Genomic DNA, 144179 nt, shown 5'->3' with positions numbered 1-144179 from the left:
TCATGCCATTAACCGTTTTATATTAACTCTGGCAACTGCTTAGTATAAGATGAGCTGCTAATTCATCTACCTATTAAAATTCGTTGACACATTAAATGCGCAGTATTTTTAATCGTTTTTTTTTAAATATTAATAACACAAACACAGTATTAATTATAACCAAATCACCATCACTGTTTAGTCAGTTGTTTTAATCAAATAAAATTTTGAACACGATCAATTGTAAAACCTATTGGACTAGCATTAGCACTACTACAGACACCTTCAAAACCGGGCCTGAATCTTGGCGTCTTGGCGTCTCATCGTGACGTACAAGATAATGGAAACTTACGGACGGATCCACCGATATCAAATCTTATTATCTTTAACTGCCGTCAAGATAAGCCGAAGGATATTCAGAATATGCTTGTTTTTATTAAATATATATTTTCTGTAAGATGTAGTCAAAAAATCTATTATTCTGAAAAGCTTTTTAACGAGAAGAGGACTTCCTAGTTTGATGATAGTTCACGGTTGAAAGAACCCACGGCTTGGTATCGCTGTTTTGATAGTTTCTACGAACCAATAAGAACTTTCAGCTCGAAGGTTATGCTTACAGATCCCGGAAGCGATATTCATTGAAAATTTTATAAAAGATATTTGAGATCAGGATTGAACTGACCATACCGCTGTAGTGAGAATCACTAAATACTGATGACTCTGGTAACCCTACTGGTCGAACTCGGCAAAGAGTTCGACGTGCAACCTAATCCGCACATCAGCCCGCTGAGTTTCTCGTCGGATCTTCTCAACGGGTCGCGATTCCGGTCCGGTAGTAGATGTATTCACGAAGCAGCTATCCTTGAGGTGTTAGATATCCTTCGGAGGCACTCGGGCAGCTGTTAGCAAATATCACCTCTCCTGGCTGAACCCGTGCTCGCCCATCTGTCCTGGTGAAACTGGAAACGCCTTTCTGCCATCAGTAATCCCTACTTCCCAAAAAAATAAAAATAAAAATACTGGACCAAAGAGATTATCAAACAGTAAATTCGACAAAATACCTTCATATCGTGCAAGATAAAAGAGGACCTTTTGTGTACATGACATTTCAACAATGCTCGTCAAATTGAATCGCTCGTTTTGAGACGCGGTTATATTGCAGCGGACAGTGTCGATAAGCGGGTTCATTAACCAAGGTCCTTAAGATGAGAGGTCTGGTTTTGTGTGGCGCCGTGTTAAAATAAAACCACACCATATCTTTCTCTAGATGTAATATACGGTGAATAAGGGATATGATAAGGGATATGGTGGTATATGGAAATATAATAGGTATATGGTAATAATTAATTGAAGAATAGTCCGTTCTGTAAGTCTTATAACCAAGCACTGCGATTGCCTACCGGTATTTACTGATAGTAAGGCAAATTATCAGCCCAGGTTTAAGGGATAATGTCAGACGAGCGGCTGGTCGTAAAGCTTATGCCAGGAATTTGGCCTAAATAAGACGTTTGCTCAACCATTCGAGTCTTTCCAAATTCGACCCATTGTACAGTTCAGGGTGCTTAGTGCGAATTTTTTAACGTTCTCGATAGCGTAAAAGTTAGCTCGTATTTGTATGGACTGGGATCGTTTGCCTATGTCATTCCCGATCCTGCGGACAGAATGGAAAGCAGTCGACGTCGCCCAAAACACGTCATCTCGGATCCTCCCGATCCACTAACGGTGCTTTTAGATACTTCAAGCACCGGTCACCGTTCTCGTCGAACCCGCCGCTTGCGACGAAGGGCTCGACGAGCAAATTAAGCCCACTGAGTTTCTCGCCGGATCTTCTCAGTGGGTCGCGTTTCCGATCCGGTGGTAGATTCTGCGAAGCACGGCTCTTGCTAGGGTTCGTGTTAGCATCGTAGTCAGGTTTGAGCCCCGTGAACTCACCTACAAACGTTAGGGCGAAGCTGAAATAGCCTCTCAAGGCTATCAGCATAGGTAGAAAAAAAAATGCCAATGTTTGCCGCTAGGGGCGCTGTTCCAACTGCATACAAAATTGGGCTAGCCTTTACGCTATCTAGAACGTTAAAAAACTCGCACTAAGCACACAGAGCTCGACGTCGGGCCACTATTTATATTTTAGAAACAACATAAGCCCACGTCCATTTCACGAAGAGATAGATACTCTTTGATGTTCAGACTCGTCTAGAACCTTAAAAACGTGCTTTATTATAACGTAACTTTATTACTGGTGGTAGGACTTCTTGTGACTCCGCGCGGGTGGGTACCACCACCCTGCCTATTTCTGCCGTGAAGCAGTAATGCGTTAGGTTTGAAGGGTGGGGCAGCCGTTGTAACTATACTTGAGACCTTAGAACTTATATCTCAAGGTGGGTGGCGCATTTACGTCGTAAATGTGCTATGAGCTCCAGTAACCACTTAAAACCACGTGGGCTGTGAGCTCGTCCACCCATCTAGCAATAAAAATAAAAAAAATTACATTTTCAGACAAAACAAATGCATTTCTCGCCCCGCCATCAGTTCCGCGTCGATCTAAATTCTTCCTTAGTGTCGTTCATTTTCGGGACGTAAGTAACATTATGCTATTTTTCCTGGTCTGCGGGAGTGGCTGGTACAGTCTTCGTTTATATACTGCAGCAGCTTAGTTTATGGATTGTGACAATGTCAGGCCGTCGGTTTGAAGCGTTGCGTAATGTTTAAAAGTCCCGTGTATTTTCACTACATAGTATAAAACAGAGTCGCTTTCTCTGTCCCTATATCTGTCTGTCCTTATGTATGGTTAAATCTTACTACGCAACGGATTTTGATGCGGTTTTTTTTAATAGATAGAGTGATTGAAGACAAAGGTATAATAACATTCATTAAATAGTGAAGAAATCAATAATAAATTAAAGTTTCCGAAGCGAAGCGAGGGCGGGTCGCTAGTATCGAATAAAGCTATACCGAGCCTAAAATTGTGTGAGTATGACCAATTGTTTCTAAAGAAATATGATACATTGTTATTTAATTACTATCACTAAAGCAATTGTAGTATATTTGGTCTTAAATAATATGTATAAGCATGACCGATTTTCCGCTGTTTTGCGAGGAGTAGTCCATAAAAAGCTAAATTAGAAGAAGTGGAAATTTCCCACCAAGGCATAAAATATAGTTCATTGTAAAAAAAGACAAAGCAAGGAAAATCAACTTGTCTTCATGTTTCAAATCTATACGAAACTATTACACATACATAGTAGATCTTCCAGCATGCCCTTTTCACTCAATACACCGAAAATCGTATATCTAGAATTTTGTCTTGTCGTTTATTTCTGATTCCAATTTCACCTGTGCGTACGTCAACCGCAAACAAAGACTGGCGGAGCCTCTCGTGCAGAAGTTTAGTAATTAAAATGGAGAACCGAAACGTGACCCGCTTACCGTTACACAGAACGGTCTAACGAATCACGTACAGCGTACCTTTGTTTTAACAATCCCATCATCACTACTAATATATAAATGTGAATGTAAGTTTGTTTCATTCCCGATCCTGCGGACAGAATGGAAAGCAGTCGACGTCGCCCAAAACGGATCCTCCCGATCCACTAACGGTGCTTCTAGGCACTTTAAGCACCGGTCACCGTTCTCGTCGAACCCGTAGCTTGCGACGAAGGGCTCGACGAGTAAATTAACTCTCAGACACAGCCCACTGAGTTTCTCGCCGGATCTTCTCAGTGGGTCGCGTTTCCGATCCGGTGGTAGATTCTGCGAAGCACGACTCTTGCTAGAGTTCGTGTTAGCATCGTCATCAGGTTTGAGCCCCGTGAGCTCACCTAAACGTTAGGGCGAAGCTGAAATAGCCTCTCAAGGCTATCAGCATAGGTAGGAAAAAAAAAAGTTTGTTTGTTACGCTTTCACGCGAAAATTACTCAACCGATCATCATGAAACTTTGTACACATATTCTTGGAGGTATTAGAAGTAACATAGGATGCTTTTTATTAATAAAAAAATAATATTTTTTACGAAAAATTAAAAAATTGGTTGTCAAAATATCTCAAAATCTAGCTTCTTCAACGCCATCTACCGGTTCAATAACGAAGTTCCAATCCTGAGTACTGTAAATGAAGTCGCGGGTAAAATTTAACGTTATGCCAAAGTAACTATACCACGTGGACGAAGTCGCGGGCAAAAGCTAGTTGTTTATAAGGTTAACTTTTTTCCAGTTAGGTTTGGGATGTGGATTGTTACTGTGTATTTGTTGATGTAGTATTTGCTTCGGTTGTTTTAGCGCATCGCAGACATAATTGAGGATGGTTTTACGGTGAAATGTCGCGTTATTGTTCCTTTTGAAGTCGTCGTGGCCTAAAGGATAAGACGTCCGGTGCATTCGTATCTCTGGCGATGCACCGGTGTTCGAATCCCAGGCAGGCGGAAACCATTATTCTAATGAAATATAGGTAATACGTTCTTAACAAATACTTCCCGATTAACTTCCAGGGTGAAGGAATAACATCGTGTAATAAAAATCAAAAAACCACAAAATTATAATTTGCGTAATTACTGGTGGTAGGACCTCTTGTGAGTCCGAACGGATAGGTACTACTAGGATAGGATACCCTGCCCATTTCTGCCGTGAAGCAGTAATACGTTTTGGTTTAAAAGATGGGGCAGCCGTCGTAACCATATTGAGACCTTAGAACTTATATCTCAAGGCGGGTGGCGCATTTACGTTGTATATGTCTATGGCCTCCAGTAACCACTTAACACCAGGTGAGCTGTGAGATCGTCCACCCACCTAAGCAATAAAAAAAAATACGTTCTCGTGAGTTGGAATAATACACGACCCAAGGAGGATTGACATTTTCAGGCAGCCGGTCGTAAAAGTTATACTAAATCCTCATGCATCATAAGAGAACATGCTGCGCTGACTCCACATAAAATGCATCGATATATCGATGATAAAATGGGACACGGGTAAACAGAAGAAGTAGCCTTAGATTAATAACTCTCTGATTTTATATCAATCTTCGTTCATTCATTCAGCTTGGCCTAATTATATACCTACATAATATATAATAATATACCACGTAAACCAATCATAAATATCCCAACTTTCAGTAAAATATAGGACGCACACCTGATCGAGTTAAACTGGTTTTGTCTGACTCTTATCTAGTTTTAACCGGATTAAACTTGTTGTGTTCGTCGTACCCACAAAGTTGGGCGATGTTATACTGCGGCTTTAAAAGTGAATATAGGTACCTAACTAACTATATTACAGTATTAATTATTATTGCCATTATTAATTACTTTTGTATAGTTGTTGGCAATATTCAGAGCCTGTAGATAGGAGCTCAAATTGGTAGTTTTAAGGCGGTACGGGTAAGTACCATCTTGCCTGCTTATGCTATGTAAGTAATATATCTTCCAGTTGAGAGTTTAGTCTTGTATCCCAAGATAGGCAGACTCAACGATGTGGTCTTGCCATATGCCCTGACACTATTGCCACGTGCCACAATGTAAAAAGAGTCTGGTACATTAAGAACCACCGCAATTGTCTATCGAACATGAATTTTAAGGTCTTTATTTTGTGTTGAGTTCCTGTTCTTCTTTTTTACTGGTGGTAGGACCTCTTGTGAGTCTGCACGGGTAGGTATCACCACCCTGCCTATTTCTGCCGTGAAGCAGTAATGCGTTTCGGTTTGAAGGGTGGGGCAGCCGTTGTAACTATACTTGAGACCTTAGAACTTATATCTCAATGTGGGTGGCCCATTTACGTCGTAGATGTCTACGGGCTCCAGTAACCACTTAACACCAGGTGGGCTGTGAGCTCGTCCATCCATCTAAGCAATAAAAAGAACCTGTGTCCGCCCAATACTGATTGGATAATTTGGGGTGTGTTTTTAAATTTCAAAATATGAGTAAATATTGCTGTGAAGAAGCAGCGAAACAAATTGGTTTCGCATTTTACGTCCCGTTGGTAGACAAGCGTGGAAATATATAGTTGCCATCACTCAATTTGATTAATCTATTAAATAAGACAGCAGAAACAGGTGTCTCAGTAATAAAATTATTAACAACTGAGCAACCGAACCAGTAATTTTTCTCTGTATCTTTTTTTTAAGAGTGTAGATTTCTGGAACTTGTGATTGGAATGCATAATATGTGCATAGTTTTCACAGGTAGGTAGACGCTGATTTAGAACATTACATAATATGATTTGTTTGATTAATAGGTTTTAGAAATTTATTTTTAGACTGCTCGTCTTTTTTTTAATTAGATTGTTAGTGCGACGGTACCTTGTTTCTGTGGAAATTTTAATGAAATCCAGTATGGAGATAATTTGGTCAATGCTAACGAAGACATATGAAGACTGTTCATACTACGGTTGTGCACGGTTTCCGCCCACGTGATGTGAAGTGTTCGTGTAGGCGAAGCTACGGACGTAAAGCTAGTATTAAATAAATATCTTCGCTTTAAAAAGAATAGCTTCATAGTATGCGGACGAATTAAATCGGTAACATTGACGGCCCGAATTTGGCACGTAACAAAAACATTGGCTAAGTAAACTTTCGCTTTTAGCGTCACCTAATCCCGGGTTGGTGTGAGTGTTGTACAAAAGTTACATTTTTCATTGCTCGAGAACACCTCGTTGCTATCTTAGAGTTGGAAGGTTTATCTTTTGGGATGTTTTTACGAAAACACAAGTAATAGAAAAGAAGACTATAAGTCTATTCCACGACACTACAAGTTCTAATCATTCGTATTTCATATAATTCATTTAATTTCTCTGAGTTTATAATAAACTAGCGGCCCACTCCGGCTCCACTCGGGTCTTTAACAAAAATTTCAACGTTATCTATTGTTTTATTTTTAAAAATAAAATAACACTCATTGCGGCATAACTATAGTAGTTAGAAATATGCTGTTGCGATACTTTTGTAAATAATAATGTGTTCTACAAAGTCGTAGTACATTATTTTATTCTATCATCAATAGTTTTCGCAGGGCACGCGATGTAAAGAATATTTTAGGTAATTTTTTTACACCTTGGGTTACATTATTGGAGTTTAATAAGGAACCCTAATTTTTTTCAAAAAAGATTATTGCCTATGTCACTTGGGAATAGTGTAGCTTCCAAACAGTGAAATAATTTATCGGTTTAGTAGTTTCGGAGTCTATTCAATATCAACAAACAAACAAATCTTTCGTCTTTATAATATTAGTATAGATAAACTTCATTTCGTTCCTCTGTATAATAATTGCTGAAACAATAATTTAATTTCTAGCATAATTAAATGGCGGTTATCTTATCTACCCTCTGAGTTATAAGAGTTTCTGGAATATTTGTTCAACCGCTATCAGGTCGATGGCAGATAATTTTTGAATGTACACCTTTCTCGTTGGCTGTTTCTTTAATACATATAATGTTTTATTTTATACACATAAAAATAAAGCTTAGCCTAGTAAAACTATAGCACAAGCTGAGTTGCTCTATAAAGAGAAATAACATTTAAACCTATCGCTTCACCAGTTTTTGTGGTTTTTATATTTCACTATTCAAAAAATGTTTTAATATTTCTAATGTTCCTTCTTCTAATGTTTCAACATTCAAATTACCATTTGTCATCTTTATAAAATATTACATAAGATTTAAAAAAGTATATACGAACTAACAAAATTTGTGTTTTCTGTGTGCATTTTAAACATTGATTTCATTGTAATGATGTTTAGTACAGTTACTATTCTCGGAAGGTTTCTTCATCAAAGTATGACAAATGGCGCGCAATTATGTTCAAGATTTGTTCTTCAAACAATTAACAATATTATGTAATGGAATAATATTAAGGTATTTTTAATAAAAAAATGTATTGGGAGGAAATATCTTCTGTATTCCTTGACTAATTAAATATAGTCAGAATTATACATTTTTTTAAAACATATCTGTTAATAAAATTAGGGCATTGATTTGTATAATTTGCATGATTTGTTCAATGGCCTCACGTACCGTAAGTAGATTTGAGCTTTTCAGCAAGTACTTGGATGGTATTGTTACAAAAATTAGAAAGGTAAGTCCTAAATTTTCCAAGTCAATTTTTTCTCATCTCTTTACGAATATAATGGATTTGAAAATTTTTTTTTTTATTCGCTCAGACGGATATCCTGCTCCGTTTTAAGGCTGAACTTGTGATAAATTACATTCCCGAGCTTTCGCTTAAACAAAAAAAAGTTTACGGATGAAGTCGCAATTTTTTTCGGCCCGAAGTGAAATTTGGTCAGCTTTTTGTTGAGCTCTGTAATTAACTCATAAACACTGATTATGTGCCCTGCTAACTAAATTTGGGACGGTAAAGAGAAAGAGGTGAGTTGCATTTTAAACTGTATATAATCGGACGACACTGGGCGGACTAGCTGTGTGGCTCATATTATGATATAAAGTGCTTATTGTAATCAACAGAGGGCACAAAATAATTATTTTTCAAAATAATAATTAAATATTTTTCACGCGATAGGTATAAAATTATTTCAAAGCTAAATATATACCCTCAGTTTTTAGGTTTAAAAAAATTTTGGAGGAGAAAAATTTATTTATAGTTTAAATTACACTTTAAATAAACTTTAAGTATTAAAAAGGCATATGAATCTTTCGTGTTCGAAATTCATATCTAATGATATCTGGATAAGTGATTTTATTTTATTTTTACTAATAGAAGGTGTTCGCCTTTTTATTCAACATGTTTGTTTTAAAATTTGATTATTTTTTAAACTGGTAACACAATAATTCCATTTCTCCTTCTTTCCCCTGAATGGTCATGAAAAATACACGGGTATAAAAGTGCTCTGAGGTTTTATTATAATAGAAAAATCACTTTTGAAATTCAGTTCCACCATTCTTAATTTTTTTTTTATAATAAGTCGTTCTTAAATTGTTTGTGTGTGTATATACCGTGTAGGTATGTGTTTGTATATGTATGAAATATTATTATCAGTTTGGTTATTTTCGCATTAAGTAATGCACCTACCACAGGACTCTCTACACCACCCTTGGTTGACTGGTAGAGAATGCCTCAGGCATTAAGTCCGCCATTGTACTTTTGTGCATGAAGTTAAATAAATCCGGCTATGGAATGAGCTCCCCTCCACGGTGTTTCCCGAGCGCTATGACATGTCCTTCTTCAAACGAGGCTTGTGGAGAGTATTAAGTGGTAGGCAGCGGCTTGCTCTGCCCCTGGCATTGCTGAAGTCCATGGGCGACGGTAACCACTCACCATCAGGTGGACCGTATGCTCGTCTGCCTACAAAGGCAATAAAAAAAATATATTAAAAAAATAAATTCCTACGCGTACTCCTATCCTAGGCGTACTCTTGCCGCACTGTTAGCTACCACTTTCACCCCTATTTTTGCGGAAAGCAAACATGTTTACAAGTTCGAGGAATGGGACATCCTTACTGCATTATTGTAGGAAAACTACGTGGTTGTGGAAGAAAATAAATGATACGTTTTAGGATCACAATTTAACTCGCACTTTATTGTCAGAAAAAAGATATGGTACACAGAATATCAGCTTGACAAGTAGTACAGAGTACAGCGCCCCAGGCGTAAGAAAAAGGAAACTAAAATGGCTGCATTCCATTTCTCTAACAATTATAATTGAGACTTCATCCTCTAAAGGATGATGGTAGCATTTATGCCGGCATCATCTTTATGGACTCCAATAAACTACTTACCATCGGACCGTGAGCTCGTTAAAAGCGAGTGTAATTTTAATTACAACATTCCAATTGTACCAGCAATTTTAGGGGCGCCATATTTATAAACAGATGCTACATGAACATGTTCGAAGTCCTTACAGATCCAATTACTTTTGCATTAGACTTCTTTTTTTTATTGCTTAGATGGATGGACAAGCCCACAGCCCACCTGATGTTAAGTGGTTACTGAAGCCCATAGACATCTACAACGTAAATACGCCACCCACCTTGAGATATTAGTTCTCAGGTCATAGTATAGTTACAACGGCTGCCCCACCCTTCAAACCGAAACGTATTACTGCTTCACGGCAGAAATAGGCAGGGTGGTGGTGCCTAGCCGTGCGGACTCACAAGAGGTCCTACCACCAGTAATTCCAGTAATTCCTAAAGTCCTTCAGCTCTAACACTAGGAGCAAGCTTAGGTACTCTGATAACCGTACTCGTCGAACTCGGCAAAGAGTTTGACGTGCAACGTAACATGTACGTCAGACCACTGAGTTTCTCACCGGACCTTCTCAGCAGGTCGCGATTCCGATCCGATAAGACATTAATTCGCGAAGCAGCTGCTCTTGAATTGTTAGGTTTTCTCCAGAGACGCTCGGGCAGCTATTAGCAAATTCCTTCCCTACTGGCTGAACCAATGTTCACCCACCTGTCTTGGTGAAACTGGAAAAGCCTCCGGGCCACCAGTGATCCTTCCTGCATAAAAAGTACCGAATGGTAAACAGTCGACCTCGCCCAAAGCACGTCATTTCGGATCCTCCCGGTCCACTAACAGTGCTTTCAGGTACCCCAAGCACCGGCCATCGTTCTCGTCGAACCCGTCGTCTGTGACGAAGGGCTCGGCGAGTAAATTAACCCAGAGACACAGCCTACTGAGTTTCTCGCCGGATCTTATCAGTGGGTCGCGTTTCCGATCCGGTGGTAGATTCTGCGAAGCACAGCTCTTGCTGGGGTTGGTGCTAGCACAACGTTAGGTTCGAGCCCCATGAGCTCAGAAACTAGTTAAGGCTACGAAATGGTCTCTCAAAACCATCAGCTTAGGTACAAAAAAAAAAAAAAAAAATAAAGAACAGATAAATTAATGCGTGTAAAAAAATACAGATAAAGTATATAGATTTATTATTAATATATAGATTTGGATACACATAATTATTTCGTGAAATATTCGTCGTATATAGACAATAAACAGCCTGAAGCGAATTCCGAGTCACGTAGGGACATGATACGCACAAGTTGACGCGCGGGGTTCGACTTATATTGTACCGCCGGAGGCGTGTTTGGTTTTGACAGCTGAGGATATTGTCATGAGCGGAGCGGAATCGAATTTTTTTTTTTAAAATTATTATTTGACTGTAAATACTTTTTATCGCATTAATCAAAGTCTCATTTTCTCTACCAGTTAAATGTTAAGCATGCTTGTAATTTGCTGGGGCATGCGTATTTTTTTTAAACGTAAGGTACGTACCGGTAAGGTAACACAATTTTTGTATATATTTTTTTTGTCAAATATGTATCAAACATAATTTACTTTTTTTCCTGATTTTTTTCTCCCCATCCCTAACGCAGGAGTTGTTCTCCTGGAACTTTAATAAAATCAATATTAAATATAAAACTGTATTAATTTTTGTTCGAAACCAATCTGTGGGTTTTTGAGTTTTTACCACGGTAGCACTGGTCGCGATTTGTCACTTCTTCTTGATTCTCGAACGGAACGGTTCTCTCATGTGTGACAGTCTTGCTACGGCTTGCTACGGTTTTGTCATCCATAGTTTTCCTCCCAAATCCCAGCCCTGAAGCCTCCTTTCCTAAGTGATACGGCGTAATTCGACGAGGTCATCGGTTTCCAAGGGCACCAAAGGCCAAGTCCCAGACCCAAATCCCAGACCCAGCCGTGAACACCATGAGGACCGGAGCCCGCGTTCCTCCGTCCCCTTGCCATGACCGCACGAATCTCCTAGTAGTTGTTTACAATGTGAGTCGCGGTGATTGACTTACTTCGTGTTTGTTTTTTATCATCAAATCCAGAAATACAGCAGATCTGTCCAATCTTTATAAAAAACAGTCACTCAAAGGCACAGCCAAATCGCTGGTTTACACAAAATTTAAATAAACTGGAGCAACCGAATATCGATATTCATTAACCGCTAAGATTCCTATAATGAAACCTAAGCTTTATCATGTAAGAATTCGAGAAATTAAGTATAATCGAACGCCGGGGACCGGAGTTACTATTTGTTATTGTGTTAATCGGATAAGTATGAGTTTTCGCAAGCGGATTACTATTCGAACAGGAGTCGACCTTTTGGGTTATTACAATTAAGATAAAATAGGGCGTTTAAGTGAATAAAATAATATAGATAAATGATACGACTTGACTGACTGATTACGATTGAAGTCGTCGTGGCATAAAGAATAAGACGTCCGGTGCATTCGTATCTAGCGATGTTCGAATCCCGAAGACGGGTACCAATTTTTTTGTAACATATTTTGAATTAAATACGTAGGTACTTAACGATTCATGTTCAATGTTCACGATTGACTTCCACGGTGAAGGAATAACCTCGGTTAATAGAAATCAAACCCGCAAAAATTATAATTTACGTAATTACTGGTGGTAGGATCTCTTGTGAGTCGATGAGTGCCGATAGGTATCACTACCCTGCCTATTTCTGCCGTGAAGCAGTAATGCGTTTCGGTTTGAAGGGTGGGGCAGCCGTTGTAACTGTACTGAGATCTTAGAACTTATATCTCAAGGTGGGTGGCGCATTTACGTCATAGATGTCTATGGGCTCCAGTAACCACTTAACACCAGGTCGGCTTTGAGCTCGTCCACCCATCTAAGCAATAAAAAAAAAACACAAGCGCCCAGATTTTAAGTTTTACTTATTCTGAAGCGAAACGTTTATATCCTGGGCAATGGAAATCCTCAGTCAGATATGTAAAATCGTGATAAGGTTTTGTTGAAATGGAGAAGAGCAGTGTTCGTGACTCACTCCATCGATGAGAAATGGATTAAATGGACACGTGTTGAATCCTCAAGGACGTAAAACAGACGAAAGGAAAAATCCGAATGAAAGATGTGCCGATGAATTTATTAAAAATGTAGATGAAAAAATTGATCCAGCACACTCGCATGAAATTGGAAAAATGAATGGCACCAAATGAAAAGCTTATCCAATGAGAGGGATCAGAGATTGAATTGAATTCTATTTAACTATATTCAGTCCAATTATACTTTCTGATAAAATATACTTTTACGTTATCGTGTAAATATTTTTTAATTGGGTGAGTAAACGAGCTCTCGACCTACCTTGTGTTAACTGGTATCTTTACTGGTGGTAGGACCTCTTGTGAGTCCACACGGGGGGCTACCATCGCCCTGCCTATTTCTGCCTTGAAGCTGTAATGCGTTTCGGTTTGAAGGGTGGGGCAGCCGTTGTAACTATACTGACACCTTAGAACTTATATCTCAAGGTGGGTGGCACATTTACGTTTCAGATGTCTATGGGCTCCAGTAACCATTTAACACCAGGTGGGCTGTGAGCTTGGACGACCCATTAAAGCAACAACAAAAGAAAGAGGTTACCGAAGCTCATACACATCACAACGCCAATTCTATCACTCACTTTGAGATATGGCGAGATATGAGTCTTAACGACTGTCTCACCCTTTAAATCGGAACGTATTACTGCTTCGCAGCGGGTGGTGGTGTCAGCCGGTGTTGTCCCACAAGACACCCCACTGCTAATAATGATAAGGTTCATATCAGTTTAGCAAAATTATGATTGCCGAAACCAAATGGTGTCCGTATCATAAAGCTACCTTCAAATGATTTAGTATTCAGTCAATAGCATCAACAAGCAGAGTATTGGAACCATAAGTCACTATTACCACTAAACAAGTGTATCTTTAAAACGATTATGTATCTTAAAGCTGAACTATTAAAGTCTATAATCAAACACAGAAAAAAATTAATTAGAACCTTTCAGCTACGAACAACGATGTTTTAATATCATCAAGTTAGGAAATTTAGGGGTGCACATTTCCGAACTTTACGCCCGAGCGGGATTTTGTGAAACAATGGACACAAACCTTCTCGCCCCCGAAGCTGTGTTGGAAAACAAGTTTCCGAGGCGATGTAAAGTTTTTATTTTAATTAGTTTATTTCGATACCGCTTCGATTAGTAGGTACAGTCCCTTTTGGTTTTTGTTACGGAGTTACGTGTGGCGGCTTTTGATGTGGTGTCCATTGCCTTTGATCATTTCGATACCCATTTTTAGCGGTAGAAATTAGTATCTTAGCTTATGATACATTTTCTTAGGTTTACGCGAGATACCTAAATAATTAAAACAGTAATTTTAAAGTTTCGTCTTTCGTTTGTTATTCTCATTATTGTTATTATTGAATGTAATAAATTTATCTATGAATTAGTAACAACATTTTTTTAACATTTTATTTATTTATTTGTTTATTGATTAGACAACTTGGAACGTCTGATGGTCACTGGAAAAGTAGAAGGAAAACGTCCTAAAGGCCGGAGCCCCAAACGTTGGTCCGACCAGATCTCCGAGTAAATCAGCGGACCACTTAGCGCTGCACTACACCAGACAACTGACCGGGACCGATGGAGACTGGCAGTCGACAAGCTCAAACGGAGTCACGATCCTCAGCAATGAGGGAGCGATGGAGAAGAAGAAGAATTGCTTAGATGGATGGACGAACTCACAGCCCACCTGGTGCTAAGCGGTTACTGGAGCCCATAGACAAATTGACGGTCTGCTCCCAGCATCTTGCAGATCGTCAAGTCCCACATACCACGCGCGCCCCCTAGGCTCGGGAACCTCGTAGGAGAAGGTTCGGCCGCCCGCCAAAAAAAAATTAAATAAAAAAGTGTGTGTGTCCGCTCCGACGCACGACTGGAGTTTACTGGATATAAAAAATTAAACGAAACAATACGAGAAATAGTTCTATATTACGACAACACGATACACTACAGATTATTAACAAATTAACGAGACACAAAACAAACGACTAACAAATATATGAAAATACAATAATGAGAGAAACGCGCGATCAGTACGAGGCTTTGTGGCGGACTGCCGGCGCAGCAGCCCGGTGTCACCTGCGATAACGCGGCCGCGCGTTGGCTCCTGATTGGCGCGCGCACGCATCACGCAATCAGGAGCCAATCAGGCGCATAACGCATTTCGTGTGACATGCTAGTACGATTTTGGTCCCCATAATTTTCATACCCCGGGCCTATATATGTAAATCGATTCTAAAGGAGTAAACTCCAAAATTAAAAAAGCCCATAGACACCTACAAGGTTTCGGCTCGATGTAGTAACTATTTTGCGACGCCCCTGTATGTGTATTATTTATAGTTTTTTTCATTCAACTTTATTTTACAGGCTTAATACAGAATCTCATGTTTCTTGTTTCAAGTGACGAACTCCCCAAATAAAGTTTCAACTTTAAAGGGTTCAATTTTGACGTTACGTTTATTTTTAGCAGATTTTTACGTTTTTTAAACTTCAATCTAGAGTCTGACATTTCGTGCGTTTTCATTTTGAAAGTAGAAGAGTATGAAACGGTATTTTTTTACATCTTAAGGACAAAGTTTCTAAAAATCCTTCCTCAAAGGCCTCCTTAAAGACAACTAGCGGCTTAGGTTCTATGTTTATGGATGAGTCAAACAGTTAGGTCAAGTATAGATACCTCAAGATACTTAGGCAAGGCAAGGTTGTCGTGAAACTAGAAGATCATGAATCCGTGAAATAAATTCCCGATTTTAAGTAGTTTTTAGCTGTCGTTGAATGCAGTAGAGAACATGGCGGTGGATATCATAGAACTGAATATATACTGAGGGCTGAATCGTGATCGACCTTTTCATGATAAGTTTGCATATATACGAGTTTCTGAAGTCGTCGCGGCCTAAAGGATAAGACGTCCGGTGCATTCGTATATAGCGATGCAACTGTGTTCGAATCCCGCAGGCAAGTACCAATTTTTCTAATGAAATACGTACTCAACAAATGTTCACGATTGACTTCCACGGTGAAGAAATAACATCGTGTAATAAAAATCAAACCCGCAAAATTATAATTTGCGTAATTACTGGTGGTAGGACCTCTTGTGAGTCCGCACGGGTAGGTACCACCGCCCCGCCTATTTCTGCCGTGAAGCAGTAATGCGTTTCGGTTTGAAGGGTGGGGCAGTCGTTGTAACTATAATGAGACCTTAGAATTTATATCACAAGGTGTGTGGCGCATTTACGTTGTAGATGTCTATGGGTTCCAGTAACCACTTAACACCAGGTGGGCTGTGAGCTCGTCCACATATCTAGGCAATAAAAAAAAGAGTTCTGAACAATAACAGTCCGAACAATTTCACCAGCCCGGTGGAAGATTTACCCTCAGTTGTTTCCTCGGAACTGTTAATCCCGATGGCTTCAAATAAGGTTTACGAAGATTCCTCTTTCGGGAGGCATTGGCTATCGTCCTGATATTGTCAGTGTCAACAAAAGGATGTGTGGTGTCGTGGAACACAGGATAGAAACGAAGTTCCTTATTATAAAAATATTAATTTTATGTTCTATGTATAAAGAAAATAATTAATCGGGTATACATTTTTATTATGATTTTTTTATTGATAAAAATATAAAAAAACTACTTTACAAAGTTAACAACTTTATTTTATTCACAATGATTTATAAAAAATATATAATAATAATATATAAAGAAACAGCTATTTATATGAATAATAATAATTAAGCATAATTATGTTCTATCATAGAAAACCGTCATCACGTAGACTATATATCAGACACTGTATAGCTATGATACTAAGACTATACATAAATCATAAAAATCTTACGTTACGGACGTTTTTTCCGGTTAGGGTACCCCACCGTATCGTCCCATAAGGAACTTCGTCCCAAAAAAGACAGTAACTAAGCACCGAAAATGTTGTTATGTTATCAAATTAATAATTTGCAAATGTAGAAAAAGAAACTATAGGACTGATTTAATTTGTTAATTGTCTCGTTTCTGGGTCAGTTAGCTGAACTAACTCTAATAACTAACATTACCAGCACATGTGCGTAATGGCTTGAGACCTCGGCTTTGGGAAGGGACACGTTATAATTTATGGTCTTAAACAGGGACTTATTCAGGTATGACGCCAATAGAACGGCTATCTAATAGTTTTCATACATGATTTTTTGGAACGAAGTTCCTTATCGCGTGTTGTGAAAGGGGGCTAGACGGAAAAAAATCTTACGAAAAGTTGTCACGACACTTTTTAGATCCGTCATTCTGACCAATCAACGTGTAGGCGCTTATCGCGTGACATTGCTCGTATCCGATTGGTCCACGTAATGAGTACAGTTTCTCGAGATAGCGTTTCAACAATAGTAATTTAGTTCATAGTATTGTTTTTTTCTTCTTCATAATGCCGTAATTTATTATTATAACTTAAAAAAAAAATTACAATTCCTTCACTAATTAATCGAAAGGAACTTCGTTCCATCCGGGTGTCCCTTGACACCTCTGAAGTTTTTTTTATCTTTAGTTATTAGCTACTAGAATTTCATATTGTTTTCTAGTCCGCACGTGTAATACGTAAAGTGTTTTGGTGTGTCTTAAAGTGCTTAACAATTTGGATAAAAAATATCGTCGCAAAAAAATGTATCCTTGATAAAGCTCGTTTTTTTTTATTGCTTTGATAGTTGGATGAGCTCACAGTCCAGCTGGTTTTAAGTGGTTACTGGAGCCTATGGACATCTACAACGTAAATGCGCCACCCACCTTGTGATATAAGTTCTAAGGTGTCAGTATAGTTACAACGGCTGCCACACCCTTCGAACCGAAACGCATTACTGCTTCACGGCTGAAATAGGCAGGGTACCTACCCGTGTGGACTCACAAGAGGTCCTACCACCAGTATAACTTTCATTAGACCTTATAAATTCCAATTCTACATCTGGTAAAATTGCATTCATCATCGAAATTTCTAAGCGCCTGTAAAGGTCTACGTGAATAAAACAAAGTTTGTCATTGAAAGTTTGTCTGAAGGTGTTTTAAAAACATTTATCACACTAATTTATTTTGTACCATTAAATTTCGATTACTTGTTTTTTTTAAAGATTTTCAGAGTTCGCTCCTGTGCCGAATATCTAATTCCGGTCTCCTCAGTTCTCAGACAATATGACAGGCGGGGACGGTTATGATAAGCTTCTGAATATATGGCTTTGTGGGAAACGCTGTAATTTAGCTAAATATTTGCATTGAAGTTTAAAGATTTCGCCACTGTGAGATGTCTTATGAACCGTTTGATGAATAAGACATTTTAGTGTTACAGGCTATGTAATTCGGATCTTTTTTCTTTGGACGAGCGAATCTCTTGTCCTATCTGTTGTTAAATAGTGAGACGGCATCATAATAAAAATGCTTCCACCCACCTTAAGATATGCGATCGAAGTCTTAATTGTTTTACCTGACAGCTGTTTCGTCCTTTAAAGAAAACTTTTTAAAAGGAAAGGTAGAATAAAAATACGTCCTATCGTTAGCATTTACACATAATTAGCGTAACTACCTAACAAAACTCTTGATTGTGACCCCATTTTTAACTGACGGCTGATTCGGTGGCGCAGTACTTAGCGCCTCTGACTGTTGCGCCAAGGGTCGTGGGTTTGATTCCCACATCGGGCAAACATTCGTGAGACGAACAGGTTTGCTTACCCTTTGCCTGGGTGTGTTTCATTTATATATCTATATATTTAAAAGTATGAAGATATGTCAATACCTGGTACTTACAACACAGGGAATCCTAATTTGGAGCCAGATGATCGTGCGTGATTTGTTTCCAGTTATTCATTATTTATTGTTTTATTACCGATATGAACCAGACTTATTATTTATTTTATTGCTTAGATGGGTGGACGAGCTCACGGCGCACCTGATCTTAAGTGGTTATCGGAGCCCATAAAAATCTACAGCGTAAATGCCGCCACCCACCTTGAAATATGAGTTGTAAGGTCTCACTTTTAACAGTACAAGGGCTGCCCTGCTCCTTAAACTGCCTACCTACCCGTGCAGTCTCACAAGACGTCCTACCACCAGTAAAAAGTTTTGCATTGCAGCCGAAACTGGTAGAGCTACAAGCTCGTTAACACGGTCACAACCTCCATACATACGCATACCAATATAACCAGTTACAAAATATATTTCGATGAAGCGTAAATACGGATTTCAGCGGAAAATTTCTTGAACGTCTCAAAGGGTACGGTCAGACCTCTGTACCGCACGATCTGAATACGAAAGTGCTTTATGAATCGCTGACCATCGCGTTTCGGGAGTTCGTTATAATTTACTTGAAGAAACTTATTCTTTTTTATAGTCTAATAGTTCACGAAAGGCCTGTAATTGAAGGAAACATTTTTTTAACCGTTTTTAAGTGTATTTGTTCCAGACATTTCGCTGTTTAGTCAAGACTCGTCGTCTGGACTCGTTGTAGGCTAGTCAACTCGAGGATTTTTTTAGTCAGAAGATAAATACTATGAAATATGTAAATAATTTTTGATAGCAACCAAATAACATTCCGGTTGTTCGCCGTTCAGTCAAGACTCGTCTGGACTCGTCGTAGGCTAGTCAATTCGAGTATTTTTTTAGTCAGAAGATAAATACTATGAAATATGTAAATAATTTTTGATAGCAACCAAATAAGATTCCGATTGCAAACCCCGTGGAATCATTGCATTATTCTGTAGTCTACATTTTCAACCGAACTTTAGTTTCGTGCACTTATAACATAAGCGCTACGCTATAAGTAGATAGATTGTTGGTAATAAAAATACATACTTTTGATCTCATTCAAAAGAAATTTTACAAGAAACCAGCTTAAATAAAGAACATATGCGTGCTTGCCAACAGAAAGAGGTATCTTTTGATATTTTTCATCATCATCATCATTCTCCTGCCCTTCTCCCAGTCACCTGGAGACGGCGCAACATGTTTTCTCCTTCCATACTTCTCTATCATATACCATTTCTTCGCTCACTCCCCTCTTACACATATCGTTTTTCACGCAATCCACCCATTTTTCTTAGGTCTACCTTTTCCTCTATATCCTTCCACATTCATAGTTAAGACTCTCTTACCAACCTCATTTTCATTTCGTCTCATCACATGTCCATACCATCCCAAACGCGCACTTCTCAGCATTTCTGTCACAGGTGCCACTTTCAGACTTCCTCTAACATATTCATTCCGTATTCTATCCATCCTCTTTAATCCACACATCCGTCACAAAATTCGCATCTCTGCTGCATGCAGTTGCCTTTCATCCGCTTGATATTTTTATTGATAGTTTTGAAGTGAAACTTCTTTATCGGCGTTGGAAAAAAATTTACCGTCACATTTTTCGGTTACGCGTCACATTTTTCCGTTACGCGCCATCTTTTTCTTCACCATTCATTGTTGCCGTACACAAGTGAAGGTGCCTCTTTACTCGGTAACAATAATTATAAAATACCGATGATTTTAAGTGGAGATTTTAATGTAAATTTTGCATCGGAAAATTCTTTGAAGCTAGTTGAATTTCTGAAAGATAAATTGAATTTATCCATGAAAAACAGTCCTCAAACGTCAACAACAAGATCTGGCACTACAATTGATGGAGTTTTTACTCGGTCACTAAATTTCGTGGAATGTAAACCATATATTTCATATTTCAGTTACCATAAGCCATTAATTACAAAAATATATAATGACAATGACAATGATAGTAATAATTCTATTACAATTAATGAAATGCTGTAATAATCTTAGTAGCAAAAAGGTAAAGTGAAATAATTGTATTATTTGTATTCATGTCTATGATAATAAAATCCTTTTGTTTAAACTTTATCTAATTTAACTTTATTTAACCAATTTCTAGAAAGTTGCATGTAGATCATTTTTCGAAAAATAAGGCCATAAACAAGTTTCACTTCTTACGTGTGTACACTAGTACACGCACACATTTTTTTTTCCTTTCTGTTGTCTCACCACAATGCTCTCTTGGATTCTCCGGCTACTATTACCATTACTACAATAACACAGCGAATAATACCCAAAATTTGAAGGCTTTTAATAAGAAGACCAAGCGTATCACGAACTATTCAAGCTTTATCTTTATGTAAAAGCTCACAGAGCCGTATCTTGGATGACATTATTCGCTCGATGCTTTCAAAGGGATTTGTCTATTTTATTATAATAAATGCTTCGATCGATGCCAAGGTACTTCTACGTGCTCGTAGTCAAGCCCTCAATCGTATATGGCACTGAGACGCTGTTTCGAGTCGAAACACGTGCCGATATTAACGCAACTACATATAACAATAAAATAAATCGCAATCTTGAATCGTTTTATTGAGATTTTTTTAGTAAAAACATTTTTTTGTGAGTTTAGGCAGATGAGGTTATACTCTAAGCTGATGGTGAGCGGTTACCATCGATATAGGATGTTAGCAATACTAAGGGCACAGATAAGGGAAAAGGTTATTTAGTGATGCGTATTGTGAGACGAACAGATTATAAAATTCTTTCTAGGATTTGCGTAAAAGCTGTCATGGGTTCCGCAATTGGGATCTGCAATTGTAATTTTGTTGCTGATTGATGAAGCGTTCCCCCAGATCAAGGATATGAATAGATAGAACAGTAACATAAGAGTAACGAATGGCCAAGAAAAAGAAGAAGTCATTTTGATAAAAAAAGGACTATTTCAGAATAAATACTGTTAGCACTTATATAACTATCTCGTCAATAGCGAAGTAAAAGAAAAAACAAAATAAATAAAAATAAAACAAAACATTGTGTACTTAGCTAATTCGTCTTTGCCTATCAAAAGCCTAGCAGGTTTCCTGTGGGGTCCTTTTTCGTTTGGCCTTCACTGGCTCGTCTGACTATAGTCTAAGGATCAGTATTTATGTCGGTTTATTCAAGCAACTTCGTATAAAGTTATCCTTAAATCAACTCCAATATGTATGAGAAAAGTTCCGCAAAGGACTTAGTATTCAGTTTCGTTAAAATAGTTCTCATAAATATTCTTACGCAAGACTTTTGCGTCTGACAAGTCTTAGAACTACAGGGCCTTCGAAATAATTTGGTTGAAAACATTAAGAATCGGTGTATTATTTAATATATACATATGCTATGTGTTAAGTTAGGTACACTATTCGTATGCAAAGAAAATGACAAAAAATAATTGATTTGTTGATTGAGCTCACCCTTTTGTGTTTTAGTTGAGCGTGTTACTAAGAAGATTTTGGAGCCACAGTGCGCACATTGAGAGTCGGAGTCGGAGTGTAAATTACGACTACTTATTCTTACAAAATTGTTAGGCCATACCTTTCCGCCAACGAAGCCATGAAGCCTTGTTATCCAAGTAGAGGAAAACCCTATCTAAGCATACTGTACTATAACTATAGGTAATCTAGTAAGTAAATTTTATACGAATCCGCAATATAATTTGAAGGCACCTAATGTATGCTTTACTTATCATTTCGAGAGCATTCGTGATCTGAGTTTTAATTTTACAATACGCGGAGCTTAAATAAAAATAAATGCCTATATATATTAGGAAATGTTTAATCATTTAAATCCCATATGGCGATTTAAAAAGCCGAATGCTGCATGAAACAGCTGAGCTCATATCCCACCTATTTTTTAAGGGAATGGGAATCCCACGGTCAACACTATAACCAGACCCGTGTAAATGCAAGTTTAATAAAAGGGCTTTTAAAACTCTTGCCCACAAGTAACCAATGCCATATATACTACTAATCTACTAGAATAAATATGCCGAACTACTAGGATTTAGTTAATTGGTTAAAGGGTTTGGGAATATACGACAAAGGGAAGATCTTCCACCGAGCGGGTGATATTTGCTCGGTAGACCGACGGTCCGAATGTTGTTGTTCGGAACTTGTATATATGCGCTTTATCTTGAAAATGTCGTAAGCGAGATTCAGGCATCTGTCAAATATCTTGCGTTGTATGATGGCTACCCGCCACAAGGGTGTAGGCCGTATTTTTTCATTTACATAACAAAAAAAATTATATAAACAGTATTAAAAACATAACATATTGTAAACAGCGACAAAGTTCACCTCTAGTTTGTGTTATTTGATAAGCGATTTCGTTCTATCAAGCGCATTGCACACGGTGTCTCTCCAAACAGCATTTACACAGTAATTTGTATTCGATTCACGAAGCAAGGTTTACGTTTTGACACTAATACGGTGCAGCCAATCGCTTCTCAGTTAAACTCCCTCGAATTTAGTAGATGTCGGAGGAAATTGAACTTTATTTCCAGAACATCGCAGTACATTGTAGACTGTTTTCCGTCGTTGGAGATGGTAGATACGTTTTGACACGGTCTATCTTTTGTTAAGCGGCTGATGGAGAGACAAGACAGGGTACACCGGTTGCCATCTTGAGTCGTATGCTGGAAGTTTCAACTCGCTTGGAGTGGTAGCCTTGATTAGGATTGTCGGGATCCCTGTTCCCTTATGGGGGTGCGAAATGGACCTCGGGGCGACCCCCTCTACCCGCGATTGGGCTCCTTGCCTATCGAGGCAGGGGTGATGAAATTGCTGGTAAGAATCTTATACGTGCGGATTGATGAACTGTCACCAAGTATACCAAATTTCGAGTTAATCCGACGTTTTGAAGGGGGTCAAAATCATGTTCAAAGATTCCGTTACAAACATACATACATACGTCTGAAGCTAATAAAAGCTTATTAAAAAGATACCTTTTGGTTTTCACGAAAATAACGATTTATATAAAATATGTATTTTCTAATTTCGTGGTGGCTTAGAGCCATTTAAACCTCAGAACCATTTAAATCTGTTCAAAAACCATTAAGGTTCGCGACGTTATATATTAGCTCATACGCAAATCACAAGCAAAGCAAAACACCAACTACAATTTATTCAACTTGATTTCTTTCAACTACTCCTAAAATACAATATAAAGAAATAGAAAAAAAAGAAAGAAAGAAAAAAAAAAAGATTAGCAAAACGTTTTAAAATACAACGAGCAAGAAAACTTTACGGTCTTAGAGTTTCTTTCAGCTTTTTACGAGCTTAAAGTTTTCTTTAGGTTTTCAATGAAGTAGTACTTCATGTGACATTAGGCGAATGCGAGACCTTCTAGATTATAGTGCCACAGGTTATATTACGACGGTAAGTAAAAAGTTAAAGTCTCCTCCTCGTTTCGTTTCCTCACTGCTGAGGGTCGTGACCATTATAATTCGACATGATTTTACTCCTTGTGATGTCCCGCCAGCGCCTTCGATCATTGGCCGCATGAATGGCGTCGTGGAATGGGATCTGTAGTGTGGTGCGGATTTGGTCGAACCACCTTGTCGGACTGCGCCCGCGCGGTCTCTTTCCCTCGATCTTCCTTGTCACGAATGGTCTTTCTAAGCTATCCGGTGTTTCCCGAGCAATATGACCGAAGTACTCGAGTGCGTGGCGAAGGCAGAGTGTGGACAGTCTAGTCTTGATCTGCAGTTGATCTAAGATAGACTGATTGCTTCTCTTCGCTGTCCAAGGTATACGGAGCATTCTTCTCCAGCACCACATCTCAAAAGCATCTCAAAAGTTAAAGTAATGACGAATTATTTTTTCTTGAATGTTAGTTAGTAGTGCTGGTATTAAATTGGCTGGTATTTATAAGCAATCGCACTTTGTAACATCATAAGTCGTCATCAAGTGAAGTCGTCGTGGCCTAAAGGATAAGACGTCCGGTGCATTCGTATCTAGCGATGCAACGGTGTTCGAATCCCGCTGGCGGGTACCAATTTTTCGAATGAAATACGTACTTAACAAATGTTCACGATTGACTTCCACAGTCAAGGAATAATATCGTGTAATAAAAATCAAACCTGCAAAATTATAATTTGCGTAATTACTGGTGGTAGGACCTCTTGTGAGTCGGTACGGGTAGGTACCACCACGCCGTCTATTTCTGCCGTGAAGCAGTAATGCGTTTCGAATTGAAGGGTGAGGCAGCCGTTGTAACTATACTGAGACCTTAGAACTTATATCTCAAGGGGGGGGCGCATTTATGTTGTAGATGACTATGGGCTCCAGTAACTACTTAACACCAGGTGGGCTGTGAGATCGTCCACCCATCTAATAAAAAAAAAATAGCATCATAAATAAATTATTTTTAAATGTTCTTTTGACAATTAGTGAAACAAAATTAATTCTATTGTTTCACTGGATTATTACAGTACAATATATTTTTATTGAAATGTTAAGGAATAATTTAGTCCCGAAAATAATTTTGTCGTAAAGAAGTTTCTTCCGGCTCTGTTCTTCGAAGTTTAAGTTAATTAGCTCAGTTAATTTTGATAACTTGTTAAAGCCAAATCCTTACCTACACAAAGTTATGTTTATAATATTATTAGTATTATAAATTTATTTAAACTAGAGGTCCCGCAGCAGTCGAAATTCGACTATAATTAATTGGAATTATATAATAAGTTTGTACACTATTATGATTGTATTTTATACTTCTATAATTACAAATTTCGCCAAGACTACACTTTAAAAAAATATTAATAAAGACAAACAATATTAAATTTAATCTATTCTCAATTTGACCACAGACGGCAAGAACAAAAGTTTGACAATAAATAGTATGCATGCGCCTGTGCGTCAAATACATGTTATGTAGTGTGTGTAATGTTTTCTTTATTGATTTAATGTATCTTTTATGCATTATTTTAAAAAAAAAATAGCATAGCACTTCTTCTCTATGTTCTCTATAAGTGTGGAAAATTTCATGCTCCTCCATCCGCGCAATTTTCGTAAAAAGGGATACAAAGTTTTTGCTTAATATATAGATTTGTCATTTTCAATTGTTTATTTTGCTTTTTTGACGCACACACATTTTTTGCCACAGCATTGGGATTGATGGATACTGACAATCGGATCGACTACAGGTTACCGGTTGCGCAGGAGAAATATATGAAATTTATTAGTTTTAAATCTTCGCCATTTGCGTAATGTCAGAATTTTATCTAAAGCCAAAGATGCGATTTTCGTAGTCATTGAGTCGAGTTAAAATAACGTTACGTAATCTCAAAGAGTATTTTTTTTATGTTATTGAAGTGAAAACTTCTTTAGAATCGTTGTGATTTCAAACCGGATGCAACGGAAAAAACGACAGGTAAGAGACACAAATACAAAAATGTGTAGGATGAAGCCAGCAAAGAATGAGACAGAAATATACATGCTATTTAATACAGCGCCATCTGTGAGATTTTTTAATACTAACGTGTCTATGAAAGCTCTTTTAGTGAATTTTAATTTAGGATTATACGTGAAATTAAAATATCAATTCACAGAGGGCGCTACCTTACAATTATTTACTAATGACAAAATTATATACTTAAGACGTTTAGGATAATTGTATTTTAATTTTGGAAGGTTTCACTTCTACCACGTGTGAATTGCATACATGTATTATTTTTTTCTGTATTTTTTTTTGAAAATTTAAAAATTATTATCAATTCGCGTGTTTGTTTTATAGTCGTTATTTTCAGAACGTACCTACTGTTCGTATTGTAACTGTATTCCTATTTTCTTTTCGTTCCCGTCTAATTGGACGTAAACAGATACTTCGCTTCGGTACTTTCCGCAGCGCTAAATTTAATAATGTCGGTCTGTCTCGACACACAGCTTACAGTACCAATATTATTTTTATATACATCCATTATTTTTTAGTAACTTTACGTTTCGGTCTCTAATTAATTTATTAATAGCTATTGGCTTGGAATGGCAGCGGCTTGGAATGGTACGCAGCGGCTTGGCTCTGTACTTGGCTTTGCTGATGTCCATGAGCGACGGTGACCACTTTCCATCAGGTGGGCCATATGCTCGTCTGCCAACAAAGGCAATAAAAAAAGCTTAAAACCGTTCTATAGTCAACAGCACTAATCAAGAGTTTTGAGCCTTGTTAATAACCCAAGAAACATATTGATGATCGGAACATATACATATATTAAGATTCTGGACAATGCATATCTTTCATCTATGACTCAGATCGAAAATCAAACCTCTGGTACCGTAGAAATACTAAATAGACTAAAAACATTACGAAAATGATTAACAAATCAAAATGTATTCGAATTTCGTTATCTGAAATAGCTTAACTACATTATTTGAGTTCAAAGTATATGGCGTTTGTTTGCAAAATTAAACTATACTAGAGGTCCCGCAGTAGTCGAAATTCGACTATAATTAATTGGAATTGTAAGTTTGTACACTATTATGATTGTATTTTATACTTCTAAAATCATAAATTTCGCCAAGACTACACTATAAAAATATTAACAAAGGCAAACAATATTTAATCTATTCTCAATTTGACAACAGACGCCAAGAACAAAAGTTTGACAATAAATAGTATGCATGCGTGTGTGCGTCAAATACATGGTATGTAGTGTGTGTAATGTTTTCTTTATTGATTTAATGTATCTTTTATGCATTATTTTAAAAAGATATTAGCATTGTGCACTTCTTCTCTACATTCTCTATAAGTGTGGAAAATTTCATACTCCTCCGTCCGCGCAATTTCCGTAAAAAGGGATACAAAGTTTTTGCTTCACGTATTAATATATAGATTGAAACTTTGATAGGCACAAGGGGTGCCCCTTGGAAATTTCATTAAAATTTGGAATAAAAAACTTTAGTTTCGATGGAATTGAGACCAGAGCGCTCTTTATTGACCATTGCGTTGGTCTATATCGACCAATATTTGACCAATGTTATTTTCCTATAAATTTTCTTGTTTAGTAACGGAGAATTCTGTACCACGAGTTCCGTTCACAGTTTTGTAGAGTTCTGGTCATAGTCAGTAGCTTTGTTCGATTTCTCTTAAATACGAAGTTATATTAAGGTAGTTTGATGTTAATTTAGAGTTTTTGTTTTATTATTATTATTATTTGATTTTTTGTTTTTTATTATTATTTTTGCTTTTGTTCTATTCCGAAATTGTAGTTATTATTTTTATTTAATTTAAACAAATCTGAAATGTTAATAAATGGATGCATGCATAAAATATGGATGAAAAACCTGAAGTAAATAAAATAAATAAATATTTTTTTCAAGTGCTTAAGATGATAAAAGAAAGTGTAATTTAGTGATAATGATTATTATCATCTCTATGTGATGTTTGTTTTATTATCTTTTATTTATTTATTTTTATTGCTTAGATGGGTAGACGAGCTCACAGCCCACCTGGAGTTAAGTGGTTACTGGAGCCCATAGACATCTACAACGTAAATGCGCCACCCACCTTGAGATATAAGTTCTAAGATCTCAGTATAGTTACAACGGCTGCCCCACCCTTCAAACCGAAACGCATTACTGCTTCACGGCAGAAATAGGCAGGGCGGTGGTACCTACCCGCGCGGACTCACAAGAGGTCCTACCACCAGTAAAAATTATTATCTTCGTCCGGAGCTGGATTAGTATCCCAAAGACCCGAACAAAGAAGATTAACATCTACCTATATACTAATGTTATAAAGAAGAATGATTTGTTTGTTTGTTTGTATTGAATAGGCTCCGAAACTACTGAACCGATTTGAAAAATTCTTTCACTGTTTGGAAGCTACACTAATCCCGAGTGACATAGGCTATAATCGTTTTTGAAAAAAATTAGGGATCTTTACTAAAACTACAATAATGTAACCGAAGGTGTAAAAAAATTACCTATAATATTCTTTACATCGCGTGCGCTGCGAAAATTATTGATGATAGAATAAAATAATGTATTATGACTTTGTAAAACAGATTATTATTTACAAAAAGTGTCGCGACAAAAAGTGTAGGCAGCGGCTTGGCTCTGCCCTTGGCATTGCTGAAGTCCATGGGCGACGGTAACCACTCACCATCAGGTGGGCCGTATGCTCGTCTACCTACAAGGGCAATAAAAAAAAAAAATTATGTTTAACTCAAATATCGTTGAAATTTTTGTTAAAGCGGGCCGCTAGTTCACTTATAAGTCTAGTTGACGATATCATTGAGCACTGCGAATATTGAATAGCCATTGTACAGCGTCTGCAAGGAAATATTATATCGATTAAAGAAAAATCAATACACAGACAGAATATTACAAATTTAGTTTCGTGCATAGATAATTAAAAAAATGGTACGTGATCATTGTTGAAATTATAATCGAATTACAATTAATAAAAATAAAAAAAAATTGAATCTCTGATTGACTGAAGCCAAAATGTATCAGAAGATCGACCGATCGATAGACAGAAGATAGTATTTAACAAAAATCGTTTACAAAAGAGATAGTTTGTAAATACCTTGAACAGAATAATCTAACTGCTCTTAGCAGATATTAAAATAAAGCCACCAAAATAATACATTAATGCACCTGACTGTAAGTCTGTACAGATAGCACTGCCATGCCTCCTGCACTGAGCTTCATAGGTTTTTGGGCAGCCGTGATTACTATCAGGAGATCCTTCTGCATGTCCACGGGCCACAATATCCACGAGGACTCATACGCGGCCATGGCTATCCCTTCACTCTGTGAGAACAATGATTTCAGAAACAGTGAGATCACGTTATTTTTTTGCATCCAAACTTATTTTACCTCAACCTATTTCATATTTTATATACTGATTTATATAATATTATAATAGTTGTATAATCATTATTGTAATATTAAAAAGAGTGAACCTTTGGATTCTAGACCGCTTTTGTCAGTGGTCTAACTGCATTTCGAGTCAATTGTAATCTTAGCCAATTCCTGTGAAGGTTTGTTGACGAAAAACTATTTGATTTCAATATGGCCACAGCGAACGTTTTAAGATTTAGACCATAAGTTTTTAACATGGCACAGCCGTCCACCGCACTTTATGGTGAGTAAAGGATCCTTGGCGAATAAAATATAATAGTTTAAAAAAACTAACAAATAACGCTTTTACAGACAATCCAACGAAAAAATTGAAAATAAATTTTAATAAATTTGAATTAAAAAAAGGTGTAAGAAAAAATTATTTTATTGTAAAAAAAAGCGTGGGGGGCTTTTCAGGATATTATCAGAATAACCCTTCTATTCTAAGTATATCTGTTCATAAAATATTTATAACTACTGATACCATGCACCCACGCTTTTTTTTACAATCATTTTTTTTTCTTGCACTATTTTTAATTCAAATTTATTAAAATTAATTTTCAGTTGTTTAGTTGGATGTTCTATAAAAGCGTATTTTGTTAGTTTTTTTTTAAACTATTATTTATTTTTCATTTTTTTGTTAAATCTAAATTTTTTCAATGATTTTTTTTTCAATTTTTTTCTAATATTGAATTGTAAACGGTCCTTAATAAGTATACCAAATTTCGAGTTAATCCGACGTTTTTACAAACATACATACGTCTGAAGCTAATAAAAGCGTATTAAAATGGTGACTAGTCCTTTTCCGACAAGGGCAATAAACAAGGTCGCTCAATAAAACATTTTAATTGGTGGACTGGTTTAAAATAACAGTATCTCGAGCTCGTATGTAATTTTTTACTGGTGGTGGGACCTCTTATGAGTCCGCGCGGGTAGGTACCACCGCCCCGCCTATTTCTGCCGTGAAGCAGTAATGCGTTTCGGTTTGAAGGGTGAGGCAGCCGTTGTGACTATACTGAGAACTTAGAACTATATCTCAAGGTGTGTGGCGCATTTACGTTGTAGATGTCTATGGGCTCCAGTAACCACTTAACACCAGGTGGGCTGTGAGCTCGTCCACACATCTAAGCAATAAAAAAAAAATTTAGGATGATACAAAACCGTTCTCTACGTACAGACATCTCTGTTAGTCAACTTTGTATATACAGCGAATGTCAGCGCGTCTTAACAATCGCAGACACAGCTCGTCAGAATGCAACAGGGAATTTAATTAGGTTACACAATGCGAGTTGTTATTAATTTAGTTTCGGCACTCACTTGAACTATCAGCTCGTTACCTAAGTAACAATAAATGTAAGCGTTGAGTAGAGCAACGCTGAGGAACGCTAAGAAGCTAGCAGCTAACGTCTTCTGTTCTAAGCCGACCTGCAATTGTTAGATTTAATTATTAGATAAATTTTTTAACAATATTAATATGATATATATTTTAAAAGCTGAAGAAAATACTATAACCTAATATTAGCTTTGATATCTCTATATATAAAAATGAATTGGTGTTCGTTAGTCTCGCTAAAACTCGAGAACGGCTGAAGCGATTTGGCTTATTTTTGTCTTGAATTATTTGTAGAAGTCCAGAGAAGGTTTAAAAGGTAGATAAATATGAAAATGCTCGGAATTATATAAAAACAAACAATTTTGTTTTCCTTTGATGTGTCCCCTGTCGGACCGATTCCTTTTGTTTGTTTTAAGTTTATTTTATACAAAGTTTAGGTCTTTTATTTATACCTATTGGGGCAATACGAAGTCTGCTGGGTCAGCTAGTACTTTATAAAAATGTTAATTTAAGTTTTTTTTTTATTAGATAGGTGGACAAGTTCACGGACCAAACGGTTTTAAGTGGTTACCGGTGCCCATAGACATCTACAACGTAAATGCCGACCTTGGGACATGAGTTCTAAGGTCTCAGTTGTTACACTATAACGGCTGCCTCACCCTTCAAACCGAAATGCATTACTGCTACACAGCAGAGAAAGGCAAGGTTGTAGTCTAGACATCTCACCACCAGTAAAGGACGTCCTACTACTAGTGTTTAGTAAATTGTGCCATTTTAACACCAACAGAACTGTTCGATAACTTCACTATATAATTATTGTTACTGACCACTGACACCATCATTGCATTCAAACACAATTCAGCTGTCACGGCCATGTTCTGAATGAAGAAATATTCCTTAAATATCATCTCTATGACTTTTGAATATCTGTAATAAAAATTAACAATTTTATACAAGAATGGCAGTTATTTAACAAATAAATTTTCCATACAGTAATACAAAAGCTGTCTTTATAAATCGCTCAAAATAAATAGCCAACTTACCCCAACAACCGAACATGTTTCTTGACGATTAATTTAAAATCATCTCGCAATTTTTCAACATTTCCTGTCGCAAATCTCAGATCACGAATCTTATTCTGTAGATCTACCAATTGATCCCTTAAATACAAAATCAAACTGCACACAATACCTAGCATAGCAAAGGCTCTATATCCACAAGGAACCACAAATGTTGCAGCTAAAATTTGGCTCGCAGCAAACAGATTCATTTTACTTTTCATCGGGTCAAAAGGCATCCACGCATCTATAGTCATTTCTCCTTCGAATAAAGCTAAGCAACTGAAAGCTGTTATAATAACAGTTGAAATACCAGTTAGAACGATTACTAGTTTAGCCATAAGCGCTTTGCGATCTTCGGTTATTTGATCGCCAGATTGTACGATTTGTTCTATGAGCTTTCTGAGTTCTTCTCGTTTGTAAACAAAAACAATGACTTTGAAAACGAAATTGTATGCAACCAGGGTCTTGTCCAGATTAGTGAGTAATGCGATTATATCTTTGTGGTTTTTGTAAGTTCCAATTCCGGTGGTAACTAAAAAGATTAGTGACAGAACGTGCAACTGATATTCGTAGATTTTGTATGCGATTTTTTCGATCCTCTTCGCTTCATTGGATGGCCACAAGCCCACGTAGAAAAGATATTTAATGTTGAAATCAAAGAAATGTCCTCGTGTTACCATACGATCACCCATGTTGAATTCCAAATAGGATATACAATGCGCAATTTTCAATGGCGTTTCATTAACTTAAATTATCGAATCGTTGGAAAATGCGCAACCCATTAAACTTTTGGCCGAATGTTAAATTATAGTTTCTGATAATGTCAAGAACGGTAAATTATAGTCAAAGTTTACAAAGTTGAAGGGTAATTGGGAGTAGAAACTTAGTTTTGCAGTTTATCATTTATATTTCAGTGACGGGTAGAATAGCCATCGCTGGGAATCATAGATCGGGTGACCAATTTGCGAGTTATAAAAATTTGTGTAATTTTTAACCAACCCTGAAAAGAGGTAGTAAGGTTTTATTTTTTACCTTCTTCGTATTTGTGATTCTTCTCAGTGAAGTCGTCGTGGCCTAAAGGATAAGACGTCCGGTGCATTCGTATATAGCGATGCAACGGTGTTCGAATTCCGCTGGCGGGTACCAATTTTTCTAATGAAATACGTACTTAACCATTGTTCACGATTGATTTCCACGGTGAAGGAATAACATCGTGTAATAAAAATGAAACCCGCAAAATTATAATTTGCGTAATTACTGGTGGTAGGACCTCTTGTGAGTCCGCACGGATAGGTACCACCGCCCCGCCTATTTCTGCCGTGAAGCAGTAATGCGTTTCGGTTTGAAGGGTGAGGCAGTCGTTGTAACTATACTGAGACCTTAGAACTTATATCTCAAGGTGTGTGGCGCATTTACGTTGTAGATGTCTATGGGTTCCAGTAACCACTTAACATCAGGTGGGCTGTGAGCTCGTCCACACATTTAGGCAATAAAAAAAGTGAAACATCAACAGAGGAAAAATTGTTTCGTTTAAAAATCGTGTTCATTAGTTAAATATTTCAATGAACTTCGTATTGAATTCAGATAAAATTTACTATTAAACTGTACAAGGATTAAATTCTTAGAAACATTGAAGTTTCTTTTTCCTATGAAACGACTGTTGCTAAGGAGATTTGATTCTTTCGGATCCAATCGAAAAAAAGATTACATTTATCCTATCCCGAATGTCTAAACTATCACCTTAATTTAAATACGGAGAATTGTGTACCTTGAAGCACAAGTTTTGAGCAAGCGAAATTATAACCTTAAAAACAAAGATGTAACGGTCACAATCGCGAAAACCTTCGAAGAATATTCAAGAAAGGCTGTATTTGCATAGTCTTTGTGTCCTCTGTTTACGATTCGTTCCGTAAAAAACATTTTATTGGTTCTATGTTAGAATGATAACGTATTTTTTTCTACATTTCGATAATACACAATTGGAACACACAAGTAAAGTTTGTTTTCTAGTCGTAGGGAAAATTAGAATTTTCTTTGTTGTCTTCAGCAGAAATGTTGTTGCTGAGATATTTAAAAATGTGTTGTTAGCTGACTATGAAACTATAGGAATAAATACCTACATTATAAATAGTTTATTTTATTTATTGCTAAGATGGGTGGACGAGCTCACAGCCCACCTGGTGTTAAGTGGTTACTGGAGCCCATAGACATCCACAACGTAAATGCGCCACACACCTTGAGATATAAGTTCTAAGGTCTCACGTATAGTTACAACGGCTGCCCCACCCTTCAAACCGAAACGCATTACTGCTTCACGGCAGAAATAGGCAGGGTGGTGGTACCCACCCGCGCGGACTCACAAGAGGTTCTACCACCAGTAAAAAACACAAAAACTGATGGTTTGAGTCCAAACGGAACTTTATCTAAAAATTACCATCTTTATAAACCTAATCAATATATTCAGACACAGTAATTATTAAAGATTATAGTATCGTTATAATTGTATTGTTTTTTCATATTTTCAAGTTGATTGGACGTTCGTGAATCGACATTTAAATTTACATACATCCCATCAAATTTGAATTTTAAATTTGTAGACCCAATCGTATTTAGTGAATTCGCTGTGTCACTATTGTGTAGATATGTTCATCTACATTTATTTATATCATTGTATATTATGTACATTATATCATATGTATGTATTCATCTATAGAAAATATGTATGTATCTAGTATGTTGATTGACCTTGAAATATACCTTAGTCACGGGATTAAAGACTGATTCTGAGTCGGAGCTAATGTATTTGGGAAGGATGTGACGTATGTTTCCGGCGTTTCCTAAGCTGAGTCTCGTGAGCTCACCTAAATGTTCGGTGAATCATACATATCTGCGCAAGAAATAAATAAATGGACATATGACAGTAAATATCTTATCTACTGTTTTAGTGTGATTTTATTTCAACGAAACCGTGTGAATGATTGGGTCAACTCTTCTTCTTTAACTAAGCCCAACGAAGCCGTGCTACATAAGCCTCAAAATTAAGTCCATTACTGACTTCGATTACCTGATTTCGAGGTAATCTTGTTTGCGTTTTCCAATAGATTTCACACTGAAATCCGATTTTCGGGGGACGTGTTATTTTGACAGACATTCGCGTAATGTTTGTCGGTAACAGCTCACGCAGTCTGGTCTTATCGACGAAATATTGGTTAAATCAATTAATTCCCCATCACATGTGTCGTGTGAATTGTATCAACATGCTACACGGCTAGCCTGGCCTTAAGTGGCCACCGAAGCACATGGATTTCAACAGCATAAATAGCGTCACCTGTCGCGTGAAAAGCGTTCTAATTCTCAGTTCTATCGTAAAATTGTTGCCTATCTTCAAACCGGAACATATTACTGCAATCAAGCCCTCTATGATTTTTTATTGTTTAGATGTGTGGACGAGCTCACGCATACCTGATGTTAATTGGGTATCGGAGCCCATAGACATCTACAACGTTAATGCCGCCACCCACCTTGAGACATGAGTTCTAAGGTTTTAAGTACAGAACAACGGCTGCCTCACCCATCAAACTGAAACGCATTACTGCTTCATGGCAGAAATAGGCAGGGTGGTGGTACCTACCCGTGCGGACCCACAATACGTCTTATCACCAGTAATTACGCAAATCCACCCACCCATGTAGGCAATAAAAAAAAAACCTTCACACTTCAAAGCCGACCGATTGTTTTCGTAGAATTTTCATCGTGGCTTTTAATAAAAACTTGGTAGGTATTAGCAATTAACTTATCGTTGTCTGTCAAAGCGCAGGTGTCGACATTAAAACCCAAATGAAAATACAAAACGCAAACAATCTTAAGCTGGTCGTACAGTTCAAAAGCTTTGATTTTGGCGCTTTTTTACTTACACTTATGTGTTTTTATATCTTTAGCTACTTACGTATGTGCAGATTTTAATGTTGCGCTCAAGGGAACTTTACTGACTGCTATTGGTTCAATCAATATGCAGAAAATTAAAATGGCGCTGGACGGGACATATGATGAGAGAAAAGAAAGAGAAATGGACCAGAATAATAACGGAATGGTACCCTAGAGAAAGCAGAAGAACTAGAGGAAGACAGCCAAAGCGATGGGAAGATGACTTGAACCAAGTAGCTGGGATGGTTACGTACAGCAAAGGTCAGAAGCAAATGGAAATCCTTAAAAGAGGCCTTTGTCGAAAGACGAGCTGTTAAGAGGAGAGATAAGCCGAATGCCGAGATATGTTTTAGCATAAGTTAATTTTATGGTTTTCTTACCTCTATTTTTAACATTTTATGTTTAGTTAAATAAGTTAAGTTCTAACAGCAATAAAGGCTTATTTATTGGTTGGAAACTGTTAGAGGTTAGAGTAAAATTAACTGGTGATAGATACTTTGACCATCATTCTTCTTCTCAATCGTTTTAATTTTGACGGAGCGGTCATTATTGTCATGTAGTCTTGGTGGAGGTAGACTTGACGCGTCTCACAATGTCCCACCATTTCTCAACCATCTACTTCAAAGGAATCCTCAGCTTCTATGAGAATATTTTAAGTATAGATCACGGTAGGTTAGACTGTGATGTAGATAAGGTTGACGGGTAAATCGTTTGGTGCACTCAATTCGAAGTCGTCGTGGCCTAAAGGATAAGACGTCCGGTGCATTCGTGTTGAGCGATGCACTGGTGTTCGAATCCCGCAGGAGGGTACCAATTTTTTTAATGAAATACGTACTTATCAAATGTTCACGATCGACTTCCATGGTGTAGGAATAACATCGTGTAATAAAAATCAAAACCGCAAAATTATAATTTGCGTAATTACTGGTGGTAAGACGTCTTGTGAGTCCCCACGGGTAGGTACCACCACTCTGCCTATTTCTGCCGTGAAGCAGTAATGCGTTTCGGTTTGAAGGGTGGGGCAGCTGTTATAACTATACTTGAGACCTTAGAACTTATATCTCAAGGTGGGTGGCGCATTTACGTTGTAGATGTCTATGGGCTCCAGTAACCACTTAACATTTAAGCAATATTTTTTTTTATGAAATCCTTCCCTACTCTATTCTAGACCACAAGGAGAACTAAAGACAAAGAAAGATACATGAAGATTCTTAATTCAAGAATTGATCTCCAAAGTTCACATTGCACCCGACGTTACGCAGTCTTACACGGTGCTATTAATTAATTATAGCTTCGCTATATCGCTGTGCCATATACTCTATATGAAACAGGCTATGATCATGAATTACACTGCCGCGTACCAACCATAGTAATGGCGGTCTCTCGCAGTTACGATCTGAAGAAATATTACAGACGATGAAATATAATAATACATAATACATTTAGGATGTTTAGAACAGACGGAGCTATTCGAAGAGGTTTTCTTTGTTTAATTTTGACGTTATTTATGGGGGAGGGAATGCAGAGGGGAAAGCTTCTGGCACACGGCTCGACGCTCTGAATGACATTCGGAAGTTTTAACAAACGCTATTGTTTTTTTTGTTTTTTTTTTATAGCTTAGATGTGTGGACGAGCTCACAGCCCACCTGGTGTTAAGTGGTTACTGGAGCCCATAGACATCTAAGACGTAAATGCGCCACAAACCTTGAGATATAGTTCTAAGGTCTCAGTGTAGTCACAACGGCTGCCCCACCCTTCAAACCGAAACGCATTACTGCTTCACGGCAGAAAATAGGCGGGGCGGTGGTACCTACCCGTGCGGACTCACAAGAGGTCCTATCACCAGTAATTACGCAAATTATAATTTTGCGGGTTTGATTTTTATTGGACGATGTTATTCCTTCACCGTGAAAGTCAATCGTGAACATTTGTTGAGTACGTAATTCATTAGAAAAATTGGTACCCACCTGCGAGATTCGAACACCGGTGCATCGCTCGATATGACGACATTTTCAAGATAAGCTTGCATATATACAAGTTTCGAACACCAACATTCGGACCTTCAGCCTACCGAGCAATATCGTCCGCTCAGTGGAAGATCATCCCTTCATCGTTGAACTTTCCAAAGTGACACATATCACAACCTGAATACCTCATGAGACACGAGATATAAAATTGAAACCTCGATTATGCTTACGATAACGGCTGTCCCCACTTTTGAACCGTAACGTATAATTAATTTTTCAGAAGTACTATAGTAGAATTATTTTGTCCGTGCCGTTTTGGGTCATAAAACATGGCCCGGCTAGGGCGGTGAGCATGTTGCGCATTCCGATAGAGGCACCCGTCACGTGCGGACGTGCTCATCGTCCACTCGATCGCCCGGTCTTTGTTCGCCCGGCTTTTGTTAGCCCGGCCATTGTTCGCGCGGCCTGTGTTTGTGGTACATCTGCCGACTAAGTGCTCTTTCTGGAAGTTTTTATTTGTTTTGTTTCCTTTTGTTGTTTCTGTGTTCGTGGTACATCTGCCGACAAAGTGGTTTCCTGCAAGTATTTATTTGTTTTGTTTCTTTTCGTAATTTCTGTTTTGTTGTGCTTTTTCTTTGTCCTGTAGTAATCGCGCCGCATTGCCACCTGTGTTCAATAGAACCGCTCAGGTCCGAGATGTTGGGGCCTCGCCGCAAGGCGAGTGTTTTCAAGACCCGGGGCCGCCCCACCTGGGTACTCAGCGATCATGGACGCTGTATTCGCGGAATTCCTCCGACTTCGCCACCCACAGCTCGCCTCGGAGTTTTTGGCCTTCAAGGCCAATCACACTGCGAGCCCTCTCGAGGACTCCGCCGCGCTCGCTGCTCCTGCGTCGCCTGTACCTGCGTGCAGAGCTTCTGCATTGAGCACCGCAGCCTCTGTCGTGCCTGCCGCTCCCGTGTCGCCTATACTGGCGAGAAAAGCTGCTGCGTCGTCCGCCGTGACCATCGTTTCAGCTGAGCGATCATCCGCGGCCTCCGTCGCGCCCTCTAAAACACCTACACTTGCTCGTAGGTCGCCTGCACCCGCCTCCTCGTGCTCCGACTCTGACTCGGACATGGAGGTCGACCTCGCCCCCGCCTCATCGACGGATGGATTCACCCTGGTACAGAAGGGTAAGAAGCGTGCCGCGGAGTCTCGAGCTCCCGCGGCCGCTAAAATTAGCAAAGCCGTGAACGCGTCGCGCCCCCGCCCTCAGACTCCCGTTGCGCCCCCAGCCCGTGCCACTCCGTCGCCGCGTCCGGTGGCACAAAATAAAACCCAGACCCCTCCCCCGGTTATCCTTCAGGAGAAGGCAGCTTGGGATCGAGTTTGTCTGGCCCTTAAGGCCAAAAATATAAATTTCACGAATGCCCGTAACCTCGCGAACGGCATTCAAATTAAGGTTCAAACACCCGACGACCATAGGGCCCTCTCTTCTTACCTCCGTAAGGAGCGTATAAGTTTCCATACGTATACGCTCCAGGAGGAGCGTGAACTCCGCGTTGTAATACGCGGAATCCCTAAAGAGTTAGATGTAGAGCTCGTAAAAGCCGACCTGTTAGAACAAGGCCTACCAGTGAATTCTGTGCACCGTATGCACACCGGTCGCGGTAGGGAGCCATATAATATGGTTCTAGTCGCTCTCCAGCCTACCCCCGAGGGTAAGAAAATCTTTAACACACAGACCGTCTGTAGGCTCTCCGGTATCGCTGTCGAAGCCCCCCATAAAAAAGGCACTCCTAGCCAGTGCCATAACTGTCAATTGTACGGGCACTCTTCCCGTAACTGTCACGCGCGCCCCCGATGTGTTAAGTGTTTGGGCGATCACGCCACGGCCCTCTGCGCTCGCGACCAAAAAACCGCGACGGAACCGCCTAGCTGCGTCCTGTGTCGAACACAGGGTCACCCCGCGAATTACCGTGGTTGCCCCCGAGCCCCTAAAATAAATCGCCGCGTCGCCCGCCAAAACCGCCTCCGAGCTTCCGGCCCAGACATCAAAGCCTCGGCACCCTCTGCGTCGCAGGCTAAGCCAGCGTTCGTTCCGGCGGCGGTGCCCAGTGTCTCGGCCTGGGCAAAACCGCTGCCGTACACGAACACGGCTACAACTCCCTCCTCCGCGATTCGTCCCGCCCCCGCGACTCGTCCCTCTCCCGCGACTTGCCCTCCGACCGCGTCCGACAATCTCGCTTTAGCGATCGACTTCTTTCAGTCGATCAACTTTGAGCGCGTTAACGCTTTGGGCGACGCCATTCGCGCTGCCTCCACTGCACAACACTTTATCGCCGTTGTGCAGGAATACGCCGACGTATACGCGTCATTAAATACGTACGTCCTCCCCTCACTCCGCCGGTAATCAATGGCGTATATAAGTAGAATAAAGCCCCTATCCGTAACGATAGGATTTTTTAACGCTTACGGTCTCGCAAATCAACGTGATCAGGTTTCTGACTTTTTGCGTGACCACCAAATTGATATCTTTTTAGTGCAGGAGACCCTACTTAAGCCCGCGCGCCGTGACCCTAAAATCGCGAACTATAACATGGTCAGGAACGACAGGCTTTCTGCCCGTGGTGGTGGTACCGTCATTTACTATAGAAGAGCCCTGCATTGCGTCCCGCTCGATCCTTCCGCGCTCGCTAATATCGAAGCATCAGTGTGCCGAATCTCACTGACGGGACACGCGCCGATCGTTATCGCGTCCGTTTATCTTCCACCGGATAAGATCGTTCTAAGCAGTGATATCGAGGCGCTGCTCGGTATGGGGAGCTCTGTCATTCTGGCGGGCGACCTAAATTGTAAACACATCAGGTGGAACTCACACACCACAACCCCGAATGGCAGGCGGCTTGACGCGTTAGTCGATGATCTCGCCTTCGATATCGTCGCTCCGCTAACCCCGACTCACTACCCGCTAAATATCGCGCATCGCCCGGATATACTCGACATAGCGTTATTAAAAAACGTAACTCTGCGCTTACACTCGATCGAAGTAGTTTCAGAGTTAGATTCAGACCACCGTCCCGTCGTTATGAAGCTCGGTCGCGCTCCCGACTCCGTTCCCGTCACGAGGACTGTGGTGGATTGGCACACGCTGGGCATCAGCCTGGCTGAATCTGATCCACCATCCCTCCCGTTTAACCCGGACTCTACCCCGTCTCCTCAGGATACCGCTGAAGCCATAGACATCTTAACGTCACACATCACCTCAACATTAGATAGATCATCGAAACAAGTTGTAGCGGAGGACTTCCTTCACCGCTTCAAATTGTCGGATGATATTAGGGAACTCCTTAGAGCTAAGAACGCCTCGATACGCGCCTACGACATTTATCCTATCGCGGAAAATCGTATTCGAATGCGTGCCCTACAACGCGACGTAAAGTCTCGCATCGCCGAAGTCCGAGATGCCAGATGGTCTGATTTCTTAGAAGGACTCGCGCCCTCTCAAAGGTCTTACTACCGCTTAGCTCGTACTCTCAAATCGGATACGGTAGTAACTATGCCCCCCCTCGTAGACCCCTCAGGCCGACTCGCGGCGTTCGATGATGATGAAAAAGCAGAGCTGCTGGCCGATACATTGCAAACCCAGTGCACGCCCAGCACTCAATCCGTGGACCCTGTTCATGTAGAATTAGTAGACAGTGAGGTAGAACGCAGAGCCTCCTTGCCACCCTCGGATGCGTTACCACCCGTCACCCCGATGGAAGTTAAAGACTTGATCAAAGACCTACGTCCTCGCAAGGCTCCCGGTTCCGACGGTATATCTAACCGCGTTATTAAACTTCTACCCGTCCAACTCATCGTGATGTTGGCATCTATTTTCAATGCCGCTATGGCGAACTGTATCTTTCCCGCGGTGTGGAAAGAAGCGGACGTTATCGGCATACATAAACCCGGTAAACCAAAAAATCATCCGACGAGCTACCGCCCGATTAGCCTCCTCATGTCTCTAGGCAAACTGTATGAGCGTCTGCTCTACAAACGCCTCAGAGACTTCGTCTCATCCAAGGGCATTCTTATCGATGAACAATTCGGATTCCGTACAAATCACTCATGCGTTCAACAGGTGCACCGCCTCACGGAGCACATTCTTGTGGGGCTTAATCGACCAAAACCGTTATACACGGGAGCTCTCTTCTTCGACGTCGCAAAAGCGTTCGACAAAGTCTGGCACAATGGTTTGGTTTTCAAACTATTCAACATGGGCGTGCCGGATAGTCTCGTGCTCATCATACGGGACTTCTTGTCGAACCGCTCTTTTCGATATCGAGTCGAGGGAACCCGCTCCTCCCCACGACCTCTCACAGCTGGAGTCCCGCAAGGCTCTGTCCTCTCACCCCTCCTATTTAGCTTATTCGTCAACGATATTCCCCGGTCGCCGCCGACCCATTTAGCTTTATTCGCCGACGACACGACTGTTTACTATTCTAGTAGAAATAAGTCCCTAATCGCGAAGAAGCTTCAGAGCGCAGCCCTAGCCCTAGGACAGTGGTTCCGAAAATGGCGCATAGACATCAACCCAGCGAAAAGTACTGCGGTGCTATTTCAGAGGGGAAGCTCCACACGGATTTCCTCCCTGATTAGGAGGAGGAATCTCACACCCCCGATTACTCTCTTTAGACAACCCATACCCTGGGCCAGGAAGGTCAAGTACCTGGGCGTTACCCTGGATGCATCGATGACATTCCGCCCGCATATAAAATCAGTCCGTGACCGTGCCGCGTTTATTCTCGGTAGACTCTACCCCATGATCTGTAAGCGGAGTAAAATGTCCCTTCGGAACAAGGTGACACTTTACAAAACTTGCATAAGGCCCGTCATGACCTACGCGAGTGTGGTGTTCGCTCACGCGGCCCGCACACACATAGACACCCTCCAATCCCTACAATCCCGCTTTTGCAGGTTAGCTGTCGGGGCTCCGTGGTTCGTGAGGAACGTTGACCTACACGACGACTTGGGCCTCGAATCAATTCGGAAATACATGAAGTCAGCGTCGGAACGATACTTCGATAAGGCTATGCGTCATGATAATCGCCTTATCGTTGCCGCCGCTGACTACTCCCCGAATCCTGATCATGCAGGAGCCAGTCACCGTCGACGCCCTAGACACGTCCTTACGGATCCATCAGATCCAATAACCTTTGCATTAGATGCCTTCAGCTCTAATACTAGGGGCAGGCTTAGGGACCCCGGTAACCGTATTCGTCGAACTCGACAAAGAGGTCGACGTGCAACCTAACCCATGCATCAGCCCGCTGAGTTTCTCGCCGGATCTTCTCAGCGGGTCGCGATTCCGATCCGGTAGTAGATTCATTCGCGAAACAATTGCTCTTGAGTTGTTAGGTCTCCTTCGGAGGCGCTCGGGCAGTTGTTAGCAAATCCCACCCCTCTTGGCTGAGCCTTTGCTCGCCCACCTGTCCTGGTGAAACTGGAAAGGCCTTCGGGCCACCAGTAAACTTTCAATCATAAAAAAAAAAAAAAAAGCATGTTGCGCGGGCGCAACGCCATTATCGATAAAAACAAATGAGTCATCGAAGGCAGGTACACGGCGGCGGGGCGGTATACGAAGGGTGGTGAGAAGTCGTCGTAGCCTAAGGGATAAGACGTCTGGTGCATTCGTATGTAGCGATGCACCGGTGTTTGAATCCCGCAGGTGGGTACCAATTTTTCTGATACGTACTTAACAAATGTTCACGGTTGACTTCCACGGTGAAGGAATAACATCGTGTAATAAAAATCAAACCCGCAAAATTATAATTTGCGTAATCCCTGGTGGTAGGACCTCTTGTGAGTCCGCACGGGTAGGTACCACCACCCCACCTATTTCTGCCTTGAAGCAGTAATGCGTTTCGGTTCGAAGGGTGGGGTAGCCGTTGTAACTATACTGAGACCTTAGAACATATATCTCAAGGCGGGTCGCGCATTTACATTGTAGATGGGTCTATGGGCTCCAGTAACCACTTAACACCAGGTGGGCTGCGAGCTCGTCCACCCACCTAAGCAATAAAAAAAAACATTGTTATGTTATAAGTCATTTGTTGCAAATTATAGTACATATGTCGAAGAGAAATGTAATTTTGTGCATTCGCTTTCTGAATTTCTTGAGTGACACAATGGCTACTCCTTTGTTTTGTACCAAAACGGCAGAATTTATTCAAATATTTTGCTTGTTGGCAAAAATATACCAGCACAGCACGTGTTATTATCAACAATGCGTTAAAAAAATTCACTGAAATGAGAATAGATCCCAAAAAGTTACAAAGTGCTAATTTCTGCCGTTCTCGTTAACTCGCTGCGGCGATATGTAAGTGTTCGATTAGTAATTTTTTCTTTCATTTTTATCACTAGCCCACAAAATGACAAAACTAAATACACTATCGATAACGCTTATCGACAACAATAATGCGCATCACTATGCCCGTCCATAAGGCTCGTGAGTGGAAGAGAGAGCGAAATAATCGCTGCACCGCTCCGATTTATTTTTGACCCAAACTGCGCGGACAAAATAATTCTACTATAGGTGCTTCTAGAACACTCTGATGTTTCTATTTAAAGAAGCAGCGGGCCATTGGAGTCCATTGACGGCCAAAAACATTTCCCGTCACACGGGATAAAAGATTATTTGCTGACTATAATAGCAACTACCACCTCACTATTTAACAAAAGGAAGCATTTATCATATTGCGTTTACGGCATGGTGTACACGACAATTCATTCACGAACAGTCTTAGTCGTTTTACGAACCAACCACAATGTCGCATTAACTCATTCGGCGATCGTAAACCATTGTTTGACGTTACCAACCCGGGGGCTTAATTTACGAGCTGCTCAGACTACGTTTTGAGGCTTTTCGTCCATTTTATTACACCTTCCTTTCATTTAGAGACAAACCTTGAGCCCGGTTAAGCTCGGTCACGCAGGTACTGCGGTTGACCAAATTGGTATTGGTCTAAACTATACCAGACAATGGTACGTTTTATTGTAATTTTCTCCTACAGGCGTGTGAATAAGCCGGTGTTCAGGCCCCACGTACGGACATTTTCTTGGAAAATTTATTGAACATTACTCCCAGAATTTATCTATAAGATTGTATTCTTTTTTTTTTTCAACCTATGCTGATGGCCTTGAGAGGCTATTTCAGCTTCGCCCTAACGTAAGTGAGCTCGCGGGGCTTAAGCCGAAGTGTTGCTAATACTGGCCCTGGCAAGAGCAGTATTTCGTAGAATCTACCACCGGATCGGAAACGCGACCCACTGAGAAGATCCGGCGAGAAACTCAGTGGGCTGTGTCTATGTGTTAGTTCGCTCGTCGAGCCCTTCGTCGCAAGCGACGGGTTCGACAAGGACGGTGACCGGTGCTTGTGGTACCTAATAGCGCCGTTAATGGGTCGGGATTGGGTTATAAAAAATACAAAATGTGTGCAATTCACACGTGGTAGAAGTGAAACCTTCCAAAATTAAAATACAATTATGCTAAACGTCTTAAGTATATGTAAAATTTTGTCATTAGTAAATAATTGTAAGGTAGCGCCCTCTGTGAATTGATATTTTAATTTCACGTATAATCCTAAATTAAAATTCACTACAAGAGCTTTCATACACACGTTAGTATTAAAAAATCTCACAAATGGCGCTGTATTAAATAGTATGTATATTTCTGTCTCATTCTTTGCTGGCTTCATCCTACACATTTTTGTGTTTGTGTCTCTTACCTGTCGTTTTTTCCGTTGCATCCGGTTTGAAATCACAATGATTCTAAAGAAGTTTTCACTTCAAAAAATCAAATACGCACAGCTTTGTAGATATTTATCAGCCCATCTATTTTGGACTTATGAGATAGCCAGTCGAGAACCATGTGCTTCCTACGGTGGTAAATATATACCGGGACTTGTAAAATTCAGAACGTAAGTCGCAAAACCCGTATTGGGAGAGGCGATCGAACTCTCATTGTAGAATTTAATATCTGTTTTACACGTCAAGTCAGAGGAGTACACGCTCGCTTCATTAAAAATGTAATCTTAAACATAAGTAGCTTCTTTTTCAAAGAGACTTTTTTTTTACCACTTTACAAAGTCGCTTTAGAATCATGAATACTAAATTAATATTAAAGACGTTCATATTTGACTTAATTTCCTGTTGACTCAAACAAGGAATTGCATGCCCATTCATCTCTGCTTCTTCGAATTTTGCAAAGGTATTAATTAGTTTTAGCACAACGACTTTATCACAAAGACACAAGAAACAATTTACAATAGCGATAATATGAGGTCTCGTGCGCACATTCAGTGCTCGACCTCATAAATAATTTTATTAAACAATATATATCGATTGTTTATTTTTAGTTTATATTCCAAATGTTATCTAAGAACCAAAATGATTTGTTTTTTTAAACTTCGATCAGTAGAAGACTTCGTTGATTATGGATATTATAGCACATTTCCAAAGTTTTCTTTAAGTTAATTCTGAAGAACATTAATATCGATATTGTTTTAAAAGGAGACTGAATAATGAATGATGTCGATTTCGATTCTTATATCATGTGGGGTGGATGTTTTTTTTTATTTTATTATAATTTTTTATTGCTTAGATGGGTGGACGAGCGCACATCCCACCTGGTGTTAAGCGGTTACTGGAGCCCATATACATCTACAATGTAAATGCGCCACCCACTTTGAGATATAAGTTCTAAGGTCCAATTTTTACGTACAATTATAATTTGCGTAATCACTGGTGGTAAGACCTCTTGGGAGTCCGCACGGGTAGGTACCACCAGCCTGCCTGCGCTTCGGTTTGAAGGGTGGGGCAGCCGTTGTAACTATACTGAGTGAGACCTTAGAACTCTATCTCAGTAGATGGGCTCCAATAACCACTTAACACCAGGTGGGCCGTGAGCTCGTCCACTCATCTAAGCAATAAAAAAAAGATAATAATATATTTTTTAAGATATCCTCTTGTAAAATTGCACACAAAGTCTTTTCAAGATGTTTTTACGTATTCAAGTCTATATCTATTGCTGTATTCTATCCGTTGCTATTCCTACTATTTTGTATAAATCAGAACATATTCCTTAATAAAACAGTTCAATATTTATTCGACCTCCATAAACATGTAATAGAAGAGGCATTGAATTTCTTGCCGCGGCAACAGCGGAGGGCAGTTACGGAATTTCAGTCCGAATTGGTGGTTTATTATTGATCTAGTCATAAATCAGTGGTAAACCAATGATTTAATATAATAATAATAATAATATTTTTTTATTTCAGAATTAAATTCCATATGAAGTTTTAGTTAGTTGATGATGACTAAATGACTAAGACGACCAAATCAATGATGGAAAATAATACCGTTTACGTTTTAACTATCTATGCAATGTTCTTCGTGAAATAAAGTGGTAAACCAATGATTTATGACTAAATCAATGATAAATCACCGATTCGTCATAAATCTTTATCATTAGTCATAAATCATTGGTTTACCACTGATTTATGACTCTATATCATGACGATTATAAGCGATTGTCAAGGTTTACTTATATAAATAAAATTGTTTTATTCGATTTCATTTCAGAGCTCCAACGCAAGATCCAGCATCGATATAATATGCTGCCACTGAAAAAAATTATAAAGGCCCAGCGGTTCATTCTTAATCGACTTCAAAAAAGGAGGAGGTTCTCAATTCGACTGTATGTTTTTTTTTGTGTTTGTTACCTGATAGCTTTTGATTGGGTGAATCGATTTTGATGTTTTTATTTTTTTATTGCTTAGTTGGTTGGACGAGCTCACAGCCCACCTGGTGTTAAGTGGTTACTGGAGCTCATGGACATCTACAACGTAAATGCGCCACCCACCTTGAGATATAAGTTCTAAGATCTCAGTATAGTTACAACGGCTGCTCCACCCTTCAAACCGAAACGCATAACTGCTTCACGGCAAAAATAGGTAAGGCGGTGGTACCTACCCGCGCGGACTCACAAGAGGTATTAGAAAGCTGACGCTTCCCGTGTGGTCCCATTTCAATTTAGTCACGTAGTTAGTGAAGTACGTGCGCGACAAATAGATGAATAACTCAATAACTCAATATCACGCCCACCGATTTCGATGATTATTGTTTTTAGCGTATATTCATTTGTTACGAAATATCTTCTTCTTTTCTATTTGAAGTCGGTTTTTGTTAAAGCATGTCTATTACTTCATTAAGTAATTGAATTGTTAATATTCGGTCACATCGTCAATTACAATGTTTTTGTCTTGCGTTAACGTGTCTTTTGCAGCTGGGCCGTCTGTAATTAATTATTTTGTTATTAAAGCGTAAGATAAAAACTGCCTTAGATAGGCAGATGAGTGTGACATGTTTGGTATTGCACAAGTAAATGCTGATGAAACAAATTGCGAACCAAATCGTGTTTCAAAGAGGGAAAAGCATGGGGTTGACGGATTCCAATCAAAAGCAAAAGCTATCAAAGATTTTCAGTTAATATAGTAGGTAAATATAAGTGTTTTATAAAAAATTCTACCACCTTGCCTATTTCTGCCGTGAAGCAGTAATGCGTTTCGGTTTGAAGGGTGGGTCAGCCGTTGTAACTATAATTGAGACGTTAGAACTTATATCTCAAGGTGGGTGGCGTGTTTACGTTGTAGATATCTATGGGCTCCAGTAATCACTTAACACCAGGTGGGCTGTGAGCTAGTCCACCCATCTAAGCAATAAAAAAAATATTGGATGTTAAAAATTTTGATATTACAAATTCGTTCATTGCTCCTCTGAACGAATCTCGATAATCTCATACATTCGATTTATAATAGAAAGATTTAGATGAGACGTATAGTGATTTTTGCTTACGTGGCAATACTACCAGTCAACTCTTACAGGAATTCATGTTAAAGAACTACGTTCCAAGAAGCTATTGATGTTTTATTTTATGAAAAAAAACCCTCTCTGAATGTATGATATTTCATTGAAAAGTGATTTAAAGAAACATAATATCTCAGTTCGAAAACCCATTAACGTATTAAATCTGTTTCCAATAACTTCAAATCTATTCAAAGGGCTTTAGCCGGCACACGAGAGTGATTCATTTGATTCAGTAGGTACGTTATCTATTTATCCGAACGAAATGGGAGTTTACATAATGCGGCCGCCCCCGAACGACACTATTCAAAGTGAAAAGTGTGATCAGGGTCAAATCTGCTGATTGATCTATATCCCTTTTCGCTTAAGATACGATACGCGCTTTAAAATAACTTGTTCATCTTATGAATTGATAGAAATGAACAACAGTGTCAGGCGTGGGGTGAGTAGAGATGTTATTAATAAATTTTTTTGCATTGTTGTTTGATTAAACTTACGGCAATCTATGAATTCCATAGATATACATATATATTTAGTTATAATGAAAGTAAACGCTAAAATTTGACAAATGTTTCAATAACTTTATCTCATTCGGTGGTATTGTCAGTAATGCAAATGTTTAAGAGACATAAATAACTATTCTAAAGTTACAGTGATTATTTTTTTAAACAGATCGTATTAGTCTCGTAAACCGAAGATTATAACAATGCAATGAAAAATCCACTTTATGTCTCTTTATATGTAGTTGCATTCACATTGTGGTACCCATAATATTGTAACTAGATTGTTTTGTTGGTCTATAGGCTTTACGACGAGCATACGGCCCACATGATGGTGAATGGTTACCATCACTCATTCCATGCCAGGGGCAGTCAAACCACTGCCTACCAGTAAGTACTCTCCACAGACCTCTATTTTATTATGCTCTGTTCGGATTTTAAGATTTATCAATTTCTTTTTTGCATACAAAGATTTTTATGGTTACCGTCGCCCATGGACTTCTGATGCAACAATGCAGGAGAGCAATACCAGGGACTTAGCCAGGCCGCTGTCTACCGCTTAATATTCTCCAGTTCACCCCACTCGGAGACTCGCCTCAGATAATTCTCCAATTCAGACACAAGTTTTGATCGTCTCTCTTGTAACAGAAAGAGCTCCGAGAGATATACTGATGGCCGATATATGGCGCATCCTCTGTGCTGTCATTCGCATAGTAATGCATGCCATCAATAGATAGCACGTCATTTATATACAGGATGAAAAGCGTGGGGGTTGATACTCGGGATGTGTTTTTAATCATAAAACTTTTAAACACTGTAATGATTTGAGCTTAAAAAATGATTGTTTCAGCTTTAATTCAGCTTGCTGTTTGAATTGTTATTTTTTTGTTTTTATTATTTCACAAAGTACATCTGACATTGAATTGATAGATAAAAGATAAACAGTATTATTTACCATCATTGTCATTTTAAGTCCACAGTAACTAAACTTGACTTCCTGGTGGTAATCTGATACCTCTGAAGTAACTTTTATCGAAGATTACGTTGCACTTTCCTTGAGTCGAAAATTAGTTAGGGCAAAGAATAATAGTGTTGAAGAAGACACTTCAAGTCAAACAAGATTTGAATTGGCTTTGAACATTGCTTGCGAAGACAACAACAAAAAACTCATTTCTTATTTACCCTCGTTTCCCGTGGTCAGCCAAATGACGTACATGCCCGCCAAATCTATTCAACGCTATAAAATCGATTTGCAGTCAGGGAATCTTTTTTTTTTTTTACTGCTTCACGGCGGAAATAGGCGGGGTGGTGGTATCTACCCGTGCGGATTCCCAAGAGGTCCTACCACCAGTGATTACGCAAATTATAATTTTGCAGGTTTAATTTTTATTACACGATGTTATTCCTTCACCGTGGAAGTCAATCGTGAACATTTGTTTAGTACGTATTTCATTAGAAAAATTGGTACCCGCCTGCGGGATTCGAACACCGGTGCATCGCTACACACGAATGCACCGGACGTCTTATCCTTTAGGCCACGACGACTTCATGTAGGCCACGACGACTTCAGTTCGTCTTCGTTGGCAATCAGTTCTGTAGATCAATCAATCAATCAATCAATCAATTCTGTAGATCGTATTTTGAGCTGCCCTGTGGTATGAGTGCGATGTGTCGCGAAGCTATCACAAGTGCCAGTTTGAATTTGTTATTATACTTGAATTCAGAGCATTTATGTGTCATGACTTTTTGGTTGAAAATACCAAGCTACTCCAAAATTTTCAATTCAACCCGTAATCATTTCGCACATCGTTCGAAACGCCTCCACGAGCACACTCGTCTGACACTGATTTAGTCCGGATCGGCCCGGTACTATCAGAGTATTGGGGCGTGAATCAAAACACAGTAACAACTTGTTTTTTTTATTTATTGCTTAGATGGGTCGACGAGCTCACAGCCCACCTGGTGTTAAGTGGTTACTGGAGCCCATAGACATCTACAACGTAAATGCGCCACTCACCTTGAGATATAAGTTCTAAGGTCTCAAGTATAGTTACAACGGCTGCCCTACCCTTCGAACCGAAACGCATTACTGCCTCACGGCAGAAAAAGGCAAGGTGGTGGTACCTACCCGCGTGGATTCACAAGAGGTCCTACCACCAGTAACTACGCAAATTATAATTTTGCGGGCTTGATTTTTATTACACGATGTTATTCCTTCACCGTGAAAGTCAATACGCATTTCATTAGAAAAATTGGTACCCTCCTGAGATTCGAAACCGGACGTCTTATCCTTTAGGCCACGACGATTTCGTATTTAAGACTTTTATTAGGTTTAATAGCATATAATTAAAGAAAAACAGATTTCTGCTTATATAGCATAGGTGTGATACGAGCTGGTGATGGCGTGCCACTAACTTATGCAGTAATCATAAATTTCTACCAAACAGCACTATTCAAGCACGGGATGATATCAAGAGATGATATCGTCATCTCGTTTTTACCATCGCACCGCCCGCCACCGGAGTAGAGTTCATCCATACTACCTGGAGCCGCTGCGGTCACCCATAGTGCGTTTCCACAGGTCTTTTTTGCCACGTACCATCCGGCTATGGAATGAGCTCCCCTCCACGGTGTTTCCCGAGCGCTATAACATGTCCTTCCTCAAACGAGGCTTGTGGAGAGTATTAAGTGGTAGGCAGCGGCTTGGCTCTGCCCCTGGCATTGCTGAAGTCACCACTCACCATCAGGTGAGCCGTATGCTCGTCTGCAAAGAAAATTGTTTCTCTGCTTTGTTTTGTTGTATGCCGGTAATACGTCGAAAAGCAATTACTAGTGCCAGTTTGAAGTTGTTATAATATTTTAATTGAAAGAATCATTAATCTTGCGAAAACATAATTACGATAATTACTTCGGAGCACGATAATAAAAAAAACATCTTTAACATGATCCCCCGAGCAATTCCGAGTGTTTCATAATTGAATTCTAGCTCTAGTCTATCTATATATTAATACGTGAAGGAAAACTTTGTATCCCTTTTTACGAAAATTGCGCGGACGGAGGAGTATGAAATTTTCCACACTTATAGAGAATATAGAGAAGAAGTGCACAATGCTAATATTTTTTTGTAAATAATGCATAAAAGATACATTAAATCAATAAAGAAAACATTACACACACTACATACCATGTATTTGACGCACACACGCATGCATACTATTTATTGTCAAACTTTTATTCTTGACGTCTGTTGTCAAATTGAGAATAGATTAAATATTGTTTATCTTTATTAATATTTTTTTATAGTGTAGCCTTGGCGAAATTTGTGAGTATAGAAATATAAAATACAATCATAATAGTGTACAAACTTACAATTCCAATTAATTATAGTCGAATTTCGACTACTGCGGGACCTCTAGTTAATATTAAAATCCAATTGATGTAAAGATTTGTCCGTTCTGACACAAATTATTCTGTGGTTTTCTTGGGAACTGCGTGATGATGATCCGAGGCAGTTATTGAACGAAGTGTTTTGGAATTTCACCTGATATTAAGTTGGACAAATAGCTTTAGCTAGCTAGTTGTGTATAAAATACATGACAGCTACAATTCACTAACACTTTTATAATTTTTATTTTATTCACAGTGATGTCGATGAATTTTGTTTCGATAAAAGAAGCGTGTCATAAAAAAACTGAAGGCTAGTTAATATATTAGTAATATCATTAAAATGTGGTATACATTTAATCCAAGTCCAACCAAATTTATGATAATATATATGGTATTATTTATTGGTATGGTATGGTATGGTAATATTATTTATGGTATAAAAGTATGTGTTGGTTTAATATTATGACCATCTGAAATATTTATTATAAGCCATACATTACTTGTCAAGTGTTATATGTTGTTGAAAACCATCTACAAATTGTTGTAATTATTACAGAAGACTTTAGTGGAACATGACAAGGAGTTTTAATTTCTCTAAAAGCAGTGAATGACGAAGTAATATAAGTCATAACTAATAAATGAATGTATCAAAGAACATAACCATTATTTCAATACTGTTACTGGTGGTAGGACCTCTTGTGAGTCTGCGCGGGTAGGTACTACCACCCCGCCTATTTCCGCCGTGAAGCAGTAATGCGTTTCGGTTCGAAGGGTGGGGAGACCTTAGAACTTATATCTCGAGGTGGGTGGCGCATTTACGTTGTGGATGTCTATGCGCTCCAGTAACCACTTAACACCAGGTAGGCTGTGAGCTCGTCCACCCATCCAGCAATAAAAAAATAAATTAAAAATGAATTAGTTGCTTACCCCAATACGGTAGAAGCTTAAAGCTTCCGATTATGAAAACATCAATAATCCAAAACCATTAAGTAGTTAGATTGTTATAAGGATTGTCAGCATCAATTACAATGAGGTTAAACCAAACAAATGTTTGCTCCTTATATTTTCTGCGTTTGCCTACGAAAACCAATCTTAAGCCATTGTTTGACCAATATTTATGTACGCGTTCTATGAGACTGGGATCATTGGTGTGTAATGGAAGAAATAATTGGATATATCTTATGGGTTGGGTAAAAATGGTGTTGGCTATTTTGGTAATATTTAGCAAGTCAAGTGTCAATTTTGTAAGTAACCGACATAGCCCTAAAGATTAGCAAGCTGAAGTGGCAATGGGCCGGACATACGTGTCGCAGAACCGATGGCCGATGGAGCAGACGTGTTCTGGACTGGAGACCGCGTACCGGTAAGCGCAGCGTTGGGCGTCCCCCTGCCCGTTGGACCGATGACTTGCGGCGATATGCTGGGAGAGATTGGATGCGGAAGGCGGAGGATCGTTCATTGTGGCGGACTATGGGAGAGGCCTACATCCAGCAGTGGAGAGATACAGGCTGATGATGATGATGATGACTTCTGTCTGACTGTAGCCGGCTATCTAAAAACTGGCTCATTTTGTCATCGAGGGTCTTGGGCTTTTTGGAAGTGTCTATTTTGTGTGTTGGTAGTATTTATATTGCTCAATAATAAAATGGATGTTGGTCCAAATGACAAACATTGGCCACCTTACTTAATTCTATTGTTTCTTTCACTGTATAAAATGCTCATTAAGAGAAAAATAAATGCCTTTTCATTTATACTAAGCGTTCGTCGAGCCATTGTTTTAATAACAATTTATGTGAATCATTTCATTTATTTACGTTTTACGCTTTCATTTTCAAATATTTTTTTGTAACTGAGATTCATATTATTTTGTTTTAATTATGACTAGAGGTCCCGCAGTAGTCGAAATTCGACTATAATTAATTAGAATTGTATAATAAGTTTGTACACTATTATAATTGTATACTTCTATAATCACAAATTTCGCCAAAGCTAGCTACACTACAAAAAAAAACTTCAGAGGTGTCAAGGGACACCCGGATGGAATGAAGTTCCTTTCGATTAATTAGTGAAGGAATTGTAATTTTTTTTTTAAAGTTATTATCATAAATTACGGCATTATGAAGAAGAAAAAAACAATACTATGAACTAAATTACTATTGTTGAAACGCTATCTCGAGAAACTACTCATTACGCGGACCAATCGGATACGAGCAATGTCACGCGATAAGCGCCTACACGTTGATTGGTCAGAATGACGGATCTAAAAAGTGTCGTGACAACTTTTCGTAAGAATTTTTTCCGTCTAGCCCCCTTTCACAACGCGCGATAAGGAACTTCGTTCCAAAAATATTAATAAAGACAAACAATATTTAATCTATTCTCAATTTGACCACAGACGTCAAGAACAAAAGTTTGACAATAATTAGTATGCATGCGTGTGTGCGTCAAATACATGGTATGTAGTGTGTGTAATGTTTTCTTTATTGATTTAATCTATCTTTTATGCATTATTTAAAAAAAATATTAGCATTGTGTACTTCTTCTCTATATTCTATATAAGTGTGGAAAGTTTCATATTTCTCCGTCCGCGCAATTTTCGTAAAAAGGGATACAAAGTTTTTGTTTCACGTATTAATATATAGATATTTTTATCGTTTCTTTGGTGTGTATTGGTTTTTTACTGTTTTCTGATTAACAATCAATTGAATATCTTAATCTGTATCTGTTAAAAGATAAAAGGCGAAAAAATATTTTTCTTTCTGCAGCCGTTGTTGTATCTGTTGAACCGTGAAATTTTGTTTTTAGTTGCGTTCTAAGTTTAAAGGTGCGAGTTTACGGCGCATAGACATTACCAACAGGTGGGCTGTGAGCTCGTCCACCCATCTAAGCAATAAAAAAAAACCAACACTAAAAGCTCATGCAACCCGCTGTTTACTAGTATCTCTTTTCAAATTTTATTCAAACATGTTATTGTGTGTGTACCTTTTACCTTGGGAAATGACATAGATAGATTCTAAAAAGCTCAAAGCATACTGAAGCCTTGAATGTCATTGTTGATGAATGCAGTCACGGCTCTGGTATAGATAATATCTGGTTTAGTGGCGAGCTAAGGCATTATGTTATACAAAATACAGATAACAATGGGGTCCAAACGATTTGTCACTTTGGAATTAATAACAATCTGAAATAACTACGAAACCCTTCAAAGATCTGTTTCTTATCAGCCCTAGCCCAACTTCCAATGACCCAATTTGGATAATAAGTGTTCAACAACTTTGAAACCATCCTTACTCGCGCAGTTAAGACTCGGTCTAATCGAGATTTCAAAAAAGTTTTGCACCGGCTCACGGGTATTACCATAAAGTCGAAAGTAGCAAATCATATTTGATGGTTTTCTGTTATTTTAGTGGCACTATTGAATTAGCATAGTCTACAATAAAATCGTTAAATTTAATTGAAATTTTAAGGTTTAAAAAAGCTTTTAATTACTAACTACTTGAAATTTTAAGGCTTAATATAATACGACGTCACAGTTTATATTGTATGTATTTTTTTAAATTAAGAACAGCTATTTTTTAATTCCTTTGTATGCAGACGAGCACACGGCTCACCTAATGGTGAATGGTTACCGTCACTCATGCCATGCAATGCCAGGGGCAGCTAAACCACTGCCTACCATTAAGTACTCTCCACAAACCGTGATCTTTAGATTTATCAATTTATTTTTTGCATACAATGGTTTTTTGTGCAAGACATTTCGCCAAGTAATAAAATAATCAATTCCAAATAATCGCTCATACTCATTGGAACATTGAAATATAAAAATAAACGTATTATATTTCGTTTTCATAAAAAAAATTACAAATGAGTAGTACTTTTTAACATTTACAAGTAATGTATGGAAACGAGATGTTTTGAGTAAATTAAATGTGTCTTAAAAAGTTCCGGCTTTTCTTAATATACATGATATGCTTGAAAATATGATTAATACTCGACCTTATGTCTTTTGGAGGTAGATTTACATTAGCACTGATTCGTAGAGATCGTTTGGCCTGTTATAAGCTCGTAGGGGAGGTCACACTATCACACACTTCTGCAGCGAAGCGGTCATGTGTTCCAGGTTCAAAGGCGGGAGAGAGCCTCTATATTTATAACTAGCGACCCGCCCTCGCTTCGCTTCGGAAACATTAAATTTTATTGTTGATAGCCGAGTCCCGCAATGCTACCCGCGGTTATTCTCGTACCGCGGGTGATGCCGCAGGGCAAAGCTAGTCTAAAAAAGTAGCCTAAGCTACTTCTTATATCATCAGCTACCTATCAGTGAAATTCCCGTCAAAATCGGTCCAGCCGTTCCAGAGATTAGCCGGAACAAACAGACAGACAGACGGACAGACAAAAATTGTAAAAAAAGTTATTCTGATATATGTACCGTATATAATATATTCATATGCATGTAGTAAAAAGCGGTTATTTCTACATTACAAACAGACATTCCAATTTTATTTATATGTATAGATTGAGAATTCAACGTCATATCTGAAGATATGTGCGGGAATTCACTTTGTAAAGTCTATTAGGGAAGAGAGCTCATTCCCTGATTTAGCGAAAAAAATACTGAACTTTGGAATAATCTAGAGTAGCGAAGAAACGTTTTTAATATTTGTTTCGTATGCTTTTTCCAATTGTTTTCATCGTTGCAAACTTTTTTCCCTACCGTATCGCTGGTGGCATATGAGGCTATTCCAGTTACGTCCGAACGAGTAGTTGAGCTCACGGGCTCAACCTGATCGAACTTGCTAACGCTAGCCATAGAAAAAGCAGCGCTTCACAGAATCTACCACCGGATCGGAATCGCTGCTCCCTTTTGGAACGAAGTTCCTTATGGGACGATGCGGAGGGGTACCCTAACCGGAACAAACGTCCGTAACGTAAGATTTTTATTAGTTATGTGCACAGTGTACGACTTAACTTTGTAATAACGTACAAATTAGTAATGCACACAGTGTACGATTTAACTTTGTAATAACGTACAAAAAATAGCATATTTTTTATCATTCATTGACCACGATCTCAGAGCGTTCGTTTGCGCAATACACTAACTCTTATGCAAACAACCGTGAATGAAGCGTACCACAATAAGTTCGCACGTTACCGAATGACCGTGAGTTGTTGTGAAACCTCCAGTTTTATTTTCTTTATACCTCGAATAGAACTTAAAATTAATATTTTTATAATAAGGAACTTCCTTCCTATCCGGTGTTCCACGACACCACAAATTTTTCTTTTTTTTATACCTATACTGATAGCCTTGAGAGGCTGTTTCAGCTTTACCCTAGGTGAGCTCTAGGGGCTCAAACCGGAGTTGTTGCTTACACTGGCCCTAGCAAGACCAGTGCTTCGCAGAATCTACCACCAGATCGGAATCGCGGCCCACTGAGAAGATCCGGCGAGAAATTTAGTGGGCTGTGTCTATGGGTTAGCTCGCTCAGTTACGACGAAAAGTTTGACGAGTATACCATTGCAAGCGTACCCCAATTCATGCCATTTTAAAATCTATTTTCGCAGCGAAATAAAATATTCAGTTTGAAAGATAGTTAAATAGCTTTGAATAATAATAATAATAATAATAATAATAAATAATAAATAATTACTGACAACCACGCCACGTTAACTAGTCCCGTGGTAAGTTCGTAAAGAACTTGTGTTACAGGTACCAGATAACGGAAATAAATGTAAGATTTTTATTATACACATACATATATTTAATATACATCCATAACCCTGGAAAAGACATTTTTATATTATTCATACAAAATATCTTCCCTTGGCGGGATTCGAACCCGCGACCACCTTGTGTAGTGACCATGTCACTTACCACTACACCAGACGGCCGTCAATATCCAACAAGTGAAACAATGGAAAGTACTTCACATATTATATTATTATATTCGTGATATTTGTAAGACAATATAATGCAACAAGATTAGTACTAATAATATTTCGAAACATTTAACCCGTCACTATAATCTAGATATAATTTTACAATTATAATAATAGTACAATAATTATTGCTGTTATGAATTTTATTTATTACTAAATTTACGTTAAATTTAATAAATAAATTAAAAAAAAAACATCCCTCAATCATATTTACAAACCGTAAGTAGCTTAAATGAAATCAAAACAATTTATTGCAATTCAATGTAACACAATGACGTCACAGTTCATTTATTTACACTTAATGATTAACGATACTTACTATCAACACTCAAAATTATTTATAATGAGAACACTTACATAAATCTAAATCTATCTACAATAATGCCCATTTTAAAATTAAATCTTAGGTCCAAGCATGATCTTATGAAGTTATATCAATAGGTATTATTGTTTAGACTTCGTTGGAGTGGGGAACCTTTTCAAAAAATACGGCGCAAGTAGAAGAAAATGTTGTCTATCGGGAAACATTGCCTAACACATTAATAAGGCATTTTGATTATCCTTTTGTTTCGCTTCTGTGAGTCGTAAGCTGTATATATAATTACACTTCAGTTGCAAAGAGCAGGACAACACGTATAGTGTATTGGAATATTTATTTGGAAATCTTTCAAATTTTTTTTTTATATTTAATAGAACATCGTCGTGGCCTTAAGGATAAAACAGCTGGATAAAATGTTCTCTTACTGAGTGACTATGCCAGTGTTCGAATCCCTCTGGCCGGCGCAATTTTTTCCAATGAATCACGCATTTAAAGCATGTTCACAAAATACTTTTATGGTTATCAAATTGCAAAAATTATGATAGGCGTCATAAGTATAATAGGGGATGAATATGACGAAAATATATCTTCATAATACTATTACTTTTTCTACTTCTGCTAAGGTATTTATATAAAACAAATTAATAACTCCGATCAATATGATGTATACATTGTTTGATATTATTAATACAAATCATATTAAAGTACTACTGGCCTAAATGAATTGAATATCTAATCAAACATCTACAATAAACATTTATTCCCAACACTAGCACGGAAATGTAAAATATCTGGATAAAATCTCACACAACAACATTTATTTACAAAAACAAAGGGATTATCACAATTTTTACATCGATACAAAAATCAAGAACGCACTCTAACAAACATTTTTACATTTTACGATTTAATTTACGTATTTCTTTTCCCCTTTTCATTGCGAATTAATATTAGATCTCAAATGTTAATTAATAAATAACGTTATAACGGAAACCAACGTTATTTTAATATTTATTTACAACGTTAACGCTGCGATAGCGCGATCATCCGGCTAAAGCGCAGTTGGTTCTCGTTATAAAGTTTTTTTAAATACGTTTTTAAATTTATAAAAAAAAACACACACTCACACAAAGCTTAATTAATTCGCTTAAAGATTAGATAGCTACTAGTTCCGTAAACTTTAGTATGTACAAGATCGTTGGACAGAGATTTGTTTAAACACATATTTAAGCAGATGCTTTTCTGTTGTATAATAGATGTAGTGAGAAATTATTTTTCTACAGGAAAACTCGGATCTTTATTGGAATACGATGACACCCGAACTGTCAATGAATGATCGTATTAAATGAATAACATTTTCATATCCATTAATATGAAACTTTATTGTTTAATGTCAAATGTCAAAATGAATAATGTCATTGTATATTATAGAGATGTTTTATATATTTGTTGGAGTTATGCGGTCAACTTTTATTTGTCATTCGGTGCAAGTAGAGTGTTTAAACGCCCACCTGTCCTGGTGAAACTGGAAAGGCCTCCGGGCCACCAGTAATCCTTCAGTCATAAAAAATAATAATAAAGAAAAAAACATTAAAAACGACGACCCTTTTCTACAAATTATAATAATAATAATAATTTATTTATTAACCTTGAAACATTTACACATAACAGTTGGCTAAAAACTCTCACACTAGGCACTGCCTGTCTCGTGGAGAGTTTTTTTAGTTTAATTATAATTAGCATATAATTTAATTATAAGTTATATGCTAATTATAATTAAATACCATACCATTGTCCATAAATCTTACGTTAAGATTACTAAAGTGTAATTGCATGACATCACTAGTTAGTTGCCAAGATGCGAGTGAGCTGTGTTAATTTAAATACAATAAAATCGTCAAAGAGGACGATGTTTGGGCACACAATAAAAAACTATAATAATATATTCTTGAGGTCTGGAATTTTATTTACCTCAAGGCTTCATTTGAGAAGTATTGCATTCTGGTGTTTGGTAAATAAAGGTCGCGATTTCGCCAATTGTTTTTAACATCTTACATTTTATGATCGAAATGAAAAGTTGGGTATGTTTGTTGATGAGAGTGTGAAATGCCGTGTCTCTGTCTGTCGTATATCTATAGTCCATGTCTCTGAACTTGGTAATTCCACCAGTGGTTACATTGTTACTGGAGTTCACAGAGATCACAACGTAAAGGCTTCTTAGACACGAGAAGTAAGTCTCAATTGTACCGAAGCCATCCTATCCATAAAAATGGAACGCATGGCTTTTTGTGGAAAAAATTGACAGGGTTTTGTACCTACCAGTGCGGGTTCATAAAACACTTAACCAGTGTCTTCAACCTGTGTCCACCCAATGCTGAGTTTTTTTTTTTTTTTTGCTTAGGTGAGTGAACGAGCTCACAGCCCACCTGGTGTTAAGTGATTACTGGAGCCCATAGACATTCACAACGTAAATTCGCCACCTACCTAGGCCTCTTTATATGCTAGGTCTTTATATGTCTAGGTCTCTTTATATGCACTCTAATCTTTTCGCTCTTTTGTCTTTCACATCCAATCCTCATCAGCTATTTTGACCAGGTCACCTTTATTGGCTATCTGCCGTCTTAAGACGACATTGTTTGTACTAAGCGTGTTGAATGACAAAATCTTAAACTTCATAACTGAATTTCAAAGTTAGCAATTTTTTTTGTGCCTAAACACGTTCTTAGAATTTCATTTGTTTGCACTTTTCTAAGCGAAGCCGTTTCATACTGGCAAGCTCTACAGCAAATTACGTCAACTCTGCTTTAAAATGTCCAATGCACTTTCCACGTAGGATTTACGAGAGGTGCGCAAGTGGAAAGCATTTCTGTGTCTCAAAAGCTACGTTTGCCTCCGGGGAAATGTTTCGAGCGAGTCAGTTAATCTTGTTCATTATAGCAACAGGGGCTTTTCGTTTGTCGTCACACTTTTAAGAATTGTTTTCGCGTCTTGAATTAGATTACGTAAATTGCGGGGACCTGAGGAGTTCTGGGCTTAACTAGTGATTCAGTGAACGGTTTCGCTGTGGCTACACAAGTAAGCATTACGTAATACGCTTTTTTGATCATTGTTTGTTCGATAGCGTAATGAGGTTAAGCCAGAAACATTTTCTCTGAGGTCCTAATGGCAATTCGAAAAGTTTTCAACTCAATGAGATAAATGGCGGATGTGCGTGCACGAAAAACACGAATAAAAAATAACTAAAAAACGATTATTTTTTCGAATGTTGCACATTTTGTAATAAGAGAAAGAGAAAGAGAGAGAGATAGAGAACGAAAGACAGAATGAGAGAGACAAAGAAGAGCACGAAAGAGAGAGAGGATTTTTAGATCTTTGAAATCGGAATTTGAAAAAACAGCCCTCACTGAGAGGAGTAGCTCAATTTTAGCATTCGTGATATGTACGTGAGATATTGAACTCGCCACTAAGCCCTTGTTGTTTTCTTCAATATGTGAAACTGTTGAGGCATGATATAGGACCGTTTGATTGTATGTTTCTCAAACAGTCTTGGGTTTCTATATAAATGGTACTATACTGGTGAAATGATCTGGTGGCTGAGAACAATTGATCTGACTACTACACAAGATAATTGGCAAAGATAAATGGTCAAAATCAATAATGATTGGTTCACAAGTCATATGAAGAGGAAAAGAGGTAGACCATCCAGAAGATGGGTGGATGATATTAAAGCCGTAGCAGGTTTATGGACAAGAACTGCCAAAGACAGAGAGGAATGGAAAAGGTTGGAGGAGACCTTTGTCAATAAATGACATACAGACGGGGCTATCGATGCTAAATAGTTAAGGATAGAGTTAAGACTTTAATATATAAAGTATATAAAAATAAAATTGTTAACAATAAGAAAATTAAGATATGTAAATGAAATACTGTCTGAATAAAGGATATTATTATTATTATTATTTTTCTAGATTTCCCCTTTCTCAGCCCAGTCTATCGACAGAGCCGGCAGAACTGTATATACGGGCTTTTGGCCAAGTAACATACAGTAGCTATGAGTTATTAGGCTAGTTTTTATTACGTGTAGTATTCTTCAAGCTGCAGGAACCTTCTCACTATTCTGCATGTATTTAGTATAGCTGCTTTTTGTAGTGAAATAAATATGTTATCTTTTAAATCTAGAAGCTTTAAGCTGTTGTGGATGTGGTTTGGGACAACTCCAGTGGTTGAGATTATTATTGGGGCTATGTAAACTTTTTTCTGTTTCCAAATTTTAACTATTTCTTCTTTAAGCTCTGTGTATTTTGTAATTTTTTCTGTAAAAGTTTTTTCAATGTTGTGGGTATTTGGGACTGCAATGTCAATAATGTAGGTGACTTTATTGTTTTTATCTTGTAAAGTGATATCCGGTCTATTGTAGTGAATCGTCCTATCGGTGAGAATAGCGCGATCATAATAAAGTTTGCAGGAGTCGTCATTATTATTATTATTTATTTATATTTATTTAAAATCTTATTAATTTCATAATATTTTTTAAAAAAGATATTAAAAATACAATTTAAAAAAAAAAAAAAATTATTATTATTATTACTACACAAGACTTTCGTGATTTTAATAAATTTATTCTTGATTCAATAAGCACGAAATCGTTTGGAAATATCGGGGAATAATGCTTGCGTAACGCAATAACTATCCAGATTTAATATCCGAGATCGGAAACTCATTTCCTAGAGTTCGTCAAACAAAATACATTACGATTAGGAGTTCGAATTTCACATCACCAATTCTATGGTAGAGTTTAAGTCAGAACGTGCTTAAGTTTTCAGTTTGAATGGTAATATTTGATGTCTAATCAAATTTTAAAGACGTCGTGTCTGAACAAAAAAAAAACATAGATTTTCAATTCTGGTTGTGTAAATTTCATCCAAATCACTGTCTCTGATTCAAAATTTAATTAGATCTTAAATTCACAGCCATTTTTCTATTGTACACATTCCAATTTTAAGTTTAAAAACTCATAGTTAGTTTGGATTTTCCAATGCCCATAAGTCACTAGGCAACTTAGATGGCGTCTGCATCAAAATCCCAAAGAATAAAAATCGGTTTTGGACAGTTAAAAAAAACTAAGGTAAAATGATTTGGACTTTAATCGAAGCAGAAGTTTCTAGAAGCATTTCGATTTACATAATATCTGTATATATTACATTTACGACTAATATGAGCAATCCGAAATTCGTAACAAAATTATTGGTGACTAGCTGACCCGACAGACTTCGTACTGCCTCAATCGATAAATAAAAGACCTAAATTTTTGTATAAAAATAACTTAAAAAAAAAACAAAAGGAATCCGTCTGACAGGGGACAAAGGAAAAACAAAATTGTTTGTTTTTATATAATTCCGAGCATTTTCATATTTATTCTTTATCCTGTATCTTATCCTTTTAAACCTTCTCTGGACTTCCACGAATAATTCAAGACCAAAATTAGCCAAATCGGTCTCGCCGTTCTAGAGTTTTAGCGAGACTAACGAACAGCAATTTATTTTTATATATGTATAGAGATGTTTGAACACAGGATAGGTACAAAAGTCCATTAGTCCTCGACACAGCGTTCCGTTTTATTCGATAATTCGAAGCAATAGCGCGTTCAATACCCCCCCAGTTCGGAACGTAGCGTAGAATGGAACTGCGAGATTGATTTATGAATCCCATCTAACCGATCCATTTTATTGGGGGCGGATATTTGAAAGGGTGCAAGGATATGAAAAATTGTGTTTCGTGGTATCTGCTTTTATTAAATTGGCTTATTTATTTATGAGAAAAAGATATCAAATAAAAATTATAATAAATTATAAGTTTAATAACTGGGAACAAATCACGCACGGTCTAACAGTTCTAAGGTCTCAGTATAGTTACAACGTCTTGTGGGAGAGTCCATGCACCCTGCCTATTCCTGCCGTAATGCAGTAATGCGTTACGGTTTGAAGGGCGATGCAGCCGTTGTAACTATTCTTGAGATCTAAGAACTTATATCTCAAGGTGGGTGGCGCATTTACGTTGTAGATGTCTATGGACTCCGGTAGCCACTTAACATCACGTAGGCCGTGAGCTCGTCCACCCAACTACGCAATATATTTTTTTTAGATAATAAGCACCCAGACAAATAGTAAAGAAACCTGTTCATCACACAAATGTTTGCTTGATGTGGGGATCGAACCCACGACCCTGGGTGCGATAGTAAAGGGCGTTAGCTACTGCACCACCGTCAGTCAGTAAAGATTTAAGTTTTATTGAACGAATAACTGAACAAGCTTATGGCTCACATAGTTATCTGGTTATCGACACCCCTAAATGCCGCGCATGCCGCCATCTATCTTGTGACTCCCATCTCGAGACCTCATGTCATGTCGAAGTCCTGATTAAATTGAATAACGATAGCTTCACCCATCAGAACGGAGGCCGAGATTGCGAAATTAGTAGAAATATGTAGATTGGTGGCTACCGTTTTGTTACGAATTCTGCTCTAATACTAGTTAATGAATCTAGGCGTCTAATTTGAAGGTTCTAGTTTTAATTAAGGGCTAACTGGATCATAGCTTAGGCACTTGATACTTTACAGCGAGGATTGATGTTCGGTAATAAATAAAGGTCGGATTAAATTGACCTCAAAGTTTGAGTAATAATTTATAGTTGTAGTTATTTAATATTTTTAATGATTACTAACCTCGCTTGTACCAGTGACCGGTGATATAGAAATTGATATTTATGTACTCCAGTAACCGCTGAACCCAAATTCAGTCCAAAAAAACCCGTCAAATCCTTCTTAATAACCATCTTTGAGAGAAGAAAAAAATAATTTTTAAATCCCAAAAAAACGTGTATCACTTTCGCACGCGCCATTACCTTTGGCGTGCTGTGATGCGTGTAACGGATTTTTTATGCGCAGAAAAGCGTTAAGCTGTAACAGAACGTACTTAACGACCGGTCTTATTGCTTAGCGATTCGTGTGGAGTTTTTCGGAGCTTTTCAAAATTATCTTAAAATTATTAATGGACTTAATTTTATGGGCGGAATGGCTGGAAACGAGAGTTTAATCTGACAATTTTATGATTGGGTCAAGTCTAGACATGTGTAAGTAATGCGAGTGATATTACTCGGGTAATATTACTCTACGATGTAATGCAACATCACACATTACGCGAAGGAAACAAACATCACACTATCACCCAACATGTTTCTTTCTTTGTCGTGTAATGTTGCTTAATACACGAACGGAACCGAGCGAGCGAGACAGACCGATCGACCAAAATAAATGAGCAAGCGACACGGAATTATTCCTAGTGATTTTGAACCGTATGCCCTGGCCGCTAGGTACATTTTTATACCTATGGTACGTCTGAATTTTAATATAGATATTTGTGTTTATATTTTTCATGCGGCCAGCCAGTAGTTCCCCCCAAGTAGTTACCTACTTAATTTTTAATTCGCAACTTTTGTAAAATCGCTAGTCGCTCGTAATTGTTTAGTAATATTTCATATTAATTTTTGTGTTTGAATTACTTAAGCACTTGTTTGAAAATAGTTTTATTATTTGTTTTAATGCGTGTTTAATAAGTGAAAGAAAGAACGGCGTCTAAATGAAAGTAGTCCTCTTTGGATGCATTTTGAGGAGACCGCGCCGAAACAATGCATCTACTGCTCTCGTATATTAATATTATTGTCGAGCTCAATTTGCAGTCTAAGTCGCCATATGAAATCCGTTCATCCCGCAATAAATTATATTAAGTAAAAAATAAAATTATTATATTATTAAGTAAGTCAATCTCTGTCAAGTAATATAACAGTGTATTACAATACAAAGTTCATACTTTGTATTGTAATACACTACTGTAATGACACACCCGAATCATTACCTAAGTGATGTGTTGATACACATCACTTAAGTAATGATTCGGGTGTATAGATACAATGTATTCGTCGTCACAGTATCTATTGAACGCACCGAGTAATGTTAAGAGTGATGTGTAATGTTTTCGAGTAATATCACCTATCTGTAAAAGTGATGTCATATCACATTACATTGGGAAGTGATGTTTTGCGCAAGTCTAGTCAAGTCGGAAGCTGTCATGTTACATTCCAAAAAATGATACAATGACCACAGTACGGAAAATGACGTGTTTTAAGACTGATGTGTAACGTATACGCGGCTTTAAGGCAGAGTATCAATAAAAAAAATACATTCCTAGCGATTGTTAAGCTGCTCTTGTGACACTCAGGACCTCTAGAAATAGACTCTACGCTGCTGCTGGAGTATATGTGGACCTTAAAATGGTTGGATCGATACAGCAGTGTCGATCAAGTCTGGTTATCTGGACGTATTTGTGTTGTAAGAAATGAGTGTTGAGATGATGTGGAAACGACTGATTGTCTAGACATATCGGCTATGACAAAGTAACGATAGCCATATCGAGAAATCCCAATCGCGATGGGCAATTAACACTGAGGACCCTTCCTCCGGGACCTGCGCAGGATATTTCGGCTCTGGGCAGCTGCCGATGAACCTGGCTGATGACGCAACCTGCCATTTCAGCATTTTGAAGGTGGAAGTGTACCACATACTCGGCTGTTATATTTGCCTACTAAAGATAAAAATTAAAATCTTGGGCAACATTACAGTTACCTGGATCAAGATGTCAATAGTATCTTGTCTCCTAATGCTATTACAAGGTTCAAATTTGTATTATTTGATGCGAATGTTGCGATGGATTTGTGGAGTAACGAGAATGGATAGAATACGAAATGAATATGTTAGAGAAAGTCTGAAAGTGGCACCTGTGACAGAGAAGCTGAGAAGTGCGCGTTTGAGATGGCATGATGAGACGAAAATGAGGTTGGTAAGAGAGTTTAACTATGAATGTGGAAGGATGTAGAGGAAGAGGCAGACCTAAGAAGAAATAGATGGATTGCGTGAAAGACGATATGAGTAAGAGGGGAGTGAACGAAGAAATGGTATATGATAGAAGAGTATGGAAGGAGAAAACAAGTTGCGCCCACCCCAGGTGACAGGGAGAAGGGCAGGAGAAAGATGATGACGATGATGAGGTGCTAGTACAGGAGAAAGACATCAAATTTCTCAAGGACAATTGCTTGCCTAGCCTTCCGTTTGTGGCTTCGTCCGCTTACACTACTCTTCGAATGGTGTGGGCGGAAATCGTGATCAGTAGGATAAAAGGTATACTTTATTAATTCCCAAGATTCAAACTGTTTCCATAGCGAATTTCGTCAAAATTAGTTCAGTGGTTTGAGCGTGGAAAAGTTACAGAGACTTTTTCATTTCGACACCATTACATTCGTATTTAAAGTATTAATTTAATATGGTTTATCAAACCGCACAGAAATTTAAGGAAATAAGGTGATATGAATTTATAGCTACTCACAAATTGGCAGGAATCTCTGGCATTCTCAAAACTAAGCATTTGAATTTGTTTGACTGTGTGCGACCACGAGGTCAAAAAAATTAATGATGACTTCATTTAACCGAACCTCTTTTATGTTTTGCAAAAATGTCTCTTATACGTCAGAAAGTAGCGTACATTTTACATTATAGCTTATTACCGAATAACAACCGCCATTAAATGATCGTGTCATTCTTGAGCAACTACTTAATATATACACTTCTCTTCCTTAACAATTAACGTAAAAGCGTACTTATTCTATGAACATAAGAGTTATTGCTATGTGTTCGCTATCACAATTAAATCTATACACTAACGCTTAATGTTTTTTTCTTTATTTGTTTTGTATTTAATTGCGACTTGCGACCAAAAATTGATTCGTAAGAATTATCGTCAAAAACTTTGTTTGGGAAGTTAAAATATAAGTCCTCAATTCCTTTGTGATTTCGTCTCGTATTTGTTCAGAGCACTTGCGTACCCTTCTATTTACTTGTGTGATACTATTTCAGAAAGATTCCCTGGAGGGCTTCCGATATTTGTACTAAGTCTCAACTCAATCAGACAAACAATCCACAGGTGCATTTAATATCAACGCACAGACTATCAAAGCCATACAATGTTTAAAGATGACAACAAATTATTTATTAAATTTTATTGATCATTTTCAATTATGACAATCGATATATGTTTGCTATGTTAAACAACATTTTAATAAGAACGTTAATGTTTTTTGGAACGAAGTTCCTTATGAGGCGATGCGGAGGGGTACCCTAACCGGGAAAAAACGTCCGTAACGTAAGATTTTTATTAATAATGCACGCAGTGTACGACTTAACTTTGTAATAACGTACAAAAAATAACATAATATTTTTATTATATATTTTTTCTAAATCATTGTGAATAACATAAAGTTGATTGATAACTTTGTAAAGTAGTTGTTTTTATATTTTTATCAATAAAAAAAAACTAATAAAAAATGTATACCCAAATAATTATTTTCTTTATACCTCGAATAGAACTTAAAATTATTCGTTTTTATAATAAGGAGCTTTGTTCCTATCCGGTGTTCCACGACACCACACAACTTTTTTTTTTTTGATACAAACAAAAAGCTATCAATTGTTTAGTCGCACGTCAGCTAATTACTACACAAATTGGGCCGTACCCGTGTCCTTCCAACAACCGAACAAACAGGGCAGGGCGCACATCAGCGTGTTCTTAAACGCGTCCCGGAAATCTCGATTGAAATACGCGTAAATCAGTGGATTCAAGGCCGAATTGAAATAGCCGATCCAGAAAAGCACACCGACCACAACCGAAGGCGTCTCGCAAGGCTCCCCGCACACGTTCGTCGTAACGTACCTGAGAAAATTTAATATTAATACATTTAGTTGTCGCTAATTGCCGACTAATGGGGTGCCAAAGTGATTTAACATGTCTCAGTGCCTCATGTACGGGTATATCGGAGTTTGATTAATGGATTCTCAAATGTAATTATTTCGAATATTTTCCGTATAAAATTAAAGAACAAAGTGAAAATTAAGGTAGCATTTAATTAGCGTAATTGACGTCACACGGGTTGGCTGTTGGTACCTTGTATTTTCATGATACTGAAGCCAAAGAACCATGCGTTACTGTTCAAAGAATCGGTGAGTCGTCATAGGCTGTAATTGGGATTTCGATCTAATATCACAAGGCTTTATTAACGTCTATTATACCCGGTAATCACTTACCATTGAGCGGGTCGTATGATCGGTAATCGGTCGAAGCAAAAATGAAGGCAGATAGACCTACATCTAGTTAAAAAATAAAGCCTCTAAATACAAAGTCCAGCTATCTTACAAGGTTAAACAAGCTAGTTGATAAATGTGTGGCATATTAGAAAATTTTATCATCATCATAATCAGCCCACAGACATCCACTGCTATAGGCCATCGCCAAGGTTCGCCACGACACTGGTTTTACGCAACCTACATCCAGCGGATTCCCGTGGTCTTTAGCAGAAAAAGAATAATACGTCCCCATCACGTCCAGTGGGTGTCGTAAAAGGCGATTGAGGGTCCAGAGGAGAGGCATCAGCGTTCTCCGACCACTACGATCCGCCAATTCGCACACCAAGCTTGGCTATTATTCTTTTTTTGTTATTGCCCTTGATGGCAGATGAATATACGGCCCACGTGATGGTGAGCGGTTACCGTCACCAATGGACTTCAGCAATGCCAGGGGCAGAGCCAAGCTGCTGCCTACCGTAGAATTCCGATTCCTTTGTAAATTGTTAAACTTACCAAAGAAAAAATGGTAGCCAGCACAGCAGGAATGCTCCTACAATGATGCCAAGTGTACGGGCTGCTTTGTGCTCAGCACGCCACGACTTCCCAGCGGCACGAAGCGTTGCCCCTTTAGAAGAGAAGACAAAAAACAAACAATTTTTATTAGAAAGTAAGTCTCAGGGTTCGTTTATTTAAAAAATGACCGTAATCGTTAGTGACTTTAAGAGTTTGTTTTGGTTGTCATTTGAACAATGAGATATTGTTTAGTCTAGAATCAAAAAAATACAGGTCAAGCGCTGTGACGCCAGTATACAAGAACGGCACGTGGATAGAAAAGGATATCAATCAAGTTTTTTATTTATTTATTGCTTAAACGATTGGACGAGCCCACAGCCCACCTGGTGTTAAGTGGTTACTGGAGCCCATAGACATCTATAATGTAAATGCGACACTCACCTTGAGATATAAGTTCTAAGGTGTCAGTATAGTTACAACGGCTGCCCCACTCTTGAAACCGAAACGCATTACTGCTTTACGGCAGAAATAGGCAGGGTGGTGATACCTACCCGTGCGGACTCACAAGAGGTTCAACCACCATTAATTACGCAAACTATATTTTTACGGGTTTGATTTTTATTATACGATGCTATTCCTTCACCGTGGAAGTCAATCGTGAGCATTTCTCAAGTACGTCTTTCATTAGAAAAATTGGTACCCGTCTGCGGGATTTGAACACAGGTGCATCGCTAGATACGAATGTAACGGACTTCATATCCTTTAGGCCACGACGACTTCGAAACTATATAGACAATTTACTATGCTCGGAGTCTATGTGGACAGTATGGGGAAAGCTTTGTTCAATAAATCGATAATGCAAGGTGACTCAAGCTTATTGAATCAAAGGCCTTTGCTTGCATAATCCGGGTCGACAAATTCAGGGCCATATTAAGTGGTCAACGGAGTACTTAGGAACCATCACGTGCATGCCTTCGTCGAGACACGGTCCTTGAACTCAGGGTCGATTTCGCGATTGTGTCGTAGAACAGCGACCCCGTCATTCCAATTAGAACACACGAAAGCTTCGCGGCAGAATAGCTGTAATAATCAGGTAGAGACGCTGCGAATTCTCCTGTGATACACTTAATACCATAGAGAAATACGGTAGTGCTATTCTAAACCGATTTTACATAGCCATACTTTAACTTGATGAAAGGAAAAAAGAAAAAAAAAAAGATGTGCGGTGTCGTGGGACATCGGATAGGAACGAATATCCTCATTATAAAAATATTAATGTTAAGTTCTATTCGAGGTATAAAGAAAATTATTATTCGGGTATACATTTTTTTATGATTTTTGTATTGATAAAAATAAATAAATAAATACTTTACAAAGTTATCAAATTTATTTTATTCACAATGATTAAAATATATAAAAAATATATATAATAATAATATACAAACAAAACAGCTATTTATATGAATAATAATAATAACCGTAATCACGTAGACTATACATTAGAGTTTGTATAGCCATCATACTAAGACTATACATAAATAATAAAAATCTTACGGACGTTTTTTCCCGGTTAGAGTGCCCCTCCGCATCGTCTCACAAGGAACTTCGTTCCAAAAAAATATTGAAGCCCTATTTAAGATATTGTTCATCGTTTATTAGGTCTATTTAATTAGGTAAGTAGGTAATTTGTATTTAAATACAATTTCTAAAAAATACAATTTATCAAAAAAAAAAACCAAGCAAAGCTCGGTCATCGTCTAGTTATTGTTATACAAGTACATCACGCGAATATAAGACGGGAACTTTTCATCGCTGACAACAGACATTTTGTTGTTCGTAATACGTAAGAAAATTGGATGTTCTACTGTTTTTTGGCGAGTCACATTACGTAATCAAAACTACTTTTACGATTTAATCTCACTTTTACTATTTTCACTTTACTATTTCGGATGTTGAAAATTCTTTACAATTTTTCTGGTCACCGATGACGAATGAGGAGTTATGGGTTGACATTTAAATATTGTGGTAACGACCGTCAATAATCATTTTTAACCGGCTTCAAAAAGGTTGTCAATTCGACTGTATTTTTTTTTTATGTTGTTACCTCATGTCTTTTGACTGGGTTTTTGTAGATTTATTTATTAGAAAGCTGACGCTTCCCGTGTGGTCCCATTTCAATTTAGTCTAGTTCTGATATTGGTATCCATGAGAAAACTATGTAAGTCTTAAATTTGCATTAAGTACGTGCGCGACAAATAGATGAATAACTCAATATCACGCCAACCGATTTCGATGATTATTGTTTTTAGTGTATATTAATTGGTTTTGGAATATCTTTTTTTTTCTTTTTTAAATCGGTTTTTGTTAAAGCATGTCTATTTACAATTATTATTTAATTAAATATTTATTGACATTTACGTTTATTTTCTGTGTGAAAAGTGGCAATAGTAAAATTAAACTATACATGAAAGATTGAACAATAGAAGCAGTTTCAATTATATTTACGATTGATGAAAATTCAAGAAAATACTAAAAGATAATTTTTCAAATTAAAAACGAAATAATTAAACAATGAATATAATTTCTTGCGAACAGTGTACATCAAGAATGCTTAGAATATAGTTTCTTTGAAATCCAAACCTTTTGATTGCCCAGGCTGTATAAAGCTATAATTTATCTAGTTTTAAATTGTAATAATTTACCGAGGCCTCGATTATGAGTCATTGACCTTGATTTATAGTAATAATCTGCTCCGCTTTTAATATAGATAAGTTTTGAGTGCTATATATCTACAAACGAGGTCGTGTACCCATATAATGTTAAGTGGCTACCGAAGTCCACGCCATAAACCTATTATCAACTATAGATATGTATATTAGGCGGAGCTCTCGTGGTATTAGAATCTTATCAGTTGATTTTTTATCCTCGTCCACCCGTCTAAGCAATAAAAAAAATTATGCCGCCTGCCCACCTGGTTGTTAAGTAGTTACTGGAGCCCATAGACATCTACAACGTAAATGCGCCACCCACCTTGAGATATAAGTTCTAAGGTCCCAATATAATTACAACGGCTACCCCACCCTTCAAACCGAAACGCATTACTGCTTCACGGCAGAAATAGGCAGAGTGGTGGTACCTACCCGCGTGGACTCACAAGAGGTCCTACCACCAGTAAAAAGGCGCTACTTCAAAGACGTTGTCTGCCACACATTCGCAACTGCCCCCCTCTTAGCTGATGCGGAGCTCACCCATCCTTCCTTGTGAAACGTGCAAGGGACCTATCATTCCTCGTCGAACTCTTCAACTCTGACGAAGAGTTCCGATCTGGTAGTAGATTCAGCGAAGCACTGCTCTTGCTAGAGCTAGTGTTAGCAATTCTCTCATGTTGAGCCCGTAAAATTAAACTATACATGAAAGATTGAACAATAGAAGCAGTTTCAATTATATAGGCAGAGTGGTGGTACCTACCCGTACAGACTCAGAAGAGGTCCTACCACTAGTAATTACGCAAATTATAATTTTGCGGGTTTGATTTTTATTACACGATGTTATTCCTTCACCGTGGATAAATATTATTAATTAATCATCCTTAGAAATCTTTTGTTTTTGTTTTTCGATGGAAATATAGGTCCTTTTTTTCGCACCTAACCGTTGGTAGCCTAAGGGGCTATTCCAAGTTCGCGCGGATTGGTAGGTAAGCTCACGGGCTCAAACTGAGAGAATTTCTAACACTAGCTCTAGCAAGAGCAGTGCTTCGCTGAATCTACTACCAGATCGGAACTCTTCGTCAGAGTCAACGAGTTCGACGAGGAATTATAGGTCCCTTGCCAGCTTCGCAAGGATGGATGGGTGAGCTCCGCATCAGCTAAGAGGGGGGCAGTTGCGAATGTGGCAGACAACGTTTATGAAGTAGCGCCTTTTTACTGGTGGTAGGACCTCTTGTGAATCCGCGCGGGTAGGTACCACCACCCCGCCTATTTCTGCCGTGAAGCAGTAATGCGTTTCGGTTTGAAGGGAGGGGCAGCCGTTGTAACTATACTTGACACCTTAGAACTTATATCTCAAGGTGGGTGGCGCATTTACGTTGTAGATATCTATAGGCACCAGTAACCAATTAACACCAGGTGGGCTGTGAGCTCGTCCACCCATCAAAGCAATAAAAAAAACCTGCCTTTCTTGCAACACGGCAGCTGCTTCTCTGCAACCAGGTTAGAATGGCGACCCGTAAGAAGTAGAAGAAATTAGTACCCACATCAGAAGTTGGACACCGTTATAACCGAAACATAAGCATGCCATATACACCATAGAGACCCCAAGGCTGGTAGTGGATTTAACAGTAAGCCGTTCCATACTAAATCTTCCATATCTATACTTAATATTATAAAGCTGATGAGTTTGTTTGTTTGAACGCGCTAATCTCAGGAACTACTGGTCCGATTTGAAAAATTCTTTCAGTATTAGACAGCCCTTTTATTGAGGAAGGCTTTTATTGAAGGATAGGCTATAAAACATCACGCTAAGACCAATACAAGCCGAGCACCAATTAAGAATGTTTCAAAATTGGGGTTTTTCCGTTTTCAGAGCTTCCGCTGCGTGCGCTGCAGAAACGGTTAAAGTTTCGCTAAAATAATGTATGACAGAATTGGTCCCCATTAAAAGATCTAAAAAAAAGTCCGCGACAGCATATGTCTATATGTTAAGGTTGGCTCACCATAACGTTTTTTATGCTAACCAAATTCGTTCTAAAATAAAGCATTGCTTGTGAACTATTCCACGCGGACGAAGTCGCGGGCAAAAGCTAGTCTATATCTATCTATACTAATATTATAAAGAGGAAAGATTTGTTTGTTTGTTTGTATTGAATAGGCTCCGAAACTACTGAACCGATTTGAAAAATTCTTTCACTGTTTGGAAGCTACATTATTCCCGAGTGACATAGGCTATATTCTTTTTTGAAATAAATTAGGGATCCTTACTAAAACTCCAATAATATAACCCAAGGTTAAAAAATTACCTAAGATATTCTTTATATCGCGTTCCCTGCGAAAACTGTTGATGATAGAATAAAATAATGTACTACGACTTTGTAGAACATATTATTATTTACAAAAAGTGTCGCGACAGCATATGTCTAACTATTATAGTTATGCCGCAATCAGTATTTTTTTATTTAAAAAAATAAAACAACGTCAAATATCGTTGAAATTTTTGTTAAAGACCCGAGCGGTGCCGGAGCGGGCCGCTAGTATTTAATATTTTGCTACAAAAAAATATTAATAAGACGCGAAGCATCGACCCAAACACACAAACTCGAAGCGCTCCTGTTTTCTCATCGCATAAAAATTTAATAAAGTTCTAAATTTCGTAAAGAAACTTCCGACGAAGGACCGGTGCTCTTATACATTACCCGAACCGCGAAAAAATATGACAAACGATCGAAATTTTCATAAGTTACGAGCCGCGACTTAGAATTAATGCGAAATACTTTATTTTTCGACGGCTACAGAATTCAAACTCGCGTTTAACGGCACAAGTTTCACCGAGAACGAATGTGAATTTCAAATTATCGGGAAAACAACAGTACGCAAAAAAAAAACACCTAAATTTATCGATAATCGATCAAATTCAAAACCTTTTTTAGTTGTATAAATTTATTTAACGCTCTAAAAGAGTGCTTCTACCATCGATTCGGTAAAAAATGTTAGTAATTACTGACTAAGGATCAGACTTGTTTCTTCTCTAATTACAATCATACCAAATACTTGACAAAAGGCTTTCTTCTTCTTTTTCTCTACCTTATCCCACTAGGTGGGATCGGTACAGCTAATTTTTCTTTTCCATTCTCTTCTATCAGCCGTCATCTCAACACTCACTCCTCATATCGTCATTCACACACTCCATCCATTTCTTCTTCTTAAAATGCTTTATAGCTTAGTAATTATTAATAAATTTAGGTCTTTTTTGAACAGTTCTTTCCCCAATAGTTTAAATTCACTGAATTCACTGAAATCTCTGCTACATATATTCAGTAATGTCACTATTTTGGAGCACAATTTCAGTATTTATAAATAGCTTCAATAGCTATTTTGACTTTCTTCGATCATTTTAAACCGATTTGTCTTTACCATGGAGTATTCGTAGCGTTGACATGATGCCCCGATACACTGGCAGGTAGCGATTCGATCATGCCCGGGTTCCAATCCCCAGGGGGCCAATTTGCGAAACGAAATATATTCTCAAAACATGGTCCCGAATGACTTCCACGATGATTGAAAAGTTCTGGTTGAAAAGCCACTTTTCCGTCGTGATTACATTTAATACCAATCACCATTTTAATGTTGCCATATTATTTTAAAGTTTGCCTAGAACAACCTACGTTATGATTAGCATCGGTACTTTTGAAGCAAAGCGACATTGGTCCGTTCCGGGAAAATCCTTGAGCAATTAAGATATTATAATCGAATCGTTTTAAATGAATTATCCTGAATTAACTCCAAACTACGTAGCTTTTGTAAACATTCGTTAGCGGACTCGATTCTTGGGGATTGTCGAATAAAATTTTCTAGCGAGACCGAACAGTTTTTCATTTCGTGATTCAATTTTCTTTCGTTTCGGTTGATTGAATTAACTTTAAACTATTCCTATTCTGCATTACTGTTTTTGTTATTCAAATATAAATCTTATATAGTTTAATATAGCTATTAAAATCTTTAAGCGCTTAGGAATTGTTTTAGATCTTCATCTCTTAATTGTCATCGCACCTCTCGCCACCGGATCATCCACGATGCGTTTATCCACAGATCTTTTTTACTACATACCATCTTCCCGAATGAAGAATGAGCTGCTTTCTACGGCATTTCCAAGATCACTATGACATATCTTTATAGAAATGAGATTTGTGGCGAAAACTCGGCGGTAAGTCGCAACTTGGATGTGCCCTTGACCTTACTGATGTCCATGAGCGACGGTAACCACTCACCATCAAACGAGCCCTATGCTCGTCTGCCTAAAAAAGCAATAGATAAGACATTACTGCTTCACGCCAGAAATATGCAGGGTGGTGGTACCTATCCTTGCTTGCCGACTAGACCTACCTACCACCGATAATTACGTAAATTATAAATTTTACGGGTTTGATTGTGTTACGTGATTTTGCTCCGTCATGGTGGACATCATTCGTGAACATCTCGTCAAGTAAGTATTTCATCAGAAAAATTGGTATCTACCTGCGGGATTCGAATTCGGTAGATGCGATACGATGCGCTAGATATAAGTGCACTGGACATCTTATCTCGCAGTCTACGACGATATGAAATTGAAGTCATCGGATAATTAAGTTAAAGTGTGACCATTTAAACAAATAAACTCTATTGCAACAAGAATTAACGAAACTCATTTTAGCAGTGCTAAAACAAAATTATATTGCTAGTCAACAAAGACGCGGTCCTATGTAAATTATTTTAGAATCTCGGTCCCAGTATTCACCCTTGGTCCGTACTTGGTCCGATTGCCTTAATCCTACAAACCTGACAACAACAATACCATTATCGGAACAATTACGTCCGGAACCGAACCGCTTTGCGTGACATCGTCCACTTAGCCATACATTTATCCATACGTTTTACTTTGATTGGACCCGACGTTTTCCGGCACCCTTTTAATTCGGTTCGCTTCCATACTCCATCAAGCTATACTCACTTTATTGCGGTTGTTGAAAACAATGTGAATAATTTATCAGAAACACATTGGCTTGGAGTTAATAACGAGATAATATTAGAGGTCGCAGTAAGTTGGGATATGGCTTTGGGTGGAGGACGACACTGAGACTATTTAATTACCTTTTTATTCAAATTCATTCTCTATACTATAAGAGTCACACAAAATCTTGAAATTCTATAAACCTGTATATCATTTTTCGAAATACTAAGTTTTTTTTTAAAATTCTACTCCTTTTCGTCCAATGATCTTAATACATACGTACGTCCGTTGGATTGTCTCAAGATCTCCATTCTAGGCAAGATAAGAACAGTATGAAAATCCTCAGAAAAACTGACCTTAGAAGACAACGCGAAGAAATCCCGTTTGCTTTTTTTTATTTATTGCTTAGATGGGTACACGAGCTCACAGCCCACCTGATGTTAAGTGGTTACTGGAGCCCATAGACATGTACAACGTTAATACGCCATCCACCTTGAGATATAAGTTCTAAGGTCTCAGTATAGTTACAACGGCTGCACCGCCCTTCAAACCGAAACGCATTTACTGCTTCACGGAAGAAATAGACAGGATGGTGGTACCTAGCCGTGTGGACTCACAAGAGGTCCTACCACCAGTAATAAGTTGCTGGTTTGATAGTTGATAGGTACAGCGTGATTCAATTGAGTCTACGTCTATATGTCGATAACCATTAATTTATCTTCAAATGAGTCGTGAGCTTGTTCATTGATTTAAGCAGAAACATCATAGACTTAAATAGGTTCACGAACTATGAGTTCATGGTCCGTATTATCGGCGGACATTACCATTGTAGATATAAAAGTCAATTGCCTTAGTCCCGACGCCATAACATTGAACGTGTCAATTTAGTACTGACTTAGTAAGCATTGCTTTTTATTGTCATGTGTTCGAGCGCTAACACTCATAAACCCAAGACAAATAACAAGAAAAACTTTACTGGCATTTTATAGATCTACATACAAAAATCAAATGCCTGACCAATATTTTAAGCATTTTATTTAAAGCAAGATTCAGACTTTTTTATCAACTATTGACTAGAAAATATTTAAAATAACAATACAAAATGAATCATCACATCATTTTCTTCTATTTTTTAGCAAAGCCAAACACATTTATGCTCCTTGAATGAAATCGTGTGCATTATAAAGTGATGTACTTTAGTGATGTGAATCACTTTGTCCAATTTATTAAGTTCATTGCCTCGATCGATCAACAGCTTAATACTGAGCACAGAATCTATCAATGCTCAGTGAAAGCCATGTGTTGTTTCTGAATAGCTCAACTTTCAACTCAATGACGCACAAGTTCTGAACATAAAAACTACGTAAAATCAATATTAATATCCCTATTCCCTATAGTATTCGTAAATACCTTTTACCGTGTAGTTTTCTGACGGCGCTTGTAACTAAGTGCTTGATAATTAGGACAAGACGTAAGATCGTCTACACGGAAAGCCAGAGTTTCGTTTCTAATTCATTCTCGCTAAGTGAATGTCAAACTTTTATGGAAGTTCTTTCCTTATTAGTAGACTAGCGACCCGCCCTCGCTTCGCTTCGGAAACATTAAAACACACATGAAACCAAAAAATAAAAAAATTTTTTTTTTTTAAAAAGTAGCCTATGTTCATCAGGGACAATGTCGGCTTCTAATGGAAAAAGAATTTTTCAAATCGGTCCAGTAGTTTCGGAGCCTATTCGAAACAAGCAAACAAACAAATCTTTCCTCTTTATAATATTAGTATAGATATAGATGAAGCACCATTAACAAAACATGCGAAGAGTTTCACAGTTACAGTTGCTGAAATTATTCTAAAACCTTTACTGAAATATGTTTCTATCGATTGGTATTCTTGCATTTTATATGTTCCTGTTTCTTTAATTGCAAAAACAAGCTGATGACCGGTCTGATGTTAAGTGATTGACGGAGTCCATAGGCGTCATATCGTGAATGCCACCACCCACATTGAGTCCCCTGATATTTAAGTCACAATTGGATTAAATGGGAGTTTCCCAGTCCTTTAAATTGGCTCGCATAGCTTGTTTACAGCAGAACCAGCCCGGGTGGTATTATCTATAGGCCACCATTTAGATTAACTAGGTAACAGGAGTAAATTATAATCTAACGGATTCACAATACGTTTTCAAATATTATATTATTATCACATTTTTTAAATTTACTTCCTCATCTTATTTATTGATGAGCACTAGAGTACTTAAAATAATTTAGAACAGATGAAAATAAATATAATTGGAGTTTCACAACTGTTGCTGCATTTTGAAATCGATTAATTATTTTCTTAACTAAATATATATAATATTGTTTCTTAAATATTTGCCAACTTTCATTGATTAATGAAATGTACTAGTGTTTTCGGTGATTTTGTATGAGTATTATATTATGTTTATTCGAATGAATCCCGAAATGTTCTTAACGGCACTTTTCTAATATCGATAGTGCTTAAGAAAATCCTAATCTCAACAAATTTCTCAAAATTTGATGTGTAATCCACTAATATTTAAAACCCATTTATCGTTAACCCAAGAATCTATACTTTTTTTTTGTTTCTCTAGTCTTGACTCCATGTGGATAAGGTAAACAGCGTTTCCAGGGTGACGTTGTGCAGAGGAATAATTATCCATAGTAAAATACTGTTTGTCCAGATTTGAACGTAATTGTGAGTTGGTTAAATTCCAGTTCTATTCCGATTAGTTTAAAAGCTATTTATTACGCCAGAGAACTTGGCCACTTGACAGTAAAACTTTACCGCTTTCGAATTCAACAGAATTTGTTATTGAATTAAATTTCTCGAGCTAAAGTTAATCTATATTTTAATTATTTAGAAAGGAAACTACAGGAATCTAGTTCAATAAGAAAAGGTATTCTTTACTGGTGATAGGACCTCTTGTGAGTCCGCACGGGTAGGCACCACCACCCTGCCTATTTCTGCCGTGAAGCAGTAATGCGTTTCGGTTTGAAGGGAGGGGCAGCCGTTGTTACTATACTGGAGACTTAGAACTTATATCTCAAGGTGGGTGGCGCATTTGCGTTGTAGATGTTTATGGGCTCCAGTAACCACTTAACACCAGGTGGGCTGTGAGTTCGTTTACCCATCTAAGCAATAAAAAAAATATATGAAAAGAAGCGCTTAAGAATTTATATAAGCACGCGAAACGGATCAAATTAATTTATATTTTACTACTACAAAATTTTTACGATTTAAAAACAAGTGATTCTCACCTTGCGCATTCAGCTCTGTGGCAGCTTTTGCAAGATCTCTTGTAGCAATCGCGGAAGAACAACTTGGTCTCCATCCATAAGGTGGTTGACCACTTGAAGATCTCTTGTTCGATCCTCCGGAACAGTACCCCGAACTAGCAGTATCACAGCTAACGTTCACAGATTTTCTCGGGCTGGCCTCTTTACTAGGACAGATATCTCCCAAAGACATAACAACTTCGCCAAACTCAGTTTCTTCAGGACCCACTTCAGTGAATGTGCTGTAGTTTGGGCTTATATCTGAAGGTCTTCTATCAGGGTGCAGATAATGGGAATGATGAGCAGCATGTGACGTGTGCTTTATATGTACAGAGTTCAATAGAATATTTGACGAAGTTCTCGTTAAGGCTTCTCTTTGTCTGATCGCTTCCCGGAATATTCGGCAGTACATCGAAATCATGACCAAACTCGGAATCCAGAATGAAACGCTCGAAGATACTATAGCATATACCATATTGACTTTGAAAATGCACACATCAGGATGGTCCTTCCTATATTGGCGGTGTTGTTCAGTCGTATACCAACCCTTGAATATGGGCACGAAACTAATGAACGCGGGCCACAGCCAAACGTTTGCGAGCATGAAGCAAACAGTCCTATGAGTCATGGTAACCGGGTACTCGAGGGGCCGCACTATAGCGTAATATCTATCAACAGATATGCAGCACAGATGAAGTATAGAAGCACTGGAGAAGTAAACGTCAAGAGAATTAAAGATATCACAGGCTAACGGACCAAACAACCAGGCGTCTGTTAATTCGGAGCTGGCGTTAAAGGTCATTGCGCATAAGGCGACTAACATATCAGCCACAGCAAGACTAACAACGTAGTAGTTAGTGAGAACTCTGAGCTTCCTGTGTCGATGTACTGATATGATAACGAGAGCGTTGCCAAATAAAGCGCCGAGGATTATTGTGGAGAAGATGAGGCCTTTGATGATGAGGATGAAAGTATGCTGCCAGTCGTGGTCGGGCGCGGCAGAAGGCGCCAGCGTTGAATGCAGCCCGTCGAGAAACGCTGACTCCGTACCGCGCCCTCGCGCTTCTACCTCGCTCCGGAATACACCATCTGACAACAATAACACATTTATCATTCATTTTGGGTTTTTTTTACACAGGAATAGCTTAGTACGATTTTTGCCGGCTACATTGCTCGAATAGTGGCTATCTCATAATTAGCGTACGCTAAGCTTACAAATTATTTTGCTAAACATATTCTAATCACGGTATTTATAATGGTGAGCTCTTATTATTTTCGCGTTTTTACAAGCGCCTTGGTAAAGCCTTGATAAGGATTAAAGCTTACCAACATTACTGTGATGTAAAACCACACCGTTGCCATAAAATTTGGTAGTAGATGGTAGGACTTCTTGTGAGTCCGCACGGGTATGTACCACCATCCCGCCTATTTCTGCTGTGAAGCAGTAATGCGTTTCAGTTTGAAGGGTGGGGCAGCCGTTACAACTATACTGAAACCTTAGAACTTACATCTCAAGGTGGGTGGCGCATTTACATTGTAGATAGATGTTTATGGGCTCCAGTAATCACTTAGCACTTAGCACACTTGTGAGCTCGTCCACCCATCTAAGCAATAAAAAAAAATATTCTTTAGTAGCCGCAATGCCCCAAGCATCCTTCAAAAAGTGATCAATGTTTACTGCTGTAGATCGTGATAGTTGGAATTATCAGTCATAAAACGTGTTGTAATTGGTTCCTACTTATTATAGCCAATTGTACATAAAAAGGCTGCCATTAACGTTCGATGCTTACATCATATTCAAGAAACAAGAAATTCGTATTCAAGGAATCACAGAAACAAATGTGGATAAAATCGGGCACGACTGATAAGTTTGACTATTACGGGCTCTGTCTCGCTCAGCTTCTGTCCGTTAGCCGCAAGACGGGTTAAGCTTCATCGAATTAGTTTGGACATCTAATCAGCCTTAATTTGTTAAATCACCGCGTGAATACGTAAATACAAACAAATCGGTGAGATCTTCTGATTTGTATAATATTCTTATTAAAAAGGACGTGAGTGTTATAAAGATATTTCTATTTACGTAAGTGGATTGATGATCTTTTTAAATACAACTACGATTTCATCCTTTTTCATTTGGCTAATGTCTAAATCAGTATACATAATATATTATTACTGTAATCTATACCTAATTGCTGTTCGTTAGTCTTGCTAAAATTCGAGAACGGCTGGACTGATTTGGCTAATTTTGGTCTTAAATTATTTGTGAAAGTCCAGAGAAGGTTTAAAAGGTAGATAAATATGAAAATGCTGGGAATTAAATAAAAATAACAGTTTTGTTTTTCTTTGACGTGTCCCCCGTCGGACGGATTCCTTTTGTTTGTTTTAAGTTTATTTTATACAAAAGCTTAGGTCTTTTATTTATCGATTGAGGCACTACGAAGTCTGCCGGGTCAGCTAGTTCAATATAAATTTGTTTTTAGAAGAACATCCGACGGATACTGGAATCGCATTTTTACCTATATCTCCCATTGAAATACATGTTTCTGTTCGAGTTACCCTAGTTAATTTAATTAAGGAGACCGTGAAGGAAATTTCAGAATCGAGACGTGTGACCAATACCGTATGATTAAAGTTTAATTATCGTTCAAACCGCAGGAATTACCGGAGCACCGTACTGTCATGACAGATAATAAGGAGAATTCTATTCAGTGCTTTTCAAACGCGAAACGGACCCAAGATGGCGTTTAATTAAATAGGACATTTATGTGGATAACGAATCCAATTTCGGGTAGAATGTGCGATACGAATCACAATCACGGATTTGATTATTTTATTATTGTTAAGATAGTAGAACGAACAGTCAAAAAAGATAAAGTGGATAGATTTAGTGCTGAAGGACAATAGGGAATGCTATGTTACTGACGAGGATGTCGAGGACAGAGCGAAGTGGAGGGAGTCAGGAAAGTTGACCCCAACCATCACTGTGGAATAAATAGCTAAGAAGAGATAGCAAGAGTATAACAGATAGTCAACTTGATTTTATGTCCTTATCGGACATCTTAACATTAGATTTGAATCTTAGACTGAACATTAGATTCACTAACATTAGATTTGACTGTTAGTGATTTCTCTAACATAACATTAGATTCGAAATCTCGGTTGCATTTTACAAGAACTATCCCTTCGAACTGAAACATATTACTGAACGCGACTGAAATAGATCAGGTTGCAACCACGATCTTTCAACGCACCCAATCACCAATGTAAATTTATAAATGTGTATGGTTTTAATTTTTACACGATCTCATTGCTTAGTCGTGGACGTCATTCGCGAACAAGTATCAAGAACGTTTTTCTTTAGAAAAAATTAGCACGGCTTGCGAGATTCGACACTGGCACAGTCGCATCGCTTGATACGAGTAGACCGAGCGTCTTCTCGTTTAGCATGATATCAATGAAATTACTTTACTGGTGGTAGGACTTCTTGTGAGTCCGCGCGGGTGGGTACCACCACCCTGTCTATTTCTGCCGTGAAGCAGCTATGCGTTTCGGCTTGAAGGGCGGGGCAGCCATTGTAACTATACTCGAGAGCTTAGAACTTATATCTCATGCGTGGGTGGCGCATTTACGTCGTAGATGTCTATGGGTTCCTGTAACCACTTAGCATCAGGTGGGCTGTGAGCTCGTCCACCCAATTAAGCAATAAAAAAAATTAAAAAAAATGTGGTTTGTTATTTGTCCCATGCATTCGCGGGATATTTTCACTCCGACCATATAGAAGTCAAATACACCATTTCAATAATCTATTTAATGTGTACAATCTTGACGAATACGCGCGCGAATCTTGTTGCATGACGTCACGGGACACCTGCGCGTTCGGTAACTCCGATCGCGACCGATGACGCCCGAGTGCGACCGAACGTTGCACGCTACAAAATCATTTTCAAATTCAAAAATGTTCTATTAAGAGGCGTAACTTTCTCTGAGAATTTATTTACCCCGCACGAAGATCCGTCTTAACATTCTTTAAATAAAGAAATAAAATGTGTGTGTGTGTATGAGTGTGTGTTTATGTGTATATATGTTTGTGTGTGTTACATGTATTGATTAGAGTTAATCTCAAGATAGCAGTCATAGGCATAATTTATTCATGTGTTACATGACTTTATCGTTCATTTACTAAATTTTCTACCAGTAAATAAGTTGACTGGAGCCGATTTCAAGTTCACGATAAATCGATACATAGTCATTTGCCAAAATTAAATAACTATAGAGTCTATGCACTGCTGAGTTTATGCCAAGTTCGAATAAGTGACCATAAAGTTTAAGCTTTATTAATACCTTTAAGCTGTATAACGCAAAACTGAAAAACGTATTGTTACATCGCGAAGAGCTCGCAAATGAAATTGTACGATTTTTCTAGAAACAATCTTTATGTTTCTCGCAAAGCTGCGCGTCGTCTGAGCTTCGCACAGACTTTTCAGCTAAGTAATCCTTAAATCTGGGCTCAACAAATCCTCGTTTTACTTCATTACTTCAATAATGTCGCCAACTTTAACTTTATTGCCGCTTATTTAGCGGGTACCTTTTGTGGAGAACTTTAACGATAAAATTATATTTATAACGTTCTTTTGTTTTATTGGAATGGAATAGTAAAAAAAATGTTTTTTTTTTAAATATATTTAATGTAACTGTGCTGGTTTTGTATGGTATAGATAGAAATAGGCTTTATTGAATAGATAAAGGCATAGCAGTTCCAAAGGCGGAAATAGAGTATATATTCAAAAACACTAAACCTTATACACCAAGTGTAAGTTAATGAGTCATAAATAAAGATACTACTAAGAATTCAGAGCGCTAGAAATAGCTGATTGCTTGTGTTGACAACTAATCTCTTTACATTTTTGTTCCACTACATACATAACAATATATACTTCATACCTTTATACAGAAGAACACATGATTATATTTGATACTTTCTATTAAAGCCGTCTTCAAACATTTTAGTGATCAAAAACAATAAAAATACTAGTACGTAAATTATTTCAGAATCTGTAATATTTTTACTTCCACATTACATAGGCAAACATTGATTATTTCGTATTATTAAAATCCGAAAGGGTTTTATCCCATTGATATTGAAATGTATCCATGTCTGTGAGTTACTGTGAGCCTTGATGACTCTCTGCACTTTATAGATCATATCAAATGTCCTCGGAAGAAAACTCTTAATTTCAAAAGAATTATATTACCTAGATTTAAAGTAAGACTTCCATAACACTTGACGAATTTTGTTTGTTTCGCAGAATCCCGCATCGATCGGCACCAGCTGGCTGAAGGTCATTCTGACCGTCGTTTGGCAAATCTACCCGGCTTGGAAGCCAGCCAAGAAGTTCGCAGCAACGTTTACCAATATTTTGGGAAGATGTAAAATTTACGGCTCTATGTAGACGACATGCTCTCTGCAGCTTTTAACAAAATTAATACTTGCTTGAAAAATGATGTAATGTAAACATAAATTTTTATTTTTATTTTTATTTTGATAAAACGATGCTGCAGTACAACAGCTGCTGCTGATGCTGCAGTAGAACTGTTTGTGCTTATAGCAGATGCATAAATTGTGAAAATCTGCTTTCTTTTGCAAGGCATTTAAATGTTCGGTTTTGAAATGCCGTTCGTCGATCTTTCTTGTTTAATCCTCTTTAAAAGTTTAAATTTCATAATTTTAAATCGTTTAAACAAATTATGTATTTTTAAATATAAGCAAAGGTTTTTAACTGATTATACTGTTTCATAAAACATTGGCTTTCCCATAATATTTTTTCTGTCTGTTCTTCAAACAAACGCCTTAGTTGACAACTAAAGCAATTCGAATGTGTTGATGTAAGCGTTTACTGCTTTTTGTTCTCAGAAGGGCGATTTATTAATATGGATTTCATATATTTGTTAGGCTGCAATAGATTAATATAAAAGAATCTAAAATTAGATCTAATATTACGGTTAAATAATGGCTTTATTACACTCATTACGTTATTTCTGATGTTACAAATACTTTGGTTTTCGTGATTGCGGATTTGACTTTAAAGCAAAAAAAAAAAACTGTAAATAAACTTCAAAATAGTTTTAATTACATTTCTGAAAACCGTAGGCGATAAATAGCTCTTTTGTTGTTGTTCAGAAACGACAAGTCAATTTAATTATGTTTTTCTAACGGTTCTAATAGAAATGAGTATTTGTTGCCTATCTTGTTTGATGAAACTCGAAAGAGGGAACTTGACTCCTAACACCCTTAACAGGAATTCCTTTTAATTGAAACAGATAATAAAAGAATTGAAATGAAAATTGGTATTTTATAAAATATGTTAATGTTGTTCCTTTAATAAGGAAAGCGTAGTTCGTAACTTGAATGTTTATTTATTTCTTCTTTTGCGACAAAATAAAAGAAGTATGGCATTTAATTGGGAAGGTAGGTACTTTTAGCGTGAACATGGTGGAATTATCTTAGATAAAACCTGGAAATTGTAACAAGAGCTAAACTAGTGGTCGGATATTGTTTCAGGTTTTTCAATGCAATTTAAAAACTTATGTTTTAACTTGCGCTACTCAATTTTTTTAGACTGTGGTTAATATAACAACAACATAAAGGTAAATCGGCACAAAGAATGAAAGCACTGAATTCTAAGAAATCATTGAAAAGTAATTCGATACACAATTTCGATCGAATGCAGCCATTAATTTTAAATGAAATTGTGCTATTGATTTTCTTTAGAATCGACAAGGCCGCGGCCTATTGCAAGTCTCGACGTTTGATCACCGGTCAAGGAATTTTAGGCCTTATTTCATTAGGGTTTGTCTCGTAATTGCCGGTTCTTTTCTTTTTTTTTGCCCTTGTAGGCAGGCGACCATATGGCCCACCTAATGGTGAGTGGTTACCGTCGCCCATGGACTTTAGCAATGCCAGGGGCAAAGCCAAGCCGCTACCTACCGCTTAATACTCTTCACAAGCCTCGTTTGAAGAAGCACATGTCATAGCGCTCGGGAAACACCGTGGATGGGAGCTTATTCCATAGCCGGATGGTACATGGCAAGAAAGACCTCTGGAAACGCACTGTCGATGAACGCAGCGGTTCCAGATAATACGGATGAACTCTGCTCCGATGGCGGGAGGTGCGACGATAAAAAGGAGATGAGGGGATCATCTCAAACAATTCCTCAGTTCTGCAACTATGGGACTGTTTTTATAAGATTCCATTTTGATAGGAATTTGCTTTGTCTGTTTTTGTCGCGATTTCGTTGTGCTTATTCCAGCCTAATAAGGCTAAAACGGAAACGCAGCTGGTGAAAAATGTTTCTAGAGCTGATGGGAAGTCAGGAAAGTCTATTAACCTAAAACTGCCGTAATCACCGTTGCCCCTCAAAGCATCTCGTCGAAGTTTCAATATTGAGTTCTCAGGTCAATGTAGCTTTAAAACTAGCACATGCCATGACTATTTCGCTTCAAAACGGGCGCGTGGTCCTTTACCAGGTTCTTAATTATTGTAGCTTAAAAAAATGCGGCTTTGATTTGTGTTACACATCGTTTTACTCCTTCACAATTCGTGAACAGATCTACAAGCTCGTATTTCTTTACCAAAATTAGCGCCTATCTGTTGTGTTTGGAGACAGTCTATACACATCGGTTGTCTTTTCATTTTCGCCACAACCACCTCGAACTCGTTTTTGCCTTGGCGGAACCTTTGCCAGGGCTTTATTACTGGTGGTAGGACCTCTTGTGAGTCCGCGCGGGTAGGTGCCTATTTCTGCCGTGAAGCAGTATTGCGTTTCGGTTTGAAGGGTGGAGCAGCCGTTGTACTTGAGACCTTAGAACTTATAGCTCAAGGTGGGTGGCGCATTTACGTTGTGGATGTCTATGGGCTCCAGTAACCACTTAACACCAGGTGGGCTGTGAGCTCGTCCACCTACCTAAGCAATAAAAAAAAAACCAAACTCTAGTGAACTATTAATGTCAAAAAAACATGCGGGTTGCTTAACAAATGATACTCATTTCATTCAAATCGGAAATATCAATAGATCAATCGTAGCTGGACTTAACGAACAATCACATGATTTTCTGATGACAAAGGCAACTATATATAATGGGCTTTTTCTGTAATTAAATTTCAATGTATTACCGATATTAACCCAGGGAAACGAATTGGTAACGAATGAAGATGGACACTTAAATCAAATATAAATTAAACGAATTATCACCCTGATGTTTCCAATTTCCGAACTTAATATCTCCGTTGTGGATAGGAAATAGCAGATACATTACACGGCTGTCAGTCGAGAACGGCTTTAGATCGTTCAGTAGCAGGTCCAATTAAACTGGAGCAAGGTTCGTTCAAAGCAAACTTGAAACATCACAGTTTTTGATTAACGGGCGGTTATCGGCGATTTCGATCAGTAACTAGTTGAGATATCGTTTATTTATTAACGGCGAAATTGATTGAAACGTACTCAATTTTTAAAGCACAATAATTTTTTTCATTTATTGCATTGATAGGTGGACGAGCTCACAGCCTACCTGTTGTTAAGTGGTTACCGCAGCTCATAGACATCTATAACGTAAATGCCGCCATTCACCTTGAGATATGAGTTCTAAGTCTCAGTATAGTTACAACGGCTGATACACCCTTCAAACCGAAACGCATTACTGCTTCACGGCTGAAAATAGGCGGGGCGGTGGTACCTACCCATGCGGACTTACAGGAGGTCCTACCACCAGTAATTAATTTTTAAAGTAATATTTTGTTAGTCTAATATATACGTTTAATGAGAAGGTAATATTTGTAGCTTCACATAGCATCATCACAAGTGCGGATGCGATTAGTAAGTAAGGGTAATAGTTCCGTCTAGCACCGACGAGCTTCAAACCGGTCGGACAAACTTTTTTTTCAGGCCGAGGAGCTAAACCTCATACGAGGTGTCCGCGTCTGGGGGGAGACGGTCTGCAGACGTTAGGAACAGTCCGCGGGCACATGGATGTTGTAGGGCCCTACCCACCAAACGAATCCCTTAGCACTCTCTTACCCGATCTCTGATCTCCGCCTGGGATCAGAACCCGGGTAGAGTAGGGGGGTTCCCGCGGTCAACACTACAGCCAGACTCGCAGAGCCACCCCGAGGACGTCCGACCGACGGGTCGTCGAGGAGATAGTCAACGAACGGTTAAGCAGGCCTAACTTACCATATATGTGTTGCATTACTGGTTCTAAATGTCATATTTTGTTTAGTTTTGTTGTTGTTAATTTAGCGATCCGCCCTCGCTTCAATTCGGAAACTGTAATTTATTATTGATTTCTCCACTATTTAATGGATGTTATTGTACATATAAACCTTCCTCTTCAATCACTCTATCTATTAAAAAAAACCGCACCAAAATCCGTTGCGTATTTTTAAAGATTTAAACATACATAGGGACAGATATAGGGACAGAGAAAGCGACTTTGTTTCATACTATGTAGTGATAAATAAAGTTTGGTTTCTTCCACTTCATATTAATGAAGAGAAACGGATTTTGCTACAAATTATGATTAAAAATATAAAAAATATATTAAAAACAAACAAATTATACATTAAGGCAATTCCAAAAGTGCGCTAAATTTCAAATCAACGCTAAAGATCGTAACCGAACACTGCAAGTGGCAATTGCACAAAAACTAGGTCTCGTAACGCAAGAGCGGGGTTCTCATATATTGTGGCCTATATTGTGCTTTTATCGGAGAGCACATTCTTTGCTCTGAGGAGGTTAATAATGTCGGTTCTAGGTAAGTAGTCCAGCACATGTCGAATTCGGGTTTAGACATAGACATTTAAAACATGAGGTAGTAAGCATTCACATGAGTCGCAGTGATGGGTTCACATTGTTCACACATTTGTATGTTTTTAATTTTATTTATTTATTACTTAGATGGGTGAACGAGCTCACAGCCCACCTGGTGTTAAGTGGATACTGGAGCCCATAGACATCTACGACGTAAATGCGCCACCCACCTTGAGATAATAGTTCTAAGGTCTCAAGTATAGTGACAATGACTTCTCTTCAAACCCAAACGCATTACTGCTTCACGGCAGAAATAGGCATGTTGGTGGTACCTACCCGCGCGGACTCACAAGAGGTCCTACCACCAGTAAACTGTTTATTCATTTTAATAAAAATAAATATCGAGTCGAGAAACTATGACGCTAATCCCTTAGTTGTTTGATAAAGATCGATCTACCCAAATTACCTTTTTTTTATTTTTTTTCGGGTAGAGGGCCGAACCTCCTACGAGGTCCCCGCGCAAAAGGGGCGCGCGGGGTATGTGAGACTCAACGATCTGCATGGTGTTGTGAGCATTACCTCCAACTCCCCGTTGTTTACCTAAGTGCCACGTTTTCTTCGTGGTTAATTTGTCAAGTCTAATTTCCGAGTTTTCTTTTGTGTTGTTAGGAGAGGGTACAGACACAACAACGCTAATGCTTGTAACTGTAACCTTGAGACAAGGTCGATGAGTTAATTGTATTGTAAAACGACTATTAGTAGGCAGCGGCTTGGCTCTGCCCTTGGCATTGCTGAAGTCCACGGGCGACGGTAACCACTCACCATCAGGTGGGCCATATGTTCGTCTGCCTACAAAGGCAATAAAAAAAATAAAAAAAAATTCCACCCAAGTTTCTCTTTAGAAACAGCCTATGGTACCTTCTCGTGCGGACTTATGTGCTCTCTAGCATCTGTAAATCTTGGTTGAAAATCGCACTGTCCTACTATATTAGGTAGGCTGGCAGCGCTTGACACCGTTTTGGCTTTGCCCCTGGCACTGCTGACGTGCATGAGCGACGGTAACCATTCACCGTCAGGTGGGCCGTATGGTCATCTGACTAAGAAGGCAAAAAAAAATATTCAGAGAAAACTGTCCACTAAAGCTGTGGAGTATTTACTGGTAGTAGGACGTTTTGTGAGTCTGCACGGGTAGGTACCACCGCCTTGCCTATTTACGCCGTGAAGCAGTACTGCGTTTCGGTTTGAAGGGTGGGGCAGCCGTTGTAACTATACTGAGACCTGAGAACTTATATCTCAAGGTGGGTGACGCATTTACGTTGTAGATGTCTATGGGCTCCAGTAACCACTTAACACCAGGTGGACTGTGAGTTCGTCCAACCGTTTAAGCAATAAAAAAAACTGCTAATTACTATATTCGCCCTATAAGACACATACCAGAAAAAATTGCTTGGTGCTATTCTAGGTGGTAATCACACGGCCTGTATAGATGAATGAACATAAAAGGCACTTAGGTTTCTTAATCGCATTGCGCGGTGATGAAATTCTAGTTTACATTACTACTACATTAGAACAAGAAACCATTGATGAGAATAACTTAATTTTGATTGATCACCATAGCGACTTTTGCTATGCCTTGCTTTTCTATAATGCGTTACAAGACGATAACTCTATTAAGGGTAAGATTTATGTAAACCACATATTTTTTTTATTGCCTTTTTAGGCAGGCGAACGTACGGCCCACCTGATGGTGAGTGGTTGCCGTCGCCCATAGACTTCAGCTATGTCAGGGGCAGAGCCAAGCCGCTGCCTACCGTTGAGTACTCTCCACAAGCATCGTTTGAAGAAGGGGCCTAGGAGGAGGATTTAATTGTTCATGTTAATTTTTTAAGTAAGTCCAATAGTTTCGGAGAACTCATGATGACTAAGTGGGATCTGATTCAATAGAACCTATGTTCTCGCTAACAAGCCGAAGCGAGGTCAACACGAAAAACTATACTTTCTATTTCGGTAACCAGAATAGCTCTATTATGCTGTTTATTCGTTTAAGACTATATTGGAGTTGGCTGATCGTAGGTCAAGGTTTCTGAAATTACCTCAACTCACACGCCAACACCGCCCTTGGCCGAACGCAACCTTCAATAGACTTCGAAGGGTTCACTGTATAATTTCTTGAATTGTTTATTTCTGTAAATAGTTTTTGTTTTGGCGAAAATAGACACAAAATTTCGGACCCACGTGCTTAAATCGACTCTCAAATGTTGTAGACAATGTGGACGAGCTCATAGCCTACCTGTGTTAAGTGGTTACTGAAGCCCACAGACATTTACAACGTAAATGCGCCACCCACCTTGAGATGTAAGTTCTAAGGTCTCAAGTATAGTTACAACGGCTGCCCGACCCTTCAAACTGAAACGCATTACTGCTTCCTGGCAGAAATAGGCAGGGTGGCGGTACCTACCCGTGCGGACTCACAAGAGGTCCTACCACCAATTTTGAATTTTAAATTTTGAAGCCGTTCAAAAATATGTGAAGATTTTTACGATTAGGTGAACGTATAGTGATTTTTTTTGCCTACCCTCCGTTGTAGGTAGGCCAATATACGGTCTACCGCTGAGGGCTTACATTAGCATCGACATCAGTAAAGCCAGGAGTAAAAGCAAGCCATTGCCTACCATTGTGCTCTCTCCGCAAACCTTGCTTGAACAAGGATGAAGTAAATGCTGCAAAAGTCATTAATTTTCATAATGATCAAGTTTTCAGGCCACTTTTGTTTCCTACCTAAGCTGATGGTTTTGAGAGACCACATCAGCGTCACCATGCGAGTAGGTGAGCTCACGGGGCTCAAATCTGACGTTGTTGCTAACACGAACCCTAGCAAGAGTCGTGCTTCGCAGAATCTACCACCGGATCAAAAACGCAGCCCACTGAGAAGATCCGGCGGGAACCTCTGTGGGCTGTGTCCGCCGAGTTCTTCGTCGCAAGCGACGGGTTCGACCAGAACGGTTACCAGTGCTTGGGGTACCTAAAAGCACCGTTAGTGGATCGGGAGGATCCTGTTGACCATTCGGGAATGTAGTTCCATCATACATAATATATGAAATTCATTTTCATTAAAAAAAAAATATAATTATTGCATGTTATGCAATACGATTCTAATTATTACGTGTAATAGATTAGTACCGAATAGCACATAGTTCATCATCGTTAAAAACAACTGGTATTAGCTCACACCATTGTTCTGTATCTTAGTATAACAAAGTCATCGTGACGTTCACAAAACTGACCCACCAAAACAATACAAGCTACTTGCTGCTTATTACATACTAGCGGACCGCCCCAGCTTCGCTTGGGAAATAGCGCACGCGATGTAAAGAATTTTAGGTAATTTTGTTACACATTGGGTTACATTATTGGAGTTTCAGTAAGGATCCCTAATTTTTTTTAAAATATAATAAATATAGCCTATGTCACCCGGGGATAGCGTAGCTTTCCAAAAGTGAAATAATTTTTTAAATCGGTTCAGTAGTTTCGGAGCCTATTCAATACAAACAAACAAACAAATCTTTCCTCTTTATAATATTAGTATAGAGTATAGATTTAGCGTGTAACTAAACTGCTGTGTGCGTTTATGTGATGTAAGTATCGTTTTGATAATCAATTCCATTTCTTGTTCAGGGGAAATGAATTGTTTCACTGGTGGTAGGACCTCTTGGGAGTCCGCACGGATGGGTATCGCCACCCCGCCTATTTCCGCCGTGAAGCAGTAATGCGTTTCGGTTCGAAGGGTGGGGTAGCCGTTGTAACTATACTGAGACCTTAGAACTTATATCTCGAGGTGGGTGGCGCATTTACGTTGTCTATGGGCTCCAGTAACCACTTAACACCAGGTGGGCTGTGAGCTCGTCCATCCATCTAAGCAATAAATTAAAAAAAAACCTTAACATGTGTGGTAGGATTTCGAATTAGAATGTTAATACAATTAAAATATACACACACTAGCTTGTACCCGCGATTTCGTCCGCGTGGAATAGTTACTTTGGAATAACGCTAAATTTTACCCGCGACTTCACTTACGTAGACGGTGAAAATATCTTTGAATGTGAATGCTATGGAGCTATTTAAGGAACCAAAATCACGATTTTTAAACGACTTCAAAAGAGGAGGTTATCAATTCGACCACCATTTTTTTATCTATATAAATAAATAAATAAATAAATATTTACTAACAGTTACGCCACGTTAACTGGTCCCGTGATAAGTTCGTAAAGAACTTGTGTTACAGGTACCAGATGACGGAAATAAATGTAAGATTTTTATTATACACATACACATATTTAATATACATCCATAACCCTGGAAAAGACATTTATATTTATCATACAAATATCTTCCCTTGGCGGGATTCGAACCCGCGACCCCCTTGTGTAGTGACCATGTCACTTACCACTACACCAGACGGCCGTTATCTATGTATGTATGTATGTTGAACCTGATTTTGAAACATTCCTTATTAGTGCTCGGCTCGTATTGGTCTTGGCGTGATGTTATATAGCCTTCCTCAATAAATAGGCTATCTAACACTGAAATATTTTTTTAAATCGGTCAAGTAATTCTTGAGATTAGCTTGTTCAACCAAACAAACAAACAAACTCTTCAGCTTTATAATATTAGTATAGATTCTGAAAAAGAGGTCGTTATTATAGTGCTGTGAGGTGATCACTGATGCTTTGAATTGGGTTTTTTTTTAATGCTCTTGTGGGCAGACGTGCCCACCCACTGCAGCAGGCCCACCTGATGGTGAATGGTTACCGTCGCCCATGGACTTCAGCAATGCCAGGGGCAGAGCCAAGCCGCTGCCTACCGTTTAATACTCTCCACAAGCCTCGTTTGAAGAAAGGCATGTCATAGCGCTCGGGAAACACCGTGGAAGGGAGCTCATTCCATAGCCGGATGGTACGTGGCAAAAAAGACCTCTGGAAACGCACTGTGGATGACCGCAGTGGTTCCAGGTAGTATGGATGAACTCTACTCCGGTGGCGGGTGGTGCGATGATAAAAACGAGATGCCGGTATCATCTCGAACAATTCCTGGGTTGGAGACACATCCCACGATTAACTTTCTTGTTATTGAACATGCAAAATTCCATGTGTTTTTGGAGATTAATTCAGCTTTGCCACATATGTATATATTAATATCATATATGCAATGTTCTAGTTTATATGTAAGTTAATTGTGTGCCTTTTTCATACGTTTGCGGAAGTTAAAAGTCGATTTTTTTAAAGAAAATTCTGCTTATAACTAGATAAATAACGTTTCAAAGACTAAGTTGATGGTTCATCGAATAAAAATTTGATATTCATCTCTAAATATCCACGTTATGTGCAACTTCTTTTTTATTTTATTGGCATAGTCGACAGAAGAGTATACGGCAAAACTGATGATATGTAGTCACAGTGGCACTTGGAAATTAGCTATCCTGGAGACACAGCTAAGTCAATCTAGACGGGTAATGGACTGAATTTACTGTTCCCCAAACTGAAATCGAAGTTCATGACTGCTTTGTCAATCAAAATTTGAAAGAACAGATCGGCACTTCGCTGCTTTGACCAATAGTTTATTCATTCCTTTATATGTACATATGTCTACAATTATAAATTAATCAAACTGTATAATACTTCAATTTGGTTTTAACTGCTGATTTTCGGTATAATTATGAATGTCAAAGTTGCATAATCTTAACTGCATACAATGTGCTTTCAATAAAGTTGATATCAATTGAATAGATTATTCAACTCATCTATGAATTAGCGTCTCTTGTTCTACATAAAACTTAACCCAAATAGAAGTCGTCGTGGCCTAAAGGATAAGACGTCTGGTGCAATCGTATCTAGCGATACACCGGTGTTCAAATCCCGCAGGCGGGTACCAATTTTTCTAATGAAATACGTACTTAGCAAATGTTCACGAATGACTTCCACGGTGAAGGAATAACATCGTGTAATAAAAATAAAACCCGCAAAATTATAATTTTCGTACTTACTGGTGGTAGGACCTCTTGTGAGTCCGCACGGGTAGGTACCACCGCCCTGCCTATTTCTGCCGTGAAGCAGTAATGCGTTTCTGCTTGAAGGGTGGGGCAGCCGTTGTGACTATACTGAGACCTTAGAACTTATATCTCAGGGTGTGTGGCACATTTACATTTAAGTTGTAGATGTCCATGGGCTCCAGTAACCACCAAGTTCATGACTGCTTCGTAGCAGAAATGGTAACCGCAATACGTGTATGCTTACGTCCTACAACCTACAGATACATTCAAACACATTCGTTTAAATATTATCTGATATTAACCACATTCCCAATTATCGGTCAACCGAACAAGAAATCAAATCTCTCGCGATTCACTGTCCCGTTAATTATTGGTTGCATTAATAGATTATCTTAAGTTAATTCTCGAGATAAAGCCGTCGGTATCAGTTTTGGAACTAAGCATTCCATATTATTGTACAATTATACCTATATAAGCAGATCGTTTAAAGAATAAGCTCTTTCAATAGATGAACTAGTGACAGTAAATTTTAAGTAAGGTAAAAAGTTACGGTGGTAAGGTATAGAGTTGCGGTGGTAAGGTAAGGAGTTACGGTGGCAAGAAGTAAGGTAGAATGGTAAGAGAGAAAGTTACATTGGTAGAAAGGTATGGGTATGGTAGAAATATTAAAGGTTAGTTATGCTATTAGCTGTTTTGGAGTTTTGTATATATTAGCTGTTTTGGAGAGATATACGACAAAGGGACGATCTTCCACCGAGCAGGTAATATTGCTCGGTAGACCGACGGTCCGAATGTTGTTGTTCGGAACTTGTATATATGCGCTTTATCTTGAAAATGTCGTAAGCGAGATTCAGGCATCTGTCAATTATCTTGCGTTGTATGACGGCTACTCGCCACACTGTCTTATTCGACACAAAATTGAGAGAGACAAGCAGTTCTTAAGATGGCATTATAATGAGTCTCGTTCGAAATGGCTTGTTGGATATAATTGCTTACTTTTAGTATGATGGATTATGTCGCTGTGTTGCGTAACTTTCCCATAAGAGAGTTCATGTTTGGTGATTCTGAATATGACGATTGTATTTCTTATTGTCGGTTGACGTAATTTGAACTAACCAAAACCACATGTATTCAGAACTTAACAAAAGACTATTGATTGCTGTAGAGTGTAGAGCAGTGTTTCCCAACCTTTTTTGTGCCTCACTGTAATATTTCTTAAATTTTTATGGCCCCCATACATAATTTTTAACATTACTATTTAAAAAAATAAAATAAAAAAATAATGATAAGATATATAAATAAATAATAAATAAATTATTTTAATTAATAAATTTATATTTTATAATAATAAATAAGATAAAATTAAAAACAAAAACCAGACCTCTTAAATACTTTGTGTATTAATTGTATGTTTATTTACGGAGATATGTATGTGTGTATGTATGTGTATATGTATGTGTACATATACATATATCTATATGTATTTCACTGGAATGGTACACCGCGCGTAGTTCGTTTCCAAATGATTCTTCTCCACCTGATGGTTGTCTGGAAGAGATCGCTCTTAGCGATAAGACCGCCAATTGTACTTTTTTGTGTTTAATGTATCGCACTGTTTATTTGTTTTTTGGTGTACAATAAAGAATACTCTTTCTCTCTCTCTCTCTCTCTCTCTTAGTTTCAATACGTCTGCAATATTAATTATGTAATCAAAATTAAAAAAAGAAGCTATTTTAAAATTTAAGTATAACAGCCTAAAAGGTAGGCAGCGGCTTGGCTCTGCCCCTGGCATTGCTGAAGTCCATGGGCGACGGTAACCACTCTCCATCAGGTGGGCCGTATGCTCGTCTGCCTACAAGGGCAATAAAAAAAAAAAAAAAAAGTGTAATTACGTCATTGCTCATATATTATATTCAGAAAAGATAGACTTCCAACCCGTAATATTTTCGGTAAAACTTCAGACTCATCTTTGGAACTTTTCAATATGTATGTATACACATTATATTTTTTCCACACAATTCAACAACGATTACGCTGCTAAATTTAAAACTCACCGAAAATAAACACGAAAAACCTTTCGTAATAGACTACTAATTTTTTCCGGGACATCTGTCCGGCTTGATGAGGAACAAGACCTTAAGTCCAAGCAGCAGGGCATGAAATCCGTTGATAATTTATCATGATTTATTATAACCCGGAGTTCGGGGCTGTGAATGAGAAGGGTACAAATACAATGACGGTTTCAAATTTAGAATTATTTGTGCGTCTACTAATACTCGGTACGCTTTTTTTTTGTTTTTCACCAACAAAAGGGTCGTTTTCAAATTTAGCCGCGAAAAAAGTAACGATTTCATGAATTTCAACTTTCTCCAAAATTCCATATTTTTTTTGTATTTAGGCATTTTCAGAATAAAAAATGCTTCATCATAATCGAGTCAATCAATCATTTATTGATAATATAATATAATATTCACTTTATATTTTTCATGCGGTGGACCGACCAAATTTTTTTTTGTTTTTGTTTTTAACAATCACGCCACGTCAACTATTCCCGTGCTAAGTTCGTAAAGAACTTGTGTTACAGGTACCAGATAACGGATATAAATGTAAGATTTTTATTATACACATACATATATTTAATAGACATCCATAACCCTGGAAAAGACATTTATATTTATCATACAAATATCTTCCCTTGGCGGGATTTGAACCCGTGACCCCCTTGTGTAGTGACCATGTCACTTACCACTACACCAGACGGCCGTGATTGGTAGTTTTATGGGGCAGAGAGTGATAAAAGCAAAATTTTTACCGGTAAAAAGAAAATGACGTGTTTCATTACATTTGAATTAAGAAAAAAATACGCCTTATGGGCCAGAGAGTGAGCGATACCAGGAAAATTTGATCCGGTAAAAATTTTAAGTGTTTCATTTTTCAGAATAAAAAAAAATACACCGGTTAAAGAGCGGGGTGCGTCTAATTAAAAACGCGCAAGGCTATATATAGAATTCGTGGGATTTCTCATAACATTATTTCTAAAAACTAACAATGAAATATGAGTTTTTCCGTCAACCTATAAAGGGACAAATCGTAAAGAAACTCTTATCCACTTCAATATCATATTTTTTCCGATCTCACGTGTACTGTCAAAAGCAAAAGAAATATACACACATTAAATTTAGTAGTGTGAAAAAGAAGGCTCGATCCTCTAATATTTATTACTCAGCGAATCCGTTGGCTAGTCATCTAGTGCTAAGTAACGTATACCCATTTCTTCAGGTCCTAGTCATACCCATTAAATGTATCGATGTATTTGGTACATCCACCCCCCTAGGCCTATTCCTACCTATTTGCCCAGGTGACACCGGAAAAGCCTTCGAGCCACAAGTGATAGTTTGTTCATTTAAAATAGTTAGTATGTTTCTATACTGTGAAATACATTAAAACACATATTATACATATGTTGCGGCTGGTTTCTAGTTTGTTTCTAGTTAGAACAATGTAATTCTGTTTTGAGGAAGCTGAAAATAGGTGGCGAAACAGGAAAAGAAACTGTACGGTGACAGTGACAGAAAAAAAAGGATAAGGAAAATCTTACAAAGGCTTTGGTGAAACTCTATTCTTTTAGTAGATTAAAATATAAATAAGGGTGCTTACTTAATACTAGTGGCCCCGCAGTAGTCGAAATTCGACTATAATTAATTGAAATTATAATTTTAAACATTATTATGGTTCTATTGTTAAACACTATTATATTTCGATAATATTATCACAGTATTCGCTAAAACTGCACTATAGATCAATAATATTATTGACAAACAATATTAATCTATTTTCAATTGGACCACAGACTAAAACATAACAAAAGTTTCCCAATTGACAGTAAACAAAGAGTATATTTTTATGTATGTGTTGTGTCAAATACATGGTAGTGTGTGTAATGTTTTCTTTATTGATTTAAAGCATATTTCATGGATTATTTAAAAAAAAAATTAGCATTGTGCACTTCTTCTCTATATTCTCTATAAGTGTGGAAAATTTCATTCTCCTCAAGTACGCGCAATTTTCGTAAAAAAGGGATACAAAGTTTTTGCTTCACGTATAAATATATAGATAAATTAAAGGAAACGTTTTTAAATACATTAGGAAGAGGATTCTATGCTTCTAGACGCAGCTTGCCAATTGTGAAACTTAATTATTTTTTTATTACTTAGATGCGTGGACAAAGTCATAGCCCACCTGGTGTTAAGTGGTTACTGGAGCCCAGAGACATCTACAACGCAACGCCACCGACCTTGAGATATAAGTTTTAAGGTCTTAGTACAGTTACAACGGCTGCCCCACCGCTCAAACCGAAACGCATTACTGCTTCAGGACAGAAACAGGCAGGGCGGTTGTATCTATTCGCGCGGACTCACAAGTCCTACCATCAGTAAAAAAGACCCAGAAACGCGACCCACTGAGAAGATCCGGTGAGAAACTTAGTGGGCTGTGTCTGAGGGTTAATTTGCTCGTCGAGCCCTTCGTCGCAAGCGACGGTTTCGAGGTGAACAATGACCGGAGAGGGTTGAGATGACGGCTGATAAAAGAGAATGGAAGAGAAAAATTAGCTGTGCCGATCCCACCTAGTGGGATAAGGTGGAGAAAAAGAAGAAGCTCGCTTAAACCATATAGCCTTTGATCTCTCGATATAGTATTTTTTTTATTTAAAAAAAAATCCTTTTTCATTATTTTCCGACATTGAGATTTTCCTTCAAGCAAACGTTACCTTACTAAGAAAAATATAAGATGTTTCCCCACGTATTCAGTACGTGACCTAACGCTCGTGATAAAGTCGTGCCCAGAAATGGAAAAAAGTAATACATTTTCCCCTTTTTCAAGCGGCGTCTGAAAATTACTATTATTTTGATTTACGACACTTGAAAATGATACAGAGTTTAGTTTTCAACAAACCGGCAAAGTTTTTCTATATATGGCATATAGAGGGCAATAGAATCTATTGTGTCGCTCTACGCCATATTTGATTTGGAGGTTTATCTGTGTGTTTGTTTTATAAATATTTTAGGCAGGATTTTCGTTCTGGTAACAGAAATGACCTAAAACCATGACCAAATATGGGGTTTCGCGATTCGTAGAATTAATTAATATTACTTTTACGGTTTAATCTCGCAAATTTTTTTTGTCTTATATTATTCCCGACCCGGCCTCATATTATTCTCGAATACTTCACAATGTTCGTGGTCACGGATGATAAAGATGACATTCGAATATTGTGCTAACATTGTGTTACAAAGCTGTAAATAATACAAAAGTTGGGAAATGAAAAAATGACAAAAAAACGCAATATTATTTTTAATCAAATATAACAAATATATTGTTTCTAGAATTTCTATTTTGATTATCGTGTACGTTTATAAACATTTTCTCAGTCTAGTTACAACGGCTGCCCCACTCTTCAAACCGAACCGCATTACTGCTTCACGGCAGAAATAGGTACGGCGGTGGTACTTACCCGTGCGGACTCACAAGAGGTCCTACCACCAGTGGCAAAATGGCATAGAGCAGACCTTCACGTAGAGTCAGCTTTTGGTGTCCTAAGTTCAAGCAGAAGTTTCAAGTGCCTCGTTTCCTTAAATAAAAATGAAAAATCAAAGCTAAATTATGAACACTAGTGGCCCCGCAGTAGTCGAAATTCGACTATAATTTATTGAGATTATAAGTTTAAACATTATTATGGTTCTATTGTTAAACACTATTATAATTCGATAATATAATCACAGTATTCGCCAAAACTGCACTATAGATCAATAATATTAAAGACAAATAATATTAATCTATTTTCAATTCGACCACAGACTTTAAGCAATAACAAAAGTTTCCCAATCGACAGAAAACAAGGAGTGTATTTTTATGTATGTGTCGTGTCAAATACACAGTAGTGTGTGTAATGTTTTCTTTATTGATTTAAAGTATATTTCATGGATTATTTAAAAAAAAAATTAGCATTGTGCACTCCTTCTCTATATTCTCTATAAGTGTGAGAAATTTCATACTGCTCCGTCCGCGCAATTTTCGTAAAAAGGGGTACAAAGTTTTTGCTTCGCGTATTAATGTATAGATAACTAAATTTCGCTGAACGCATAGAAGTTTTTATGGAAAGAATTTGCAAATTTTACAACGTGCCGTATCTAGAAATGATGCAAAGAGATACGACGCTATCAAATCGGGGCGCGATAATGTTGATGTGTCGGGAACGCGAGCATCAGAAGCTCTCACTTGGAGTTCGTTAATTAAAACAAATATTTGTTATTAAACGAATACAGTAAATGTTCAGTGGTGTAAATCTATTCGAATTACACATCAATTACAAACATCTCTTGTAAGCCTATTCAAATTACAAAAGATATCTGAAATACGAACACTTAAATTTAATCTGAATTAAAACAGATAATTCATGCTCGTGCTCTGAGGAATTATTCGAGATGATACGGGCATCTCGTTTTTACCATCGCACCACCCACCACCGGAGTAGAGTTCATCCATACTACCTGGAGCCACTGCGGTCATCCACAGTGCGTTTCCAGAGGTCTTTTTTGCCAAGTACCATCCGGCTATGGAATGAGCTCCCCTCCACGGTGTTTCCCGAGCGCTGTGACAGGTCCTTCTTCAAACTAGGCTTGTGGAGAGTATTGAGCGGTAGGCAGCGCCCTTCGCATTGCTGAAGTCCATGGGCGACGGTAACCACTCACCACCAAGTGGGCCATATGCTCGTATGCCTACAAGGGCAATAAAAAAAATCATAATAATACAAAGCCATTGAATGATTATACAGTTAATTTAATTATCACTATACAACTTTGTAAATAATGCAACTGCTTACAATTTTAGGTGATACCAGTTTGAAATCGTCGTGGCCTAAAGGTTAAGAAGACGTCTTTGCATTCGTATTAAGCGACGCACCGGTGTTCGAATCTCAGGCAGGTACCAAACTTTTTTAATAAAATTCGTACTCAACAAATGTTCACGATTGACTTCCACGGTGAAGGAATAACATCGTGTAATAAAAATTAAACCCGCAAAATTATAATTTGCGTAATTACTGGTAGTAGGACCTCTTGTGAGTCAGCGTGGGTAGGTTCCACTACCCTGCCTATTTCTGCCCGTGGGGCAGCCGTTGTATCTCTACTTGAGACCTTAGAACTTATATCTCAAAGTGGGCATTTACGTTGTAGATGCCTATAGGCTCCAGTAACCAATTAACATCAGGTGTGCTGTGAGCTCGTCCACACATCTAAGCAATAAAAAAGAAAACTACGGACGCTGACTTTAATCCATTCTACCACTAATAATATAACATATTTTGTTAAATAATAACCCTGTTTTAATATAGTAATTATAAACACAAAACTGAAGTGTCCTCATCAGTGATTCGTCGATAGACAACTCTTCATCGAGTCTATATGTCGTGAATTAATTTTCAATTAATTTCTCATTGGACCGGACTGAATTTATTAGTTTTATTTAACAGACCGTTTTCAATTCCAATTTTTTAATGAACAGACCGACATTTCGCTGAATTTGTGCTTTGATCAATAGTTTATTCATTCCTTTATATTATTACTAGCTGTCCCGGCAAACATTGTTTTGCCATATATAAGATTTCTAGGGAATTTCTAGTGTAGAAAAAAAAACTAACTTATTGTAAGTGTGTAAGGATGTGGTAAATGAGTGAAAGAGACACGTAGCGCTGTGAACGTTGAGGGAATATATAATAAAAATAACAAAACCTTATTCAACCACATAATACCTCATTATAACAAAAAAAAAGTCTAAATAAAAAAAAAATATGTTAGGGGTGGACAACCCACTTAAGGGTATGAAAAATAGATAGTAGCCGATTCTCAGGCTTACTGAATATGCATAAAAAATTTCATGAGAATCGGTCAAGCGGCTTCGGAGGAGTATGGGAACGAACATTGTGACACGAGAATTTTATATATTAGATGTACATAGTATGTCTACAATGATAAATACACGAACTGTATAATACTTCAATTTGGCTTTAGCTGCTGATTTGCGGCATAATTATGACGGTTAAAGTTCCGTAATCACATATACATACAATGTGCTTTCAATAATTTTGATATCAATTGAATAGATTATTCAATTCATCTATAAATTAGCGTCTCTTGTTCTACATAAAACTTAACTTACTATCTACATGCTTACGACCCTGTCTTTGAGGAACTAATGAATCCTTCTTGAAGGCGATTTATCATAATAGTCGGTTAGTATTAGCAGAGCAGTCGTAGTCATGTAGAATGCTTTTTTTTATTGCTTAGGTAGATGGATGACTCACAGCTCACCTGGTGTTAAGTGGTTACCGGAGCCCATAGACATCTAGAACCTAAATGCCGCCACTCACCTTGAGATATGAGTTCTAAGATCTCAGTATAGTTACAACGGCTGCCCCACCCTACAAACCGAAACGCATTACTGCTTCACGGCAGAAATAGGCAGGGTGGTGGTACCTACCTGCGCGGAGTCACAAGAGGTCCTACCACCAGTGAAATGCTTGTTTATTATAGCGCTGACAGCTGTTCCATAATTCGAGAACTGAGGCCTGGGGCACGCGCTCGTTAAGTGGGGTTTTGTTAACATTTTCCACCTGATCAGTCCAGCGCATGGGGCTTCGCCCACGAGGTCCCATGACCTTCATTTACATCTGTTTTACTTACTACCTTACTGCTGCCCATCGCGATACATGTCCAAAATACCAGAGAATCCTGGACTGCCCTTTGGGCTAGGCAGAAGGCGCATGGAACTTAAAAAGGAATCTTCACAAAAATCACTTTTGGAACATTACAATTCGCGTTAATTCAAAAGTAACACACTAATTTTAAAACCAAAAATGATTATGCTTTTAATCAACGACTATCATAAAATAACATAATTTAGTTATTAAAACATATCGGGATGTTTGATACTTAAATTTTTACATATTGTTACGTGCTGGGGTTCGCGATAAATAAAATTTCTACCGAAGTGCAGATTACGACTCTATTTAAGTTAAAACACTCACATAACAATTTAAAATTCTCAATTCACTTCTTCTGCTTCGCTTCAGGTGATCCGTTCGCTGTTTCGCTTCGAGTGCTTCCAATTACTAACTGCCTTCGTGACATTCCTGCAATGCTTTTATAGTCTATACGACATCCCTAAAATTATCGAGAACATTCCTCACAAGTCGAGTATTTTCGATATGCGTTTCCGCCCTTTAACAATAGATGGCGTTGTACTTCTCGAGCTTTTCGGCGTTACTAGTGCTTTTAATATTCGTTTCTGCTATTCGGCGATAGATGGCGCTACTGTTACTGGTGTAACAATATTACATTCCAACGTTTATAAGTCTGTACTCTAGTTCTCATAGTACATACAGGTTATCTTAGTTCCGGGTCAGATGGCTGTGTTTGATTTGGCAACGATACCTTAGTTTTCATTATAACTAGTATTGTGATTTGCTCATCTTCCATTTCAGGCTTTAAGAAGTCGTTGAGAAATCATACCACTCGAAATAACGAGGAATTCGAGAACGTTCCATGAAGCACGAACAATGTTTAAAATCTAATTAAGAATGTTATTTCTTAATTCATAACATCAAATCTCACATTGGTAGGCTCACAGCGGTAGGCAGCGGCTTGGTTCTGCCCCTGGAATTGCTGAAGTCCATGGGCGACGGTACCCACTCACCATCAGGTGGGCCGTATGCTCGTCTGCCTACAAAGGCAATAAAAAAAGAAAAAAATTCGATTTGTGAAATACGCTTTAAGAAAATTACGAGTTTCGTCAAATATTTTCTGCAATAAAATCTCTGATAAACAGATGAAATAAATAATTTGCTAATAGCCTCTGACATCATACGAAGGGCGCCACACTTTCGTTACAGCAGCTTAGCACGCGATTTTTATTTTTAACGTTTTATAGCCTGTGCTATATAGCCTTTTTAATAAATGCTCTAACTCTGATTTAGCCTTGTACATTTTTCTGCGTAAAAAAAAAGCGTTATATTTTTGACGCACTAACCGGCTGAGATATATTTCGCGTATTACGATTCAAATTTAATTAAGTTTGATAATTGCCGACATTAAAATTAAAAGTAATGGTCGTCGCAATTTTAGGTCATTATTTACAAGCTACTCAAGTGGTGATGACGACCTTTCATCTTTAAAAGTGCCTCAAAGGTCCGGAGCTACAGCTTAAGAGAATGATCTGAATGTTGTCACCTTAAGTCATGAGGTCTCTATTACGTTTGTCCCCACGCTTAAGTCGAACCGATATGATTGGTTCAAGTGTAAAAGTCGTGCGTAGAACATTGATATAGTATCTTTATTGGATACTAGCGACCTGCCCTCGCTTCGCTTTGGAAACATTAAAACACACATGAAACCAAAAAAGAAAAATAAAAAATAAATAAAAAAAAGTAGCCTATGTTCATCAGGGACAATGTCGGCTTCTAATGGAAAAAGAATTTTTCAAATCGGTCCAGTAGTTTCAGAGCCTATTCGAAACAAACAAACAAACAAATCTTTCCTCTTTATAATATTAAGTATAGATTACTACACGCGAGTTATACGTTCTAGGTATTGGATGCCCTTAAAGCTGTCGTTTGCTGATCAGATATGCTAGAATAACTATACTTGAGACCTTAGAACTTATATCTCGAGGTGGGTGGCATATTTAATGTCTATGGGCTCCAGTAAGTACCTAACGCCAGGTGGGCTGTGAGTTCGTCCACCCATCTAAGGAATAAAAAAAATGGTGGAAGAAAAATCAATTGTTGCCTAACACTGACAGTGCAAATCTTCGGGAAATTCAAAACCATCGCTGCAAACACACTTCAAAGAATAGAAAGGACCTCTGCTTTGAGCCAATAAAGCACCGAGTTTGGTATTCGCTTTTACGAGGTCGTATCAAAATAAATTTGGCCCGAAACACCAAAAAACACCCTTTAGATAACATTCACATATTTCCTTCCCTCCGTTAAATTTAATATTGTTTTCCTCAATTACAGTGATTAATTAAAGAGACGTTTATAGACTGGGTTTTACAGAATTAATTAATGATACAGCGCTAATTTGATATTCAGATCAGGTGCTTATTTTACTCTTGGGCTTATGATGTTTTGGGGGAAAATATTGGTAACTAAACGCACGCCGCGGTTCCACTCGCGATGTATTAAATTTTTTTGCTTGTTATTGCTTAGATGTGTGGATGAGCTCACGGCTGACTTGGTTTTAAGTGGCTACCGGAGCCCATTAAAATTAACAACTTAAGAGTCACCACCCATCTTGAGACTACCGAGACTAAATAATTAACTACTGGTAGTAGGACGGCTTGTGTAGATCCTTCCGCTCGGGTAGATACCACCACTCTGCCTATTTCTGCCGTGAAGAAGTAATGCGTTTCGGTTCGAAGGGTGGGGCAGCCGTTGTAACTATACTGAGACCTTAGAACTTATATTTCAGGGTGAGTGGCGACATTTATGTTGTAGATATCAATAGGCGCCGGTAACCATTTCAGACGAGGTGGCCCTTGAGCACGTCTAACTAAGCAATAAAAAAATAAAAAAAAGCTTTTAAGTTCTAAGTCCCAGTTTTATGGCATTAGCGGCTGCCTCATCCTTCAAACCAAACGCGCATTACTCTAATTCAATGCTTCATTCAGAAATAATGAAACGCGTTGCATTTTTCCAGCGTACGGAGTTGTTCGTGTCGCTCTTTAATCAATAAGTTATCATTCGATTTTTATATCAGTAGGTACGTAAAAATTACTTTCGATTAACTTACTCCATACATTATTAGAGCAAACATCCCCGGCGTTGCCCGGGACATTTCTTTTACCATAATTATGTTTTAATTAGCGTTATAAATTGCTTGCCGAAATTTCACTAAAATCAGTTCTGATATTTTTGTCAAATTATTTAACTACCATCCATATGTTTACTATAGATGTATTTATATTATTAAACTTATTTATATTAGTATTTTTATGGACAAAATAATATAATTCCTGTGCTGTAGAGACCCAGAAATCGTTTGTCGAGTTACCTAACCCTAAGGAGTTATGGAATCTTCACCATATTACTGAGAAATAGACCAACGTGTTCAGCAGTAAAGTGAAAAAATATCTAACAGAAAAAAAATCTCCATTGGAATCGACAGGGTCATCCGTGGCTATCGCACCATCTCTTTCGAGGCGGCGTGTGTACTGGCTGGGACGCCGCCTTGGGTCCTGAAGGCGGAGGCGCTCGCCGCTGACTATCAATGGCGGGCTAACCTTCGTGCCCGGGGCGTGGCGCGTCCCAGCCTCAGTGTGGTCAGAGCGCGGAGGGCCCAATCTCGGCGGTCCGTGCTAAATCATGGTCCAGGCGGCTGGCCGATCCTTCGGCTGGTCATAGGATCGTCGAGGCGATTCGCCCGGTTCTTGTGAATTAGGTGAATCGTGACAGAGGACGCCTCACTTTCCGGCTCACTGGCTATCCTTAACCCACGCTGGTTCTGACCCAGCGGGGTATTCCGTAGGATAGACCATTCTAACCGGCGCCATCTAGGCGGGCTTCGGACAGCCTGCCGACCGAGAGGACTCGTGGTCGTGGCGCCGACGACCGCCAGTCCGGCGTCCCGAGGGGGAGGGTGATGGCAGAGATGTGCTCCGCACTAAACGCTTCACTTTTCCCCTTTTGCCTTTTCATGAGCTCTGTCTCATGCGAGGTTTGGATGCTGGTTGTTGAGCGACAAGAGGTTTTAGTCGGTTCGACTCCGACGTGCCCCGCCCTCCATCCCCATTGAAGGGCGGAAGACTGGCGATTTCCTCCTGACAAAAAAAATATTGGAATCGACAAAATCTAGAAGCTTCCATTACGATTAGCATCGTAGTAATTGATTCGCGGCAAAAATAAGCAGAGTGCTAGTTCAGAGCCGTACGGGCTCACAGCATGTTTACAAGTGACTAAGCTTTGTAAAGGTCTCATTGTTAGAGCACCGAGTCCTTATTACCTACATAGTAGATGTCGATTTTGAATGCACTAATTGTGTTAGGTAAGCAAAATTATATTCAAAACGTGGTGAGGAGAATATAGTTGAAAAAAACTGTAATAAGAATAAAAATGTTCATCTCTGCACTCCCCTAAGGTAGACAGACTGTCAGAGAATGCCTATGGCATTAAGTCCGCTTTTATACTGTCAAGTATATAAAGTTATAAATAAAAAAATAAAAAAAGGAAAATAAAGATAAATAAATTTATCCTGTTTAATTAAATAGTTGTGTCTTCGTATATATTTATATAATAATATCTTAAATAACTTGATCTATGCATGTAATGAATTCTTTCAACTTAATTACCTTAATTAATTAGATAGATATTCGATTGACTTGGAAATTTGGACACACTCTTAGCCACTTAGTACTTGGACTTAATATTCTATAGAGAATAGAAAAATACTACTTAAATTTGCATGAACTTATTTATGAAGCGTCTTTTTAATCGTTTTCAACTACATTTAGGTACATTGAAATCGTCGTGACCTAAAAGATAAGACTTTCGGTGCATTCGTATCTAGCGGTGTTCGAATCCCGCAGGCGGGTACCAATTTTTCTAATGAAATACATACTTAACAAATGTTCACAATTGACTTCCACGGTGAAGGAATAACATCGTGTAATAAAAATCAAAACTCACAAAATTATAATTTGCGTAATTACTGGTGGTAGGACCACTTGTGAATCCGCACGGCTAGGTACCTCCACCCTGTATATGTCTGCCGTGAAGCAGTAATGCGTTTCGGCTTGAAGGTTGGGGCAGCCGTTGTAAATATACTGAGATCTTAGAACTTAAATCTCAAGGTGGGTGGCGCATTTACATTGTAGATGTCTATGGGCTCCAATAACCACTTAACACTAGGTTAGCTGGGAGCTCGTCCACCTATCTAAGCAATAAAAAAATAATAAGACAATTATATCTATAGTTACCAAACACAGTCACGTATTGGGAACCGAAGTTACAACTGTCAATTCTATTCATACGACAATAAAACAGGTAATCCCATGAAAACCATTTCCTATCTGAAGTAATTTGCCCGAAAGAATAAAGAAAAACATGTCACGGGTATTAAATGAGTGTTAAACTGTTGAATATTCATGAGTTTTTCCACCTCCTTCCGCAGCGCCTTTTTTATTTATTTATTGCTTTTTATTTAATTTTATTAAAAAAAATTATATATTTAATTAAACTTTTTATTTATTTATTGCTTAGATGGTTGGACGAGCTCACAGCCCACCTAGTGTTAAGTGATTACTGGAGCCCATAGACATCCAAAACGTAAATGCGCCACCCACCTTGAGATATAAGTTCTAAAGTCTCAGTATAGTACAACGGCTGCCCCGCCCTTCAAACCGAAACGCATTACTGCTTCACGGCAGAAATAGGCAGGGTTGTGATACCTACCCGTACGGACTCACAAGATGTTCTACCACCACTAAATCGTACCACGCGTACATCCGTTTCCAGTGGACCACTAGTCAATTCTATGAAATTCATGATCAAATTCAAAACGTAATAGTTGTTTAAGTACCCCATAACTGTTTCGCTCGAAAAAAAACCAAGATCAAAAATCGGTCGTAAAATTTATTTTAAGACCATTAACAATTTGTTTAATGTTAAGATTCCGAGATTTCGATGGCGTTTTATTCGCGTTGCGTGAACATTTGAATGTTTGTTGATGTAATCTTATTGTTACATTTGTGCCGTTGTAACTATACTGAGATCTTAGAACTTATATCTCAAGGTGGGTGGTGCATTCACGTTGTAGATGTCTATGAGCTCCAGTAACCACTTAACACCAGGTGGGCTGTGACCTCGTCCAAACATCTAGGCAATAAAAAAAAATAAAAAATAAAAACATTTCGTTATAATTTCAATTCACTTTAGTTCTAGCAAGATTCAACTTGAAGAATATCTGGAAATATCTTGATCGAACCGCTGAGGATAAGTCATGTTCTTCTAGTGGTAGTTTAAGGTAGGTAAGTTTTATCCCGCATGACTAAGTTCTATTATATTTTTTAGCGAAGCATTCATATGTTCCGACTTCAAAGAGGCACTTTCCCACTTCGACAAAGCTGCACGACACGAGAACCCTCTCGGACCCGCAGGATGGAAAGCAGGCGATGTCGCCCAAAACACGTCATTTCGGATCCTCCCGATCCACTAACGGTGCTTTTAGGTACCTCAAGCACTAATCATCGTTCTAGTCGAACCCATCGCTTGCGACGAAGGGCTCGACGAGTAAATTAACCCACAGACACAGCCCACTGAGTTTCTCGCCGGATCTTCTCAGTGGGTCGCGTTTCCGATCCGGTGGTAGATTCTGCGAAGCACGGCTCTTGCTAGGGTTCGTGTTTGCAACGTCGTCAGGTTTGAGCCCCGTGAGCTCACCTACTAGTTAAGGTTACGCTGATATAGCCTCTGAAGGCTATCAGCTTAGGTAGGAAATAAAAAAAAAGGCACTTTCTAAAATACAACTGATTAGTTCTCTTCTGTCGACGTCATATCTCAATATGGACGGCGACATTCAAATTGTGATATGGCCTCTGGGAAATTTCAAGCCAGGATTATAATATGATCGGAAGGCTTCTAATAAAAGTATAACTTGTAATCAAACGTAAGCACGAAGGTACCTTACGATTGCTATGCAATACAATTGAGATTACGATCGTTCTTTTTATATTTTTATTAAAATACCATAATTAATGAGCATAAGGCATCATTTATGTCGTAAGTCCGCACAAATGCTTATCCAGCGCCAAAGGCATCTCTGAGTTGCTGCCTACTGCTTAGGACTCTTTTTAAGCCTCGTTTGAAGAAAAACGTATCACCGAGCTTAAGAAAAATCACAAAGAGAAGTTTATTCGAAATCTGAAAGGTATATGGGAAAATATATCCAAAAATGAACTGTCACTAGCGGAATGCGCTACGGACGAGCTGTGCTCTGGTGGCAAACAGAGCCGTGAAAATAGAGATTAAAGGACCGTCTCAAACTATTCTTCGGTGCACTTCTCACGTACCATACAGTACAAGCACAGAAAGAGTCGGTTATCTCCTTCTTCTTGCTTTAATCTCATTCCATGTAGCCGGCGCAGCATGCCCTCTTTTTCCATTCAAGCCATACGTAGTCTCCCTATTTATTCTCGCATATCTTCTTTCAAACAGTATAGTCAGTCTTTATAAAGCTCAGTAATCATAAAGTTTTCCAAATTTATCGAACGCTAATGATAAGAATACTTATAGTTCACATTTGGTCAGCAATGTTTTGTTTTAATGAATCTGAGCACCGCACGGTCATATCCGGGTCCAAATCGAACCTTTTATTCAAAGCCCTTGGTGTTCGGAGATGCATCCGTTTTTTCCTTGTTCGTGTGTTTTTTGTAATCAAACTCACGAGAAAGTCTTAGCGTTGCCATTGAATATTATGTTTCTTAAAAGTTAACGTTATGTTCACGTTCTGGTTAATTATATAGGTCGCCCGCTAGTTAAGTAGAAAAAAATCTATTATCAACTTTTCGATTAGTTAACTTTCAGAGTACAATTTTACCCATAGTATAGAAAGGCTTCTACTTAAGTGTGTACATTATCGAGTGATGTAATAAAAGTAATAGATTACATTATTGTTTTAGTGCTTTGTGTGTAGTGCAGATCCGATTTTATATTTTAAAATACTTGATACAGATTACTTAGCTTTTAAGACTTTAATGACTGGGCCTTTGATACAGTGCACTCGATCATAATCAAAAAAACGCTGAATAAAAAAAAAAACGACGTCTTGAAATCAATGAACGACAATTAAACTAAGACGCTCACAGAAAATAATCCTAAAAGTTCACAATCACAAACTAAAGCATATATGACAATGAAAAGAATAAACTTCAGAAATAAAATATAAAAATAAATATAAAAACCTTTTCAAAAATTTACCTTCATCGAGTCCTGAGGGACCGGTACCATTCCACTTCGAAATTGTATTGTACGTTGGACTATCGGACAAAAATGTATCCACTTTTTACTAAACAATAAAACGCACGACAAATAATAACTCACAAAACCAAACATCCATAGTACTTTAAACGTATCCAGAGAGATCGAAAGACGTAGCGCGTAGTCGCTACGATGGTGGCCGGCGTACTGTTGTAGACGCTCTACGGAGCTACGATTTCACGTCTCGTCTGTCCCTTTCTAGCCGCCCGCTTAGATCAGCTATCTCGCTTTTTGCAATGAGACTGAAGGCTTAAGCTGTATCATTTTTGCCATTTTAACGTTAATATATTCGTTTCTTTTGCAATGTAGCTGTATATCTGTGCATTTGGCCGTGTTTTTAATTATTTTAAATTTTCGACGCTGCCAATTTAAACAGTTTTACGAAAATTATTTGATTATAATAAAAACGTATGAGAGTTTTAGTGTCCTTAAAACAGATTAATATCCGGCCAGTTGGTCTTAAAGGACTACTATTAGATATAAACTAGCGGCCCGCTCCGGCTCCGCTCGGGTCAAGAAAACTTTCAATGATATTTGACGTTGTTTTATTTTTTAAATAAAAGAACACTTATTGCGACATAACTATAATTGTTAGACATATGCTGTCGTGACACTTTTTGTAAATAATAATGTGTTCTACAAAGTCATAGTACATTATTTTATTCTATAATCAATAGTTTTCGCAGGGCACGCGATGTAAAGAATGTTTTAGGTAATTTTGTACACCTTGGGTTACATTATTGAAGTTTTAGTAAGGATCCCTAAATTTTCTCAAAAAAGATTATAGCCTATGTCACTCGGGAATAGTGTAGTTTCCAAACATTGAAAGAATTTTTCAATTCGGTTCAGTAGTTTCGGAGCCTATTCAATACAAACAAACAAACAAATCTTTCCTCTTTATAATATTAGTATAGATAAATAGAAGGTTGAAATGCCTTTTTAATTCAACTTTTTTTTTAATACGCGATTTTAATACAAGTCTAAGTCGCTACTGGACTGAAATTATGTCACAACAAAATAAACATTGGATTGTATCTTTTTATATATATTTATTATCAAGATCGCATGATGCTGCTTTTGTCGTTCCATTGATTTCCACAAATATCGAGAATTGATTTAGTCTCCTCTAGAATTAAGCCAAACTTAAATCAAGAACATTACCTTAAATCAGGAATATTGTCGAAGCCTGTCAAAAATACACGTAAATTTTACAACAAGCAGATAATAAAATGAGATTTCGAAATTATGTCGTAAGGTGGATGGAGCCATTGCTCACAGAGCTCACAAGAGGTCCTACCACCAGTATAGTAGATTCGAGACTATGTACAGTTACATGGCGCTATATATATATGCGTTTTTACACTGAATGCTGTGTTCCAATATAGGAGTAGAAATCATAAACACAAATCTAAGGTTTCGACTTTGTTTACCACCAATAAATACAAAGAGATGTGTAAAAAAAACAAATATAAAGTCGGTACACAATAGGGATCTCTTTGAAAACGCGGGTACGCTTGCGGTCGCCTATACAAATCCCTGACAGCATTATTGCTTTACCAAACTTCCTCGTTTGAATGTTAGTTTAGAACTTAATATTAGTTTTAAAAATAGCTCCAAATTCAATTCTAATATTTTTTTAAAATTGGAAGTGTAAATTCAATTTTCAAATTTAACGTATACTGTATTTAGTTTTGATGTTCTATATATGACTATATTAAAGCGAAAGTATTATTTATTTATTTTATTAGCACCGTCTTAGCGAATTATTTGTAGCTCATGCTGTCAAGAGAATCATCTTTATTTCCTCCATATAAAAATACCAAAAAACGCTCATAAACGATAGTGAGCCGATTTTGTAAGTCGGCCTGGCCTAAAGGATTAGACTTCCGGTGCATTCGTATCCCGCAAGCGGGTACCAATTTTTCTAATGAAATACGTACTTAGCAATTGTTCACGATTTACTTCCACAGTGAAGGAATAACATCGTCCAATAAAAATCAAACCTGCAAAATTATAATTTGCATAGTTAGCTACTGGTGGAAGGGCGTCTTCTGAGTCCGCACGGGTAGGTACCACCGCCCTGCCTATTTCTGCCGTGAAGCAGTAATGCGTTTCGTTTGAAGGGTGGGGTAGCCGCTGTACTGTAAAAAACTGAGACCTTAGATCTTAACAACAGGTGGGCCCTGAACTTATCTACCCATCTAAGTAATCAAAAATCTGTCCACGCGGCTCATGGATATTAGCAATGTCAGAGGCACAGCTAAGTAGCTGCCTACCGCGAATATTTCAGCATTCAATTTTCATTTTTATAGTTATGATACTTAATATGATATGGCAGAGCGTATCATGGATTTGGATCAGTCCAGAGACCAGGATAACACGTGGTACTATTTTTAAATCTCATGTTTTATGGCTTTAGATATTCATCTGTACCATAATATAGGTATCGACAACTCATTACACTATTTAAATAAAATTAGTTCTCTCATTAATATCAAAATCCAGGGAAAACAAATACAATCCTTATTATATTTAATTATGTACCAGTTAGAAGTAGAACGCTGACACAGTTTATAGGGGACTCGAAACAAAAACTTCAACCCTGACATGAAAGCTACAAAGATGTGCGAGCTTAAAAGCTGCAGTCAGCTTTGTTTCCAGTAACTTCGTACAACGGAAACGAGTAAAGTTGATATTGAGATAAATCTGAAAGCGTATTTCAGTTATAGTAAATCACTGGTTTGTCTGAAGACATGTAAGACCAATTACCAACATCGTTCATTTAGGCTTTTGAATTTTAATATTCACTGGCTTTCAATCCTCATTTGGGAGGCTCTTTGATTTCAAAATCGAATAAAATACTAAGCACATGAAGATTTCAAACCGTCAGTATATGCTTAATGTAATTAGAAAAACTATTTTATGTTTTTGATTTTTTTCCTAACTATTCTAATGACCTCGAGGGGTCATACTAGATTCACCGGGCGAGTAGGTAAGCTCACTGAGCTTTAACCTGGTGACGTTGCTAAAACTAGCCCTAACAAGAGCAGTGCTTCGCAGAATCTACCACCGGATCAGAAACGTGACCCACTGAGAAGATCTGACGAGAAACTCAGTGGGCTGTGTCTGTGGGTTAATTTACTCGTCGAACCCTTCGTCGCAAGCAACGGGTTCGACGAGAACGGTGACCAGTGCTTTAGGTATCTAAAATCACCGATAGTGGATCGGGAGGATCCGAAACGACGTGTTTAGGTCGACGTCGACTGTTTACCATTCGGTCCGTAGAATCGGGTATGAATTTGCCTAGACAAATCTATCGTTTATTATCCAGAAATACTGATACCTAATTAATAAAAGGTTCTATGTTAATGTTCGTCCCTGACTAGTCGAAATATATTTCCTCTAGGAACCACTTAACACCAGATGCTCCGTAAACTGGACATCACAAAAATGAATTGTTTCACACAGAAATCGCTTTCTCATGCCTCTTGACAAGCTTTTCTAAATCGAGTCACACAAAATATATGAAACTATGTTATTAATCAATAAGCTTTTATGCATAAATAAGTCCAGACAAAAGTTTTATCTAAAGTTAGCAGAAAGTATAAAGTCCCTGTGTACTTGTCGACATACTTAGACGCGGTCTCTAGAGGATTGTAACCATCATTAAACTGGACGGGCTCGTAATCGGAGTTAGTCTCTATTTACTTAGAGCTCGACGTAGAGAACGGACTCTATGTACAAACGGACTTTGTAGAGTCGCAGCGTGCGATGCATTTTACTATGCAAATAGTTTGTTTAAACTGAGTCCTCAACTCTATTGTTTTGAGATTACAATGCGAATGTCAGAGAATAGAGAGTACTAGAGGTCCCGCAATAGTCGAAATTCGACTATAATTAATTGGTATTGTAAGTTTGTACACTATTATGATTATATTTTATACTCCTATAATCACAAATTTTGCCAAGACTACATACACTATAAATAATATTAACAAAGACAAACAATATTTAATCTATTCTCAATTTGACAACGGACGTCAAGAACAAAAGTTTGACAATAAATAGTATGCATGCGTGTGTGCATCAAATACATGGTATGTAGTGTGTGTAATGTTTTCTTTATTAATTTAATGTATCTTCTATGTATGATTTTTTTTAAATATTAGCATTGTGCACTTCTTCTCTATACTCTCTATAAGTGTCGAAAATTTCATACTCCTCCGTCCGCGCAATTTTTGTAAAAAGGGATACAAAGTTTTTGCTTCACGTATTATAGAGAGTATAGAGAGTATATTCTAAATTTACTTCGGAATTATCTGTCGATTTTTAATTGATACAGTAATGTATTGTTTTCAAATAAAATGAAAAAAATGATTTAAAAACTTTTTGGTGTCTTTAGAATAGCAATACTGTGTTACTTATACTATTTTGTATTCAAGCTTAACAATATTTGCTATGTGTATGTGCATTACTATAATGATCATGTTGTATTTGTTATTTTAGCTGTTCTACACACACTCATCACTTTTAATTATTATTCTCATAATTCTCTCGCAGGTCTGCTGGAAGAGATTTCTTAAAGAAATAAGCAGTGCCTTTGTACATAATTTTCCTATTACTCTGTACTATGTCTTCTTTTTGTGCGTACATAAATAAATAAATAAATACCAAAAAAAAAAAACATCCGATATTCCCAATATTCTGAAAGTCATAAAAAATTCAACAATCCACTTTTCATAAACGCAGTCATCGAAAAACTCAACGGAGAATGAAATGATTTCGCTTTGTTTCGAAAAATTTAAATTTTCTTCCGATCCACTTTAGCGAAGCGAACGGCGAGAGTGAGGATTATGTGAAATTGCCCCTGTCTTACATTGAAATAACGTTGAAGAAATAATATTCATGTGCTGTGCAAAGATACACACTGAACCTTAAAATTATTAACTTTACTGTCGGCAGGAATGATCGTGAGAACGAGGAACAATCGGTAGTAGATTTACTGGTGATAGGACCTCATGTGAGTCCGCACCGGTAGGTACCACCCTGCCTATTTCTGCCTTTGAAGCAGTAATGCGTTTCGGTTTAAAGGGTGGGGCAGCCGTTGTAACTATAGTGAGACTTAAGGCGAGTGGCGGCATTTACGTTGTATATGTAACAGTAACCAGTTAACACCAGGTGGACTGTGAGCTCATCCATATAATAAAGAACATTATCTTACTTATTTCGATTTAAACAAATACCTAAATAGTCGGCGACGAATTATATAAGATATTGTTGAATTTCGAAGTTAGGGCGATCACTAGTAATGTTGAGAGTTCCGTGGGAACGGAAACTGCATTTTTATGATCCCACAACATAGCGGGGTATTCCAGAGGGCATGAGTACTATCTAGGTAAGCCTCATTGAGTCTACCGACCATATGAATCGAGAGCTTAAGGTATATACAAATTAAGCTGCGCAGTACACGCCCCCAATCCTTTCCGAATTGTCTCTCCCAGGGAATTGAAAGCCCAGTAGCATGAAGAATAAGTTTGCTTGGTCGTTTCAGCTTCTCCATACTTTTCCTTCAGCTCCAACACGTAGAGTTGATGGTATATCATTGAAAGAGACTGCCCGGAAATATGTCATAGATATGTTTTACTGGTGGTAGGACCTCTTGTGAGTACGCACGTATACGTACCACCGCCCTGCCTATATTTGCTGTGAAGCAGTAATGCGTTTCGGTTTAAAGGGTGGGGCAGCCGTTGTAACTATACCGAGACCTTAGAACACATAATATCTCGGGGCGGGTGGCGCACTTACGTTGTAGATGTCTATGGGCTCCAGTAACCACTTAACACCAGGTGGGCTTTGAGCTCGTCCACTCATCTAAGCAACGAAAAAAAATAAAAAATGTGTGCAATTCACACGTGGTAGAAGTGAAACCTTCCAAAATTAAAATACAATTATCCTAAACGTCTTAAGTATATGTAAAATTGATATTTTAATTTCACGTATAATCCTAAATTAAAATTCACTACAAGAGCTTTTATACACACGTTAGTATTAAAAAATCTCACAGATGGCGCTGTATTAAATAGTATGTATATTTCTGTCTCATTCTTTGCTGGCTTCATCCTACACATTTTTGTATTTGTGTCTCTTACCTGTCGTTTTTTCCGTTGCATCCGGTTTGAAATCACAAAGATTCTAAAGAAGTTTTCACTTCCAAAAGGTGTCCAGCTGCTGTCAAAGTTATACTGCGACAACATTAACTAGTGCGAAAACAGGAATGAAATGATTAACTAAATGTTGTCTTACCGTTTTAGCTGTGTGTCTACGTCCAAAGCATGTCTTTATGGGCGATGAGATTTTTTATTAAAATAATAATAGTAGAAACAATTGCTTCTGAGAATAACGACTGTTTTATGATAACGGCAAACCATCTGTTTCTGAAATTCAAATACGTTTTCAGTTTAACGAGAAACAAATGCATTTCACTAAATTTACTTTTTGTTTTCAAATTGATGTCGTGCGATAAACAGTTTAGGTGATGACATTTAAAAAATAAAAGAGACATTAAGTGTTTGAGAAACGTTTTTTCCGATAGGTACTTTCGCGAAAGTAATTTTTATATTCTTTTAGAGTTTTTTTTTTGGTTTTTGTTCACTTTTGTTTTATTGTAATTAAGATTTTCACTATACTAGTGGTCACCCACTTTTCGAAATATGACCATAATTAAAGCATTATCATGGATCTATTGTCAAAAATTTTATTTCTATAATCACAGATTTCACCAAGATTAGACTCATCATCAACATTATCCTGCCCTTCTCCCAGTTACCTGGGGTCGGCGCAACATGTTTTCTCCTTCCATACTCTTCTATCATATACCATTTCTTCGCTCACTCCTCTCTTACCCATATCGTCTTTCATGGAATCATGGAATTCAATGGTCACCCAGTTTTCGAAATATGACCATAATTAAAACATTATCAAGGATCTATTGTCAAAAACTTTACTTCTATAATCACAGATTTCACCAAGATTAGACTATAGACAAATAATATGAATCTATTCTCAATTTGAACACAGACTTTATGCAATAACAAAAATTAGTGAATAAACAAAAGAGTGTGTGTGTGTGTGTGTGTGTGTTAAATACGTGGTAGGGTGTATAATGTTTTTTTAATATAATGTATTTTGAATGTATAATTAAAAAAAAAAATTAGCATTCTGCACTCCTTTTCTATATTTTCTATAAGTGTAGGAAATTTCATACTCCTCCGTTGGCGAAATTTTCCTAAAAGGGGGTACAAAGTTTTTGCTTCACGTATTAATATATAGATTCCATATATTGAGCGAACTAAAATTTCACCACTGCTTTAGACGCTTTGAAGGGCGGGGTAGCGGTTGTAACTCTACTGAGACCTTAGAACTTATATCTCAGGATGGGTGGCGCATTTGCGTGATGTCTCTGGGCTCCAGTAACCACTTAACATCAGGTAGGCTGTGAGCTCGTCCACCCATCTAAATAATAAAAAAAAGAGACGCTAAAAAAATTACGACTGGAAAATAATTCAATTTTATTTTCACTTTGATCACATCTTCAATTTGATTGTGGTACCTAACAAGTGAGGTGGCACGTAAATTCGATCTTCACACTTCGATTTCTCTTTTGAAATACAAAATAATATGTACTATGCTTAATACGCACACAACGAACGTGAGATGTATATATAATGTATGTTGCTTTCGTCTCGATTAAGTGAATACACGTTACATGATTATATTGTCTTGACCTTTATTAGTGTCTGTCTATGTAACGAAATCTTTCAAAGTGACCTCTACAATCTTCGAGACATCTGATTAACTTGAAAATCTGAAAATGAGACGGAAAATCGTGGGCCAAAAATGTAATAACTTGGAATGTAGTCTAAAAAATTTGTCATATTTTTTTATATAAGAATATAAAAAATCACCTCAATCCTTTTCCTGGGACCGGAGAAAAATGAGAAAGTTAGTTTTTGTCGGTATAACGGTATGATCGATTTAATTAATCGATTACAGGATTATAAAAAGAAAAACATTGCACAAGGCAATGAATGCAAAGTAATTAAATGAGCGACTTATACTTATTGTATACAAGTGCGGTATACGGCGAATTTAATTGCGATTACATACATAAATAAAGCAAAAGTCTATTATTACTTAACAAAGTAATATGATTATCGATTTCAAATCGATTAAAATCAATTGTATTTTTAATGACCGCTTTGACAATAAGCTGACATGACGCTTGTTCATAGATTATATATACACTTAATATTGGGCGCTTGTTGGTTTTTTCCGCTCTACTCGTTTTGTATTTTCGACGCGTTTTGAGTGTGTATCTATCTGGCTGTTTTTATTTATTTTCAACGATCACTGCTTTATTATTATGGATTCCAACCCTGCCAGCCTTGTACGACAATTGCTTCTACACTTTGTGACATAACCTTACTTTTACTAAATCTTTATTAACTCTGCTCTCAGATTGAGAGAACTTTTAGAATTTTCAGCAAGGTACTGATAAATCTGAATCTATTAATTCATACTAATTTCATCACGTTACATTCGGGCCCAAAAATGTATGTAATCGTTTCAGTCTCCTTTAAAGCATTGACGACAATACAATGTTTTTTTTACTAAAAAAACATTATTTTATCTTTAGTTCGACTTACTATTAAAGGGAGAGAGAGAGAGAAACAGAGAGAATGCTTTCTTTTACACAAAAACAAAAACCTTTTTTTTTTATTGCTCTGATGGGTGGACGAGCTCACAGCCCACCGGGTGTTAAGTAGTTACTGGAGCCCATAGACATCTATAATATAAATGCGCCATCCGCCTTGAGATATGAGTTCTAAGGTCTCAAGTATAGTTGCAGTGGCTGCCCCACCCTTCAAACCGAAACGCATTACTGCTTCACGGCAGAAACAGGCAGGGTGGTGGTACCTGCCGTACGGACTCACAAGAGATCCCACCAAAACAAAAATAAAATAATATTTAAGAATGTCTAAATCTTTCATGAATTAGTCCAGTTTAAATGCTATGTTTGTGCCAATATTCGATCATATCCGTTGCGATCCATTCCCGCGTGATTGAGTCATCCTCCTCTTTCAATCGATCGCTCATCGCTAAGCACCTTTTTTGTGATTTGCAGCCACTCATGTCGGTCAGTGGCACAGTGAAGCGCGTGGCATAGTCTCGTGTTCAGATGATGATCTTTATAACACCAGTTTAGATTGTTGTTTAAACGTTTGGCTACTTAGGTTACTTACATATTATCAATCAGATAAATGATGACACAGTTTGCCTCCAAAGCCACGAAAAAACAGACACATTCAGACACATTAGTAGATTACCTTTGTGCATTTTTAAGCTATTGCAAAGCTATTATCGCGGGCCTTGAGCGCCGCGACCGAATCATGAAATTCCGTAACGAAAAAAACCTAACACCCCACACTCCGCCTACCATGTAGCTCGCGTTCAACATATTCACACGTTGCGCTTGTGTAGTGTTTGTGAACGCGTGACGTGACGTCACACTGCATGCGCATCATGAAAAGTCTGCCCATCTCTCTCTCGCGCGGTCTAGCTTATGAGTGTGAAGGGGACAGTTAATGTTTTGCTTTTATTTATGTTTAATATAGCGTGGTCTTATTTTATTATTGTTTTAATATTAAATTATCATTGTCTAATTATAATTGCATAAGTTGATAAAAAATGCTATGCATTAGCTTTACCGCGGCAGTTCCCGAGTGCCACACGTTTTTTTTTATTGCTTAGATGGGTGGACGAGCTCACAGCCTACCTAGTGTTAAGTGGTTACTGGAGCCCATAGACATCTAAAATGTAAATGCGCCACCCACCTTGAGATATAAGTTCTAAGGTCTCAGTCTAGTTACAACGGCTGCCCAACCCTTCAAACCGAAACGCATTACTGCTTCACGGTAGAAATAGGCAAGGTGGTGGTACCTATCCGTGCGGACTCACAAGCGGCCCTGCCACCATTAATTACGCAAATTAAAATTTTTGCGGGTTTGATTTTTATTAGACGATGTTATTTATTCCATCACCGTGGAAGTCAAACGTGAACATTTGCTAAGCACGTATTTTATTAGAAAAATTGGTACCCGCCTGCGGGATTCGAACACCGTTGCATCGCTAGATACGAATGCACCGGACGTCTTATCTTTTAGGCCACGACGACTTTTTAATTATCTATTCATCTCGCTTCATATCCACATAGCTCGCAATTTATATGGTTACCACACGTCGAAGTACCGTGAGCATATTCGCTGGTAAATACAAAGTGACAGGCATGCTGACAAGCGGATGATAAGGGTACATTTCCACTAAGGGACAGTGATTCTGTAATTTTGACCCTTTCAAATTTGAAAGACATATGAAGGTTCATTGACGTGGAATAGATTATAAGTCCCCGACTTATTCAGTTTGATTTGGGGAATGCGTGATAAGCAATTTTACAGGCAATGCTAGTAGGTAGATTTTCACTTATCTTACGATCGATGATTGAGGTCGGAGATCGGATCTTCTTCTACGAAAACGTACAACTATACTTGAGACCTTAGAGCTTATATCTCAAGGTGGGTGGCGCATTTACGCTGTAGATGTCTATGGGCTCCAGTGATCACTTAACACCAGGTGGGCTGTGAGCTCGTCCACCCATCTAATAAAAAAAATAAAAAAACATTTCATAGGTTAATTTTAAGATAAGATTTCGGGTCATGTTGCTGGCGGCCGCCGGTCCGGCTACTGGGGGACGGCGGGATGGATGTAATGTGCTCTACGTAAACCCTGTCCCGCCGTCTCAATAGCTCCGACTGGGTTCCCACCCGGTCCGGGGTAGGGCGCCGGCTGTGAGCGGCAGGAGTTTTTAGTGAGGTTCGACTCCCACATACCCCACCTGCCGTGTGGGTGGGGATCCGGCGATTTTCTCCCGTGGAAAAAAAAAATAGTCGAGAGAGACAGAGAGATGGAAACTTCGAAGTCGAAAACTACACACGAAGAGTTAATATACATAAATACAGACACACAGAAACTATAATTACAGACCGTCTCCTGTAGACAATAGAACATGTAAATAACATTAAACTCAAACAGAAATTACGTTCAATGAATACGGTGATAATTCAACATCGGCAGCATGCGAACAAATGTAATTTTGTCAAGCCCGTAAACGATCACTCACCATTAATCAGGCTGTATTTTCGTCTATCAATCAGTATAATAATAATAAATCTTTATTTCAGTGAAAGCCATACATTTTGTTAATATTACATACTTATAATCTATGTTAGCAACATAAAACATTAGATATTAATTATCTTACTAAGCAATAATGGGTGGACAACCTCACAGCCCACCTGATGTTAAGTGGTTACTGGAGCCCATAGATATTTACAACGTAAATGTGCCACCCATCTTGAGATATAAGTTCTAAGGTCTCAGTATAGTTACAACGGCCCCACTCTTCAAACCGAAACGTATTATTGCTTCACGGCTGAAATGGGCGGGGTGGTGGTATCTTTACCGGTGGTAAGACCTCTTGTGAGTCCGTTTTCTTGTGAGTTTCGGTTTGTAGGGCAGCCGTTGTAGCTATACTTGAGACCTTAGAACTTATATCTCAAGGTGGGTGGCGCATTTACGTTGTAGATGTCTATGGGCTCTAGTAACCACTTAACACCAGGTGGGCTGTGAGCTCGTCCATTCATCTAAGCAATAAATAAATAAAACCACTCGTTAGGGCTCATAAGACTTCCCACCACCATTGAACCATGCAGTTGAATAGTCACTTGTACAGGTACTACATACACAGTACAAGCATAGTACCTACAGGTACTATGTTTATTGAAACCGTGAATGATTTTAAAGATAGATTGTCAGATTCCTTATTAATCACATCGAAATTACATTCAAGAGACTTGACTTGAACTCTTAACCAGAATGCGATAAGAATATTCATTGAAATTACGAATTCCAAGACGCGAATCCCCTTAATTATTTCGAGAGATTAATATTATTTATCACGATTACAGAAATACTTTTTTAACTGGCTTTATAATTTATCTCTTTATCCGTTCGTGGCACGTCTAATAGCTGTCCACGAGAGATCGTTTTCGCCGAAAACACGGCGCGCTTTTAATATTCCCTTAATTATTTTTTCTTCAGGCGAAATACACTTATAAATCCAATAAGGCAAACTCCGATCTTCAAGTGGCTTCATAGATTTAGATTTTGGTACATCAGATTTTTTTTTTTTTTTTATTCTCTTTGAAGGTGCCATCTAGGTTACCTCGTCGCCCCGTTGCTCTTTTCAGCACCCGCTTTAGCAGAACCAATCTAGGCAAGCACTCATCTACTCCTCGTCTAACTAACCTTTATAATAATAGTTAGAAAAGTTGAAAACCTTGACATATTTGGCGATTCCCTTCCAATATTTAAGAACAAAATTATAAAAAGTTGTTGTTGAACCTCAGCCTCGGCCTTGGTCTGAGTACTCGGGTATTACTGTCCTTGTTGTCTTTCTGTTTTTAATTTTTTATTATTATTTATAGTATTGTTAAATCTCTATTAATATGTTAATGTAATGCATGCCGTGATTGCCTATAATTAGAGTTGCAGTTATCAATTGCTCTATACATGTCAATGTTATTTTATGTCTTACTGTAAACCCTGTCGGTAATCCTTAAATAAATAAATAAATAAATAATGTGGCAATTACATGTAAGGCTATAGCTAAAGTCGAAAACAGAAGGTCTGATAATGCAAACGAGCCCAGTTTGTTTGTATGTAAACGCAACTTCAGCGCACATACAATTGAAAGTGGAACAATGTAAATAATGCAACGCGTTTTTGCCTTAAGTTTGTTCCAATGCGGAAACAGTTGCCGACCTTAAATTGGAAGAGCTCGATAGGATTAAATAAATTTAGAATTGGCATTTTTGTATTATTATTACGAAGAAATAGTGTATCGTTTATAGTTGTGTTAAGTATGTGTGCGTGTGCCTACGCATACGGGGTATTACAACAAATATAGGACAGTGTGTTAATAGCAGCCAAGTGTTTCACTCGTATATCCCTCGTATCTAACAGTGGCGACGAAATACGAACCTACCCCGTTTAATAAAAATTAATAAAAAATGTCCGGTGCGATGTTCGGATTATTATCCAGTTTTGACCACCATCTGCAGTCATGGGAAACGTACAAATGCAGAATTTCTCAGTGGTTCGTAGCTAACGACATTAGCAGAACAAGTGATCCTGCAGGGATAAAAAGACGAGCGATATTGCTGAGCGCACTCACGGACGCCACGTACAAATTAGCAGCGGACCTCGCGGTGCCGAAGACGTTGACCGATGTTCCATATGAAGACATACTTCGGCTATTGGACGACCATTTTACACCTAAGCGTTGTGGTTTCGGCGAACGTTATAAATTTTACGTGGCGGTACAACAAGAAGACGAGACCTACCCTCAATGGGCGGCCAGGTTGCGCGGTCTGAGCGGGCATTGTGGGTTTGCCAACGTGGAGGAAGCTCTCAGAGACCGATTCGTTATGGGGATGTTACCCGGACCTGAACGAGAAAAGTTATTTGCACAGGATCTAACGGCCCTATCGCTGGCTAGGGCGGTTGAAATGGCAGAAAGTGTGCGCAGCGCGCGAGTTGGAGCAACCACTGCAGCAGTACAGGTAGCAACACACGATCAGCTGTTCAAGATGACGCATTCGATGGCGGCAGGCCGGTCGGGGGCGCTTCGGCTGAAGGATGGCAGCAATAAAGTGCAGTGTCAAGTGTGCGGTTATCATAATCATGATACGTCTCAGTGTCGGTTCGCTAAATTAAAGTGCAAAAAGTGCAATGTCACGGGGCACCTACGTAGGATGTGCAAAAAAATTCATTACTTGGAGGAAAATGTGGTGGATGACGGCGATGACGATGGTGAATGTTTTAATATTAGGTCTGTTAAAGGGGAAGCCATGACAGAGACGGTGACGATTTCGGGGGTCGAATTAAAATTCGAAATAGATAGCGGGTCGGCCGTTACTGCGATTTCTGAACAGACATACAGGAAATATTTTAGCAATGTACCATTGTCTAAAACAAAAAAACGATTATTTTCATATACGGGTAATAGTATTATTTGTATTGGAGTAGCACAATTACAGGTCAGTTATGCGAATGAATCACATTTACTATATGTTTGCGTCATACGAGACGGAGGGCCGCCAATTCTCGGTCGCGATTTCATTTCTAAGTTTAAGTTAGAATTATTGCCGATACAATATTGTAAACAAGTAGATGAAAACAATATAATTAACGCGTTGCAATCTCGTTATCCTATGGTTTTTTTCCGATAAATTAGGTTTGTTTAACAAATTTAAAGTTAAATTACATTTAAAGGAAGATGCAAAACCGGTTTTTATTAGAGCGCGACCATTAGCTTTCGCTTTAAAAGACAAAGTAGATAAGGAAATAGATCGTTTGGTGGCGGCCGGAGTATTAAAACAAGTTGATCACGCGCGGTATGCGTCACCAATCGTACCGGTATTAAAGCGGAAGGGTTCCGTACGTATTTGTGCAGATTATTCGACGGGCGTAAACAAACAGTTAGTTGTTGACCAGTACCCTTTGCCGACGATAACTGAACTTTTTACTAGGTTGTATGGTGGACAACAGTTTAGTAAACTGGATTTATCTAGTGCGTACAATCAACTCGTGTTAGATGAGGAATCACAGGAATTAACTTGTATAAATACTCACAGGGGAGTTTACAAGCATACCCGCCTTTGCTTTGGCTTGGCCAGTTCACCAGCTATTTTTCAACGTGCTATTGAATGCGTGCTGGCTGGCGTGCCCGGCACGTTATGCCTGTTAGACGATATTTTAATAACGGGGAAAAATAAAACTGAACATTTGCTACGATTACATCAAGTACTACAGAGATTACAAGACGCGGGTTTGACCCTTCAAAGGGAAAAGTGTGAATTTTTCAAGGACGATATTAATTACTTAGGGTATGTAATCAATAAAGATGGCCTTCATAAATCGCCAGAGAAAATTAGGGCAATGACTGATGCGCCGGTTCCGACTAATGTTAATCAGTTGCAATCATTTTTAGGGTTAATTAATTATTACAGAAGTTTTGTTCCTAATGCGTCTGCAATTTTAAAGCCGTTATATGAGCTTTTGAAAAAAGGAAATAAATGGTACTGGGGACATGAACATGAGGACGCTTTTAACGCGATTAAAAAATGTTTGGCGTCGGATCAAGTATTGGCTCATTTTAATCATAAGGCGACCATCATTTTAACTGTCGATGCGTCGCCGTCAGGTCTTTCGGCCATTTTGTCTCAGATAGAACCAAACGGGTCTGAGCGACCGGTTTCGTTTGCGTCGCGAACCCTAAATGCTGCTGAGAAACGTTATTCTCAGATTCAAAAGGAAGCCACCGCCATTATTTTTGGAGTAAGGCGTTACCACCAGTACCTATATGGCAGGACGGTTCCGTTTATCTTACGTACAGATCATAAGCCACTTTTATCGATTTTTGGCCCTTATCGAGGTATACCAGAAGTTTCTGCGAATAGACTTCAGAGATATGCGATGTTTTTAAGTAGCTATAATTATAGAATTGAATATGTTCGTAGCACAGACAACACCGCAGACTTCTTATCGCGCGCCAGCCTAGGGGAGGCGGGGACAGTCGCGGAGGGCAGTGTAGATGAACCCGATTTGGATAGAGCTTCTTATATAAATTTTGTTGTGGAAGGTAATTTACCTGTATCGTTAGTCAAACTACAAGACGAAACAAATAAGGATTTAATATTACGTAAAGTTATCCTATATGTCTTAAAGGGATGGCCAAAAAAATTGTCTGATGAACGGTTAAAGCCATATCACATGTGCAGGTTGCAATTGTCTTATGAAAACGGTTGTCTGATGCGGGGACATAAGGTTGTAATTCCGGAGTCATTACAAAAGGATATTTTATCAGAGTTACATCAGTCTCACTTAGGAATTGTTAAGACTAAAGCTGAAGCACGTGCGCGGTTCTGGTTTCCCGGGGTCGACGCCGCGCTCGAGAGCATGATAGCTTCGTGTGATGTATGTATTCAAATGAGACCGACTCCAGCACGGGGCCCGATCGCGCATTGGGAACACCCCCCACAACCGTTTTACAGAGTACATATGGATTTCTTGGGACCGATAAACGGTCAAACCTTTTTGATAATAGTAGATGCTTATACTAAGTGGGTGGAGGTTTACAATATGAAATCCAGCACATCTGCTTCAGCCACGATTGAAAGATTGTGTGAGTTTATGTCTAGGTTTGGTATTCCTCATACTTTAGTTAGTGACAATGGTACATCGTTCACATCACATGAGTTTGAAAATTTTTGTACATTGAACGGAATTTCACATTTGAAGTCACCGGCTTATCATCCCGCTAGCAACGGACAGGCTGAAAGCTTCGTCAAAATTATTAAAAAGGGTATAAAAACGACCTTGCTTAGTGGAAGAGCGAGTCTATTTAGTAAAAAACTATTAAAATATTTATTTGATTACAGGAACTCCGTACACACTCTGACTGGGGTTTCGCCCGCAGAGCTTGTTTATGGTAGAAAACTCAGAACGCGTCTTGATCAAATTATACCTGAGTCGTCATCGCCCTCATCCACAGCCCTTGCTGATGTCGTTAAATTTAAACAGTGTTCGCAAAATAAGACCAAAGTAAATAAAAAACAAAGTTTTACCAAGGGAGATTTCATTCTCTATAAAAAGCATACGGTCAACGGAAAGTTTATTTGGTGCAAAGGCTTCATTGAAAAGACAATTGGGAAGGTTTTGTACTTAGTCAGAGACTGTAAGTCTTCTTTGTTATTTAAAAAACACCAAAATCAACTAATACCTTATAAGGGTACCGATTGCAGTATTCACGAATACAAAGATGTGGATGTAGAACCGTTTTCATGGAGAGGCAATTTGTCAGCAGAAGAACAATCATCCTCGAATGAAGTGACTCCGATAGACACAGGGGACGAGGAAGAGGACAGGTCTGGTATGGAGGGCAGCACAGAAAGGGGGGAAGCTACCAATTCTAACGCTTGTGACGATATTAGTTTACCGGTCGAAGTACCTCTCATCACGTCACCGTCCCCGCAGCGGCAAGGAGTCGAGTTAGCAGAAGAGGAGGATGAATTTCTTGAGGCCCTACCAGACCCGTCTGTCGAAGAAGGCTCTGATGGCATACCCGCACGACAAAACGCCAGCAGACCTGAGCTTACATCACGGAATAAACGCAATCGGCCTAGGGTTGACTATAAGCAGTTTTTTTAGTATAAGTTTCTTATTTAAGTTCAGTATAATCTTTTGTTTTGTTTAAAGTAGTTATGTACATATATCTAAGCTAAGGGGAGGAATGTTAAGTATGTGTGCGTGTGCCTACGCATACGGGGTATTACAACAAATATAGGACAGTGTGTTAATAGCAGCCAAGTGTTTCACTCGTATATCCCTCGTATCTAACAAGTTGTATTTTTGTTTTGGATTTTAACACTATTACCGCAATATTTGTTGTAAATTGCTTGAATGTCACCTGAATGTTCCCTTCACAATTATTATTATGTTAAAATAATATTTCTTTTCTTTTGGAGTTATTGTTTATAAATAATGATGTCCTAGTAATATCATTATCATGAATAACATTTTCGATACATTTATCGTTACTTAAACAAGTTAATTATCAGTGCCGATTCGGTGGTATTTCTATTGATCGGGGTAGCTGCAATTTCTGTTTTTTTTCTTTTCTCTTTTTTGTTTATTCGGTTACCCAAAGTGTGGGATGCGCCGTCACCATCGCTACTTTCATGGATATTGGTTCCTCTTTTCAGAGTGCTGAATTTGTAGCGATTCTTGCGGCCTCAAACGCTGAAGCAAATACTAACGTAAAAGTCAGATACTTTTACTGGAATATTCTTTTGTGATTGCTTATCTATCTCGAGATTACATGCATCCGTAACGGATAGATACAGAAAAAAACGTGTTAAAAATGGAAAATCGACTACTACTTATGACCTAAATAAATACAAAATACCTTTAAACTAACAGCCAACAACGAAAGTTTCAAAGCAAACCAAATTTTCATCGACACAGAACTACAGCTCTGTACAACTGGAAACAACAAACTATTTTACCCGAAACTGGAATTAAATACTGCTATTTCTAAAACAGTATCATCATCGTAAGTTTTGTAACGGTAATCAATTTGGAACTTGAAATTTTGATATGTTTACGTAGATTTTGGGTTTCGGTGTTATGTTTTGAAATATTGCCGATTGAATAGAAATCAATATGACTGCAATAAAAATTGATAAGAACGCGATTCAGAAATGGTGGTAGATTCAGTGGTAGAAGCACCCTTCTTGCTAGGGCTACTATTAGCAAGTACTCTTAGCTGAATCTAGAGCCTACCCAGTCGGCGAAGTTAGAATAGCCCTGGTAGCTTTTTGTTTTTTTATTGCCTTTGTAGGCAGACTAGCATACGGACCACCTGATGGTGAGTGGTTACCGTCGCCCATGGACTTCAGCAATGCCAGGGGCGGAGCCAAGCCGCTGCCTACCATACTACCAGCTACCAGCTAACAGCTACCAGTTCTTAGGTAGAAAAAATACCGAAAAACAAACATAATCAGAAATGATGGGCATAAGACATAAACTTGGTTTGTGAAATGGCCGTCTGCACTTCGACTCAGAATATAAGAGCTAATTACGCTTTTTCAACATAAAAACACAATATCAGCAATGGCCATTGTCATAAGATTAGCAAAGCCAATATAGCGTTTTGAAGTAAGATTTTACGTTGAAAATCTACATAGCCACTATAAGAATGTTTCAGAATTAACTCAACGGTCTTATCAGCAATCTCAAAGTCCGGATAAATCTGAAAAGCTATGTGTATTACAAGTTTCTAGAAAGTTAGACGTCGAGTTTCAAGTTTCTAATTACAGGTAACTTTCGCTTGCTACTAATTAAATCTTTGTGGATGTGGCGTTCTTGAGATGGAAGCACACATGCCGAGAATATGTAATGAAGATATTGAGGTAAAAATAGTTTTTTTTTCTTATTAGCTACTGCCTGACCGCGCACCGGTAAGCACAGCGTTGGGCGTCCCCCTGCCCGTTGGACCGATGACTTGCGGCGATATGCTGGAAAATATTGGATACCGAAGGCGGAGGATCGTTCATTGTGGCGGACTATGGGAGAGGCCTACATCCAGCAGTGGAGAGATACAGGCTGATGATGATGATGATGATGACTGCCTGTATTGTTGGCCGTGACGATTTCAAGAAACACGAAAAAACAAAAAACACGAGTGTTCCTATTCATGACGAGTTATAAAATTTGACTGCTTGTAACTAAGCCACCGATCCTCGTGATGTCGGACGCTACTAGTGGCAGTAAAGTACTACTGGTAGTAGCCGCAAGAAATATAATTTTCGTAATTACTGGTGGTAGGACGTCTTGTGAGTCCACAAGGGTAGATACCATCACGCCGCTTGTTTCTGCCTGTAAAAATGATAATATGGAGTGAAATGAAATGAAATGATGATGATTAATTTGAGACATTAATCAACTGGGATAAAATTAAATGAAATGAAATGATATGGGATGAAATATAATCTCAGTAAAATGATGGTCATTTACTGAGATTTTTTCAGTGGACTTTTTGGAGGATCCCGAGAAGTTACGGGCAGCGGCTTTGTTTCATTTTCCCACATTTGTGCACTTTCACAGATATTAAACAGTTAATAAACCACCGTTATTACACATTTAAACCCGAAGAAGCACTAGATAGTCAAAATAAAACAAATCACACAACTTTACTCCTCGCGTTCCCGTCAAAAAGTTCACAAATAATAAATAGTAAATACTTATAAGCAAAGAGTAAAATTTGAAATTTAGAGTCTCACATATTTCAACGATGGTATTTTTAATTTAATCAAACAGTTAATCGATTTAAAATTCCTTATTTCAATTACGGCTTAGAATTCCAGAGTCGTTTTGGCTGTGCTGATGAAATAAGAACAAATAACAATTGTAAATAATTGAATATCGATCTTTTTTGTTCGCCAAAGCAAAACTTGTTTCATCACCCAAAAAAAAAAAAGAACTTTTAATTAACGAATGAACAAAACTCTTCGAGTTATGAAAGCGAATTTGTTTTGTTTTACAGAATAACAACTCAAATTGATGTAGCTGTTTTTGATTTAAAAAAAAGAAAGTTGATTGTTGTAGATGAACTTGTGACGTGATTGAGGTTAATTAATATTGTGGTTACTATAAGACAGTAAATAGTGACCAGATCTATTTATCGAATCGGGCAGAAGGGGTTGCCCCAGCATTCGATCTGTGCCCTGCAAGGGGTCACGAGAACCCAACGGAACGAATCAAATTACGTTCTAGATTAATCTAGATCAAAGAAATGATAATACAAACCTGAGTGTTTTTCAAGCACATGTCTTTAAACGAGGCTACCAGTAGGCAGCATCACTGTGCCTCTGGCATTGTTGAGTTTCATGACTGTATTACCACTCACCATCAGTTTGGCAAAAATAGTAAAAAAATAAAAAGAAAGAGCTGGAGCTCAGACAATGAGGGCTATATAAATATGTATGTTGCGTTTTTTTCTTAGAGCCATCTTGAGGTGGCCAGGAAAATATAATATGATAATAATAAAAAGTTGACAATTGGTGCCACTGTTGCGTTCTCTGATTTCTTATTGGTTCATGGGATATCACGTCACCGCTGGCCAATCACAGCCATATGACGCGACGTTAATCCGTTAACAAAATATTCGATCAGTGTAATTCTATTTGGCATGCATGCGACCTCCTATAGGTAGGTACCATAATGGTGCCTATTTCTACTGAAGCAGACGCGTCTTAGGGCCAATAGCAAAGTAGATAGCGAGCTAAATCTATCATCTCAATTTGAGTGGCGACATTTTTATTATTGCCTAGATGGATGGCTCACAGCCCACCTGGCGTTAAGTGGTTATTGGAGCCCAATGACATCTACAACGTAAATGCGCCATCCACCTTGAGATATAAGTTCTAAGATCTCAGCAAAGTTACAACGTTAAACAAAAAGTTTGATTTTTATTACACGATTTTATTCCTTCACCGTGGCAGTCAATCGTGAACATTTGTTGAGTACGTATTTCATTAGAAAAATTGGTACCCGCCTGGGATTCGAACACCGGCGCATCGCTCAACACTAATGCACTGGACGTCTTATCTTTAAGGCCACGACGACTAATCACATCTCATTAAATCATGTTTGGTATAATAGAGGAGAATAAAAAATAATGTTCTCAGGTAAATTTGTTCGTGTCTTTTGTCCATAAATAAATCGAATCAGTAAAAAAAATTACATAGTAATGAGCGGGCGATTTCGATATAAAAATACCATTGGAAGCAAAGACTTCAACAAATTTTAAGCTAGAGACAATTACGCATAATCCTTCTTCCAATTTAAGTAAAATAATTAACTACTATCGACTTAAGGGAATATAAAAAAAACGACATCCTTAGAAACAGAGATACTCAGACTAAGATGTGATGTTAAATTAGTAGAAACTCAAATTAAATGTGAATTAAGCTCAGCGAACTGGAGTCCACTCAAGTCTGTGACTCCCTTAAGTCTTTCGAGGTTATTGAACTTTAATCCGAAAGTGATTTGAGGAGAGCACCAATCTACGGGAGATTTTGAACAGCCCTTTTTAATTTTTCGTGAGGGGCCTGAAGCTCCTACTAGGTATCCGCGCTTAGGAGGCACGCGGGAACTTGACAGTCTGCAAAAGTTAGGACCAGTCCGCGGGCCCAAGAATATTTTTAGGGCCCTACCGCACCAAACAACTCCACCTTGAACCCTCTCACAATTTACTAACAGCCTAACGCTAAGTGCCCTTACTTAGTTGTCTCAAACGATACACACGGATACAGTGATCAGATGATGCTATTCTGAATGAAAAATATTATTACTTTTGTTGACGTAATATGTCCAAAGTCACTGTCTTGCCAGTACTGAGGAAGGCTAAAAGTTCGATTTTCCGAGCGTATCCGATGTCTATTAAGTTTAATTGAGTAAAAGCGACGTTTTTAAGGACAAATAATGAGGTCTCTCATAATTTTCCTTTTTCCTAAGCTCTGTACGTTGACCACGATTTTTTAAATTAATATTTATAATGACTGGAAAATACATAACGCTTTTTAAATATTATTTTTGGAACGAAGTACCTTATGGGAAGATGCGGAGAGGTACCCTAACCAGGAAAAAACGTCCGTAACGTTTAGCGAATTTCAACGACAATTTCATGACCTATGCAAGTGTAGTGTTCGCTCACGCGGCCCGCCTTAACTTGAATCCATGATGACCTGGAGCTTGACTCAATCAGTAAGTATTTACAGTCGGCATCATTGCGCCACTTTGAGAAGGCGGCACGACACGAAAACCCTCTTGTCGCGGCCGCCGGTAATTACATACTCGATCCTTTGGATCGAATGGTAAACAGACCAAGTCGCCCTAAACATGTTATTACGGATCTATGGATCCTCCCGATCCATTAACGGTACTTTTAGGTACCTCAAGCACTAGTCACCGTCCTCGCCCAACCCGTGGCTTCCGACGAAGGGCTCGGCGAGTAAACTAACCTACAGATACAGCCCACTGAGTTTTTCGCCGGATCTTCTCAGGGGGTCGCGTTTCCGATCCGGTGGTAGATTCTGCAAAACGCTGCTCTTGCTAGGGCCAGTGTTAGCAACACTTCCGGTTTGAACCCTGTGAGCTCACCTATACGTCGAGAAGAAGCCGAAATAATAGCCTCTCAAAGCTATCGACATAGGCAGAATAAAAAACGCCAATAAAATTTCTAAAAATGTCCAAAGCCGATATTATTAATGGCGACCGTACACAAGAGCGTACATTACTGCACCCCCACTCCGTATTAACGAAGCTGACGTGTCAAAACGTCCGCATATTACTCCATAAATTGCGTCGAGCGAGCCTCAACGATGATAAAATTTAACCTCAAAGCGTGACGTAAATGTAGTTCGATTTTTTTTAAAGGAGATTTTATCCTGAAACGTTTTCGTTGGCGGGAAAGATCGGGCGAAAAGAATTTTGGCAAAATTATTTGTTGAACGTAAATACATCGTTAGAGGCAGTCAACATTGATATTAAAAAGCGAAGAGAGAAATAATTAAATAAGAGTTATCGCAAAAATAACTCGAATTTTGTGTGATCTAATTTTTCGGATTCATTTTGAGTAATACAATACTTAGAGAGCTTAGCTGTTGTAGTATCATTACCTACCGTAGCATTTTTACGGTATTATTATAAGTATTAAAAAAAATATATAATATGTGTAAAGAACCAAAATTATTATTACATTGTTCATATTTATATATTTATATTAGTTTATTTTTGTTATATGTGTATGTATGTGTGTGCATATTTTTATTTCAGTCAGTAGGTACACCGCATGTAATTTGTTTCCTAAAGCGTTTCTTGTCTACTTGATGGTTGTTGGACGAGATCGCTCTTAGTGATAAGCCCGCCTTTTGTACGCGTTCCCGTTAGTTCAAGGCTGTTGGTTCGAACCACAATCATCACTTTGGTTTTGCTGTGATTGACTTTTAGGCACAACCGCAAACTGATGTTCCCAATCCGAGCAAGGAGGTTCACCATCTCGATTTCACGCAAGAAGTGTGGTGTCATCTGCGTAGCGGAGGTTAGTTATTTTAGTGCCACCTATTGTGACTCCGCCCTCCCAACCTTCATATGCCCACCTGATTATGTACTCTCCATAGACGTTAAAGGGAATAGGGGACAGGATACATCCCTGTCTTACCCCTTTACCGAAACCAAAAAGCTCTGATGTGCAGCTCTCGACCTTTACCATTCCTTGATTGTCCAGGTATAGAGAGCGGATGAGGGCAACGAGGTGTAGAGGTACTCCCAGTTCACTAAGTACTAAGGTCCGACCACACAACACAGTCAAAGGCTTTACTGTAGTCGATAAAGCAAAAGATAGCGGGTGTGTTGAGCTCGTAGGCCTTTTCGATCAATTGGCGAATGTTTAGAATCTGCACACGGGTTCCTTTGCCCTTTACAAAACTTTTTTTTTCGGGTAGAGGGCCGAACCTCCTACGAGGTCCCCGCGCAAAAGGGGCGCGCGGCGTATGTGAGACTCTACGATCTGCATGGTGTTGTGAGCAGACCGCGGGCCCAAGGATTTTAGGGCCCACCCACTAAACGACTCCCCTGTACTCTTACACCCGACGTCTGATCCCCTCCGAGGTCAGAACCCGGATGAGGTTTAGCCCTTTACAAAACCCGCCTTTCTATAAGCGTGGGAAATTTCATACTCCTCCGTCCGCGCAATTTTCGTAAAAAGGGGTACAAAGTTTTCGCTTCACCTATTAATATATAGATCCAGACATACTTTCATACATTTGTTCGCGAATTACTTTTACGCTTAAGAAATATCGCCGAAAATTTTACAACTTTTTGTAATAAGGCGTGGTAAAGTGGCATTACCTATACCATATCGAGGATACGAATGTGGAAACGCGACTCTCATTCTCCGTAACCACGAGTCGACCAAGTTTTTTCATTACACGCCCTAACTGTTTATTTTCGGGAATTGCAAATTGGCTTAGGGAATTCGCAGATGGCTTGTACGTTTTTCGTGTCGTAACCGGCTTAAGATAACTGTGTTTGTTGAACGAAAATATTATATGTGAAATTTTGTACCATGTGTATTTGATTTTAAAGTTCAATTTTTATTTTTAACTGCTCTACCAGAACATAGCTCGCCCGGCATTAAGTTTAGGTACCACAGACCTTAACTACGTGCAAACAAAAACTAATCTATACTAATATTATAAAGCTGAAAAGTTTGTTTGTTTGAACGCGGTAACCTCAAGAACTACTGGTCCAATTTGAAAAATAATTTCAGTGTTAGATAACCCATTTATTGAGGAAGGCTATAGGCTATATAACATCACGGTATGTCCAATACAAGTGGAGCGCCAATAAAGAATGTTTCAAAATAGGGGTTTAAATAGCTCCTTAACATTTTATAATTCAAAAATATTTTCATTTTCTACGCAAATGAAGTGGGGTAAAATATAGCGTTATGCCAAAGTAACTATTCCACGCGGACGGAGTCGCGGGCAGAAGCTAGTTTATTCAGATAGCATGTCCATAGAGCTATCGCACTACCCAACGGAGCTCAACCGAGTGACAAAAGAAACAGCTTGGTGAAACAAAAAAAAATCATTTTTTTTTTTGTTGCCCTTGTATGCAGACGAGCATACGGCCCACCTGATGGTGAGTGGTTACCGTTGCCCATTGACTTCAGCAATGCCAGGGGCAGAGCCAAGCCGCTGCCTATCGCTAAAAATCATTTAAAATTACGCTATATTTATAAACATTAACAAAAGCAAAACATTAACTGTCCCCTTCACACCCATAAGCTAGACCGCGTGAGAGAGATGGGCAGACTTTTCACGATGCTCATGCAGTGCGACGTCACGCCGCGCGGTTATTCACAAACACTACACCAGCGCAACGTGTGAAAGTGTTGAACGCGAGCTACATAGTAGGCGTAGTGGGGGTGTTAGGTTATTTTCGTTACGGAATTTCTTGATTCAGTCGCCGCGCTCAAGGCCCGCGATAGAAGCTATGCAATAGCTTAAAAAAGAAAACACGCACACACAATAGTGACAATGCGTCATTTTCATATTTTCTTTTAAACATTCGAATTGGGTTTAACAATAACATTTTTTCCTTTATCAAGCTATTTATCATGGATTAATAATCATTTTCCTAAATAGCATTCGCTCTAAGCAACATTCTTGACTTTTATTACACACAAGCACGTGTAACTCCGTAAAAGTATCTTGTTTTACAAATATTATTATTGTTATTTCAATAGAGAACTTTGCTATTCCATACTAGTCTATTCATTTGGACGAGGATACACGTGTTCATGTTTAATTCAGAACGCCAATAGAACAGGGTACAGCTGATGGCGGGAATTGATTCGCCTTCGCCAAAACCCGGGACTGAAATGCTAATTTTGGTTAAATAATTCTTTAGGCAGTCTCGTTTGGCTTTTAATTTGTGAACCCGTAAAAGGATTTCTTATGTAGGACGCACGATTTGTATTCCAGTCGACAATCGAGCAACGAGTCCGAGTTAATGTGAAAATAATATTTTTGGACATAATAAGATTTGATCGTGACTAATTTAGGCATTAGATGTCGTGGCCTTAAAGATAAGACGCTTGGGTATACTCGTATCGATGCGATGCGACTGTGTCCGATGTTCGAATCCTGCTGGTAGATACAAATTTTTATAATAATATATCTAGTGAGCTCGTGTGAAGTGAAACTTCTTTATCGACGTAGGAAGGAAAAAACGTATGTAACGTTTTTCAGTTACGCGCCATCTTAATTTCTTCCGTTACGCGCCATGTTTATTTTATTTCTATTAAGTTTGTTATCAACAGATGCTGCTGCACGTAAATTAAACAATTCCTGAATTGCGGTGACGAGATGTTACACAGTTGAAAGACGTTCTCGTATTTCTCTTGCATAACCTGGCGTCGGCATACCGTGATCATGCAGGCGGTTCCCCCGGGGTGCGGCTGCTCCATTGCACTGCGGAGTGGTTGACCCTTGCGATTATTTTTATATTTTATAAGTTTCACTTCTACCGTGTGTGACTTGCACACATACACATTTTTTACTTGTCGGATTAGCCACAATTATTAACACCATCGTCAGACATCATAGGGGCGAATAAAGTGATCGAGCTTAGCAAACGAAACGTATGACAGTTCTTAGGTCGGAGGCACCATTCTTCAAGAAGGCTGGTTGATAAGTGTGATGGCGTCTACGCGCCTCCATTGGCTAGGCTCTGTCGTAGCACGAAGTTAGCCGAGTTCCGACGATACCGCAATCGTGCTGCCATCTCTCGGGAATCGTACTGCGTTTCATTTAGCTACCAAACTAATGACCGTCTCCGACATACTTATTTATTTATTTAGGTATTATAATTACTTATTTATGTAGTTATTATCTAACTATGTAGTTATTTATTTAGATATTACGTTTGCCACTAGATATTTTATTTGAATATTATTATGTTCACGAATGTTTCTAATTAGTAGAAATACTATCGTACAGTAAACTAGCAGCCCGCTCCGGCTCCGCTCGGGTCTTTAACAAAAATTTCAACGATATTTGACGTTGTTTTATTTTTTTAAATAAAAGAACACTTATTGCGGCATAACTAAAATAGTTTGACATATGTTGTCGCGATACTTTTTGTAAATAATAATGCGTTTTACAGAGTCGTAGTACATTTTTTTATTCTATTATATTATCAATAGTTTTCGCAGAGCACGCGATGTAAAGAATATTTTAGGTAATATTTTTACACCTTTGTTTACATTATTGGAGTTTTAGTAAGGATCCCTAAATTTTTTTTAAAAAGATTTATAGCCTATGTCACTCGGGAATAGTGTAGCTTTCAAACAGTATAAGAATTTTTCAAATCGGTTCAGTAGTTTCAGAGCCTTTTCAATACAAAAAAACAAACAAATCTTTCCTCTTTTTAATATTAGTATAAAAGTATAGACAAATCCGCTTTGGGAGGCTTAATGACAAAAAGATCTTCCACCGAGCGGGTCTAATTGCTCAATACATCGACTTTCCGAATGTTTTTCGGAACTTGTATATATGCAAGCTTATCTTGAAAGGATCAAAGGAGGATTTTTGTGGGGCTGAGAAATAATAATGTTAATTTTAAATGCCCAGCGAAGCGGACGGGTACAACTAGTAATTTTATAATTTTGCTAATAATATCCTGACCAGTATCAACAGGATATAAAAATAATGAAATCGTTTTTTTATTTCGGATTGTTAATTAAACGTGTTTTTTTTTTGTTTTTAAACTTTATATCGATTTATTTTATAGAATGTTGAAATAGTAGATTGCGAAGTTATAACTTGAGGCCACAGATATCAGAATAGGATACCTTCAGACTTGAAGTCGAAATCTTGATAATGCAGTGAGAGGTTAATTTGATATCGATACTAGAAATCTGAAGTAAAGTTGGAGCGTGATTTTCTGGGGAACGATTCCGATTTGGAAATTCATTTGGCGATTAGTCGCCTATATATTTTGGAAGGATTCGCTTTGAATAGCTTAACGTTTTAGCCTAAGTTCTTAATTTAATGACAATAACATCATCTATCCCGTAACAGTTCTGATGACATTTTTACTGTAAAGAAAAATCACTAATCGAACACTTACACCACATATCGCCGCAGTAAGTTAACGAGAACGGCAGAAATTAAAACTTTGTAACTTTTCGGGAACTATTCTTATTTCAGTGAAAATTTTTAACACATTGTCGATAACAACACGTGCAAATATTATTATGAATAAATTCTGCCGTTTTGATACAAAATAAAGGAGTAGCCATTGTGTCACAAAAGAAATTCAGAGAACGAATGCATAAAAAAACATTTCACTTCGACATATTTTTTTTTATTAAATTCTTTATTTCAGATAATAATCTATATAAATGTTAGTAACAGTTATTTCTTAAAAATAAGTTAGTAAGGACACAGTAATAAAAGAAAACAACAACATACATACTACATACGATTGCAATAGCTGCATTACGAAAAAAACGGACACTTGGAAGTCTTATATAAAATTCATTTTGCGTTTGTTCGCCTATATATTTCGGAAGGATTCGCTTTCAATAACTTTACACTTTAGTTTGAGTCCTTAATTTAATGACAATAACATCAACTATCCCGTAAAAGATTTGGTGGCATTTTTACTGTAAAAACGGACACTTAGAAGTCTTATTTCAAATTCATTTTTCGTTTGGTCGCCAATATATTTCGGAAGGATTCGCTTTAAATAACTTAACGCTTTAGTTTGAGTCCTTAATTTAATGAAGATTACATTAACTATCCCGTAAAAGGTTTGATAGTAATTTACTGTAAAAACGGACACTTAGAAGTCTTATATCAAATTCATTATGCGTTTAGTCGCCAATATATTTCGGAAGGATTCGCTTTAAATAACTTAACGCTTTATTCTGAAATATATATCTGTCAGCATATATACGAAAACATTCCCTTTATTATTACATATGCGAAATATTTTAATGGAAGCGAATTAATTCTGATCCCTAACCTGTTTAATTGCTATGAACTGTAAGGATTCCGACCCGAAATGTAAAGGGCTTGTACCCGACAATTTCCATTGCAATTCTGTAATTACATCTCCATACATCGTCCCTTAAATATCTTTTGTTTTTCTGTTGTTGATATGTATAAAATATTTCTTTTTTTTTTTATTGCTTAGATGTGTGGACGAGCTCACAGCCCACCTGGTGTTAAGTGGTTACTGGAGCCCATAGACATCTACAACGTAAATGCGCCACACACCTTGAGATATAGTTCTAAGGTCTCAGTATAGTCACAACGGCTGCCCCACCCTTCAAACCGAAACGCATTACTGCTTCACGGCAGAAATAGGCGGGGCGGTGGTACCTACCCGTGCGGACTCACAAGAGGTCCTAACACCAGTAATTACGCAAATTATAATTTTGCGGGTTTGTCTTTTACTGCACA

The 144179-nt window shown here is 38.1% G+C and overlaps 1 protein-coding gene, 1 non-coding gene and 1 pseudogene across 3 annotated transcripts; all 3 read right to left on the bottom strand.

The window, feature by feature from the left end:
• Window positions 1-28786: 28786 nt before the first annotated feature.
• On the bottom strand, window positions 28787-32500 carry Or-18 (olfactory receptor 18). Its single transcript, NM_001173424.1, has 5 exons — window positions 31791-32500; window positions 31575-31674; window positions 30732-30839; window positions 29169-29324; window positions 28787-28840 (listed from the first exon to the last, which is right to left on the bottom strand). The coding sequence occupies exons 1-5, from the start codon at window positions 32498-32500 to the stop codon at window positions 28787-28789; spliced, it is 1128 nt and encodes a 375-aa protein (NP_001166895.1).
• A 36729-nt stretch (window positions 32501-69229) lies between these two features.
• On the bottom strand, window positions 69230-114545 carry OARpseudo (octopamine receptor pseudogene; annotated as a pseudogene). The gene is given in 4 exon segments (NR_033668.1): window positions 69230-69548; window positions 70472-70583; window positions 81446-82552; window positions 114340-114545. The product of NR_033668.1 is annotated as an octopamine receptor pseudogene (transcript).
• Mir2774a-4 (microRNA mir-2774a-4) lies at window positions 98042-98114 on the bottom strand. The gene has a single exon (NR_107351.1). It is a non-coding gene; the product is annotated as a microRNA mir-2774a-4 (primary transcript).
• Window positions 114546-144179: the final 29634 nt, after the last annotated feature.

The sequence above is a fragment of the Bombyx mori genome, chromosome 26, assembly GCF_030269925.1.
Source record: "Bombyx mori chromosome 26, ASM3026992v2".
Classification (NCBI taxonomy): Eukaryota; Metazoa; Arthropoda; class Insecta; order Lepidoptera; family Bombycidae; genus Bombyx; species Bombyx mori.
Note: the sequence above shows the minus strand (reverse complement) of the source record. Positions and strands in the feature narration are given on the sequence as shown.

Excerpts from the sequence above, each read along its gene's own strand:
- Or-18 (NM_001173424.1), bottom strand. The coding sequence starts at position 32,500 with ATGGGTGATCGTATGGTAACACGAGGACATTTCTTTGATTTCAACATT. Across the intron at positions 30,840-31,574 it reads ATGCAATGATGGTGTCAGTG|GTCGGCTTAGAACAGAAGAC; the intron begins GTCAGTAACAAT and ends TAACAATTGCAG. Across the intron at positions 28,841-29,168 it reads CTGTACAGACTTACAGTCAG|ACGCTGTACAATGGCTATTC; the intron begins GTGCATTAATGT and ends ATTTCCTTGCAG.